The sequence below is a fragment of the Euprymna scolopes genome, chromosome 17 (genome assembly GCF_053919585.1).
Source record: "Euprymna scolopes isolate OS-2025 chromosome 17, ASM5391958v1, whole genome shotgun sequence".
In the NCBI taxonomy this organism is placed as follows: domain Eukaryota; kingdom Metazoa; phylum Mollusca; class Cephalopoda; order Sepiida; family Sepiolidae; genus Euprymna; species Euprymna scolopes.
The window spans coordinates 28,531,751-28,675,929 of NC_136498.1; the positions used below are offsets into that span (position 1 = coordinate 28,531,751).

A 144,179-nucleotide genomic window follows, 5' to 3' on the forward strand; every position below is an offset into this window, starting at 1 on the left:
TTCAGGTTAAGATTAAGAAATGATAATAATAACATTGTATATATATATATATATATATATATATATATATATATATATATATATATAAAGCTGAATGCCTCTGTGTGTATGTGGGTCTGGTCACGAATAGGCTCCTATATAGTTGACTATTTTAAAAAACTGATTACATATAATGATAGAAGATGTATCGAGACACAGGAATGAGTATGCTTGATCTTACAGAACAGTGATTCATTAAAATTGCGGGGTCTGCATTCGTGCCTGGTCCACAAAGTATGGAAATAAAAAATTAAAAAATAACGTTTATATATACATTTATTTTATATATATATACATGTATATATACATATATATACTTATATATACATACATATATATATAAATATGCATATATATACATATATGTACACATCTATACATATATTTATCTGTATATCCATACATATATGTATATGCATACAAGTATATATATATATATATATATATACATGTATGTATATATATATGTATAAACATAGATATACATGTATATATATATATACATATATATGCATATGCATATATATATAAATATATATATATGCATATGTATATAAACATATACACATATAAATATACATATATATACACTCATGAATACAAATATATCTACACACACACACACACACACACACACACACATATATATATATGTGAAACAGTGTTTCATGGTAAACAACTGATGATCCCTTGAAAAATAAATTATTAGTACTATAGTAAATTCGAGAGCGAGTTGATGCAGTCATTGCAGGTGATTAAATGACTTACTGACTAGATGGTTTTCTAACGAATGATAAAAAAAATATTTTGTTGTATAGTTTTAAAGGTTAAAAACTTCCAAGACTATATATATATATATATATATATATATATATATATAGAGAGAGAGAGAGAGAGAGAGAGAGAGAGAGAGAGAGAGAGAGAGAGAGAGTCAATTACTGCTGAGTTCGATTTAACTCCTTTACATTTCTTTAGTGCAGTAAGCGCACAGATACTCTTTTTTAACCCGACTCAGCACTAAAATCAAAGTGTTTAATCTGTACTATCTTCACCCATACAAAAACGAGTCCTTCCACACTGAGGCATTTATTTTAATCCCAATAAGATAGAACTGGATTTTTTCCACATTAAAATCGAACATGTGTCCAACCTGAAAGGATGGGATGATTGAGGAAATATCACCGTGCAAACCTCCACTGGAAAAGTATGGAAATTACTGAAATTTAGAGGAGGCTTATTATTACTCAAATTACATAGAAAACCAACGACTGTTTTAAGCGAGGATTTGATGCTGAACGGCTGTTGCAAAAACAAAGTAATTTGCAGCAGCGGTAACCAGACAAAACTGTGGTGAGTACTAGAAATCTGGAAAGATTTGTTGGTACTCAGATTCCAAGGAAACCATCTGTGTTTTTCAATGGTCGATCAGTGCAATCACTGGTAAAGATTCGAGCGAGAACTGTAAATAAATAGTTTTTTTATGGGCGCTAATCAGTTTCATTCAATTTTTTTTTTTTTTTTTTAATAACATTTTCACCTCAAACAAGGCACATCGCCACTTTGATGTAGGGGGAGGGACATAAGCTACAGGGGTACTATGTGGGGAGTTGGGAAGTAAGATGTCGGTTCACGTTACACTTGAACTTCTGCATGTCAGTATAGTTGGGGAAGCAGCGTCCCGGAAGGGAGTTCCAAAGTCTAGCGGTTCTGGGGAAGAAACTACTGGAGTAGAAGGCTCTCTTACATCTAGGGATCTCTACTGTGAATTTAAAACCGATTGTAAAAAAACAGAAATACAATGACACAAAAATTGTTCTTAGGTGTTAGCTAAAACAAAAGGATAATCACTAAACGCAAGTTTATACTGTATTTTTATTGAAATAAAAAAAAAAAAATAAATAAATAAATAAAAACTTGAATTTCTCATTCGGCCATTTTTCGTCCTCATTAAAGTTAATGCCAATGGAACGTAACTCAAACTTTGGGAGCAAATAAAAAAAAGGGGGGGACCGCCCTCCCCCCCTTCATGTTAAGAATGGATTTAAAAATTGGCACGAGGATGATTTGATTGTGATTTTATAAAAACAAAACTACGAAAATTAATTTGCGTAAATTTTGGTGTACGGCTATTTTAACCTGAGAAGTAAGTACATGACATATTTGCGCAAATTGTGATATTTTTTTTTAATATTTAGGTAGAATTGGATAAGATCCTTTTTTTATTTATAAATACATCAAATTAAATTTTTAAAAATGAATTAAAATTTAAAATTTATTTTAAAAAGATAAAGAAGAAAAAGAAGAAGAAGACGAGGAGGAGGAGAAGGAGGACATGGTGAGGGAACACACACACACACACACACACACACACACACATGTGGTTACACCGATCTCAGCTGATGAGACCACACACATTTGTTGTCAAAAGTCAAGGTTTGAAAGATCGATGAGGGAGACAACAAACTCATACCTCAGTTGAAAGAGTGCGAAAGTATTCGAATGTTGGGGAAACTTATTTTTATCCAAGAAGACCAACGGTAGTTGTTTGCGTGAAATCAATAGCAAACGGCTGTTGCGATAATGCAAAATGATTTGCAACGGTATTGAATGAGATCGAGAGTGCTACAAATCTGAGAAGACTTATAGTCACTCGGACTCGTTATTGTTAGTGAGCAATCACAGGTAATATCTTGTGTGAAAACTCCTAGTGAGTATAACAACAACAAAAACAATAATAATTAAGGAAAATCCTTGAATGCGGAGACCAATCCAAATGAGTTGCAAACACTGGCCAGCCATGTGTAAATAGGAAGAGAAATAAAACAGAAAGATACACGAATACCACATGGAGTTAAAAAACTGAAACCTCATAATTGTTAGTTAACCCCCCCCCCACACACACACACAAAATTTGTATTGTCCGCACCACAACAAATAGTCGAAAAGGGCTGAGGAGGATGGAAAAACTGAAAAGAGAAAGCACCAATCAGACCTCCACTGAATGAGTGCGACGAGAACTGGAACCTTGGAGAAGTTTATTGCCACCAAAGTTCCAGTGATTGCCAACGAAGTGTCAATGGCAAGCGACTGTTGCGATGATGCAAACTAATTTATAACGGAGAATAACTGGAAATCTGGGGAGAATTGTTGTCAGCCAGACTCCAGTGGACACCACTGGTTGTTGTCAGTGGTGAAAACGCCTAGTGAGTAATAATATATGTGTATGTGTGTGTGTATATATATATATATATATATATATATATATATATATATATATATATATGTGTGTGTGTGTGTGTGTGTGTGTGTGTGTGTTGCTTGTTTTAGCGTGCAAGTATGTAACTTTGTGGTATATGTGCGAAATATTACTTTAAACATATAATTAGTTCGAAATAATAAAAATATATCCAATATTTTTTACACACGGTAAAAAAAAGGAACAAAATTAAATAATAACACACTTTTAACGTCATGTAGGATTTAAAATAAAAATTAATAAAATAAAAGTATTTCCGACGATATAAAAGCATATTATATATATATATATATATATATATATATATATATATATATATATATATATATATATATATATATATATATATATAAACAAATTTGTATAATACGAAGTGTAAAAAAACGTGTAAATACGCACGCAAGTACGTTTGAAACACATAGCAAGATATTTATATTTTGAATAGGTTAACTACATAGAGTAAATGCGGTATTTTGGTGATTGAAACTAGTTTAGAGAATAAACAAAAAGGATGACCCTTGACCCCTATCCCATCCATGCACTTTTTTGTCTTTTGCCCCATCTTTATGTTTTTTTTATTATTATTTTTAGATCGTATTAATTAAAGCTAAATAAAATTCAAGCTATGCACTACTTTTTCTCGACTATGCTATCGCACTTGCTTCCTTTTACCGTTTTTATATTGTTACCCTCTTCCTTCTCCCGATTTTCTCCTTCCGCGTCTATCAATGTCATTGTTTAGTGTATTCATACGCGGATCGTTTAAAACGGCGTTGTAAGCAATCAGACTCGTCATTCACCGATGTAAGATTTGTTCGCAATCATCGACGAGCGGTCTATCAGCCGTTTTATCTTACCCGGTGATTCTATGAATTGGGCTTTTTCTTTGATTTGACGTGTTGAGTATAATCAGCAAGATTCCGGGCAAAAACAAAAGGGAGAACGGTTGTGGAGCTTCTGTTCAGGTGAGACATAACACGATCCATTTTATTTATTTGGGGATTTTTAACAAGCGACAAAAAATATAATTACGATCAAAATCATTTACATGCACAGCAGTCGAAAAATGGGGGATCAGTTTGTAATTATGTTGTCTTTAAATTCGATCCCCCACTAATCGAGTTCAAAATGAATCGTAATTATTTTCATTCATATTCTATTTTTTACATTAGTTTTGAGGATGTAGTTTTATATATATATATATACACACACACACACCTTGGATTTAAATTTTGGATAAAATCGTATGATATAGATTTAAATGTGCGCAATATTAAAATCTATTGAACTTATTTTATTTTAGCTTCTACGAGCATTTGTATATCTTATTAGAAAATTATTCAAAGACACTTACAAATATATATATATATATATATATATATATAATAGGCAATACGAATAGACATGAACTCGTAAAATAATCGTCTTAATTTATGTAAGTGTTCTTGAATTATACCATGATTTTTTTTATTTTTTTCGTAGATATACTTATGTAGGTAGGTAAACCTTTTAACGCGTGGCAATAAAATCAATTCCCAACAATTGGCCGATAAAAAAAAATAGTGAAATTAAATTACGAATTATTTAAAAAGAAATGTGCATTAATATTTTAATAAGTGTAATATACAAATTTCATTCGTTTTAACTTATATACCTTTTAACTATACAAAATTGCTTCGGATAGTAAATTCTGAATTCGTAAGGATACAACTGAAAGGTCAGAGGTTATGTTGCAAATACAACAATCACCCAGATATTAAGGATCACCCATAATACAAATATTACTTTTTTTCTCTTCGTTTTGATAAAGATTAACGTAGTTTCTTTTCCATAACGAGGAATCTGTATTTATGCGGAATACGAACCGTGCCGTGTTTTAGTTTGAGTTAAATACAATTTTTGGCAATCGTGCACTTATTGATCCGTACTGAAATAACGTTAGAATTTAAAAAGCCATTCTTAACATGGGGAGGGCGGTTTGTACCTATTCTGTACTTTAACCTTACAACTGAATAAAACAAAACTTTAAACTTGGAAATCCGATTTAAAAAATAGCACAGATCAGTAAGTGCATTAGCACCCAATTTTTACGGTAGCTTTTGAATTGTTAGGTGAAAGTACAGAATATAATTTTAATTTGGGAATTAAACTTAATATAGGTAAATGTTTAACTACAGAACACTGGCCAATAAAATTTAGTTTAGATTTTCGGGGTCGCTGGCAACGAATCGGAATCGCGGACAATATGAAATCTTTATGGGGCAGTGGGCACATACTCTTCATGGAACGAAGATGTCATATTCCAAAAACCACGTAAATCACTTATTTTTAAGTATGCTTTTAAATAAGTACCAGGATACTTACAAAACTCCTTTAAGAATGGGGGTTCTTTCCGCATAGGTACCGAAAACTATGGATTAAATAATACCTCCTTTAATTTAATATTTGTCTGTTCCTAAATTACGAATTAACAATCTAGTTATAGGGTCTCAATTTAATATTAAAATTGATTCTTAAATCTAGTGATATATACTAACTTGCGAGTAGTCGTATGTTTGTATTTTTACACCCCCCCCTGTCCTTTTCAATTTAAAAATATAATCTTGAAATCGATCTTATTGGAACGGAAAAAAGTCTGTATGAGTATTTAAACATACCTGCCACCTCGCTTAGTACTTACCTCCGCAACTTACTAAACAACCTATGGACTTTTGATGTTAGTAATAATAGCAGAAAAAAAGGTATGGCTGTCTCGAATGTGCTCGCTTTCCTCAAGGCTATATATAGACATCTACTTCTACTTACTACAATAACGAAATACGCACGCACTGCTATCTACTATAACAAGTGCCTTTTGAATGTCTACTGACGACAACCAACTCTGAAATTAAAATTCAAATAATCCCAATATTCAATATAAACCACCTTTTTTCATTTCATCGGGTATATTTCAGATTTAAAGTATGAGTGATGGAGACGTCATGATTTCAATAGTTTTCTCAATTCCGATAAAATTACCGAATCTTAATTTCCCTATTCAAATTCTTTTAAAATCTTTAAATATTTAGCTGAAGATCTTTTGGGTTTTTCAGATCACGTAATATATATATTTTCGCAAACGTAAAAATCCACTTATGGGATGATATACGTATTATCGCAGTTTCAAATCAAATATTTATTTTAATACCAGTAACGTAAAATTAAGTTTTAAGAAAATAATCGTTTCCGACTTCTGAAATGGGCACAAATTATACCGATTAAGATACGCCAAAAAGTTTTTTAGATTCCCGATTCCGATTAACCACACTCATATGTAAAGCTAATTGAGAACACGCAGCCGCAGCGTTTGATTATGAAAAATTAAAAATTGAGATCGTGATATTTATTTATATATGTATTACGAAAGATTATCCATACCGTCGGTTTCAAATCCAAACAAAATGGTACATGGTACTCGGATACTTCTCGGCCTCTGTGTCCTTCCGGAAAACCGCTTTTTCGGATAGGCAAACGGTAAATATGAAGAATTACTCCACCCTCGGTAATTCCTTTCAAATGACCACTCTTATAGGTTTTCGGATTCGTTGAAAACGAAAATAACGTTTAAAATTACGGCAAACTACTAGTTTCCAAGATAGGAAGAAATTTTAGTTTAAAAAGGTGAGGGCCCCTTCATTTTTTTTTTTTTATTTATTTATTTTTTTTTTTTAACGTAAAATGAGCACCCACTTTGGTCACGATTTTTTTTTTTGGGGGGGGGGGGCAGACTTTCTTTCTACCCTCGGGAAATCTTAATTACCTGTTTACATTTGGTGGGAGGCGTTGGAAGGGGGCGGGGGATGTTTTGGCGGCCGCCAAATACACCCCCGCGCCTCCCACCAAATGTAAACAGAATTTTTGTAAAATATTAAAGTTATTCTGCTCGGTTAATGTCGGTACGTTACTTATGTTAAAACGGTTAAACTGCAGAAGCACCTGTTAAAAATCTAAGTTCGGTGCTTCTACACTTTATTGCCGAAATTGGAGACTCCATTTTATTTCACGCACCTGCTGTCCAAACGTAAGGGGGCACACCATTATTTTAAACTATGGCCGAAGCATGAAATAAAAAAACTTAAACTTCCTGAAAGAACTATGGAAAAAAGTAAATAAATTAGTGAAAACGGGAAATTTATCAAAATATAATCGTAAAAACATTTATTGAAAAGTTTCCGTAAGAAAATATAATTTTAAAATATTGTAATGAAAGCAACATTGGCTTTTTATTTTATTTTTATTTTTTTTTATTTTTATTTTTTTTTATTTTATTTATTTATTTTTTTTTTTTTTTTTTTCGAACAAATTTTAAACATGTTATTGAATTAAAGCAAGTTTGAAGGGTCAACAACAAATTCAGTTAAATGATTTTTTTTTTCTTTAAATGGAGAAGTGGATTATTTTATTTTGCTGGGAATCGAAATATAATTGAAAACATTTATTGAAAAGTTTGCGTAAGAAAATTAAAATTTTAATGAAATCAACATTGGATTTTTATAAAAAAATTTTTTTTTTTTTTTTTTTTCGAACAGATAAATAATTGTAAACATGCAGAAAGTCTATCATCCTGATATTATTTGTAAAAAAAAAAAAAAAAAAAAAAAAAAAAAAAAAAAAAGTCTTGGGTTATATTGTCAAGATTCATGTTCTCTAGTAATATCGGTTTTACCACGTTTCTGGAAGTAATGTTAATTTTAGGTTAATTCTTTCCCTTTCCGAAAGTAATCGTTCTCCACTGAATTTTTTTTATTTCATGCTTCGGCCATAGTTTAAAATAATGGTATATCCATTGCATTTGGACAGCAGGTGCGTGAAATAAAATGGCGTCTCCAATTTCGGCAATAAAGTTCTATAATTGAATACCCCCCTCAAAAAAAAAACCGTAAAACAGGCAGTCTCCCCCCCCCCCTTCAAAAAAGACCATAGAGTGCAGTTCTTCATATCTTGGAAACTACTTGTTTCCTGGAATTTTAAACGTTAGTGGTAATTCCAAAGGATTTTCCGAGGGTGGAAAGTCAGTCCCCCCCCCCAAAAAAAAAAAAAATTTGATCATTTTACGTTAAATTATTATAGAAAAGTGATCCCCCACTTTTTAGAACTAATATTTCATGTCTTGGCAACTCGCAACTACTCGTTTGCCGTAATTTTAAACGTTATTTTCGTTTTCAGCGACCCCCCCCCCCGAAAACCTATAAGAGTGGTAATTTTAAAGGAATTTTCGAGGGTGGAATAATTCATATTTACCTAGGCAACTCGCAACTAGATATGCTTGTGTAAGAGACTATGTATAGTACCACTTTGTCCGGCTTTAAAACCGACGGTACTGTTGTCCGAATAAAGGTATTTTTCGGGTTTTTGAACCCGAGCCGACCATTTTGTTTTAGATAGGATCTCCAAATTAAATTTTATTTTGAGCGTGATTAAACTGAGCTGAAAGTGCTCACTTCATGTTTTAATGAGTTTATTGGTTACATTGTTTTAGCATCGTAAGTGGCAGAAGTGCCGAAATATAAAAAATGGTGCTTGTTAAGGATAGGTGTCCAGAAATACTCATGATGTAAGTAGTCCTAACTACAAACGGAGAAAGACTAATCGAGACTTCTACGCAATATGAACCGAAGTAAACTGACTTTGCCAACAATACTTGTTAAAGTTGTATTTTTTTTTCACTTCAAATGACTTACGACCATGGCGTCAATTAATCTTATATTTTAAGATTTTGTATTTCGGATTCATTTATAAATAAATTTAATTTTCACAATAAAATTGGAAAGTATTTTTAGTGCTTGTCTAGATCGATGATCTTTTAAACCGACGCATTTCAGGTGAAAACATTACTTTCCTACATGTCATGGGTGAAATTAGTATAAATTCAAGCAATTACGAAAAATGATCAGGTAGAAAAAATATTTACAAGTAAAAATAGAATTTATCTATTTATCAAGTGTTATCGTATCTTAACGTGGAAGAGTTGTACGACCAATTCAGTATGACAAACTGACTTATCTCTCTTAACGTATTTTTTATATTCTCGGGAGATGTATCTTGTATACATTTTTTAATTTATTAATTTCGACATGAAACGAAATAACGTAATATTTGCACCTGAACTGTGCGTTAAAAGATTTAATTTACGCAAGCATCATATTTTTTTTTTATTTATTTATTACGGATCCAATGTATAGCGTTTTAAAATAGCAGACGATTGACGTCAATCGTCCGCCATTTTTTTTTTTTTTTTTTTTTTTTTTTTTTTTTCGTGGAGAACAAATTTACCGCTTGGGTTATTGTAAAAATAAAACTGGTTGATATTGTTCGGTGAAACTTTTAATTGAACACGTAATTGAAATTTTCTTTGCCTAAAATGTACTAAAAGATAAGGGAAAACAAAAGCTGTTAGTTTTTTACTAAATACCTTATGTAAAATAAGAATTGTAAATATTGGCTACCTCTTATCACGTTAAATTGAGCACTTTTTTTTTTTAATCTCTGAAACGGTCAATCTCTGTATTAATGAGACCAGGTCGCGTGAGCTTCTCGGTTATACACATTGAATTATTTTATTTAAAGTTAATATTTTCCTCTGCAAGAGGGCCAAATATCTTTGTACGAGAAATCCTATTAACTAAAGAGAAACGTTGTCTTCTCTTTTGTAACCTCCTAATCAGGACAACTCCGAAAAAATTTATGTTGCATTGAATGGACGAGTATGGCGTAGCAAACTCTTATTTGCATTTGAAATCGACGATATCAATGTTGTCCTGATCCGTGTTATCTCTTCCCCTGTAAATTTGTTCAATTATTTCAGGTTGAAATAAACTTAAGATCAAACGAAGTTTGTTTTCATTTTAAGCTTTTATGCTCTGCAACGCATTGAGTTCTCCCACTTTATTTTCATGAATCACTCCAGACAATGCATGAATCTACTTGATGTAAGGAGCTGAAAAAATACTACAGTCAAAAACTTGCCAACGATAAGTGTTAAATGGGATAGATTCTAACCAATAAAACATCAAATTTTACTTTGTCAGAAACCTCGCTGTTGGAATGTGATAAAATGTAATTATAGAATGCTACAAAGAAAAATTTACAATGTACGCCCTTTAGGCCGCCCGGTCGTAAAATACATTTGAATATATTTTCATTTCATAACGGATTTCAGAAAATCCTGATTATATTGTACCCAATATATAGTGATTTCAAAAGTTTAAACATTAATTTGGATGCCGTCAGTTAGAATCAAAACCAAAACCTTCAGCTGTCCGCCGGTATTCGCTACCATCTGACTTAAACACATGGATATCAGGACTTTTAAAACTAACGCTCGCAAATGTATATTTGCGCATGCGTACAGGATATACATAAAGTCGGCCTACACCTGCCTTTTTTTTTTTTTTTTTTTTAAACCTCTTACCAGCTATTTTTACTGGCTAAAGACCGAATCTGTATTTGTTCTACAGGTTCGAATCCCATTTATATCTGGTTTCAAGTCTGTAAACCAGAAATTGACAATCGTTGGGTAGAACAGTTTCGTATACTCAAAGATAAGGTCATATATGCATATTATTGCATACGTGATTCTTCTCATCAAGCCATGATCGTTTCTTTTTGTACGTACACCAGTGTTAGGGATCGATGATTTTTTTTTTTTTTTTTTTTTTTTTTTTTTTTTTCCTAATTTATGCAAAAATGTCGCAAATTGAGTTAAAATTAGTGCAAGTGTTCGTCAGAATACATTACCGAGCCTTCAGTGATAATTCATTGAATTTGTGAAGTTTAACCGTTTCTTTGGTTCGCTAACCACATGTTCTTCCGTAACCAATTAGGTGTTTCCTTTGCTCTTGCGGTGATTGTAAATATCGTACCAAAATAAATTTCTGAATGCTTGTTTAAATTTTGCTTTTAAACCAACACATTTCGGGTGAAAATATTACGCAATTTACGTGTCCTCTCGAACCTAGTATAGGTTCCGAAAATTAGGATCTAATGTGGCTTCGTCCTACTGAAACCACACGATGAATTGCCAAATCAAGCTGAACTCAAAATAACCGATCATGATACTGTATGAATCAAGACTCTTTTGTTAGCATTGGTTTCCCTGATATTTTTGTAGTCAGAATTCTTTCTAGAAAGACAGTTGTTACGGGAGGGACTACGAGAAGATTGCCAACATACTAAGTGATTTTGTGGAACGAAATGAATTCGAGATAGGAACACGAAGGTCGTTAGTCGGTGTCGTTAACCACATACATAACCGATTGTCATCCGCCTCCACTTAATTAGCCTTAATCCATTAAACTTTTAAAGAATATTTATAAAGGTAAATATATCATTATGGGAAGTATCTATCTGCCCACGTTTTTGTATTTATTTTACATTTTGTCTGACAGCAGGGTATAAGATAAACTTGCATCCCTTTATTGGCACACCATTTCTTCATCAATTCGATGCAAACAATATAGTTGAATTATTCAATCGTCATAAACAAATCCAGAAACCTTTATCCAATATGACAGAGCCAATGATAATCCATGGAGTATTGTCACCTGAACTGGTGCATCTACCAGTAGTCTCTCCCCCTTTTACAGGGTCCAAAAAATGAATTTATGTTCCACTTTAACTAAGCTCCAACTCTTGTTGTGTCTGTTTTACAAGTATTTTAATGGAAACTGTTTTGAACTCGTTGCATTTGTGCCCCCTCGACATACATATCCCCAACAAATCCGCTTAGCAAAAAAATCGCACCCCTTCACTCAAGTCCTTAAACAGTTAGATTTTGGAATTCCCTTCCTGCTACATGCGTCTCTGGCTGTAGTGATATGCAGAAATTTAAATGTATCGTAAACCACCAATCTTAGGCATGGTCCCAAATAGTTGCCCCCTTACATCCAAGTGGCGATATGGCTTCTTGGGGGGGAGGGGATATAAATGTGTGTAAAAAAAAAAAAAAAAAAAAAAAAAAAAAAAAATGCGGTTTGTTACCCTAAAATTTAAATTTAGGAAACTTATGTGTGCAACGACCAACAGCGTTGCTAGTTAATGTGGTGCTTGTGCAGACGGGTAATCTTTTTTAACCAACGCATTTCAGGTGAAAACATTACAAATTTGTGTATCGTGTCGATATCATAAATTTCCCCGAGTTACGAAAAATGATCCGTTAGAAAAATAATTGCAAGTAAAGATAAAATTTATCGACTGTAGAAGAGTTGGACGACCCATTATTCGGTAGGAGAAACAAGGGAAATAAACCTTGGTTTAAAACAAGGTTCCGTCATTTTTAAACAGAACGCAATTTTGAATAATCTTTTAAAATACGTTTAGCATATGAAATGAGTTAATTTAAATTAATTTGCTTCCCCACGAAAACAAAATGTGACATGTCGTTTTTATTGGGAGTAAACCAGCTCCCCAAAAGGAAGTAGACAAAACTAAAAATTGCCTTAATATAGAAGGGCTTCGTCACCATTAACTAAGGACAAAATAACTTGCGTGTAGCATCAGAACAGCTACTACACTGTGATCTTGGTTTAAAAGCATCAAATTTTATTTATGATTAATTCCATGTTGCGCATGTCTTAGGTTCCGGTTTCTGTTAAACGTTCTACATGGCGGTGAATGAATGCCTTGGAAAAGTCTCTTCTGATTATATCTTCCAGTTTAATATAAACACATGGGCTTGCCTTTTCTCGGTTTGGCTTTTATTTTTAATAAAATAATTTATTTATTTATTTATTTTACAAAAACTAGTTTACATAATTTTCTGTCCTTGGACTTCTAAAATTAGTTTTTTTTTTTTTTTTTTTTTTTTTTTAGGAAACATAAAACAAATGTAAAAGATAAGGGTACACATGCACTTATTGACCCGTGTTGAAATTAATAACGTTATTTAAAAAGTCATTCTTAACATGGGGAGGGGAAGGTGTTTTGTACCTATTCTGTACTGTACTCTAACCTTACAGTTATGATTTTTTTTTTTTTTATAAAATTGTAATTAAACTTGGAAATACGATTTAAAAAAAAAAATAGCGCGGATCAGTAACTGCATTAGCACAAAGATAAGTATCTAAAATGTTAGCTTACCGACAAATTTTATATAAAGATCCTGGTTATTGTCCAGAATCACCATATGTTAAAGAAAAACCTATATAATATACGTACAGTGAAACAAATACATTCTAAAAATCAAATAGATTGATCAAGTATTATTTTATAAAGAAAATAAAAATAAGTGACATGGGAATTCGTATGCAGTATGAAAATTCCATATTTTTATACTTTAAATATTAAACGATAAAAATGAAGTTTGTTTCATGATAAAACAAGTGGCTTCATATGGTTTCGGTTTTCGTTTCATGTTTAGTGAATCTCGTTCCACATTTAGGTAAACCGAGTCATCTTAACTTTGAGTACTGAATTTTTGGACATAACCACATTGGTTTTAGCAAACTCTTCCCGAGCATTCATTGTGAAGCCGAACGCTCAGCAGAAACCGAAACTCAAAAGGAGACGCTCACAACTTAAAAAAATAATTTAGCATGTTCGATAAGTGTTCTCAAATGACCACGCGGTGAATTTCATTTATGTCATTTAGCTTCGTAGTAGTGTACTCCTCACATAGATATTCTCGATATAAGCATATATCGATTTCTATACCACAAACATTTGTTATAAATGTTTGCCTATAGTTCGTGTTATTGTTTTGTCCACGTGCAAATATCGATTATATTTTAATACCGCTTGTTTCTTTAATACAACAGAAGCGCGTGAGGGGAATTAATGCTCTGTTGGCGATTTTCAGTAAATTTTTAGATTGGGTGCACCTCCACAATTTTTCTTTCAAATGACGACTTTTATAGGTTTTCGACTATGCTGAATACGGAAATCGCATTGGAATTTTGCAGAAATAAGTAGTTAGCGAGATACATAAAGTTGTATTATGCATTGTATTGTTTGGCGGCCATCTTTGTCACGCGCGTAGATTTGTTTATGGCGCGCGCATGCGCCTAACAAAGATGGCCGCCAAAGAATACAATGCATAATACAACTTTCTATATCTCGCTAACTACTTATTTCTGCAGAATTTCAATGCGATTTCCGTATTCAGCATAGTCGAAAACCTGCTAAAGTCGTCATTTAAAAGAAAATTGTGGAGGTGGACCTAATCTAAAAATACCCGATTTTCTTAAACTTTAATTTTGAGATTGCTGCAATTGAACTGAAGCAACTTTTTCCGTTTTCTAAAAATCTGGTTCAATTTTCCTGCTTTCCGGCTGACTACAATATGGTTTTGTTCAAGTCTAAAGTAAATAAGTTCTTGATGAGCCGTTCCATATAAGTTATTAAATTTACCAAATTTTCATTACTAATGATTACTATATTGACCAACTTCTACTGTACACTCTTTAACCCTTATCCTTGAGTGGCCTCTGGGCCTTGATAATGTGGTGATGCCTTTGTAAAAAAAAAAAAAAAAAAAAAAAATTAGTAATTACTAAACAATACTGTAAAAAGTTAATCTATGCTTATCCATAAAAATACACGGTAAATATCGCAGTTCCATATAAATTACATCTTTTGATAGCCTTATGTCTTCTGAAAGTAGGTATATGCACAAAAAAAAAATGGAGTTGAGTAAAAAAAAAAAAAAAAAAAAAAAAAATTATCGTATACTTCCGATTCGTCATTATTACTTAAAGTGACACTGATTTATCTCCCTTGTTTGACGTGTATTTTTGGGTGGTTGTGTAGATCGGTGATCACTAAACAATTTCGTTAAAAACGGTACTTACGTGTTATGTCGAAATCGGTAGAAATCTAAGTACAAAAACTGATCCTGTGGAAAATGTTAGATGTATCTTTGACAGATCACCCACGATGGCGTTTTAAGATTGTTTATTGGTACTGGTAGGCCCTTAATTTAAGTCGAGGGTATCTCCCTTGTTTGCCATACTGAATTGGACGCATAACTCTTTTACATTAAAATATACAGTAAAACTATAATTCAATAACTTCTATTTTTTTTACTTTAAATTTTTCTACTGAATAAATTTTTGAAATTTATGCTAATTTCGCCATCACGAAAATACTGTTACTGTACAAGATAACCAATTTGCGCAAGCACATAAAATGCTAGTTATTTAAGTTTTAATTTAATCGATTAAGCAATGCCATAATTAAATTATTGAACGGCATTTTCACGAAACTAGAAATTAAAATGTTCCGTTGGTAACCATCTTAGAACTGACAAAGTTCGATAACCCAATGACTCTCATGAAATTAGTTAAATTAAAAAATCTCTAGTCGAGTTAATTAGAATCGAATGGCAATCTTTAAGGTATTATGGTTTACCCTCCCACCCACACGTACCAAAAGATTCTACTTGAGGCGATTGTGTGAACAATCCCTTCCTCTCACCAGGAAAAAAAAAAAGAAAAACTTTGCAAAAACAAAACGATTAGGCACTCGTGTATTTCAGGTTTGTGGGAACATTTTTTGTCTTCCTTTTTGAAGAATTCCGTAATTCAATAAGTTTTCAGTTCTTACCAAGAATTTCTCCGCAAATGTAAATTTTGTAATTCATTTGGAAATTTTAATTTTCTAAATACTAAGTATTTCTATTCAAGAAATGTTTAGATAATTGTTTTGTAAATATAGTGTTTTATTTTTATAAATAAATTACTCGAAACTTTAACTATTTGTCTCCCCTTTTTCCGAGTAGAATTCTTAAATGAAACAATTGTCCACCAAACTTGAAATGCAGAAGTGCCAAAAAATTATATTAGAATTTAGAGTAAGGGAACAGTAAATTTCTTGTAAAATTTCTGCCCTTGTCCAATATACAGACTTTTTTACGGTTGTGGTACCCCCCCCTCCCCTTTTTATAATCATTTGAATTCTTAGTACTACTGTTCTCATTTCTGATGTGTTTTGCACAACGTTTCGGTCGGTGTAACCTCCGATCTTCCTCGTGTATTTTGTCGAATTCTGGAATCTGCGCGGAAACTTGAACGGAACTCTATGTAATTCACGAATTAAGACTGTCTATCCGATCATGGCTGATGGGACGAAAACATACAACCCCCCCCCTGTAGATTAATTAAAGGCTTCCGTTTGAAATTCCTGATTTCGACAAGATACTCGTGAAATTTGGAAATTACACCGACCGAAACGTTGTGCAGATAATGCACAAGAGTAGAACAGTAGTCTGAAGAATCCAAATACGATTCGTTTTTTGTTATATATTAAAAAAACAAAACGCCATTAATTTTTGTTTTTTTTTTTTTATTTATTCGAGGTGGTTAGGGTGTCCATTCAGCGGATATTAATCTACAAATTTATCCACATTCACGCGTCTGTCGTATAAAAAAAAAACCTACATTTTTATTTCCTGTCATTAAATTTTATGAGTTATCAGTGTTATGACTAAGCTTTCGCTATTTTTATTTCATTTATCTTCCTGTTTCAATTCTGTTTATAAAAGTACCGGCTGAAATACACCATAGAACAATAGACGTGATTCACTGCAGTGAATCTCATTGTCTCGCAAACTGACATACATCCATATTTTATCTTGCTTGGAGGGGGCTTGCGTACCTGCTTCCCACGTTCCCAGGAACGTTAGATATGAAATCCCTAAACTTATTTGCCTCGCCATAACGGCGGTTAAACGTAAGGTCAATTATTAATGCAACTGAAAAAACAGCCCCCCCCCCAAAAAAAAAGTTGCCCTCTGAGTAAACGTTAAGTCATTGCCAGAGCAAAAAGCAAGAAAAAAAAAATCCTTTATAGGCATTGAAATGGTTTCGTCTTATATTAAATAAGGAATCGTTTCGATTAAATATCCAGTTAGTATTACACGTGTAAACTTAAGAAAATCACTTGAAATGTGTTGGCATTATCTGAATTAGCGAAATCTGAACAAAATGGTGATATAATTTGACCTGATGTCGCATGATTTCACTGATATTTTTGAGTCGTGTGCTAACTATACTATACTCTTTACCCAAAGATAAGATTAAAAACTCTTATAAAGTGAATAGGACCATTTTTCTGTTAAAGTTACATCTTAAATTTTAACTTGTAGGTATGCATATATGTATGTAATTAAAGACTTGGTGTGTAATCGATACTATTCAGGTTTATTTAATAAAATGCGTATTTGATTTATTTGGACGAGTTCTTAAATATTTCTCAACATTTTTGGTTGATCTAACCTCGAACCTTAAGGTGTATCTTGTCAATTCTGAATCTACACAAATTTCTAACGGAACGTTTTATTTAATTCATAGCATGTCCTCGTTCAGTCAGCCATGACTGGGTAGGAGTTCCAAAGAATTTGAAAATTTTTTTTGTTCTGTGCATTCAACCTCCCAAAGAGTAACTTACAATTGAATTTTACCAACTACCTTATCCACTATGCCATAAACCCTTACCTAAGCTACCCAGCTCTGTGTATTGAATAAAGGGTTCTGTGCAGATTCCCAACTTCGACAAGATACATCTGAAGGTCGAAGGTTACATCGACTGAAACGTGAGAATAACGTTAAAGAGGAGTAGTCGAATACGAATTATCAATCCTCATATAAAATTCATTAAAATTTTAAATTACAAATTTATTTCGTATTAATAAACTAAAGCACTTTTAAAATTGTATTTTCAATCAATATTTTATTTCTAATGAACATCTGAACCAATCCAGTTTTAACAGCTGTTCTAAAAAAACAAGAGCATCTCCCCTCTCCCACGAGCATTTGATTGTATATTTTTAAATGTTTGATTTTCATTCTTTTATTTTTACAAATAAAACAAAATGTATAGTCAAATAGAAAAGTTAAAGTAAAAAAAAAAAAAAAATGTATACTTTTCAAATTCTCAACATGGACAAAATGAAGTTTTCACTTTTACATATACTTGCCCAGTCGTAAGATATGTTTAAATATATTAATTTGTACAGATTATGTATTAGAGATAATACTCTCTTGATTATATTGAACCTAATATACGAAGTGCCTTCAATAAGTTTCCAGACTTTCTTTTTTCATCTGTACTCTAAAAGACTCGCATGAAATTCTAGTCTCCTTCAAAGTAATCTCCTCCGGCTGCAATGCACTTGTTGTACCGTTCCAACAACTTCTGGAAGACTCCATGGAAGTCTTGTGTGAGCGTGCCAATGACCTTCATCACAGATTCTTTCATTTCGGTTGTCTCATATCGGCCTCTAAGGTTTTTCTTGAGCTTAGGAATAACCAAAAGTCACAGGGAGCAAGGTCTTCACTATAGGGAGGGTGAGGAACTCTTGATGCCCATCTTGGTCAATGTAAAAAGGATGGAGTTGTGGACTTAAGCATTGTCCTGGTAGAAATGCCACTAAACCGATTTGAATAGTGCTGGCCTCTTCTGATAGAATCTTTCTGAACTTAAAACCTCAGCATAATATTCCTTGTTGAGTGTCCAGTGTGAACCCAGTGCATGTAGATCATGCCTGTGCTGTCAAGAACAGAGACCATAAGTTTCTGGCTGGATTTGCTGTCTCTCCTTAGGTCTAGGAGTCAGCATGCTTCCACTAGGAACTCTCTTGACCTCTGGGTCATAGCAGTAGATTCAGCTTTCATCACAGGTTACCAGAGCATCAAGAACTGGGATCTGAATTGATCAGCTTGACAATCTGTTTGCTATAATGACAAGATCTTTCTATCATCTTCTCTCTGAGCACTCTTGGGACAAACTTTGTGCAAATCTTCCTCACAAATAATTGTGTACAGTTCCTACACTGACATCAAACTGTACTTATTGCCTCTACTGACACAAGATGGTCTTATCCATGAAATTCTTTATTTAGCTAATAAATTCTGGTGTCCTTGCACCTTATACCTTGCAGACTGATTTGCTTCAATCTTTTATGCCACTCACAACTGCGGCCAGATCCAGCTCACCAAAGTCTTTTAATCCAGCCTGTGGAGCTCTTATAAAAAAAAACAATTCAGGAAAATTTACAAAATCGAAATGCGTGAAAATAGTGCAATTTGTTTTGTTTTTTTTGTTTTTTCTGAAAATGATTGTAAAAGATGGTTTTGGAAATTCAGTTTTACTAAAAAAGCAAAGTTAAGCTAAAGAGTTTTTATTTTTGCCCACATAGCTCAAAAAAAAGTCAACATGGTCCCCTGTTCGAAAAGTTTGGAGACTTCTGAACAATTGTTTATTAAAAAAGAAATTATGCACTTGTTTTGTCTTAAACCCTTTACATTTAAATTACCGTAAAAACAGTTATATATATATATATATATATTAAATTCAACAATATTCCAAAAACATTTTTCTAAGTCCTTATTCCGTGAAGTTTCAAAGAATGCCACTCTTGCTGTTCTGATCAGAGGACAGTAAGAAATTTGCAAATTATTGTAGAAAATCTAGAATTACCGGTCCATAGCCTCTTCTGCTGACCAAAAACCAAATGCAGACTCAGAACAGATTGATTTTATTTTTTTTTATTTTTTATTCCTAGCCAAAATGTCCGTCATATATAAAACTAATTGCTTCTGCTCTTTGCCTTAGTGTGAGATTTGTGTGTTTATGTAATTAAGATTCGTAATGAGGTTACTTAAATTTCATTTGTCTCTGCTTTTCATGAGATCGCATATATCTTCACCTCTCAACCTATTTTTTCTTGACCTTAAAGCATGTCAAGGTGATGTAATGCTTGTTAGTAAATGAAAATCAAAAGGAAAAAGTATAACATGTTATTGCCTTACTATTTGGAAGTATATTAAAAAAAAAAAAAAAAAAAACTTGGGTCGCGAAGTGGGGAGATAACTAATCTCAACTCCTTTTTCAAAACACTGAGCCGTCCGGCTTTGATGGTATGTTCGCATTGAAAGAATGGCGTTCTAGCCTTAGAATTCAGACTTTTGTCCATACCCATCACAGAACAGATGTCGTGTTCCAAAAATCGGATAAATTGATCAAATATTTTCTTGACTAAAATAAAACTTTGACTTTGCAATATGTTTGATCTGTAATTTTTAAAGAGGTGACAACTAGATTCGAACGATCGAGATTAAAATCGGCCCTGTAATGGCTACAATTTTCTATTTTTTAAACTACTTGATCAATGTATGCAATTTTTGGAATGACCTCGTTTTGTGACTAGCATGTACATAAACCCTTTCTGCAAAGGGTTACAGCTTAAAACCAAAGATGAGTTAATGAGCTGGCAGGTGGACAGGTTATTCCTTGCTGTAAATTTATGGGCGGAGGGCATAGATTGGAGCTCAGCCAAACACCTACCTACCAGATCGGGTAGCAGGGTCAGTTCACAGGGAAAGTCTAAGAAAAAACGTTTGAGAAAATAATTACAAAGGACTTGGCCAGACATAGGTTAGTTTGGAAGTCGGTTTCTCAAGATCATCCAACGCATGCCATCATGTAAAACTGATGTTACACTGGATATGATTATCGTATAGGGCACGTTCCAAAAGTAATGCCTCCTATTTTTTATTCTGCCCAAATGGATCGGACAGGATTGCAAATTGAATTGTTATAACTGAACTTGTGAATTTGTAACCTGAAATTTCGTCTGTTGCAGGTATTGGTGTGAGATTTTAAGAGCCCCCCCCCCGTCGTTGATGTGCGTCAGAAGCAGATGTGGCCTTGCTCTATGCACTTTTGCAAGGACTTCAATGTAGAAAAATAAATTCTATAAAGGTTTCTGGTCTTAAGAGTACCACTCGTCTTTGTACTTGAACTTTTTCAGTTAAAAAAAAGCTTTACTTTTGGAACGACATTCATACATATTAGTGTTGGGGTGATTTTAATGTTCTGATTCAAATATAATTATTCGGTTCTAAATTACCAATTCAGATTCTTGTAAAAAATCTACAGGATGGGAAATTTACAGTGAATTTTCCTTCCCCACCCTGTAAATAAAACTGGTCTATGTATGCGTGTCTAAATATTTAACCCATAAACTAAAACTAGTCACGTAATGCTAAAATTAATGGGGAAGCAGTAATCATACACCAGGAATGGCTTATAACTAGTAAAATCTTTGGATAACACAAATATCAACAAGTTTAAATGCAAGATCTTCACTTCAACTTGCCATCATTCTATTACTTTTACATCTGTGCAAATCCAAAGGTAGCTTGAAGTGGTCTAATTTGATATCATCTCTCGATAGCTCAAATGGTAGGGAATGCAGCTGAAGTGCTTGATGTTTTTGTTTCAATTCTAGCCCATGGCATCCAAGTAATTTTTTTTTTTTATCTCTTGAAATCGGTACTATATATTACAATATAATCAATAGAATTGGCTCTGTAATAAATAGTCTGCATGAAGTTGCAATTGCAATAACTTAAGCAATTGTAACGTAATGCATATGGGCGCGTGAGAAAATCAGCAGCCGAAGGATAGCTGACTAGTGAAAATATTAGCAACCTTAGAAGCACATGTAAAATTAATAAGTGTGCACGAACTTGTGCTGCAAAAGGAGAGAAAAATGCATGTGGTCGAAGAGAAACAAGTTGCCTGCCAGGCAAGATGGATGCATGAAGTAAAGAGTTAGAAAAACTCTTCAAAAAGCATAAAAGTGCAAAAAGACTTTTGCAAGATAATGAACCAGAGAAAATGCATTTCATTTGCACTTTAAAAAAAAGATGCTGAATCGAACATTTCCTTTTGTTTGTTCCTTTGCGACTGTGCCAGACAATGTGTGGGTCCGAGAGGTTTGACGTGTAATGACCCTGTTAAAAAGCAACAGCCACAAACATTCTTTCAAATGTTTATGAATGTTATGCTTTTAAATCTTATAAAATTGTGCGAAAATAAAACAAATTGTGCGATGCAATTGGGCGAGGTCACCAAATTGACTAGCAATGTCTATTTCCTATGTCATGATATGAACGAGCAATGATTCGAGTAATTTTTTTTTTTAACTTTGGAGTTGCCACTTATCCTCGAGTGCCCTTCGGGCCTTGATAAATGAATAAATGTAAAGTGGTAGTGTAGTAATGGTGTATATTGAGTATTTTATTTATGGGGACGCCTCAAAAGTTTGTTTACATTGCATTTGAAGGCTACCATGTTGTATTTAGCTGGTAAACAGGTCAGCTGAACGGTGTTCTACAGGCGGGCAGTTCTGGGAAAACTTTGCTCATGGAATTTGCATTTAGATTCAGACACAAAGTGAAGGAGGGGGTTGTAGCTAGTATGCCTGATCGCCAATTAAAGTAATTAGAAGAATCGTTTTTTGGCATCGGAAATTTTTTTTTTTTTAATTGATAGTATCGCTCTTGTACGATTGACATTGACCACGTGTACTGTATACTGGGTGGTACAATAGATGTCGACCTAAAGGAAACGCTACAGCTTTATTTAAAAACTTTTATTGAAAAAAATCAATTCAGGAAACTTGACGATGGAGTAGAGCTGACATCTATTCAATGTAGCCGTTTTCAGCTTCCATCACTGTCTCTAAACAGGTCCGGAACTGTGCACATGCCTTTTCCACATGTGCTGGCTGGAGCTCGGCAGAAAGCAGCGATCAGACTGGCTTTGGTGTTATGGAACGTCATGTTGGTGATCTCGACGTATGACCAAAGTAGTCCAGTAGATTGAGGTCGGGGGAGCAGGGGGTCAGTAAAAGGGTACAGTCATAGCACTCCTTCGCTTGGGTATCTTTTGACTTGCAGGTTGGTACAGTCTTGCTGCCACACGATAGGTCTGCCAGTAACCACCTGATTGCACCGGGGGATCACCACTCTTCAGCACATCCAGGTACATTTTGATGTTAACTTTCTAGCCGACTTTGAAGATGTGAGGTTGCATAATGTGGCCATCACTTGAAACCACACCAAGGACGATAAACGTAGTTGGAAACTGTTTTCATCCGTTATTCGTGGCGATCCAGTGAAGCGAAACATTTTGAGGATACTGGCAATGGTTCTGTTTTCATAACTTGGATGGTAGAGCATGAGTTGTACAGCGGCGCATCTCCGATTTCGCTCGTTTAACATTGTCACTTTCAGACATGATAGAAGGCTTCTATCGCCCTTGGCATTTGTACACAACTGGCCAACTAATAGGTGGTCTGCAACAAAAAGAAAATCGGTTTTCATCAAACGGAAATGGATTTTTTTTTTTTTTTTTTTTTTTTTTTGCGACGATTTTATCGTTCCACCTTTCGCACATAAAAACCGTGAGCTTCCCCCCCCCTCCTCTCGCCTCGTACCCTTAAGGTTTATTTCTGCCCCTAATGTATTTTATTGGTTTATTACTTTGACCTAATTACTTAGTCTTGCTGTTTCTCCCCCCTGTCGTTACTACGCGCATCTGCTAAGTTAGTTTGCGAGCTGACGACGCGGAATTTTCTCTTTTATAGTCGCCTTTTCTTTTCTTTCTTGCTAATACTTTATGAATGGGACGATATCTGCTTGTAAGAGCTTTTCACAAACTTTCTCAATGGAAGTGGGATTTGAAACGGGTCACAGCCGACAAACGTGGATGGGGGAAGGGTGGGGGGATAGTGTATGTGCCGTTGTGAGTAGATAAGAACGTACCGTGCCCTTCCCTTAATGTTTTTTTTTTTTTTTTTTTTTCTAAGTATATAATATGGAGCGTTTTCTCCGTTTATAGACCCCCCCCCCCTCCGTTTTATTGTATTATATTTTTATTTGTACACATCTAGCTGGTTGGTAAAGTGAGCCATCAGTTTTGTCTACGCGCACGCTCTTTGTGGTGAAACGAAGCCATATAGGGGAGGGGTCTTATTTCGCTTGCAGATGGTCTATTTTGTTCAATGAATTTTTATGAATGATCTGATGGTCTCTTATATTGCTTTGACCCAAGAATACGCATCGAAAAGTGCAAATAAGTTATTTTACGATGGAGGTCCCTGCTTGCAAAGATTCCCTTCAATTTTTTTTTTATTAACCTACTTTTTTAACCATACTTTAGCTTGGAAGGGACCCCCCCCCCTGCTTTTTAACTTTTAGGTACTTGTACAGTTTAATCAAGACATTGAAAAATGAAAATATCGAAAGTTATATTAAACGTGTCGTTTTGGATTGAAGTTCTGAAAAAATTTCATTTAATTTGATAGTATTATATATAAATATTTTATTTTTTATTTTTTGTTACAGCGAAAAACATTTTTTATGACGGCGCGTTTAAGGTAGCCATGTGTGGATTTTTAGAACACGCCACAGGGAGATAACTATCTAAAGCTCCGACATCCCCCTCCCCATGTTAAATCATAGCTCTTCCTAAAAATCTAAACCTGGCTACTTTTTGATCGGTATCAATTTTTTTTTCAAATTAAGTGATTTTTTTTTTTTTTTTTTTTTTTTTTTGAGAACCTCATTCCATAACGGATGCGTACAATATAACTTTTCGATATTCATTTTTAATGTCTTAAACTGTACAAGTACCCACTTTTATTCAAATCATTTTTTCTACATGGTTTTCGGAAGTTGCTAAATGTAACTATTGGCGACCTAAAATTGTTTTAAAGAAAATTCAGTTGGAAATTATTCAAACAATTTGGGTTTACTTGCTCATTTGAGACCTATTAACATGACTTCGGCGTATTTTAAGTTACCGTAAATATCAGTTGTGAGCAAAGTAATCGTCCATCTATGTACCTTATTTCCTGTTATTCAAGATGGCTGACCAATGATTGTGTATTCATAGAAACCTTAAATATAACTTATATTTTTGACATTTGTGCATTTTAGTTACTGAGAATTTTTAGAAAATACACTTATAGTTTATTTCAGAATTCTAATTTTATAAAACCTAAAATTATTTTAATTCAAGATTTTTGTTAGTGCATTTTGCTTTTTACCAAAGTTTTGAATAACTTAGATTATCTCCCCCTCTTCTGAGTGTAAGTCTTCAAAATTAAAAAAAATTGTCCTAACATTTGCTCTCTCTCATGTTCGAGGACAAATATATAAATAAAATCTCAAATAGGTAAATCGACAAATTTCAACTGTATGTCCTTTAAAATAACTTATGTCGCCAATATTAACTTTGACCAAAAAGTCTTTCGAAAGGTCACAAAGCCTGTTTGTATGTTAACATAAAAATGGTTGACGTGTTTACTTTGTAGTCCTTCGACATTTTGAAAGTCATTTGAACAGGCCGATACAAGTATTAGTGCTCACTTGTGCTTCTAGGCCAAAGAAAAACTTTAATGTAGATTGATCTTTTAAACCAATGTATTTCAGGTCAGTACACATTACGTATTTTCGTGTCGAAATTAGCATAAATTTGAAAACTTACGAAAAATGATCCAGTAGAAAAATAATTACTAATAAAAATAGGAAATATCGATTCATAGTTTTATCGTATATTTTAATGTGAAAGGTTGTGCGACCAATTCGGTAGGACACTTATCTCTTGCTACTTAAATTTACTTAAAGGCGAACCGTTAGTTTTAAATAGAAAATCTCAGAAGATACTTGGATTTTTTTTTTTTTTTTTTTTTTTTTTTTAAATAATCCAATTAAGTTTTGAGATTTTGTATGTAAAAATGAGGGACCGTTAGTAAATTTAAGTCGAGATAAGTCTGTTTGTCCTATCGAATTGGTCGCGCAACCTTTCCAAATACGATAAAACTATAAATCGATATTTTTCTATTTTTACTTGTAGTTATTTTTCTATGGATCGTTATAAATTTTTAGAATTTATACTAATTTCGACAGGACGTAATGTTTTCACCTAAAAGGCATTGGTTTATAAAGATTTACACAAGCAATATATATATATATATATATATATATATATATATATATATATATATAATATTATATATATGAGTCGCCAATCTGATAGGTCCTGAACTGTCAGCTAAACTTCAGCCTCTGTCACATCGAAATGTTGCACCCCTCTGCCTGTTCAAGTACTTTAATGGTGAATGCTGACGAACTGCAAGCACTTGTGCCCCCTCGACGTAAATAACCCCAACAAACCCGGCAAGCAGCTAAATCCAACCCCTTCAGTAGAGATCTCCAGATGCAAAGCCGTCTACTCCAGTAGTTTCTTCCCCAGAACAGATAGACTTTGGAATTCCCTTCCGGGTCCCTGCTTCCCCGACTGTACTGACTTGCAGAAGTTCAAGTGTAAGGTGAACCGATATCTTGCTGCCCAACTTCCTACACGGTACTCCTGATGCTTATGTCCCTGATAGTAGCCCCCTACAACAAAGTGGCAATGTGCCTTGTTTGGGGTGAAAATGCAATAAATTATATGTATGTTTCTTTACAATAGACAAAATATGCAAAAGGGATGGGGGGGGGATACAACAAATGTTACAAGACATAAGATGAGTTGCTCCTCTACTGGATGAGTTTGCTTACTCAAAATGAGTTATATACTCTGAAATCGTGTAAAATCTGAGTTAAAACGAAAAGTGGCGCTTTCGTAGCAGCCATTTGTATTGTCGAAAATTAAACAAAATAGTGGACATTCCATTTTTGCACAATTGGATTTATCTGATGGGTTTCTACCAGTATTTTTAACTTTCGATTTTTGAATCCTTATAGAGGGGCTGTGAGTATAGTTTTAAAGAAACTTTAGGACAGCGATCTCATAATTTGTGCTGAAACGAAAATCTGATTTAAAAAAAAAAAAAAAATCACGTAAATTGATCAAGTATTTTTTCATAAAGAAAACCATTTTTGAGCAGCTAATAGGAATTCGTAAGCATTACAACATAAACCCTGCAAATTTGAATCGTCTCCCTTTGTCTCTTGAGATTGTTTTCAAACTGGCGGGCACTTTTTTTTTTTCTTTTTTAATGAAAGGACTTTATCAATTCACGTTTTGTCGCAGATTTTTTAATGTATTTTTCTTGGAATAGTGGGAACAAGAACCGATTAAGTAAATTTAACAAGATTTCAGCGTTGAATAAAAACTATCGTTTATACACCACTAAACTATGAACTTACACTTTTCGCCCTTCCCGTTTATCAATGGTTTAGATTAAACATAACTAAACACCCACACATACACAGAACAAAAGCTCAACACAGCTTGCTTGTTTAAATACGCGGTTGTATTAGCGTACTCTTTAGTGATGACCCTTGTCATCACTCTTGAGCTTCTATACACCCCCAACCCCTCACCCTGTCTGTGTGGGCGAGAAACTGTAATTGTCCTGCGTATGAATCGTTCTTCTCTCTTACCCCCCCCCTTTTTTTTTTCTCTTTACCCTCGGGTCGCTTCTGCCGGTAATTTGCCCCTCTCCTTCCAAAACTCCTTTGGTGCCTCTTTCTCTTATTGGAGGTTGCCTGCCCAACTGGAAACAAAAAATAAACAAAACGTCTTTACAGCAGGTGTCCCTAACCTATTCTTTGCTTCTCCTAAACGTGTGGTCTCGTGGGACTTGGTGCGTGTAATATTAGAGTTCATCAAGGCCTACCCTGGGTTCATTTTGGAGTCACCGAAAACGAAAAAAAAATTGTAGATTTAACCCGTTAAAAACTGGCAAACGTTATGGCCCGTTGACTCGGAACGAGTGCTGCTGCACTGCTGCAACCAATTAATAATGGTTGAATGATTGAATTTTTCCACATTTTTGCATTAAATACTATTCCTTATTAATCCCTAACCATGCATCAAATGAGTAACAGTACTTGGTACTCTGCACAAAGGTTCGTACAAAATTATAAAACCGGCCTAATAGTTTCTTGAAAGTGGAACAGGCGAGAAATATAATTTATAAAATCAAGATCGACTCGATTGAAGTTTTTCTAATTTTTTTTTTTTTTACTATAGCCAACGAAACAAAGGTGAAAATATATGCAAAACCCGGTTTTAACTTATTTTAAAGCGTTTATTTATTAGAAACAAAAGTAGCGCAAAATCAGTTAGAACTAAGGAAAGACTTATTATAGCCATTTTGGACCCTCTACAATCGTTCGAAAATTAAACAAAAATACTAATAGAAACACCTCCAATAAATATCGCCAATTGTTCGAAAATGTAATATTCTAGTATTTAATTTTCGACTTCCGTCTGATTGTCTGAGCTCCAAATGGCGATAAGAAAACGGTCTTTTTTTTTTTTTTTTTTTTTTTTTTTTTAACAATGCAAGACTGTTCCAATTTTTAACCATTAATCTTAGCCTTTTGTTCTTTTTATCTAAAGTCTATTTTTAGTCGACGTCTAAACACTTCTTGATTAACTTCTAGCGTACTTAAACTTGGTACGTGCTCAAACCACGGTTTGCTATTTTGCTTGGGTTTTTAGTGAAAGAACTTTTCGTCTTTTCTGTTAAATTAAATTTATTAATGCTGAAAACTCGAGGGTTAATGAATTGATAGATTCACTCGAATGCTAATCTGAGGGGGTAAAAATGTCCACTCTACCCAGAAAAACGGCAATTCTTCCGTTAGTCACATTGTTCATGGAATGTGAGTGCTACTGGACAAAACATAGCTTTGGATCATCCATAATGTCTTATATAAGGCATGGTAGTTATTTGTTGTAATCTGGGGGGGGGGTCTATTGCGAATAATTTATCCATTTTTGATTTTATAAAATAGGACTCTCGTATACCTATTTTAATAAAGTTGGGTACGTGCAAAATTGTTATGCAGAGTATAGTTAAGAGGCTTGCCCTTTAATTGTTTTTGATTTAAATTTTTATCGCGTTTGAAAGATAAGTCTAAAGTTGATTTCTAAAAGGTAGTGTGCGTGTAATATATATATATATATATATATATATATACCTCCGCTCGTAGTTATAATTTTTTTCATTAATAGAAATTACCCCCATTTAATTTTTTTTAGGGTTTACACGTTCATGCACCGAAGGAAAATTAGAATATTGTATCTACGGTTTCCCGGAAACCGTTAAAATAATTTTTGTAATTTCTTTTAATTACTGAATAAACACTGCTTAATTCAATAATATTGTCAATTCGAGAACTTTTTTTCTCCTTAACACATGTTCTGTAATATATAAAAAAATTAACATGGTTGCTTTTCATTTTTAAAAGATTGTTTAAAAAGAAAATACACTTTTTTTTTTTTTTTTTTTTAGATGCGTTGTTTGGAGGCTATATCAATGCGGTTCGTAAGAAACGCTGTTAACACGAGCGAGTTGTCAAAGCAATGACATTAGAAATTTTCAATAATTTTCAATTATATTACATTTGCCAATATACTGTGTTGTATAAGAAGGTAAATATTGAGGTTTCTAAATTTAAGAGTGGTATCTCTCCAGGGAAGAGGAATAAAGACTTTTTGTGCCAATTAGATTTCTGGCATTATTAATTACTCGAAATTTCATTAAAATTGGTTGATTTCTTCAATTTTTTAATTGAAGGAAAGTGATTTTTTTTTTTTTTTTTTTTTTTAGGGATTGGCCATTTAATTTGAACATGCTGTTTATATTTCCATGTCTAGGGTTCATTCCTAAACTAATTAAGCCATGATGGAAAATGCCTAGGCATTAGACGAATGTTCGCTGTATTTAGTTTTCTGTAAAGAGGGTAGGAGACATTCATGAAAATTCACATGTGAAAATTTCCACAGCTAATAGACATAAATATTCTAATTTCAGTTTGTTTAGCGTATAAGGGGAGGATCAAGACTAAATAGTAATTCTGGGAATGGAGTGGCGCCCTCTCCTACACTTCCATGTAACTAATGAAAAGGGAACATTTGAGTTGCCCTCTACTATAATCAACCACTTAGAATTTCGTTGTTATATCTTAGAATTTGTATGTTTTTAGGAGATATACATACAATTCGAATTTAAATTTTGATCCAGCAGTTTGATTCTTCAAGCTTGAGTCTTAATTTTAAATTTCGGAAATCAAAATCCTTATGGATTTTGATTAAAAAGCACTTGTACAGTTTAATCAAGACCTTAAAAAATGAAAATATCGAAGGTTTAAATTGTACGTATCCGTTATGGCATGAAGTTCTCCGGAAAAGAAAAAAATTCACTTAATTTCATCAAGTAGTTTGTTTTACAGTGAAAAAAAACAATTTGATACCGAGCAAAAGGTTTAAATTTTAGGAAGAAAAGCTAGTATTAAAGATGGGGAGGAAGTGTCGGCGGTTTAAATTGAATTCTCTCCCCGTGGCATGTTCTAAACTCCAAACAAAAATTAAAAAATTCCAAGATGTCTGCCTTCAACGCGCTCTCATAAACTTTTTTCTGCTGTAAAAAAAAAATACAAAAAAAACTACTTAATCAAATTAAGTGAATTTTTATTTTTTCATAGATCCTCGGTTCAAAACGGATACGTACAATATAACCTTTTCGATATTTTTTTTTTTTTTTTTTTTTTGTCCTGATTAAACTATACAAGTACCGATTAAAATAAGTAGTTTAGAAATAAGGTTTAGTAATATTGTAATATATTAGTGATAGGATGAGTCCAATGTTTTCTCCCGGATTCCGATACAACATCTGATTCTTCACAAATAATCTAAATATTTAATTATGAAGTGGTTATTTCCCGGATTAAAATATGCAGATAGTTTATCAAACGTAAAAATACACTTGTGGACCATAATCTGTAGATTTTAGTTTTACAGGTAGTTGAAAATCATTTCTCATTACTACCATCAGTGGAAGTAAACAAAATCAAATTTAAAAAAAAATTGTTTTTTGGCATCAGAAAATAATCAAATTTTTCAGATGTCCAAAAAGTTCTTATTAATCGTCCCAACTCTAATGTTTGAAACAAATCTGATTTCTGCTTCTTTTGTGTTCCTTTAAATTTAATTTTCAGCTTCGGCCCTGGATTGCGACTTACTGAAAGGTAATTGCATTTTCGTAGGCCGGTATAGATATTCATGTAATTTATATTTATAGCGCTTTATCATATATTGCTCACTTCTGAAAAATACTGGTTTCTAGTTAATTTTATCAATATTTCAACAAGTTTCCCTCATCCCATCAAATATATTTCAGGGGATCTTCCTTAGGATTTCATTTTTGTAGCAAGTGTTGAAATTTAGATTTTTTTTTTTTTTTTTTTTTTTTTTCTAACTCCCTTTTTATTTCTTTATTCCATCCATCTATTTGATAGCCGATTCTGCCATCACAACCCTGGATGGAAGTGGAGAAACAAACTTTTACTATATATTAAGTGTTTTTTCCAATAAAATTCGCTTAAAATGAATTTTAGGTAAACCTTGCATACTTGCCCGCCATGTCGAAATTAGTAAAAATTCTAAGTTACAAAAAATACGTCTAGCAAGTTTTTATTTTTTTCTTTTATTTTTATTTTATTCATGTTTTTTTTTACAAAAACATTTGCGATCCGCCATTTTCTTTGAAGTGAGGGATTTTAATATTTTGTCAGACTGCAGTTATATCCCCTGGATTCTAAGAACTCTTAAACATAACATACTATACAACTTTATAATTTAATGTTTTATTTTTATTGTATTTCATTTTTCGTAAACTTTGGAATTTTTAATGGTTTAGACATGACCCGAAAGTACGTAATAGGGGTTTTACATAAAATGCATTTGAATACTACAGAAGTAGTACTACAATTTAAACTTGTTTAATAGACTTTTTTTTTTTTTTTTTTTCTCCAAACATAAACAGCTTATTGGTTGGGTTTAAAATATTGTGATGTCTGTCATGCATCTATTAACGTAGACAGACCCCCCCCTTTTTTTTTTTTTTTTTTAATACTGCTACTGCATCTCCTTATCTGTAGGAGTATGCGTTACCATTGGCTATCGACATCAACAGGAAAAAAAAAAAAAAAAACAATTAGGCCGATTATTGCAATGTTGCTTTGTTTCAATTGTACAATTTAGGTGAATAAAATTTTAAAAAAATATAGCAAATGTATTCGTATTTGAAATACATTAATTACCTTGACAACTTCACCATTTCAGCGTTTGTATCTCTGAAGAGACTGGACAGACAAGAATGACAGAAACGTGTTAGTCTGTTCAAAGCTGGTTTCTATGTCAAGGTGACCATTCGTATCGATTTGTTGCTAACAGAATAAAAGGATTTTGCCAAGAATCGACTGACTGTTTATTTTATTACGACTAGCCTCACTTAAGCGCTTCATACTGAATTAAATATTTTAAATTTAAAAAAAAAAAAAAAAGCAATTTTAATGTATTGCAGTTCATGTAATTTATGCAGGCAGTCTTGAACTATAATACTAGCGTTTTGTTTTAAACCAACGCATTTCCGGTGAAAACATTACAATGTTGAAATTAGCGTAAATTCTAAAATTTAGATAAAGATTTGAAATTAAACCATTTCAAGTTATGAATTTATGCATGCGCAAATGTAAAATAGAAATATGCTGAAATGAACATTTTGCATTTCAACTTGTCATTGTTTCTGTAAATGTTATTCACCCAAAAGATTTTACTCCTTTAAACCATCCTCAGTGTATGATTGCTATTTCCTGTTATTTTCAGACAAATCTGTTTTATCAATTATAAAAGGAAGTTTCACATGCCTCCTTGCAGTGACTTTATCCACAATACATTGTGGTCTACATTGCACTATAGGGAACCGACTCTTTATTTTATAATTCTATTTTTATAGAATAGTTTACAATGTAAAAGTCTAGTATCATAGTTCTTTAAAACACCTTTTTCAAAGAACCTGCTCTTGACTTTATAATCCAGGTTTTTTCTGCTTGTGCAGTGATAACTTTTGAAATATACTTGTGATGTTAGGCTGTATAAGGGTGTTAACTTTGCTCAAAATCGCACTGCACCTTTTTAGATCTTTTTTATACTTATCAGAGGCATAATCACATTGACAGACCGGTTCTCGTTCAGATCACCGGTTGAGCAACGTTGAGCCTGGCTAGTACCAAATGGATGACCATTTGGGAATTTTAGGTGCTGTACGTTCTCTCCGCTTATATCAGCATTTTGTTTTGTCATTCTGTTCGTACACTTCACTTGCCACTGGTATTTAACAATTTTAACTAAGGAGACGTGTGGTTAGTTATTGTGCAACTCCTGCCACAAAAATTTCATGTGCAGGTACCCCTTTGTAGGTATCCATAGTCAGTCAAAGCCTGAAGGAGCCCCAAATCTGATATAAAATTTTAACACTCCAAAACACAAAACGTGTGTGTGTGTGAGGGGGGGGGTCGGCTCATCAGTTTCAGGAGTCCCTAGAGAATGAATATACAGGTACATCTTATATATATATATATATATATATTATGTGTGTGTGTGTGTGTTTAGTGCTTTTTTGCTGAGTACCTGAGGATGCTGACAGGGCTGCTAAATCATTTTTATAATGCGCTAATCCTAGTTTAATATTTTTTCCTTTACACTTTTTCTTGTCACGGAAAACAACTTGATTATTAAATTAGTCAAATCGTCTTTCTAGTTGAGATGGCGATAACCTTGTTCAGAGGTTATCTTAGTTCCTATTAACTTGACTTCTCTATCTATTTAACTGAATTAATACGTACTACATGGGTCCACAACAAAAAAAAAAAAATTAAAAAAAATAAATACAAGCGGCATATGAAATTTACACCATAATTAAATTTGTAGCCCAAGAATCTAAATTTAGATTTTATGAAAACTAAAAATAAGGTACTTTTCCAGAATTCCCCCTATAAACATAATAGAAATTAAGTTTGTGGTACCGGTAGCAGAAGGAAAATATATACCAAAAATCATAAATTCGTAAAGTATTTTTATGAAAAAAAATGATTTATAAGCGATTGATGGGAGTTAGTAGGCATTACAAAAAATTGTGCAAGTTTGAATTATCTCCCTTGTTTCTTGATAGTTTCAAAATGGTATCATGAGACAGTTGCTCTTCAGTCAGCTATAAATTTCAATTTTAGTTGAAATTGATCGTCATAAAAATACTTGGAATATAATGCTTTCCTTCTATTACAGGTACATTCATACAAATTTTCTTTTAATATCGGGGGGGGGGGTCTGGACAAGCGTTGAAATCATTTATGGTCAAGAATAGTCATTTGGAGTGGAGAATCAAAGGTACCCATTCGACCTATGCTGATTTTTTTTTTTTTTTTTTTTTTTTTTTTTTTTTGTATAATTGATTAGTTTTCATTTTATCACTTAATCACAAATGGTGTGAAGTACACATCTAGGACATCTTTTAACAAGAGCCAACAAAACAAAGGATGAAATATATAAATATACAACAAAGATATATAACTTATATATACCAGAATAATTTTTAACTGTAAAGCCTTTATTTACTTTAAAACAAAAGTAATGTAGAAGGGGTGGGGGGCATTAGTTACATTAAGCCTCAAACTCGAAAATAGTATTTTATTTTTTTTAAATACTGATAGAATGACATTTTCATATGATTGGTAGAAACTAATAAATGTAACCAATTTAATATTTTCTTTTAGAAAGATTTTAGTTTCATTACAACTTTGTCAAGCTTGATAATCATTCTAAAATTCAAAAATTAAAATTTTTATAAGTCTATGTACAAATATCAGGAAGTTTCAGGGAATGTCTTGCTTGTCATTTCGAGGCATTTCCACAAATACTAAGGGCGTTCCTAAAGTAATGCCTCCTATTTTATTCCACCCTAATGAATCGGAGATTGCAAATTACATTATGATTGCAGAACTTGTGCATTCATGACATGAAAGTTTATCTCTTGAAATATTGATGGTATAAGACTCCAAAAAGGCAGCCCCTGTCTTGGACATGCGTAGGAAGCAGATGCATTGAGAATGGTGGTAACTAATGTAGAAAAATTCTGGAACAAAAAGGTCACTTGTTTCGTAGCTCTTCAACATTTTGAGCCCTTTTAAAAAGGCTTTACTGATAGGCACTAATGAAGTCACTTCATGGTCTTTATTTGAACATTTCAGATACATATTTTGAATTTTGTAGCTCTAAATGGCAAGTTTTTTAATTAACTGAAAATTACTCGTTACACTTGGAAAAACAAATCCGTATAAGAAAAAGTGCAAGACTAAAAAGGGACAACTCTAGACTAATGCAAAGCCATTTTAGTGAGGTGCTAAAAAGTTACTTGCTGTTGATTAACCACCAGAAAATTGAGAAAAGTGTTATGTTTTGGGATCATTAATTTAAAAAAAAAAAATGGGGGTGGGGGTATTGGAATCTGAAAAAAAGTGGCTATTTTCCGATACCAAAAACGATTCCTTTTAATTAAATTTGATTTTGTTTAAAATTACATCTTTTAGCGCTGGTGTAATAAAATAAGATTTTACTTTCAGTAAAAGTAAAATCTATAGATCACCTCCACAGGGTTTTTTTTTTTTTTTTTTTTTTTTTTTTTTTTCCCACGTTTGAGAAAATTTGTGCGGATTTAAGATCAGTTTTTACAGCAATCACGGCAAGTATTTTATGGTTAAATACTTAGATTTATAAAGAATTCTATTGGAATTGTCACAGTACTGTTTAGCTGTTTACAGTTCGGTGAGGCTAGACAAGCAAGGGATTCAGCTGGGATTGAAACTCTTCCATCAAGCTGACAGTCTCTGCTTCTACCCCTGCACTATCATTCAGCACTCCCCCAGTGTATGCAAAATTTTTTTTTTTTTTTTTTTTTTTTACAGTGATCACCACTTATCAAGGCCCGGAGGCCACTCAGGGATAAGGGTTATTGCAAGTACATTACGTTAGTGAGATTTGCTGAAGTGTTTACTTAAGGGGGGCGGTTCATTAGGAATTTGTTAACATTGGACTTGAAGACATCCAAGTTGTAGTCCGGAGGGAAGCAGGCAGACGGAACAGAGTTCCACAGGCGTGCAGTTCTAAGAAAGAAGCTTTGTTCATGGAATCTGCATTTTGATTTAGGCACAGATATAGTGGGGGAAATTTTTCACAGTGGATTCAGCTAGACGGGTGTTTTTCGTGAAAGATTGGCAAGGGGGGACCAGAGATTGGAGTTCAGACGAGCATCTGCCATGGAAATAACGATAAAACAAGGACAGGCTCGCAACGTCTCTTCTGTGGGCATCCCCCACTAAGCCACGAAGTCTATTTTGTACTCTGTCAAGGCAGGATAGGCTCTTTAGCAGCTCCTGCCCAGATATGGCAACAGTATTCCATCCTAATCTAAATGCCAAACCTCTTTTCAGCGCACCTGAGAACTCTAATTCATTTCAATTTATTTTCAAAATAAGTAATGCTTTATGCATAGTGACCCTGCCAGCGATTTCCTTATGAGAACTCTACCATAAAAGGAGTAATATATTACAAATATATACACAGTATCTGTTCACAGGCCCCACATATTCGCAGGTTAACCCTATCGTATGCCAGTATACCGGGCTAGTGTCATTATCATTCATTACTGGTTAGTGCACAAACAATTGTAACTTTTCAATTCCTATTGCAATAGAGTACACATTTATAAATGCGCTCCTTTTTTTATATATATATATATATATCCTATTACTGATTTGTACTGTCACCTGAACTGTTTACTGTATTTAAGTTTGCCTTTAAATTTGTTCTTTCTATCCTGCATGTTGTACGCATAGAAAATGTCTTTACAGTATGGGCAACTATGCTATGTGGTGTTATTGTCCTCCTGTACTTAAATTTTTTTGGTATAAATATTGTTGCAATACAAAATTAGAATGTTAGTTATACAGTAGTAAAAATACTACATATAATAATGTATTAATGAGTTAGTGCCTTTCGAAAGTGTTTCAGAAGCATTTAGTATTGTATATAATTTCATATAGCTGTTTTAAAACTGCATCCAATATTTGCGTTTTTTGCTTTTCATGGAGGAAGGCGTGGTACCCCACCACCACCACAAATATTGAAAGAATAAGAAAATTTGTGTGTGTGGGGGGGGGGGTAGAATTCCTTTAGTTATTTTATCAAAAATAACTTTGATTCAGAACTTAAATTTGCATATTTTCCAAATCAGAAAATGATTTTATTTTTTTTATTCGTTTTAAACTTTAAATTAAATTAAAAATCTGAATATTTACAGATTTTAATATCAAATTCTGGATATTTTGGAATTAGTTGTATTACTGATTTTTACACTTGCTGATGAAAATATTTACTGGGGAAAATATGGAAAGTTGTTTCGTTTGTAACCTTTCTATAAATTGTCAACAACACATGTTGTAGCAGCTGTGTTGAAAAAAAAAAATTAAATAAAATTATAAAGGTTTTCATGTAGCTTGTTTATAGGCATTAAAAATGGAATCCAAAAACTAGTTTTGAATGAGACTACTTATCAGTAATGTCTATCAGAAGGTTAAATAGAGGAAATGAGACTACTGGAATGATTTTCATTGGCTGATGTGGAGCGTCCATATCAAATGAGCCTTTCATTTTCCTAGGTCATTTAGTTTGCAATATTTATATGGGCTTTTTGTTAACACAAGCAAAAAGTTGCACATTCCCACTGAACCATCATGGAAATCTTTCCTAAACAGGATTTCTCAACTTGCAACTTTTGACAAAAAAGTTGCAAAGCCAAATTGCACGGTGAACTAAAGGTAACTATAGACTTGTAACATTAAGTCGCAAATAGACAAATAAAATTGAGTTTGTTTTTTGTTTTTTTGTTTTTTAGCAAAGAATTTATTACCGTTTCTCTCCCGCCTTGACACTACTTAAGTCGCTGGCTTCTACTCCACTGTAGACAGCCATTTTTGTCCATCTTTTTTGACTACACTTTCTGACCACATGCTGGATACAGCCAGCCTGTTCTTACCTTCATTTTATACGCCTGTCTCCTTCTGCATCGACTTTTCTCTGCTGACCACATGGTGTCCTTTTTCTTTTTCTTCATAGGCAAGCTTGACCACACTTGCCAATTTGCATATGCGCCCAGATGCTACTCCTAATACAATCGTTTGCCCTCCTTCCTTCGACTGATATTCATGCACACTCATGTGCTATGTTACAGAGTGACATAGCAGTAAGTGTCCCTGGTTGGCATGTGCCTGCTGCAAACCTGGAATTTTTCTGATACAAGTATGCAAATTTAAGTGCTGTTGGGAGTCTGAGATTACAGCAAAAGATAGATTCCCCCCCCCCCACAATCTTGCGTTTTGGTGTCACATAGTTCACTTGTAAGTTTATTGTTCGTTAGAGAAAAAATTAAAACTTCCTGCTTATGTTGGAAAAATTGTTTTGTCGTAGAACGCAAAATAAAATTTTTAGTGTGCTTGGTTTTGAACTCTAAAGAATCTACCTGACTGAAATAGGAACTAATTCCCTAAAACAAATGTCCTTTTGATCATGAAAAATTAGAACGATTCAAATGTTCAATTATTGGATAAGATGAAAGCAACATTGAAGGCAAATCTTCAAAGATGAAAACCTGACTTCTTTAAAGCAATCTTTACATCTGTTTGAGTATGCAAGTAGCAGCTGGACTTCTTACCAAACAATTTAAGAAACTTGACCGCGTGTACACTAGAATTCTAACAGTTGCTTTTACAATCTCAAGGTAGCACTCCAGTTTACCCATCCCTAGTAAATACAAAATGTGGGTTTTATCATTCCTCAGTTGTATAGCAAATCTTTAATAACCCTCTCATTTGAAAAGGCCCTACTGTGTTGAAATTCATCTAGATGACTTTTTTCACAAATTATGATTTTTCGTTTTTTTTTTTTTTTTTTTTTTTTTTTTTACACCTTTTTAAAGGTGTCCAATACATAAAATGCCATATTGAAATGAATATGGCTGCAACTATCTGTATAATATGTACATGTGTAGGTGTGATTTGATTGATTTAATAGAACTTCTATCTTCCTTGACAATCTGGCATAAACTTGTTTGTCGCTAGGGACAACACCCTACTCTCACCCTTCTCCCTGCACTTGGCTTTAAAACAATCGACATTCTTATAATTCTTAATTGTGCTGAAAATGAGACTAGATTGTTTTATCATATACTGTGCAAAATTGGGTCAATTACCAAACGTATACCTATTCTATTTAACTGAACAGATAAAATGATAGCTTTAATCATAGTGAGATTCTTCACACTACTGTTCTCATCTTGAGCGTTATCACATTTTGGCTGATGTAATCTCTGGCCTTCTTCTAGTGTATCTTTAACTTTGTTTGAAATTCTGTACAGGTTCTCAAAGTCCTTTATTTAATCCACGGAAAGGGATGGGGTATGCTTTTGTCAGTAAGCCATGACTATGTAGAAGTCCTAAAATTCAATTGTTGCATATTTCGTGCACTGATGATTAAACCGTCAATCTTCAAAGAGTGAAATTGTCTGCAAAGATCAATGGCGTAATGGATAAAGTAATTACAACACTCAGTTGTATAGTTACTCTTCTGGAAGTTAAAGGTTCAATCCTCAGTGTGGATGATGCTCAATATAATTGCGAATTAAGACTTCTATCCAATCATGGCTGACAGAACAAGAGCATGCTACCCTTGTGGATTAAATAAAGGGTTCCATTTTAAATTCTGTGCAGATTCAGTTCGACAAGATGCACCTTTATGGTTGGAGGTTAAATCAATCGAAATATGAGAATGGTCTGAAGAATACAAATGTAAGATGAATAATCGATCCTCATCCAAATTATATCAAACATTTTAAAGATGTTTTAAATCTTATGTTGAAAAATTTGTAATCGATTTTTCTGAAAAATCGAATTTAGTTGCTTTGTTTTCTTTAAAATGTCCCTCTTTGTCCTTAATTCTAATCTATTTTGCTATTTAGAAAAAATTGTCTATATATAATCTGGATTCAAATGTTTTGTTTTAAAAATCTATTAATAAAATATTGAAGGCAAATCTTTCTTAGCACTTTTTTTTTTTTTTTTTTTTTTTTTTCACTTTATGTAAATTTTACAAGCCCATAAATTTGGGACTGCTCAAGTATGTTAATACCATTTAATTATTATCCCCAAATAATTAAATGGACCAATGTTAGCGGCAATTGTTATGGCTGATCCTAAAAATTGCCACCAGGTCTTCTCATTGAGTGTGCGATTCAGTGCGACGGCCACTAACTACTTCAAATAGGAACCTAACCATGAGTGTTTTCATGATTGTTCATTTTAGGTGAAAATCTTGCATACATACATACGACCCAAATGTAATACGAATAATCGACCCTCGTCTCGCTTCAAAATCGTATATCCATTAATTTTTAAGTAGATAAGACATTTCTCATCGTGAAGAACTTCTGGCTGCCCTCATAACTAACGTTATTCAGCAGAATTTGTCAGGTCTCAGATATTTCATTAACATATCTAAACTGCCCTATTTATACTTTCACATGAGGTTGGATGCAAGGCGAGTTTGTTTAGTAAGGGGATCCCCCCCCTTCCCAAAAAATAAGTATCTTCTGGATTGGGGTAAAATATTAATCTGTCTGGAAGGGTTTAGTCTTCACTGAATGAAGACAAGATACAGTGTTGTATATGACCAGATACTACATATTACTCTTGGTTAGCATAAACTTGTGCCATTCAGTTCGTTCCTTGGACAGAAGGTAGTTCAATAACCAGAACTCTGGATGATCCCCCATCCTGTCATCACCCTCTGTTGCTATCTTGGTAGATATACTGAGGATATTGCGAAATAGATTAAAAAAAAATCATACTGTCTCAAGGTTAATACAGTTTGTGGGACAAATCGTTGACCTGATAAAATATGACTGACTTTGGTCAGCAGATAATAAAACGGTCAAAGTATTTATTCTTTTAAAAAAAACCTGAGTAACTGAGGCTTTATTACAATAAGTGTCATTGTAACCAGTCATGCCACAGTAATCGTCCGAAAATGAAACAATACCGCTAAATTACATTTTCACAGGATTCGTAACATTAAGTGGGTTTCTATCGGTATTAATTTTTTGATTTTCAAGCGATTATCGATGTTCAATTATTGATTGAAAGAGACCACTTGTTTTTCATTCCAACTCTAGACTTTATAAACTAACTCTATTTTTGAGTTTAAAAAACTTAAATAAGTTAAAACACAAAACTCTACCAGGTAATTAGAAGAATAACTTGTCTTTGGTAACGTTTTTTGTTTTTATTTTCTGGAAAATAACCTGTGATTTGTAATAAAGATGCATAAAAAATTTCTTAAGTCAATATATCATAGCATTACATGAAATGGATTTAGTTATCCATTTTGCGGTGCAATTTGTATGAATTTTTTTTTTTTTTTCCCCACCCTCAAACAAAGCATATTGCCACTTGAATGTAAGTGGCTATTACAGGAGACTGAGTTGAGCAGCAATGTCTGCAGATATGTAAACATCTGCAACACAGTCAAGGAAGCAGAAAATAGAAAGGGTATTTCAGACTAGCAGTTCAGGGAAGAAACTAGGTTTTCTGCCAGGGACTTCAACAGTGAAGGATGGGACTTTGCTGCTTGTTGGGATAGTCTGGAGTATTATGCCAAGGAGTCACAAGTGCTGTGAATTCATCGGAGCACTTTCCATTTGTAAAATAGGCATAACATGTGATTGTGATGACGGGTTGGCGATTGGTTAACGGTAGATTGGAGGTTTTTTTGTTTTTTTTTGTAGATGCATCAGCCTGGATGTGGCAACAATATTCCGTGCATGAGCACATTCTCTTTCGTAAAGATATAGGATCTTTGCAGCAGCCTTGGCAATGTATTTGTTCCAATTCATGTTGCCTGTGGATATCAAGCTGAGGAAATCGAAAGATGGGTTCTAAGAGGGTTAGGGTTATTAGTCATCAAAATCAGCAATTTTGACTGGCTTAATTCTGTTTAGATGTTTCTGATGGAATCGGGAACTTGTGGAAGGGTCCACATGAAGGTTGCATACATCCATAGTGAAATTGGTGCTATGAATGGCAAAACATAATACTGTTATTAATACTGATAATAAAATGACGAACAAAATTATCTGAAAACCATTGGGTAGAACTGTACCCGCTAGTCCTTGGAATGTTAGACGTTATTAAATTTGTATGCTTAAAACCGCAACTTTGTGCAATCAACATCTATTAGCTGTTTGTCAGCCATTTTTTTTTTTTTTTTTTTTTTTTTTTTTTTTTTTTTTTTTTTTTTTTTTTTTTTTTCTTCAACTCAAGATTTGGGCATGCTTTAATAAACTAAAATCACTTTAAAACGAGTTAAAACAGTATTCGTAGAAGAGCACCTTATCAGGTCTTTCATAACGTTTATTTTTTTTTTTATTTATTTATTTTTTTTTTTATTGCACTTGTATTAACTTTGTACTTCTATTTTTGTTTACAGGGCGGCTGTTCTGGTCTCTTTTATATAGAAAGCCCTGAGGGCTTCTGCCGTTTCAAGAGGAAATTCGATTTTAACGCAGAGCCACCTTGGGATCCCAGCTAGCATCGGCTAATAGCAGGTGTTCCTATTGGCCAGGTAAGAAAACTGATTTATTTCTCTGCAAATCTATTTAGCTATTAGACCTAAGAACTTGAAATTCATTGGAGTGATCTTATTTTGTAAGAGGATCATATTTTTCATTTGACTGAAATTTTCTCTTTTCTGCCTTGGCCTGTCTTTTGCCTTATGGAAATTGCTAAAAACAAGACATGAAGCCATTTGATATAAGTAACTAACTAGAACGAAAACAATGGAATAAGCTGTATTAGTGAGGTATTAAAATTGTAAATTGATGTTTGACTACTAGACGGTCAAACAAGCTGGAACAAAGGAAGTAGGGAAAAGATCAGACAATTCGGAAGACTTTCCAAAAGTCTTTATAAAAGACGGAGACTAGCAACATCACATCTGTGACTGGTTGCAGTGAAGAAATAGTGAGACATATCTAATTAGATATGTTTCTGCACTTTATCAAGAACCTTAAAATAGGACAGATCCACAAACTCTAATATGACAATGGTACTCCATCCATGATCTGATAGATTTGTAGAGATGGAGAATAGCTGCAAGAGTGAAGAAAGTGCTTAGTGATTGGAGAACCAATTTTACAAGAAACTGTAAGACCAATGGATTTAATATATGAATTCTGAGAAAGATTTGATGAAAAAAGACCAAGAAGTCGCCAACTTTTCAGAGTAGTCCTTTTCTGAAAGAAAAGTGGCCAGTGTTAATTTTACCAATGAAGGCTAAGAATTCAAATGTGCACGTTTTAAAATCCGTGATCGTTTTCATTTTCCAAATAAAAGTATTAGTCTGTTGCTTTGACAAAAAAATGTTTTAAGTTTGAATTTATTTCCTTTTTCGTTTACCCTTGATAGAAAAACAGACTTGCATATTGAATGACTGTTCTGAAGTGTTTAAATTCTCTGTAAAAGGGATTTGTCAGGACAAAATAAAGATAATCTCTGCCTAAATATTTAAAATAACAGCCCAAATAACATCCCTCCCCTCTTTATGGCTGCACCACATTGGTTTATGAGAAATGGTGCATCATTGAGGTTGCCACTAGTAACAGCAATAGTCTGGATACTCCACCAGACTAGATTAATTGTCATGAAATACAGTAAGAGACCAAAGATATATTATAACTAGGGCTATGACACTAGAATATTGTTTGACTTGAGTATATAGCTGCAGTTAGACATAGTTAATCAATCAGAAACATATCACTCTATATAATTCAAACGCAACAAGTATTTTAAACACCAACTGATTTATTTTAACGTTCTCCTAAAATCATTTTTTGTTCTATATTTCGCGGTATGGCAAACTCTGTAGCTGCTTTTCCAATTTTGAACACTCTTCTGTCTTCTCTTGAAAAAGGACTAATAGGTCTGAAATATATTGAGATTTATAACACCATTGAATACAACAGGAAAAAAAAAAAATTTACTGTTTAGAGTTAAAATTTGTGTGAAAAAAAAACAAACAACAAAAAAAATTATTTGTTTTCATTTTTTTTTTTACTCTATATAAAAAAAAAAAATCTCGCATTGTTCTTGGCTTTTAATTTTACCTTATATCACTCTATATAAAAGCATAAAAGATATTAACTAATATATACTCAATAGTCAAAATAATGAAAAGAATATGCTCTTGTTATAGCCTTAATTATAACATAGTTAGCTGGTCGATTAGAGGAAATTTAATGTTTCTAACTTGACTTTTGAGAAGTTAAAGAATGTTAATGATTAGTTTTTCCTAATTTTCTGCAAAGCGCTACCAGGAGCAGTGACAAGGCAAATCAGTGCCTTCGCATTTTTTGTTATTCAGTATTTGTATTTTGAAGCAATTTTTTGAAATAAAATATAAAACTGTACTTCACAAGTGAAAACAGCTGAGAAACATTATATACGAGCCTACAAAGTAAGCTTTCTTTCAAAACACAGTATCTTCTGTTGTCTGCTTGCTTCATGGAGAGTTTCTGTTACTGTTCTGGTAGTAATTTTTCTAAAAGAGGACATTGAAAATTATACAATAAAAATAGCACAATTAGCCTTTATCTGCACTTTTAATACCAAAATTAAAGTTTTTATTTTTAAAATTTTATAAATATGCTATGAAACTATTGAAATCAAAATGAAATTTCAAATATTAAAAACAAAACAAAAACGTATCAAGGCATAATACTTTTGCACAAACATTAGTTATGGCAAACAAATTTTTGTCAGAACAGATTTTCTGGGATAACTGGTGATTGCTCCCCTTCCCCTTCCCCAGGAGCCATTATGGGGTTCGGGTTGCCCCAAAATCATTCCTTTGTTCACTTTTCTCGGCCATGCCATAGTTTTTTTTAAAAAAAAACTTTGCATAAACATTAATCATGGTGAAAGTAAATTTTTACTTATGGAGGGGGACCCTGCAAGCTCGGCTTGTTTACGAAAAGTTCCTAGTTGAAGGATTACAAACCAGCCTGTTTTGTGTGTGTGGGGGGGGTGTATGTTTAATTTTGGAGATGATTGATATTTTGTATTTGGGTTCTTCAGGCTACTGGTCTCATTTTGGAGTGTTGTGACTTTTCGGTCAATGTAACCTTATCTTCAGGTATACTTGCCGAGCTCTGGAATCTGTATATAATTTGGGACAAAACCCTTTATTTAATCCACTAAGGATACAATGATTGTTGTGTCCGTTAGGACTAAGTAAATGCTCAAAGTAATTTGCAATTGTATTTTTAGCATTACCTGCACTGAGAATTGAACCAACCTCCCAGAAGAGCAACCTTACAACTGAATTTGCCAAGTACTTTATTCAATACACCACATCCTAGCAGATTGAGGATGGTTTAAGGTTACATTTATTGAAATATGAAATAACACTCAAGATGAGAACAATAGTTCAAAGAATCCAAATATGAATAGGAGGGTGGGTCAGTAGTGAAGATACCTTCAGTTTCAAATGGGATCGTTCTATGCCTCCAGTATTTGAATGCGCCCTTTTCGTGTTCAGACATGTTCTTACAAAGGAGACTCGCTACGTGTTTTGGAAATATTGACATTTTGATGTGATCACGTTAAGCTGAACTGATCTTTCATTGTAATGAAGGCGTTTTTATTTTTTTAACCTAGATCTGTTGGTTATTTATAGGATCAAAAACTGAACAAAATTATAAACTGGGTATGACACACCTTCAGAAAGGGTTCAATTACAATTATATTACATATTTTGTGGCTGTTAGATGTGAAACAGATTTACCAAGTTATAAACCTTAAAACTTTGTTAGGTAGAGAATTTTTCTATTTAATAAAATATAACTAGTTGATGTTCACTAATGATAGGATTTTAATATTTTTTCCAGATTCCAATACTATTACTGATTCTGTTCAAAATTCCTAATTCAGATAAAATTATAATTTTCCTAATTTCGACATGTGTAGGTATGGATTTTTGGGCAAAAGGAGGATTGAACCTAGTAACATACTCCCCTTTGTTTAACACTTTTCTCAATAACCAAACGGATCCCCCCCCCAAAAAAAAACATTAGTCATGGTAAAAGTAAATCTTTCACTCACGGAGGAGGATCCTGCACCGTAAATCTAAGAAAAACCAGAACTTTTGAGGGGTATCAAAAATTTGTGCCTGTCTTCTGATGTCCAAATAGCTTTTGCATTTTTATATCTTTTGTCTATATTTTCAATTGCTGGTGCTAATGAGAAATTAACTATCTGATTTTAAACTATCAGTAAAACTAAAATCCATAGATCACATCCAACAAGTATATTTTTACGTTTACAGTAATGTGAAAAATTTAGTACCAGCAATTGGAAATTTTAAACAAATGTATAAAAATACAAAATCAATTTGGACATCAGAAAATCGGCACAAGTTTTACTGATACCCCTCAAGTTTTTTTTTTTTTTTTTTTTTTAATACAATTCTTATTAATCGCCCCAACACTATTACTTATTAGCAATTGTTTACAAAAATGCGTAAACTGGGTGAAATTTTCATCAATTTGGACTTTAATTTATTTTGATAAAATTGAAATGCAAACAAAATCTTATAAATGTAATTCTTTTTCTAGTATCGCTAATAGTTTTTATCTCTTGGGTTACTTCAGTTATGTTACTAATTTCAGTGATAAACAATTTATTTTTTAATGTTTAAGTTTGAACTTAATGTCTATGCATAATTGGCTGATCTAATTACTCCCTGTTCAAATTTAGAGGCCCATGTAGGATTCCAGGTTACTTTTCATCTGACAGATTTTTCTTTGCCCAACATTTCTTTTCTCAATATTTATTTGCCAAACTTGGTTCAAATCAATAAACTCGCTTCATTTTATGTTTCTAAATTTTTGAGATGCGGACTGATTATTTGGCTTCTTCAGGCTACTGTTCTCATCTTGAGTGTAATTTTCTAACTTAGCAAACTCATGGAATCTGCACAGGATTTCAAACTTCCGTTTATTTAATCCAAAGTGTTAGCATGCGAATGTTCTGTCAGCCATAACTGGATAGATCTTAATCCCTGGTCAAAGAAGAGTTGCATTAGAACTTTTTTTTTTTCTTAAGCCATTCACTGTCGGTGGGGCATTAGAATACGCCAACTGCCCCCCTTCAGAGGGTAAAAGTCCCTCAATGGGGGTCCTGGATATGACCTTAAACTATATCCAGTGGTGAGGCTGCAGCTTGTGGGCTTTGGGGAGTGTGGAGCCACCCTTTAATTACCATTGCTCCCAGGTCCACTCTGACCCGGAGTGGTAGTACCTGTTAGGGTCCCAACTATGGGTTAAATAGAAACTGACGTGAAAACAACAAATATATTCTATTAAAAAAATTTTTCAAAATCTTTGGATTCGGCATTAAATAACCCGAAAAGGGTTGATATGCTGTAAAACAAAAACAAGCAACCAATCCTTGCGATCCTATTTAAGATAAATAAATTGATATAAAAATGCTAATGTTTATATAAATGTTCAAGTGTTTTTCGTAAATGTTATGTTTCTGAATTTTTGAGATGAGGATTATTTGGATTCTCCAGACCACTGTTCTAATCTTGAATTATTTTCAGTGTTTCGATCGATGTTACCTGACTTTCTTTGGGTGTATCTTCTTGAAATCTAAGTTCTTTCTTTTACTTTTGGTAAAATTCAATTGTAAAGTTACTCTTCTGGGAGTTTGAAGGTTCAATCCTCAGTGCAGGTGACACTCAAAATGCAATTACAAATTATTTAGGACTTCTACGAGAGCATGCTACCTTGTGGATTAAAAAAGGTTAAGTTTGAAACTAGGTATGCAGATTGCATAGTTGAACAAGATGTACCTAAATGTTGGATGTTATATCGGCTGAAACCTGAAAATAACACAAGATGGAAAGTCAATTAATGCGTTTTAAATAATTCTTATATTTATATAATTATAAAATGTAATTTACAGCCAGACTCATTGACACGGTAGTTATCCATGCATTTTGTTTTTTAAAAAAATAAAATAAAATTTTCTCCGTCCTTGCTTTTTTTGGGCAACGTGATTTGATGACTGCAATCGGGTTAGAAACTGGAGGATTAAAGTATTTTCACTTCTCATTGTTGTCTATTCCTCTTTGACTTTTGAACTCTTCATGCAGATGGTGATGGATTTGACAGCCAAGTTATTTTCGTTTAGTATGGTTGTAACTGCCTGCCAACCATGAAAGAAAAACACTTTGACGCTGCATACTGATATAAATTTTACCCAATAATTATTGAAAATTACAAAGAAATAGATAATGTTCAGAAAGGAAACCAGAAAAAACATTTCAGAAAGCTAGATAAGGAAATGGACAAACTCTAATAAAGGAGATAATTACTGTTGCATCTACTAGCAGAACTTTTAACGTAGAAGAGAATGCAATTTGTTCCTTAATCCCATTTCCTGCTTGAGTAAAGTCCTGAAGTAAATAAAGCGCAAACTGATAAAAGTGGCTAATTATAAATATATCTAATTTATTCTAATAACTTGCTATTTATATTAATATAAGTAAATCCATTGTTTGAAAAGCACTCAATATTAAGAATTTAAGATTTTCTGGCTGAGAAAATTTTTTTTTGGTTTCAATGTTATAAACTTTAAAATTGTTTATTTAGTGATTATTATAGTGATATTCTCACTTGCCTGTGCATTTGGGCAATGAAAGTCATTTTTAATGTAAGGGGATGGGGACAGCTTCTCTAAAAAAAAAAAATAAAAAAAAAAGTACCCCAGATTGAAACAAAACTGAAAATTGCTCAAGTTTAGATTTTTTTTTTTTTTTTTTTTTTTTTTTTTTTTTTCTCTCCTTCATTGACCATGAGCAAAAGATAAAATGTCTTGGAACAGTTACTGTGCTTTGAATACTTAACATTGCACAGATTTAATAGGTGTTTAAAAAAAAAAAAAAAAAAAAAAAAAATTGGGCAATTTGTAATTTTTGGACTATTTCTATATTATGTTTGTGTACCATAAAGTTTTTATTTTTTTTATTTATAGACTGTTTGTATTATCACGATCACTCCTCTCTATGCCGCTTGAAGGCTCATCTGAAATAATGAGACGTCAGATCAATACCGAAGCTCCAGAACTGTTGTCCAATCCATGTCACCAAAAGCTCGTTGCCCAACTAATTGCTGATCGAAAGAAGAATGTAAGTCTTTTCTTTCTTTATGGAACTAGTGGGGTTGACTGAGAATCAACAAATTTTCTACATTTCCAATAATTTTGTCATCAAAATCCATGAAATCTATTTTTCAAACAAATCGATGCATTGTCTCCACTTGGAGAAAGCTTAATATACCCCCCCCCCTGCAGTTACTTGGTCCACAATACGTAATCTACATTGCACTGTTGAGAATCTGCTCTTGATTTTATAAGATCATTTTTATATAATGGATTGAATTAGTTAAAAATGCAAAAGTCAAATGCAGTTTCTGAGCAATCATTAATTTGTATAGATGAAACCACATAGGAGTGTGTAGAATTGTTTGATCGGACAATCCCCCAGGCCAAAGCATGTTTTAGAGCTGAACGTGTAGGAGTCTAATAGTCTCGCAGCTCAAATACTGTTTGTCATTAGTGCTTAGACTCTCCAAGTGACTCTTTTAAATGTCGAACCTGTAGCTCTGAAATTTGAAACCATTGCTGTATTGGTTTTCTATCTGGAACAGCGTCATGCCATCAAACTTGTAATGAACTTGGAAAGTTCTGTTGCCGTTATAGATTCACCATTCTTCAGAAACATTTCTACAGCAAAAGCATGATATTCTCCAGCGAACCATATTGCTTGATGAGGGTACCTGTGTATAAAAAAAAAAAAAAAAATGGAAACTTATTAGCTAAAAAAAATTATTGGCACTTGCATAAGTTAATTTTAAACATGTAGTTAAAAGTTTAAAATGGAGATATTTCTGCAGCACCCTGTATAATCTTTATTCCTATGAGAGAAAGCGGAGTACATAGTATGTCTGACAAATTTAATTAATGTCCTAAATTTCACCGATATACCTTCCATTATAAATGTAGTACCACTAACAGAAGAGGGAATCTCTTTTCAGCAGATGGAGTAGATTGCAACATAGTGGGTTTTGCGAAACAAAAATTTGAAAACTTAAAAATTATAAGCTGATTATGAAAGATTTGTTTAGGAAGTGTTCGGTTACTTTACTATTTGGACTGACGCATGGTAAAATAAGATTACTTTATATAGAAAGTGTATAGTTTGTCAAGGCACTTTTGATGTAAATACTCCAGACCAACCCACAAGCAGCAAATCCCACCCCTTCACAGATGCTTGGATGCTGGAAAGCCTTCTACTTTAATAGTTTCATCCATCGAACTGGTAGATTTTGAAATTGTTGCCAGTCCCTGCCTCTACTGACATGCACAAGTTAGTGTAATATGAACTGATATCTTGCTGCTCAATTCCCTACATAGTCTCTGTAGATTTGGTTCCAAATAGTAGCCCCTTATGCCCAAGTGGCATTGTGCATTGTTTGGGATGAAATGACAGTAAAAAAAAGAGTTTGTCCCAGACGATCTATGATCTAGATTTTTCTCCCAGAAACCATACTCGCCAGATAGTTTTGAAAATACCGACTCCTGACCTAAAATGCACCAAACATTAATCTAATTTTTTTTTTTTTTTTTTTAAACAAAACTCATGGTTTGCAAAACTAAGAAATAAAATGTTCATTTTTTTCCTTTCAAAGCGAACAAATCAAGCACCATGAAAAATATTTGAAAATATTTTGAAGCATAAAACTTTGTTCTAAGATTTCTGGATTCAGTATTATTAAATTACCTGAAACGGGTTGATATGCCATAAAATCTTTTGATCATTTATTTTTATTTTATTTTCCACAGGGATGTGAAGATGCCTTTTTTATCTGTAACATTGGGGACATAATCGAAAAATACTGCAACTGGAATGTGAAACTTCGAAGGATCAAACCTTTTTACGGTAACTAATAAAAACTTTATTTTCAAAAGAATAATCTATGAAATAATATACGAAGGCCTATGACAACAGAATATTTTCGTTGTTTTGATGCTCGAGTATATATCCGCTGATATCCTGTTTTTTTTTTTTTTTTTTTATTATAGTGATGTGGTTATTGGTTGATTGTTAAATGTATGTAAGGGTGATGAGAATATTGTCCTAGCCATAGTTATTACTAGGCTAGGACAACAGCATATTCTGTTCATTGTTTTTACTATTCTCTTGTGTTATATATATATATATATATATATATATATATATATATATATAATTACACACACCATCAACCAAGAACCACATCACTCTACATAAAAACATAAGATATCAATGGATATATATTTGAGAATCAAAACGAGGAAAAGAATATGCTGTTGTCATAGCCCTAGTTATCTTTTACATATTTTAAAAAAGAAAAACTATTTGAATAGAAAAGCTTGTGATTTCTGGTTAATCTGATGTTATGGTAAAAACCTTACGTTACCCATTTTAAAATGGTTCCAAAATAAAGTTGTGGTATTTATGCAAAGTATAGACCCTGCTATTTTCTTTTTAGACAGAATTTTTAAGTTAAATTCCATTTTTGATGGTATCTTATAAAGTTGTAAGGTGAAAGTAAAGAATAATTAGTGTTCTGCCAATGTTAAGGATTTTTTTCTAAAGTTATGTATTTTGTCAAAAACAATTTTATATAGATTTCAAAGTGATTATTTTATTGATTTAGTTTTTTTTTTTTTTTTTTTTTAAGAATATTTGTTTAAAAAATTAAGTTTTTGAAGGCCTTTGTTTATTTTTATAATATTTGGATTCTTCGGACTACTGTTCTCCGCTTGAATGTTATTTTCACTAAGTTTTTAAAAACAGCACCATTGCTAAACACCTGACTAATCAACATTCCTGTCCCCAGCTCCAATTTAGGAAATATTTAGATTACACATTCTCAAACACTATTAATAACCACAGGCACAAAATATTTGCATTATTAAAGCTAAAAACAAATCTAAACTTTAACGGCAGTAACATCCTAAAATGCTTGTAATGACGAGAATTTAACTTCAATCATAAGTAAATTACTAATATATATATATATATATATATATATATATATATATATATATATATATATATATATATATATATATATAAATACGAGCATAGAAAAAAGGACGATGTTATAAAAAAATATAAATTTATAACTTAAAAATGGCAGCATTAAAGACTTGCTTGTATGTTAAATTGAATTTTTTTTTAATTCTAAATGCTGCAATATTTTGAGGTATAAATTTATTTTTTACTAGAATATCTTGTCCTTTTCCATGTTTAAGCTTAACCATATTACTTTCATGCTTGCATTTTTCTATAGTAATCCATTATTTTTTTTTTTTTTTTTTTTTTTTCCAGGCTTGTCTTTAATTTTAGTCTTATTTTTTTTTTTTGCCCCATAACATACACATATGTAAAATGTATGGTGTTCGTCTGCTTTCATTCTGTTTCACTTACCTCTCTTTTAGTGAGAGGGGAATTAGTAGCAACACTAGTCGCTTCAGCGACATGGTTGCAATGGGAACCAGTCATTACCTAATTTTTACGATTTTGAACACCAGTAAATTCATAACTTTCAGTTTTACTGAACGAAAATTGAAAAAATATTTTCCCCACAATATAGCTAAGAAAGTGATCTATAAACTATAATAGTTTGAAATTTGGTTGAAAAATGAGTGAATGGCGAAGCTTTAAAGCAATTTAAATGACTAAAACTGCCACTTAACCGTATATTCAAACATGGTAGTGTTTGAATGATAGAAAAAAAAATCTTATGAATAATCCAATGTCTATGAATTCTCTGAATCCAGATGAATCTGAAAGGCATACAGTAACTGTGGTAACTACATCAGCTATTTCTTGTCTTTTTTTTTTTTTTTTTCCCTTTCATGACACTTTTCCAGCCTTAGAGCAATTAATGAAATGATTAGGGGAGTTAGATGATTCGTTTCAAAGAATCCTTTCCTGCCCCCCCCCCTTTTTCTTAGAAAAGTGGTTTTATTATGCTGCTCTCTTCACAAGCACGCATGCTGCACCTGAAGGTTGGAGGTAGCATCAACTGACATGCAAGAACAGTAGTCAAAATATAAATTATCAATCCTTCTCTCAAATCTTTTCCTGTTTTCAAATATATTTGGCTTAACGTCAGTCTTTGCCTGTGTTGGACAGCTTTAAAAAAAAAATTGATTTCCAAAGTAACTTATATTGGGCCAGGTCTTTATCTGGATCCATTTTCATAACTTCTCACGTTTTTCTTGGCCTCTGCCTTCTAAACTGAACTTGTGATCTCAACTGTCCTACATCTGCTAGCCCAAGAACTCTTTCTTTTAATGAGGCCATAACGATCAAAGTCTCTTGTTCTGCGCTTATTACCCCCTATACTTTTAAGGAGAGTAGAAAGTGGACCTTGAGATATTTATTCTCTCACCATGAGAAATGTGATACGAGGATCAGTGAGATTGAAATGTTGGCACTCCCAAGGAGCAATCTGCGACCTGACCTGCAAATGTAGCCCTATCAGCATCCCCAGTAGAGGCACCTCCAGTTAGCAACAAACTAAACCCTTTAAAGAGAAGGCAAAGTCTGGGAAGGTTGACCTAGAACCAGTGGCGTACCTATGTAAAATGGCGCCCATGGCAAAGTTTGAATGTGCGCCCCTTAATAATTTATACCTTAGATATACCTAACTACTAATTTTAATTTTTGTCAAGCAATTTTTGCGCCCATGTCAGTGGCGCCCATGGCACGGGCCATGCCTGCCATACCCTAGATACGCCATTGCCTAGAACTACACAAGACTAACTTAACATTGCGATCAGTAGGGAATTGTCCTTTAGTCCTCACATTTCATGAGTGACTTTTTTTTTTTTTTTTTTTTTTTTTTTTATCTTATCCTTATGTTTTCTGGGTTGGAATCTATCCATCTAACACTTATTGTTTTTTGTTTGGGTTTTTTTAGTTCCATACATCAAGGGATTTCATGCCTTGTCTGGACTAATTTCTAAAAAGTACTCAAGATTTAATCTTTGAAGTCGGCAGGTCTAAGAAAGTCTTGAAGACTTGCATGAAGTATCCATTGTATCGTTCTTGTATCATTTGTCGATGCCATGCATCCCCCCTCTTCAACTCTCACTTATAAATATACCATTGAATAGTTTCTTTGTACATTAAAAACCTCACACATACACCATAAAGTTACATTTGTGTACGCTACATAGATCTGTAAATGCGATTCTTATTAGGTGTTTTTAAATCTCTGCAGAATATATAGGATATATAGGAATTTTTAAATTGAAATAGTTTCAAGATTAAAAATTTTTTTTTTTTTTAAATCAATGATTACTGATTAAGCCTAGTGTTTTAAGATATTGATAATTTTCATTTGTGAATGCTGATTTCTTTTTCTTGTAAGTAGTAGTGAATTTTCAGTTTCTAATTCACTCTGTATTGAGATCAGTGTAGTATCTGTTCTGATGCTACATGCAAGTTAATTTGTCTTTAGTCAATGGAGGGAATTCCCTTCTATAATAAGGGAATTTTTATTTTTGCATACTTCCAGAGTGACCCTCTTTGGGTACTGGTTTTCTCCTACATTAAAAACGACCGTCACATTTTGCTTTCGTGGGGGGAAACAAATTTGACTCGGTACAAGTCTCTTTATCACTGGCTAGAGTTAACTTCCACATACCCTTGCACTCTGTACATGTGCATAATACTCTTCGACATCCTTTCATGTGGCCTCTTTAACTTTTTTTTTTTTTTTTTTTTGTATATATTCCGCTTTTTGACTTTAAAAATATTTCACATACCAAAAATAAAAGGCATATACATATATATCTGTTTTGTTTTTTAATGTTAAAAAGCCTAAAGACTTTGTCAGCCACAATCGTTCTCTTCATTTCTGCCCAATCTCACAAAACCTCACTGATGTAGTCATTTTAAGATGACAAGTACATTTTGTTAGTGAATAGAGGCTAATTGTTCAGTTTATAAACTTAAACCTGCCCATTTGGCATAATGCTAGTGTTTGCTAATGGACTGGGAGACCAGTGTTCAGGCATTACTGACCAAAAAAAAAAAAGGGTAAATGGAGTAATCCTGGGAGGAAAAGGACCCCTTTTTTCTGCACCTTGTAGCTAATGAAAAAGGAGCCTTAGGATTGCCGTTGACTGTAGTCAATCACTTAATATTAAACTTCATCAAATACTAATTTTGTCTTTTAATTTATTATATAAACGGCAGTTGTATCTATATGTCCAGTTAAAAGTAAAACTACAAAATGAACACTCACAAGGTTATATTCTTGATTGGTGTTGCTCTGGATAAGTAATATATATCTAAAATTTAAAAATACTTTTTGGGGCAACTAGACCAGGTTTGATCTGGAGATCAGGTAGATTTCCTAGTCACCATCTTGGATTTTTCATGGTTTGATAATAAATGGTAATGTCCGTCAGAATAATTCACCTACCAAATTTTTTAGCTGTTTTTCGTTAAAATGAAACTTGAATATGCTAATTAGTATGTCAAGTTACCAAATACAGCCATTTGAAGGTTCAAGATGTGTTCAAAATTTCATAATATTCTTAAGATCTGAAGATACAGCTTTTCAAAGATGGGTTAGTCTGTAAATTGTGCAAATTGCCTATCATTTTCAGTCTGTCTTATCTGCATTTTAACGACTGACTTGATACAAAAGACCCAGTGACCCATGCATTTTTGATACTTTCATGGTCATAACTAGTTCTAATGGACAGATTAAAAAAAAAAAAAAAAAGACCAAGAGTTTTTTTTTTTTTTTTTTTTTTTTTTTTTTTTTTTTTTTTTTCCAGAAATTCTTAATTTGAGTTTCTTGAATTTAAAGAAAAAATGGTCTGGTATTGTTACAAGAATCACTTTTGGCATAAAAGAATCGGCACAAATTTTTCTAAGAACAATACTCCTAAATGTTCTGATTCTAATTAATCATCTCGAAACTAGTTAACTTGCTGATTACTTTCTGAAATTAAACTAGTATCGCTCCCTATGAGACATAAGAGAAAATGAATGGCTCTCTCTCGTTAACTTTTCTTGATCTTTGATATTTTCTTTTTTTTTTCTTAGCGGTAAAATGCAATGACGACCCTCTTGTCCTCAGAACTCTTGCAAACCTTGGAACAGGGTTTGATTGTGCTAGTAAAGTAAGTATTTTCATTTTCCTTGTCTGTTAATGTTTTTGCATATGAAAAAGATTTTGTAAAAATTCAATTAAAAACTTATCTCTTTATTTGTAATAAATGCAAGTGATAAGACAAACGAATTGTTCTATTTTGTTGAAATTAAGAATATTTATTTTTTGACTTTGAGAAAGAGGTTTAACCTGAAAATATCAAATCAAGATGATATCAAATGTTTGATCTGAAACTGGACTAAATATTTAATCCAATTATTGAATTCCTCAGTAATCTTATTTGCCTTGTAAGATTTTCTGTTAAATGGTATCTTCAACCTGATACAACATTGTCTTTGCTTTCAATACCTAAACTTTGCACAATACTTTAAGCAAACTATAACATTTTAAAAATGCTTCTGTAAATTTCAAGGTATAAGTTTTCTAACATTGTAGAGAAAGCTTACGTTGTGGTAGCCTTTTTAATGTGTATCTTCCAATTTATGTGGCTTATGAATGTTAGGCGTGAGAGTTTGAATGATACTCTTGGGTAGGGTGCTATTAGCTGTGGCAATTGGTAGTTAAAAGGTTATAATTCTAAGTGGCATTATTCCATAATTTCAATTAAGATGCATTAAGCCTTAAATTTTTCGCATCATGATGGGTTTTCATCAAAATTGGAGTATGGGTTCTAAATATAAGGTTCAGTGGCATTGTCTTGATTTTAATCTACGCAAGAAACATAAAAATGGAAGGATATTTCAAGTCTTGAACAGATCTTTTGGTTAGAATGTATCAGATAGCAGATGTTTGGAACCTTGTAGGATGCCCCATCCTCAGCTACAACAAAATAAAATTGAAAAGTGCAAAATTGTTCTGTTTGAGGACTTTACTATCCTGGGATGTGAATCAATGGGAAAATGTTTCTTTTAATAGGCATTTAACAAAATCATTTGTGAGCATCGATCCATAGTCTTGATTGGAGCTGCCAACTGTCAACGTGATGGTTGTAGGTTCGATCCATGTCTAGGGAAAGGTGCTAGTCTAGCTGCACCGAGTTGTGATACAATGAAGCAGTACTGTATGTGGACGACATATATATATATATATATATATAATATAAAATAAAAATTATAACACGGAAATTACATAATTGTCGATGCAATAATTTATTTCAACCTTATGGTATTTTCAAAAAATACCATAAGGTTGAAATAAATTATTGCATCGACAATTATGTAATTTCCGTGTTATAATTTTTATCTTATTGCTCTGTTTACCACATTGAGCTCTCATACCCGGATTTCCTCTGGATTTATTCCATTATAACACTATATATATATATATATATATATATATATATATATATATATATATATATTACAATAGAAAAATGCGAGCATGAAAAGTAATATAGTTAAATATGGAAAAAAGAACAAGGTATTTTAGTAAAAAAAAATATAACTTTATAAAATTACAGCATTAAGAATTGTTATAAATTGAATTAAAAAAAAAAAAAAAAAAAAAATTCTTAATGCTGCAATATTTTAAGTTATAAATTTATATTTTTTTACTAGAATATCTTGTCCTTTTGCATGTATAACCGTATTACTTTTCATGCTCTCATTTTTCTATTGTAATCCATGATTTTTACAGACTTCCAGTAAATTCACTTTTTCTTTGTTTAATTTCAGTCTTATTTTTTGCCCCATAAATATAATGTAAAACAATGTACAGCACTCGTCTGCTTTCATTCTGTTTCACTTCTCTTTTAGTGAGTGGTGAATTAGTCGTAACACAAGTTGCTGAACCGACGTGGTTGCTGTGGAAACTAGTCATAAATGTTGCTCACCTCCTTACGAATATGTACGATTTTGAACACCAGTAAATTCATAACTTCAGTTTTACTGAACAGAAATTTAATTTTTTTTTTTTTTTTTTTTTTTTTTTTTTTTTTCTTCACAATGCGAGGTGATCTATAAATTGTAATGGTTTAAAATTTGGTTGAAAAATGAGCAGTTTAATAAGAATATAAACAAATAGTATAGAAAAGTAATAGAATAGAGCTAGACAATAAAATTGTAACTCTGCCTAAGTCTAAACAGATTCCATGAACAAAGCTTCTTTCCTAGAATTGTCCACCTGTGGAACTCTATTCTGCTGGCATGCTTTCCATGGCCGTCTTCAAGTCCAATGTAAACAAATTCTTAAGCTGTCCCTTAAATCAAATTATCTAATTTCTGCCACTAACGATTACATGTACCACTCCTTATCTTTGAGTGGCCTTAAAACTCTGTGTGTCCGTCCTGTTGCCCGGGTATTTGGAGGTGTATGTTGAGCAAAGAATAATTTTTTTTTTTTTTTTTTAACTTTGACCTTTATTATGACCTCCCAAAATTTATTGTTTTGGGCTCAAATCACGTTAAGTTGGATCCATGTCCAAGGAACCTATATCTAAAATTTCAAGTGTTCAGACCTAAAATTATCTGAGTTTGGTAGTTCTCTAAGGTCAAGTCATTGAACTTTGACCCCTTAATCGCTAAATTTCTGGTCAAAAACCAATCACATTGATTTTTCCCAAATTTCGACTCTGCAGACTTAAAATTGAGTTATTGCGTTGGGAAATGTAGATACAGATAGTTAGATTAAACAAAAATATATACGTATACGTAAATATATATGGAAACAATATTGTGTCCTGTAAACTTTTTATGCAAATATCATGCAAGTATAAATTATGTAGAATATCTGCATGAATATAATTACACATAATAGTTAACTGAAGATGATCATCCCATAAGAAAACCGAAAAAACTAATAGGGGATTAATTAAAATGAATGTTTAAAAGAATATGCAAATTAGCTAGATCTTTTGCAGATGAATGCAATTGCATGATCCATATATACAAGAAAATTGTATTTTCTTTTTAAATAAATAGAAGAGGGATTTTAATATGAATATCAATACACACAAGAAAAACGAATTTATATATATATATATATATATATATATATATATATATACTCCATTTCTTAAAAAAAAAAATGAAAACGAAATCATTTAAATTTCGTGTTTTGTTGACAACTTATGACAATTCCCAGCCGAATCAAATGTTAACATATTGAAGACGGCTGTTATTTTGACAGAAAAGTCAAAATGGTTGAGCAACAAGTCTTTATGTGAGCAGGGGAGGGGGAGAAGTGAAATGTGTGAAACAGACATAACAAGTATTAACAAGAACAAACTTTGACTCTTATATATAAATGGATTGTCAGCACAGATCTCCTCTAAAACCAGGTGCAGGGGATTGGTGGCATAGGGTTGGGTGAAGGGTGCTCGATGGTTAGGTTAGTTACCACTGTCCCAAAAAATTATATGCAGAAAAAAAATGTTCACACATTTTACATTCGTTTTCTGTCATGATTTCTTTCAACCCTGCACAAAAATGCAAAAACCTATGTGCATTGCTCTCTCAAACAAAAAATATGTACACCTCTGTATCTCTACATCAGTTTTCATGTGGAATTGGCCTAATTATTTTCAGCATTCAGAAAATAATTACCCCCCCCCCCGTTATTATACAAACTTTTTTTTTTTTTTTTTGCAAAGTTTTCAATTTTCATTAAATTTTGTAATTCATTGTCAATTTTAATACTTTTTCTTTTTCTCGTAACCATGTTTCTAAATTTTAAATATGAACTGCTAGCTTTCCTCAAGTTTATCTTGTCGAATTCAGGAATCTTTCTAACTCGGGATCTGCAAGAAATTTAAAATGCAAAGACCCATAGCATAACGGATAAGGTACTTGATAAAATTCAGTTGCAGGTTTCTCTTCTGGAGGTTCAAGGTTCAGTCCTCAGTGTAGATGACTCTAAAAATATAATTGCAAATTAAGACTTCTACCTAGTCAAGACTGACAAAACAAGAGCAAGTGTTCTGTTCGAACTTGATGTTTTAACTTCATTTTCTATTGCTAGTACTAATAAAACAAGTATTTATTGATATCCTTTTAGTAAAACTAAAATCTATAGATCACCCACTTCAACGCCAAATTATATTACATAACTTTTTGTAATAACTAAAAAATATAAAACTCTCTAGCTAAATATTAAGATTCAGATTTTAATATAACTTAATTGCTAATTTAAAGAATCTATGATTGTATAATAAAATATTGGAATCGTGTGTGTGTGAAAAAGCTTTTCTATTTAGAAAGAAAATACAACTTTGTTATATATGGGTCGTAGAATTGCATTCATTAGCAAAAGATCTAGCTAATTTGCATATTCTTTTAAACATTCATTATAATAAATTCCCTATTAAGTTTTTTTTGTTTCCTTGTTATCTTTAGGTGTAAATATATTCATGCCACTATTCTACATGATTTATACTTGCATGATATTTGCATAAAAAGGTTATAATAAACAACTCTTTCCATATTTATGTATGCACATTTTTTTTTTTTCTTTTTTAAATTTTGCCTATAAAACTCGGTTTTTAGTCTACAGACATGAAACTTGATATAAAGTATTTGAACTTCCGCAATACTTTATATTTGAGGTTTTAGCTTGGAAAAAATCTATACAAAAGTGAAAATTTTTAAAAATGAAATTTGTCAGGTGAAGGTCAAACATCTGCATTACGAATATGCATGCATAACATAGCTATTGGTTCATGTCTAACTTTTAATCTTGCAGCACACGTCATCATAGCTCAGTCGTTAATAGCAGAGGAAAAAGTAAATTGTAAACTAAGCATTTTGGTTTCGATTCTCGATGGCGCAAGTTTTTATTTAAACTAATATCATTACTCTCTCTCTCTCTCTATATATATATATATATATATATATATATATATATATATATATATATATATATAATTTAGGTCCAATATAATAAATACAAAATTTGCTTTAATCAATATATTTAAGCATATTTTATGACTGGGCAATGCTGGACACCCTGCTGGTGTATGCATGCATGTGTATATTACAATATTTTTCTGATTCTTTTAAAACGTCAAAACATTAAGCTGTATTTTATCTGTTTATTTTGGAAAAATGTAAAATACTTGTTTGGATCAATAGATTTTAGTTTAATTGTAGTTTGCAATCATTCATTTTATTATTAGTATCAGTAATTGAGAATAAAATCAAAGAACACTTATAAAAGAACTTTTTGGCATCAGGAAATAGTTTTCTTGTTTTTTTTGTTTTTTTTTTTCCCTACCCCAATTCCAATTAATCATCCTAACATGGGCACACACACACACATATATATATATATAATATATATATATATGTGTGTGTATATTTAGGCAGCATTTTCTCATTTAGACAAATATTATTGAATAGCACGGAATTATTCTGTTTTACAATTTTCCTTATCTTCTCTAATCTCCGAATAGTCCTTTTAAAAAAAAAAAAAAAAAAAAAAAAATTAAAAAGTCCACCCACTTAACTTGTAACAAATTACCATGTGACTAGGAAAAATGTATATATAAGTAAATTTAAAAAAAAAACAATTTCTACATTTATTTCTACAATATGCCTGAGGATGATAGAAGTATTTCTGTCGAAAGCGCTTGCGATTATGGATCCAACATATACAATTTCGAGAAAAACACAAAAAGGACTATTTGGAGATTGGAGAAGATAAAAAGGAAAATTGTAAAACAGAATAATTCCGTGCTATTCAATATTTGTCTCTCTCTCTCATATATATATATATATATATATATATATAACTAGATAGAAGTCATCCCTGACGGTAGCATTGGCTATGAGCTAATACAACAAATATGCCATTGGTGTCATCACAATGTCTTCCATTGTTTAAAATGCAAACGAACAAGACACTTTCTTCGCCCCCCCCCCCACCTTTCCATTAGAGTGAGTTATTCATCTTTATCAAAACTTTGCATGATTGTCGTTGTTGAAATGTTCTACTTTATAACTGCTTGTGATGACAACAGCCATGTTTGTTTTGTTTTTCAGTAATTTAAAGCGCAGGTGTGAGAGAGGGGGGGGGGGCGATACAATAATTAAAATTACAATCTATACTCATTGCTGATAATGAGTTGGAAGCTAACCCATGCTTGTTGCCTGGAAGTAATTGTCACTAAAAAAAAAAAAAAAAAAAAAAAAAAAAAAAATTACATAAAATCAGTGCTTGTGTAGATTGATATTTTAAATGACCATCTTTAAGACACTAGTATGTAATTGTATGTTATATCAAATTGTAGAAATTACAAAAACTGAGCCAGTAGAAAAATAATTACAAATAAAAATAGAATTTTTTATATTTATTGTACTTTTCTAACGTAAGAGTTGTAAGACTTTCTCCTACTGAAACAAAGATCCTTGACATAAATTGATTAAAATTAGAGCCATCTTTAAACTACTCATTTCAGAATGTAATTGTTTTGTTGCTAAAAATACCTCAAAACACATATTAGATCATTTAAAAAAATTTTTGGAATTCATATGAATTTCAATGTGGCACATGTTATCACCTGAAATGCGTTGGTTACTAATGTAAACAAGCACTGGAGTTTAATAGTTTTTATCATGAGCATTGCAATTTTTTTTTAATACTGGGGACTGCCTATTAATTTAATATTCCTTTGATACTTCCTCCTTCTGAGGAAGCTGGTTCAATCCACCCAGGGTGAATACAGTATAAATTCTTTTGAGCTATTAATGTTCATTTTAATGAACTTTGGTAGTTTTCTAGACCATTTTTATTAGTTCTAACATGTACATTGAGTTTTTATATAGAAAGGCGATTGCAGGAAATAAAAATAAGATTTGGATTCTACAAGTGTTATTTTCACATTTCACTCAATATAACTTCTGCCTTCAGGTGTATTTTGTCGTACTCTGGAGAAATCTTTGTCTAACTCTAAATTTGCACGGAATTTCAAATGGAAGCATTCACTTAATTCCTAGGGGTACCATGCTCTTGTTCCATCGGCCACAACTGGATAGAAGTTCTAAAGAATTTGCAATTGTATTTTAAGGGTTCACACTAAGGATTGAACCCTCCACCTGCTCTTTGTCTAGGCCCTTTAATGAGAAATTCTGTGTGGGTGACATGCTCAATATGATTGCAAATTAGGATTTCTACCCAAGTATTGCTGATGGAACTAGAGTATGCTACCCTTGTTGAGTTGTTGAAAAATTCTCAATTCTGCGATCGGGGAAAATTTTAGTAAATACCTGTTTATTTAAGTGTTGAAATAATTTAATATTTTTGCCTCTTACCTTAGAATAAGTGCTTTATGCAATATTTTAGCATAGCTGTGCTCCACACATATTCCCTAAAATATTAGCAAATTCCTTATGCCTTTGAAATTATATTTGATTAATATAAAATCATCCACCCTGTAAGGATCGGTGTGTGTTCAAGGTTAAAAATATCCAAAAATAAAAACCATTGAATTTCATGGGATTGTTGGTAGTGCTCAATGAAAAGAACAAAATATGCATGCAGACTATTTAACCTAATTGAAATGAGTTATTTAATTTGTGGTGATTGATAAAAATACCATCCACATCTTAAAAACCAATGCAATTTTCTAAATTTAAAATATTAAAGTTATAAATTTGAAGGGGGGGGGGGGAAAGGCCTTATAAATTTTTTTTTTTTTTTTTTTTTTTTCTTGGTTCATGCTGGTTTTCATTATCTTAAAGATCATGCCTTGACTAACACCTGAGGCTGTTTTTGTTACCTGATTAAGTCTTTTTAAACTGAAATAGTACATTTATTGTTGCGACCAATCTCAGTTGTTTACCCAAATTGAATAAAATATATAATTAAAACTTTTTAGCCAATTGAAAATGGCAAGTTATAGAATGAGCGCTTTCTTCCAAATTGACGGTTGAATGTTTTAAATGTGTGCTTATTATTGCATCAAATTCTTAGTTCCTATTAATCCCTAAATGTGCATCTAACAGATAACAGTACTTAGTTTACATCTTATGCAAAAGGTTCATACAAAATTTCAGCCAGATCAGCCCAGTAGTTCCTGAGAAAGATAAACTAATATAATATAGATTATAGCCCCCTTTCGTATGGGCCTTTAATGAGAAATAATATAAGCTGTCTAAAGTTCTTTATGCATGATTTGTTGAAAAATGGCTCACTATTTTTTTTTTTTTTTTTTTTTTTTTTTTTTGTCCATTTAATTTGACAATTCTGTGTAACAGTTGGAATTTGTCTCATTGGTTAGCATGCTCAGAATCTAGTTAAAGGTAACTCGTGTGGTGGAGTCGTATCATGTGGCTGATTTGAACAGATGGCCTCATTTTGAAGATTCTACAAAAGTGAAACATTTATGTGGCTAATAATTAGAAATTTATTAATTATGTAATTATCAATATTTCATGTATCCACATAAAATGTAAGATATTTTATGCATCGATTTTTTTTTTTTTTTTTCTCCCAGTATTTATATTGATAGTGCTCATTATTAGGGCTATGACAACAGAATATTTTTTTTCGTTTTGACTTTAGTATATATCTGGCACAGACATCAATCAACCAAGAACCACATCACTATATAAAAGAATATGGGATATCAATGGCTACATTCTCGCATCAAAAAATTGAAAAGAACATGCTGTTGTCCTAGATCTATTCATTACATAAAAATTAATTCCTAAAGTTGCATAGTAAGCAGACAGTCTAAATGCAAATATGCTGCTTATATATATGTGTGTGTGTGTGTGTGCGCACACGTGCATGTTTGTATTTGATAAATGTGTATGGATAGATGTCATCACTGGCATTAGCCATGAGCTAATACAACAAATGTCATTGGTGTCATCACAATGTCTTCCTCTGAATTGTTTAAAATACAAGCAAACAAGACCCCTACCTTCGTCAACCCCTTCCCATTAAAATTATCAAAACTTTGCATATTTGTCATTTCTGAAAATGCCCTACTTTGTAACTGCGATGACAAGTCTTCCTTTAATCTATGGTGGGTAACATGCTCTCATTCAATCAGCCATGACTGAGTAGAGGTCCAAAGTAATTTGGAAATGTTTTAAGTGTCACCCTGCACTGAGGATTAGGCCTTTAACCTCCTTTGCACCATGACCCGTTTAATGAGAACTCTTCAGTGCAAGCAGCACTTAAGATACAGTTGTGAATTACTTAGGACTTCTATCTAGTCATGGCTGACGGAACAAGAGCATGCACATAGTCGGAAACAAGGATGGAATTATAAAGTCTAGCATTCTGAGGGAAGAAACTATTAGGGTAGGTTTTCTGGCATTGAGGGGACTTTAGCAGTAAAGGATGGGGTTTTGCTGCTTAAGTTTAGTCGGTGTGTACGTCAAGGGGGCTTTCGTGCTAGTTGATCAGAGCATATTCATTTAAGTATTTGTAAAATGGGCATGCAACATTGCAGCAATAGGTCAGAGGTTCGAGTTCGGCCATTAATGCAGGATCTATTAGATTTTGGACAGTTTTTTTACTCTTTCTACGAGTGAGAATAGTGGTAGATGCATCAGCTCGTTATGGCAACAATACTCTGTGCATGGACCTGTTGTGGTTTTATAAAGATATCGGCTGCTCTCCTGATCTTCAGTATTTATTTCAACAGTGCTCAATGCATGGGTAGAGCTAGGTAGTAAGTTATAAAAATATATTTATTGAAATTGATATGCAGCTATATAGGCTTTCATATTTCATCCCCGAAGGGCATTGTTAGGCAAAAATGCAGTGAGCTCATGTTACTGGTTGTTTTTTGTTTTTTTATATGTTCACATGGTGTTTAATCTAGCTAGTGAACCAATCAAATTCATTGTTTTCTCTGATGGGTTAATGTTCTCAATTGCCAATGGCAGGGCTTCTCTCTAACAAAGGTTTATCTAACTTTTACTTTTTTTTGTATAGGGGTAATGTGCTCATTTGTGAATGTGTGATCTTTTTATCACATGTACTTGTAATAGTCTCTATTTTAGGTGATGTTTTTTTTGTTTTTTTTTTTTACTTAACTATTTTATTTTTCTTGTGCATCATATCCTAAAATAAAGTTCATTTTATATATATATATATATATATATATATATAAGTAAAGTGATTTTCAATTTAAAAATTAAAAAAAAAATTTTTTAATTTAAAAATCAAATTTTAATTAAATTAAAAATCAGTTTCATAAGAAGGAACAACAACAAAGTCAATTATCTGTACGATCGTTTCGGAAATCCGTGCTTTTTATTTGTGGTATACATGAAGTCATATAGAACAATTATATATAGTTTTTTTGGTAAGCACGGTCTCCTCATCAGCAAATTTAGGAGGATTTTTATTGAATTTAAAAGACACCATAAATAAACCTAGCATTAAAAGTAAGGCAGATGAATCTTTTAGTTTTTCTTTTTTTGAAATCGGGAACTGTGTTTAAAGTAGTCATTTAGATGTTTGCTATAGCTTTTTATTTTATTGAAATTCAATAAAAATTATTAAATTCAATAAAAATCCTCCTAAATTTGCTGATGAGGAGACCGTGCTTACCAAAAAAACTATATATAATTGTTCTACATAACTTCATGTATACCACAAATAAAAAGCACGGATTTCCGAAACGATCGTACAAATAATTGACTTTTTTGTTGTTCCTTATGAAACTGATTTTTAATTTAATTAAAATTTGATTTTTAAATTTAAAAAATTTTTTTAAATTGAAAATCACTTTACTTAATATTGAATTAGCTCTAGGACATTTAACTATCGAGCTTATTATATATCTAAATTACGAGCATTTCCTGTATTTTAATTAAACTAGTAATTTCACTGTTACATTAAAATACACTTAGCTCTTTAGACTACTATTCTAATCTCCTTTAAATTATATATATATATATATATATATATATATATATGAACTTTATTTTAGGATATATATATTAGGTGTTTGCTATATTACTTGTACAGTTTAATAGGTTTTATAATTTGAAATTTCTCATTCAGGTATACTCTACATAGTCATAAATTTTTGCATGTACTGGTCTGTCATTTTCTACTCAATTAAAAGAAACTGACTAGCAAGCTGCCAGACATTGTCTGATCATAAAATAAGCTTAAATATATTTTAATTTATGCTGATTTCCTATTAGGGTCAATTCTTTTATTGTACCAAATATATAGTAGTGATTTCAAAAGGTAAAAAATGGATGCAAAACTGTCTGTCCTTTGACCAATACACCTTGAGTAACCGATTTCAGTTGCCTTTCTATTAACTTCACTTCCTGTACTTTTGTACTGATCAACTTATTTACTTTTTTAGCAGTTTTTTTTTCTTATTCTTATATAGTATCAAATGTATGCAAAACAAATTTTAATGGTATGGTCACAATGAAAGAATGAACTTTAAAACAGTTAGGGTTGCAGGTCCAGTTAACAGAAGGCCAGGGAAAACACGTAAGGAAGATAAAGAACTAGATCTAGTTAATAGGCGTAGAAAAATGTATGGACTTTAGAGAAATAAATATCCAGCTAGAGAGATGTTTGTAAGTTAATTTCTTGCGACTGTTCAATGTATACAAATATGTAAAACTAATAACTGTTTTCATGCTATTGTTATATATATATATATATATATATATATATATATAATGAGGATTTTTTTTTTTTTTCTTGCAGAATGAAATCAGCAAAATTCTCAATTTGGGCGTTTCAAGTGACCGCATAATTTATGCCAACCCGTGTAAACAGAAGTCGTTTATTCGGTTTGCAGCGAAAAATGAGGTCTCTTTGATGACTTTTGATAATGAGGCTGAGCTCTATAAAATCAAGGACCTGTATCCTGATGCGAGGTAAGAACTGTTTGCACAACGTTCTCAATCTTCACACACACACACACCACTCAGCACTAGCCACAAAAATATCTTTGATCGAATGACATGAAGAACGTAATCATTCCAGTGAACATATTCATTAAACAGATTCTGAATAAATATCCCCCCCCTTTTTTTCTTTTTTTTAAATCCCTGCTCATTAACACAACTGTTACGTTTTCAATAAATCTATATTGTTATATAATGCCAGCTTATAAAATTTTTTACTTTTAATATCTTAATTGTTTATATTGGTGATCTTTTAAACCACACATTTCAGGTGAAAACATTACATACTTTGACGTCCTGGTGAAATTATGACTTCCAAAAAATTATGAAAAATGATCCACTAGAAAAATAATTACAAGTAAAAATAGAATTGATTGATATTTTTGTCTTTAATTTGACAAACAAGGAAGATAACCCTTGACTTGAAGGGCAAACTATGGTTTGGACGTCTATAAAATGTATTTCAGAATGAAATTGTGACAGATTTCTTATGTTAAACATGCATCTAGCACATGTACTGAATCATTATAAATTTTTAAATTTATACAAATTACGCCCTGACACGCAAGTACGTAATGTTATCCGAGTGCATACAAGAACCTTAAATTTTTTTTTTTTTTTTTTTTTTTGTCTAGGCTGGTTATTCGGATCTTGCCTCCCAGTGATTACAAGGTACAATGCGAGCTCAGCATGAAATTCGGTTGCCTGCCAAAAAATGCTGGCCGTCTTCTCGAGAAAGCAAAAGAGCTTGGGCTAAACGTTGTGGGTGTCAGCTTCCATGTCGGTAGCGGCTGTCAGGATGCTCGCGCCTTTGAAGCTGCCATCAATGATGCTCGCATCGTCTTTAACATTGGTGAAAATCTTGGATTCAACTTCACATTACTCGATATTGGTGGAGGGTTCCCTGGACACAAAATTCCAGAGGTTAGCTTTGATGAGGTAAGAAATGTCCACTCTTTTCACATTTTAAATTAAAATCTTTGAGATACAATATTTATATTAGTTTTTAATTCATTTATTGCAGACTATTATTTTAGTTGTTTCATGACATTTCGGCCAACTATTTCTGGCCTTCGTCAGGTGGTAACCGCGACGAGATCGGAACTCCGAATCTCCTGACTGCATTCTCAGCAATTACTGCCATCCATAGTTGTCGTCTCACCACATTTTTGGCCAAGTAAGCCTCTGGCCGGCTTTGGCTAGGATTGAAACCGCTATCTTCAGATAATTCTCACCTGGAACTGTAGAGATTCAACATCTCTATCAACTGTGCCACAGGCCCCGAACAATAACTAAGAATGATAATAGTCCGCAATAAATTAATAATACTCTTCTCAATGAATTAAAATTCGAATTAATACATAGGAAAGTTTTTTAAATCTACATAAATAACAAAGGCCAACTTTACCCATTTAGCAAATTAAGGTTAGATTTTCATAAACGCTAAAATATTTCACAAACCGTTCACAAACACTTACTTGGACATGTATGGGTGCTTGTTAAGATAGTTGACACATTGATTTTTTTTTTTTTTTTTTTTTTTTTTTCTTAAGCAAAAACAATATTACATACTAATTGTTACTAAATAGTAATATATATATCCAAAATTACAAATTTCCATCTAGTAGAATGTTATTTTCTAGTTAAAAGTAATTTTTACAAAAGATTGGGTAAAATTGCATTTTTCTCCTCGAGATGTTATCAAGTAGAAATGAAGCATTCACATACAGGGGATATAACTCAAAACGAATATTTTAGATTATTTGTTCATGGCATGCAATATTTATATTTTTCCTTACAGTCTTACTAATTTTCATAATTCTTGAATGTATTACTATTTTCAACATGACAAATACGTAACCTTGTTTTTACTTAAAATGACATTAAAAAAAATCAATTTGTCAACGATATCTTCAAGATGTTTTTTATCATATATATATATATTTCTAGAATCTGGGAATTGTATCGCAATCGTCCCATCACTAATATATATCATTTCTGAAATTACTTTACACAAATTTACTTGAAATTCTTGGAATATATGTAAATGAGCATAGGTTAATTTTAATAACAGGCTATTTTGGGTCTTTTTTTTCTTTTTTTCTAAAGTTATTTCATTTTTTCTTTAACTTCCATAACAGATTGCCAATGTTGTGAATGAGTCTTTGGACATACATTTCCCTCCTTCTTGCGGGGTGACAATTATAGCTGAGCCCGGTCGGTATTTTGTCTCCTCGGCATTCACTATTGGAGTTAATGTCATTGCAATGAGGGTAAAAAGTCGGGACCAGGATGAACGGGGTAAGCAGATCAACAATTTTTGTATCTTCATCGCTCCAATATTTCTCTTAAAACACTGGAGAGTATTAATTTGTAAATTTACCCCACCCCTTTTTTTCTTGCACAATGTTTCACTCCATCTCCAACCTTTTCAGGTGTATCTTGTTGAACTCTGGAATCTGCATGGAATGTTTTATTTAATCCACAGGAGGTTGCGTGTTCTTGTTCCAGCAGTCGTGACTGAAGTTCCCTCTTCAAATAAAGGCTTCTGTCCAAAACTCTATGCAGATTCCAGAGTTCGAGAAGATATACCTGCAAATTTGGTTACACCGACAAACATAAAAATAACACTCAAGATAACAAATATAAATAATCCATCTTAATCACAAATTCAGAAATGTAACCTCTTTCTTTTTTTTCTTTTTTTTTTTTTGTCTTTAAATTGTAAACAATTGTTTTACCTTGCCCATCTATATAATAATCTGCTAGTTTCTTTCTTGGTTAATCCATACATTACACTTTCAAAAAACGTCATACAATTTTTGAGGGTTAAACTGCTTCAAAAGAGGCTAATCTGGCAACTCTGGACAATGAGTGACTTCATTTTGATGTGTCGCATTTTTGACGATCATAATATATGATCATTGTTGTAATGATGCAATAATTTCAATGTGCAGCAATTCTTCCCAGAAAAATTTGCTGAAACATCATGTAAGAAACGAATCTTCAAAAGAAATCGGGCAAAAAAACAAAAACATTGTCGTAGAGGTTCTAGACTGAAGGAGGAAATTTTAGATGCTCTTATAATAATTTTATTTGTATTGAACTAGGTAGCGCAGTTCTGAGTATTTATTGGTACTTAATTTTTTTTCTCATTTTGTGTCATTTCTTTATTTAAAATACAATGAATACTATTTTCATATAAATGCCAAATTCGTGTTTTCTACACATTTTCTGTTAAAAAAAAAAACCTAAATTTGTCGGATCTAGAAAATGAGCTTTATCAAAACATTTAAAATCTCTCATTCCATAGAATTTACACATTTTCTGCTATTGAAAATTAAATAAGTAAATTCTTTATAATTAAGTAATTTAAGTTTGGGGTTTGTAGAGTTAACAATGTTAAAATTTTAATTTCCTTATTCACCTAATCGTATTGGTAACTTAAAATTTTTTTTTTCTTTTTAGGAGCAGACAGAGAGCCAGATGCAAATGACGAACCACATTACATGTATTATGTAAATGATGGTGTTTATGGCTCCTTCAGCTGTATCTTGTTGGACCATGCGAAAGTGGTTCCGAATGTTATCAAGGTAGGTTTAAATCCATTTAAAAATTTTTTTTTTTTAATCCCTAATGTTCTTGACATTAGTGATCTTTAAACCAACGCATTTCAGATGAAAACCTGCATTTACATGTCATGGTGAAATTAGTATAAATTCCAAAAATGTATAAAAATGATCCAGTGCTAGAATTTTTAAATCTGCCACGATATTCTCTGATGGTGGACCCTTAAATTTGGGGTTATCTCCCTTGTTTGGCGAACTGAATGGTTTACACAACTACAAATTAAATAGAATTTATTGAATTTAAGTTTTATCATTTTCTTTTTTCTTCTGGATCATTTTTATAAATTTTTAAATTTATGCTAATCTTGCCATGATAAAAGTAATTTTTCTTCACCTGAAGAGTGATGGCTTAAAAGATCACCAATATAAACAAGCGTTCAAACTTTTTCCACATCTAAAAATATAAGCTTACGCTGGATCCCACATGCCTAGAACGCAATTGTGACATTATGTGAAACCCTCTTAATCCTTTAAAATTTAATCATTTATTGGATGAAGAAACTTAAAAATTCCTCATGTTGCTTGTTTATATTGATCTTTTTAAACCAACGCATTTCAGGTGAAAACCTTATGTAGTTACGTATTATGGCAAAATCTGATATAAAAGGCAAAATGTGTGTGTTCATATGTTTGCCAAAAATTTCTGACAGACGCGTCAGAACGTGACAAAACTAGTATCATTTTTAAGTTCTATCTTTCAGACAACAAATTGCGAAAAATTGGCCAAAAACATTAATTCCTTCATTTTCAACTAAAGTTGTTTTTTTTTTTTTTTTTTTTTTTTTTTTTACATTTTTGCAAGTCATTGTCTCCTTTCGATTGACTAGATGCCATATATTCCAAAATTAACGAATTAATAAAGGAATTCTTTTATAGAGAAAATCACTTATGATTTTTAACGATTTTAGTCTTCATAGACATAAAAGTGGCTTAAAATCATTTTGTTCTGAGAACTTTAGATTTAGGAACTGCACATCTTGCGACGCATGAGGTAATCAAATTGTTCTCTATTTGACGTCGGACCAACAGCATGCCTCCAGTTTCTTCCCATTGCAAATCCAATTTCTTGTCAGCTTCCAGTTCATTTTTGGCCTTTTCTCTCTCCCCAATTGGAGGTTCATTGGAGCATTTGGTTGGCAATTCTCTTATGCCAATCTTTGGCCATGACCTAGACATCGTTTGCAGATTATTGATACTACCTGTTGGTGTGATCTCTACTTGGTTGGTAACTTGATCGCTCTATTTAATTCCGAGAATTCTAAAGCACTTGGTATTAAACACATCTAATTTCTTTTGAATGATTTTTAAGTTTCACTTCCATATAGCAGTGTGAACAAGATGTTCCTGTTATGAAATCTTAATTTGTGTGTGTTGATTGCTCTTTGCCTGTGATACTATCAATGTTACCATCCACCGGGTGTTGGGATGTGGAATAGGGAAAGGTTAAAATACATAAGGAAATAAGTTTATCAGCAATGGAAAGGAAGTTGTATGCCAAGGAACACAAAAGGAAGCTGAATAGGATTGTTAATCCAGATGTGGCAGACAAGATTGGGCAACATGTTTTAAGTATGGCAGTGAATTTTGTGACGGTTGTGGACCGTCTTCAATTTGTGAGAATTGACTACAGTTAGTTGAGATGAATTGCCAATCGGATACTGCTGAAAGCCTGTCATAGCTTGGAGCAGATGGGAAAATTGATTCACCAACTGATGAACTTAGCCTCTGCAAACTACTAAGATGGGGACATTAGCATTAAGAGAATTGATGGTGTCACACACACACACACACACTGCACCTTGAGTGCAACTGGTACTGACAAAGTATGTTTTTCTTTTTGTTTTATTGGACTTGGGTGCCATCAGCCAGAAACAAAGATGTGTGCTGAGTGCAAATTCGCATAACTAGTTAGTAAGTGAATGCATTATCGATGGGACCACGACACATGTTCTCACGGTGCAAATTTAGCTTTTCAAAACGAATTAAAGGTTTGTGCATGGGTGGTTTGCAAATTGCATCGAAAGCAAGATTTTTATCGAACACCTACCTTCTATGTTCTTATTTCTACACAAAATAAGTTTTTGGTATTGGATATCATTCTTTTTTTGGTATTGGATATCATTCTTTTTTTGGTATTGGATATCATTCTTTTTTTGGTATTAGATATCATTCTTTTTTTGGTATTAGATATCATTCTTTTTTTGGTATTAGATATCATTCTTTTTTTGGTATTAGATATCATTCTTTCTAACGATACCAGGTTTGTGCCTATATGATGTGGATAACAAGTTTTTAGCAGACATACAAACACAGATGACTGAGATTTATATACTAGAAAACTTTTATATTTGTGAACCACTGTGATTCTCCTCTGCAGCTGCCAACATAAGACTGACACTGCTAAAGAAGAAATCCACGGGAACGTTTTGGTCAGCATTTGCTGTCGAGCAGGGTAGCATAACGATATCATTTAATTCCGTTTTTCTCTCCTCTAGGACCTGTCTGACTCGATGTTTTACAGCTGCAGTGTTTGGGGCCCAACTTGTGATGGCCTTGACTGTATCCAATCTGAATGTCAACTGCCGGCCCTTAAAGTTGGCGAATGGATTTATTTCGAAAACATGGGAGCCTACACCTCATGCTCTGCCTCCAAGTTTAATGGCATGCCGGAACCCAAGTATTACTATTTTTGCGATAGTCTCCTATGGTAAGTTTTGCTCGCCCACCGTTTTTTTTTTTTTTTTTTTTTTTGCAGCCTCTAAATTGTCCCTTTGCGTTTTAGTTCTTGCCTTCCATGAGTAACCTTTCTCACAAAGAATTGCTGTTTTCTAGGTTAGAATCTATTCCGTCATCATTGACTAATTTTTTTTCTAACTTGATATAATACCAACTAGTGTTGGGACGATTAATTGGAATCGAAAATATCCAAACTTTTTGGGAATGTCAAAAATGATTCCTTTTATGTTTTTTATTTGATTTTGTTTCAAACAATTTTTCACTACCAGTAAAAAAAAACTAAAATCTACAGATCACCTACCCCCCCCCCATACCGATTTTTTTTTTTTTTTTATAGTAATCGGGAGGGGGGGATAACGTTAGTTAAATATTTAGATTTATAAAGAATCTAAATTGTATCGGAATCTAATTATAATTACTGATTCTGATACAATTAGATTCAGATTCTTTATAAATCTAAATATTTAACTATAACGTCATTTTCCCTGATTACTGTAAAAACATCAGAAATATGTGTTGGAATTGGGAATTTAGTACAGAATCGTCCCATCACTAGTACCAACATACGATTTACTTAAAAAGCCACCAATTGTTTTATACAAATTTGAGATGAGGATTGACTAAACTTTTTTTTGTATTGGTATTGTTCAGATTATTTACATCTTGGTTGTTTTTCTCATAATAGTGTGACCAATCCAAATACAAAATGTTTAAATTGTTTTGATTGAACTAGTGTTCTCATCTTGAGTTTTTTTTTTTTTTTTTTTTTTTTTTTTTTTCTTTTGCAACGTTTCGGTCGGTTTGGCCTTTGACCATCGTCAGGCATGTTGGAAAAGAAAGGTTACTGACTCTGTAAATATTTTCGTATTCTTGGAGTTGGTTGAAGGCCAAACTGACCAAAACATTGCACAAATAACACTTGAGATGAGCACAATAGTCCAATCAATACAAGTAATATAAACATTATCATATCATCTAAAAAATGCAGAACTTGAAAGTAAAACTCATTTGCACACTTCTCGGTTATTTTTTTAACTTGGGAGTCGTTACTTATCAAGACCATAAGACAACTTGAGGATAAAGGTTAATGAATGTAAAGTGGTAAAGTAGTAACCGCTGATGGTGTAAATTTGGTAAAATTTTATTTATGGAGACGGCTCAAATTCCAAACTACAATTTTTTTTTTTTTTTTTCCAGGGACAAAGTTGCCTGGAGAGAACGCAGCTGTGAGCCACTCAAATCGCGATGTGTGCTGGATGGAGTGACCTTTGAAGAAGACCAAGAAACACTAGAAATAGCAAATGTCTAATTTTAAACTCTGACCTTTTTATTAAACATTTTATGGATTATTTTTAAAGATTTTAAAAAATTTATTTATTACAATTTTAAATTTTTTTTTCCTTTTTAATTTTATAAAAAAAAAACTTCATTTATTAAAAATAATTTAATATTGATTTGTAATGTCCCATTATACTTTTTCCTTTTTCCATATTCAATTTTGAGTTTGATGTTAAAACTTTTCTCTAAGTCGACTTGCCTTTTTAAACTTTTTATTGGCATGTTTGAGTTGAGGTATGAAATTGTTAACCCCCACCCACACACACCCAAATACTTTATTTTTTTTTATTTTTGTCTTTTTGCCAACACTTTACTATTTATTGTATTATTTATTTGAACGTGGATCAACCTGCAAAATTCCCTCCAGACCCACTTTTTCATTTTAATTACTTTGGTTTTTCTGCTTTATTCTTTTTCTTTAATCAGAATTTTTGCAGGAACTTTTTTTTGTTTGCATGGATTTACTCTTCAGGCAAAAAACAAATCATTAATTTATTTTATCTTTATTTTTTTTCTTTATTTAAAAGGGCATTCATTTGAGTTTCTATTTTGTAAGATTTCTCCTGTAAAATACCAAAATATGTCCTAATTTAATATGCTTGCTTTTTTTTTTTTTATATATCTCTGCTTCCTACCCACCTTAATATTCGCTCTCCTTCTACATTTCCATCTTTTCTTTTTCACATTCATTGATTTTTTTACATCTTAGTACAAAACAATTTTAATTCATTTTCCAAAATACTTTTGCTTTTACTGTCGGTGAGAAGTTTCTGTATAATCTATGGATTCCTTGTGGACTATGGGTTTTTACAGAATACCAGCATTGAGAATGTAAGGATAACTAGAAAAGCATCTACGTTCAGTGATCTTATCAGCAGTAAATGTCGTATATAATTCCAGTCAACTAAACAAAAATTACCATAAGTTGTAATAATTCTTTCCATCTAAAGACCTTGTCAGGTAACAATAAACCACTGGTCTTACTCAAGGTCGGTTCTTTAATGTAAATGAAAACTAAATATAAATAAATGGGAGTTAAAAGAAAATTTAACACAAATTTAGCCCAATCTCATAAATTTATTTCAATCCTCTACAGGTCTTCTCAAATGGGAGCTAGTCAGGTTAGGATCTGACTGAAAAAAAAAAAAAACCCATAGAGGGTTGAAATAAATTTGAGATTAGGCTATTTTTTCTTATGCATGCTTTGCCTTGAGCTCTCACACTTGCAATTTCCTAAAGAAATTGCTTTATCCTTTTCAAACTGATACTTATATATATTAGGGGCAACCTTATCTAGTTTTGCTGATGACTGATTAGTGTAAGCTTTTAATCAAAGCTTATATCACCTTCCTGTTTTGTTGGTTGTATCGATACAGTATGTTTTGTTCTTACTCAGTGTATCCAACTTTGAAAAATCAAATTAATGGAATGTATGTGGTAAAAATATAATTTAACAAATTTAATCTTTTTTAACTAAAAAAAAAAAAAAAATCACAAAACCACTGGATTGTGTTCTAAAAAAATGTGTTCTTGTGTAGAGCTTTTAAACTTATGCGTTTCTGATGAAAAGGTATTTGCATGTCATGGTGAAATTACTATAAATTCCAAAAATTATGGAAAGGTGATCCAGGAGAAAATTAGAAGCAAAAGTTAAAATTATCAAGTTTAGCGACTTTTAAAGTTTATTGAAGGTTTTAATATGGGAGAGTTTGTAGGAGCCAAGGGAGGTAATCAGATTTTATTCTGAATATGTACTACCATTTTTAAACACAAGATCTCTTAACATAATTATGGCTGATTTTCTTTTTAAGATACTTAATATTCTTACAAATTGTTAGATTTCATACTCATTTCTACATGACTCATAAGTACATAGTTTCCACCTGAAATGCGTTTGTTTAAATAATCACTAATCTACATGTGCATCAAATTGTAACCAAATTTTAATCAGAATAACAAGTATTTCCTAAAATTTGATTTTAAATTTATCAAAGTTGTTTAGAAGCAAAAAATATAAAATTTAACCTAAATAAAATATTGGTATCTACTCATGAGACATTAGATGGCTGAAAGCATTCAATTTCCAGAAAGTCTGATTCGATAGTTAATCTATCTAATGATTTTTGTTTTAAAAAAAAACCTTATAATTGTCTTGTAAAGATATAATTCTCCCTTTTTAATTAAGGGGGAAAAAAATAGTAAAAAAAAATTTTTTTTTTAATTAAGACATGTACCCAGATTTTAGAATTTGGACTGCTCTTATTTTATTTCTCCATCCTTTAACTATGAAATAACAAATGAAAAGAGTATATTACTCAAATGAATTTTTCAGTCTTTTTTTTTTATATACACATCTTCTGAAAAATCTTTTAGAAAAAAAATTTAAAAAAAAAAAAAAAATTCTTTGACCCATTAGTGCCCCCTTTTTTCTAATTTATTACCAAAAATTTTTTTATGAAAGTAATATTTGGTACTAAAATTGCTTTCAAAGATTTGTCATTAGATAGAGCATTAATTTAAGCTATATGTATGTGTGTGTGTATATATATATATATATATATATATATATATATATATATATATATATATATATATATATATAATTTGCATGTTTAGAATTCGACCTAAATACAGAAAAATATTTGTACATACCCATCACAGAACAAATGTCATATTCCAAATATCACTTAGTATTTTTAACTAAGAAAATATAATTTTATGAGGAAGCAAGGCTGATTGATGTTTTGGGAGTTAAGGGAGAAAACCACATTTCGATTTTTTTTTTTTTTTTTTTTTTTTTTTTAACATGAAATTTCTAATGGCTGCAAAATATAAATCGCTAAAAATCATGCCATTTGATTTTCTTGGTTAAAAAAAAAATACATGATTTTTGGAAGATGACATTTTCGTTCTATGACTGGTATGTACATTATAAAGATTATAGTTTCACTTTTTAAATTAGGGGGAGTTCTGGATAAGAACCACAAATGTGGTTTGGTTATAAGGACTACTTAGAAAAAAGAATTTTGAATAGATGAAATGTTTCACATGATACTGGAAACTGATATATTAATCTATACTTACCATCCGACTATTTGAAAGACCTTCAATTATGGATATCTCAGAAAAATAAAATTGTTAGTCATAACATGCATATAATCAACACTAATGGGTTAATTAAAAAAAAAAAAAAAAAAAAAAAACTCTCCTCCTTAGATGGTCAAAAATGTTTTTGTAAGATTTTTTTTTACTAGAACTTTCTGAAAACAAAAAATATATTGCAGACAAAAAAAAAAAAAATTAAAAAAAATTCAGAAATAACTTGTATATTAAATATATGTAATATTCTTAAACACGTATATATGATTTGCTTATATACATGCTGTTATCCGACAGTTTTTTTTTTATAAAAGAAAAACTTCCTGAATTTATTTCTTGTAAAAGTAATCAGAGTATATTACTCCTTATTTATGCTAATAATTAGCACAGAATTAACTTGACCTTTTAATTAAGGAAGTCTGAACCATTTAGCTGACAGTGGGGGAGGTGGGTGTATAACAACCACTAGTATTGTTGTAGATGGTGGACCACTTAAAAGTTTAAGATACTATCCAACATTGGTGGACTGGTAACTGTTTATTACATTTAACCTCAGAATTAATTTTTTTTTAATTTTTTTTTTTTAACCTTGAGGCTTATTAAGGCTCAAAAGCCACTCTAGGATTAGGGTCAATCAGTGTTAGGTAGACAGCAAGACACAATCATGACAATCAGTAATGTTAGAACTTGTTTACATTAGACTTAAAAATGATCATGTTATAGTCAGCTTAGAAGTATCCCTGTGGTATTGTGTTCTACACAAGGACAAATCTTTGAAAGAAGCTCTGTTCATGGAATTTTCATTTAATTTTAGGCACAGATGGTGAGAGGAATTGACAATTGTTGTAGCTAGATACGTATTTATGAAAGCTCCATGAATAGTTGACCTTAGAGTTCTGACTTTCCAGAGCAATTATAAATTAAAAGTTTCCAACAAAAATAGTCTCTTATCAAGCAATTTGTAAAAAAAAAAAAAAAAAAAAAAAAAAAAATGCCCTTTTCTTCATAGCTATACAACCTGTCAGAATCTATTCCATCTAACTTATTTTTGCAAGTTTTAACTTGTAAGTAGATTTTTTTTAAAGCTACTTACATCCAGTGGCTTCATGCATCGTCTGCAGCGATTTCCATGTTTAAAAATAAATTTAGCACTGGTAATTACAAAGTGTGAATTTTCATATATGAAAGACACAAAAATACCATTGTGCAGGTTTATTTTACTTTTTTATAATCTACTTTAACATGTTATGGATATCGACTGCCACTTGCTTTCTTGGAGGACAGTCCCGCTGCTCTCCCCTTGCTCCCCATTGTCAGATTCTTTTGGGGAACTCATAAACGGTGGATTATTTCTGCCAAATGCTGAATCTGTTTTAACTAGCATTGAAACCTTGAAATCCCCCCCCCCTGAAAAAAAAAATTGTTGCTATCTGGTGTTGTACTTTATTTTCTTAAGTATAAAGTGTGCCATAATGTGCACACGTTAATCCACGCTAAACTTGTGCATGTGCAGGAGTGCATATGTACATGGCTGACTGTTTGCCATTTTGACACCAAAGATCAGAATATTTAAAAAAAATTTTTTTTTTTTTTCAAGCAGCAGCAAATCTAGCACAGTTCTGGCCACTGTGCTTCTGCCTGACAGTACAGTGTGTTCTGTGTGCTTCTAGCCATCTGCTTCATTCCTTAAGATTTTATTGAAAGAATTTTTTTTCTAATGTAGTAATTCTACCTGGATGTTTTCCCTCGGGTTCCCAACACCACCGGGATCTTTCTCTGTTGGTTGAGGTATTGTCTGTATGATTCTATGCCATTCTAGGAGGTCCACCTTTCCAGGCTTAGCCTTCTCCGTCTTTGATGAGAGGGTTAATTTCAGACTAATCACCTGAGGTGCTCCTACCAGGGTATGCTAATAAGGATTGTTCAGGCATTTTTTTTTTCTTCCTTCCAGGCCAGAGCCTTCCTTCTCTGGGGCATTGGCTTTTCACCAACTTTCCCAACCTTTTTCACATTTTCCAACTGAGGGAGATTAATGTTGCTAGTGTAGTGTATTTAAGGATGCAGAATGAAGATAAACGTAGATATCAGATGTTTGAAAATATATTTTTCTGACAAGTCTAACTGTACGAGCATTATGCTGAAAGTATTTTCATTTATGACCATCATAACTGTTTTTGTCATCAGTTTCAAACTTGTATTGCTTGCATAATTTTAATGTTTGAAAAGTGGAGATAATTTTATAAGTAGACATTTTGCATTTAAGTACTCTAATGCAGAATGATGCTTGTTCAGATAGTCAAAGATCGATTTTTATTTTTTTTTACTTTTTAAATATGTAGTTTTAAGCAAGAACAATAATATAACAGACTTAATTGGCATGTCGAAAACAGTAATATATCCAAAAATTACGAAAATTCATGGAATAGAAAGTCAATTTTTTTTTTCTTTTTTCTTTTTTTTTTTTCTTGTATTTTTATAAAGTGAAGAGTTTACACAAAGGAAATAACTCCGAATGCATATTTTAGATTACACCGTACTGGCGTCTTACATTTGTAGCCTATAGTGGTATACTTTTTTTTTTTTTTTTTTTTACTAAAATCAATATAGCAGTTGTGTTACTGACTCTTAATTTTTTGATATTACTATTTTCGACATGACAGTTAAGTATGTGATACTGTTTTTGCTTAAAACGGCATATTTAAAAAAAAAAAAAATCTGTCAATGCTATCTTAACGAGAATCTGCAGATTTGTTAATTTTTGATTTGATGGCAAAGCAATAAAAAGCACACCATGCCAATTAAACGGTAGTTTTGATTCCCGTGGTTGGTCAATTTCTTCAATTAAGACAAAGGTGTGCGATTTATTAAATTATATATGCATTCAAAAACTGTCCTTTCCATTGAATACAATGTATTTAATCTTGGAACTTGTTTCTTTTTAATTCATACTAACTTGCATTGCAATCCACTTCTAACGTTAAAATAACTAGACATGAACACACGTTCTCCAAACTTTCATTGAAGAATAAATCAAATATTAATTAATCTTTGCTGTATATTTGCTTTTTATACTTAAAAAAACACAAAAAAAAAACCCTTCCTCAGTCTGAGGGAAGGGGAAGGGACAGCCTTAAAATAGCTACGACTCTAATCAGCAAAATATTATATCAGTTAGGGACACTTGCCAAAATCAGCAAGTCTTGCTTGTACCGCCAAAGAATTTGATTTGTTGTACAAGCAAAATATTGTTGCAGCATTCCCTTTTGCCTTACCGTACAGAAATCTTCTGCTTTTAGCTTTTGTGTGTGCCCTCATGAGGGTCATACTGTGAAAATGACATTAACTCTTATTTATTATACATTTGTTTAAATCTTATTTTAATGGGTTTGTTTTTAATTTTTTGTTTTTAGTCATTTTTTTTTAATTTATTTTCTTTTAAAGGGGTCTAAGTTTTAAAACAAAAAAGCAATTTTTATTCCCATGTTTGCTATTAAATACAAAAATAACCTCTTTAAAGCAAAGACTAGTTAAAGTTCAATTTCTTTTGTAATAAAAAAAAAAATGTTGAGTGCCATCAGCTAGAATTGAAACCAAAGCATATAGCACTCCAGCCTGCCGTTATTGTTTGAGCTATCAGCAGATGGGTAAGGAAATAGTTTAAAATGAGCAGACTTTAACATATCAATGTATATTTGCACAGACTATTACTCACAGGCAAGATCACTTTGGACCATTTAAGGAATGGTCTACAAAAAAATGCAATCATTTGACCCATCTCACGCCTTTCTGCAACTTTACATCTCGGAGATGGATTTTGAAAAACTGGAGACTGACATCCAGAGTTTTATATATTGGATATATAGATGCACAAATACATATATAAATCAGTTAAACAAATAAGTTAGTAGAAAAAGAAAATCTTCATATTTGTGTTAACGCCAAGCCACGGTGAATACTGCCATGATAGATTTTTATTTCACTTGACATTTCAAGGGTCCAGTTGAAGGCAGGTTTCAGAGACCTTTTTGTAATGTGCCTACCTATGACGTCATCAGCTTTCTTAATGGCTTCTGATGCAGAGGCAAGTTTCACAGCGATGTTGTTAGCCCTTAACAAATGTTCAAAGCATTTCGGGTGATATTGCTTCATCTTACCCTAAATTGTTGCCATGCCGGAGCATTTTTTTTTGGATGTCCTCATTGCGGACATAGTCAAGTAGTAAAATTCCAAGCAATAACTTTGGCTTTAATAATGGTGAATTATCGCTTATGTCGGTAAAAGCACTCAGAGCTGTACAAAGTGATGGGTCTCCCAACAGTCCGATAGATCTTCAAGTTAAAATATTAAGCATCCTTTAATCAAGATAGGATATAATATTATACAAAACACCTTTTGTTCAGTTTCAAATCCTGTCTGTGGTCAATTTAAACAGTGAAGATTAATGTGAATTATTATTAAAACTGTTACTTAAGCAGAATTTTTTTTTTTTTAATATTAAACATGGGAAGAAAAATTGAGCCCAAAAAAAATCTTTATTCCTAAAAATGAGTTCTTGGTCAGAGAGTTTTAGATTGGTGATGATACAAACTTTGGGAACACCTGCTATAGACAATTACTGGTCAATTTTCATTGTGGATCATGTACGTCCTGTACGTTGGCCTGCGATATGCTGACGTTGGAATATATGTAACCCAGAATGGAAATAATAAAAATAAAAAAACTAAAAAAAAATAATAAATCACTTGTGTTGTTTTATTTCTTAATATTTTATTTACATCAGTTGTTGCATAACTTGCATTGCTTTAATTGATTTGAGGCAGTCAAAATGGATGCCAAAAAATGGCCCCATGTTTGACGGCTCTGGTAAGTGTACAACATACCGTGAACTGTTCCTGTGATGGTTGCTCTTGGATTCAGTCGACTTATTTGTAAATCACCAGATCAATTTTGGACAAATTTGCAATTGCTTTTCTTAAATTTCCTGTCACTGTGTATATGAACCAGATTTATTTTCTCTTCCTGGTTCAGATTCTCTCTCATTCTCAGTCACAAATATTTTGCATCAATTGGGGGCTATGTAAATCCTTTAAAAATTAAAACGCTTTTTTCATTAAACCAGAGGAACCCAGTTGACCCAAGTCTCAGGATCGGTGTTGCTGGGTGCCCTACTGTGGACGCTTCCGTTGGCAACATTTCTCCACACAAACATTAACAAACACATAAACTGATCGATATTATTTGTCAATCTAAACTTTATTAATTGAAATATTTCCAATCTTTCTCATTGACTATCTTACTTATACGAAATCAAATGAACATTATTGATTCTTATAAACAACTCTCAATTTATATAAATGAGCAGAGAAGTTTTAATAACTATTTCCGATCCATGTAACACGCGGCTATTAATAAATCAATTCAGACCTTTCCAATGTCTCGGCTAATCAACTCGTTTGTTTTTACAAAAACTCAAAATATTCAAACATTCTGTTCTTCCAATTGAAGTAAACTTTCATATTTAACTTAAAATATCTTTTATTAAATATGTCTTCTGATTTCGTTAGTTTTTGTCTGTAACATTGTTTTTTCTCGCATTTGATTTGCAATTTTTCATTGAAAATATTTCTCTGAATAAGGCTCATCCCAAAAATACATTTCCCATCACAAATTAACCTAAAGTACCCCCCCCCCCTAAACAGCGTGAACATATCCCTAAAAACCTGGTGATTCACATCGAACCACAATATATAACCTGAAGATCTGTTGTCTTTAATCAATTTTGTCTTTTTTTTTTTTTTTTTTTTTTTTTCTATTATAGAACCAAAGATGTTGCAAATTAATAGCATGCTAAATCGCTCCTTCCTGCCAAAAATGTTTTTCTTTATTAGGCATTTGAGTCAACACTCTGATTTGATGATTGAACAATTACCACAATTTCATTTTTTTTTTTTTCTCCTACTTAAAGCATAGTTCCATAAGGGGCTACATTTGGGACAAAATTTGCAGGGACACTATGTAGGGAGTTAAGCAATGAGATGTCTGTTCACATTTCACTTAAACTTTTGCATGTTGGTACAGTCTGGAATTCCCTCCTGGGTTCCTGCTTCCTAAGTCTAGCAGTTCAAGAGAAGAAACGAGTATTTTGAGTAGAAAATTTTCTACAAGGTGGGATTTTGCTGTCTGTCAGTATTTACATTGAGTGTTGGATCGGGTTGCAAGTATTTTGAATTCTTCAAAGCAGGTTCGATTAAAATACTTGTAAAAACATTTTGACAATGTGACGGAGGTTGGAGTTTGGTTGCTAGTGTGGACCTATTAGGTTAGTGAGATATATATATATATATATTAAAAAAAAACTAAAGAGCAAGAAATTAGTAGCAGATGTGGCATTGGAGACTTAGATTACCAAAGTTAAGCAACGTTGAACCTGGTCAGTACTAAATTGGTGACCATTTGGGACTTCCAGGTGCTGTATGTGCTTTCCACTTATCTCGGCATTGTTTTCAGTTATCCTGGACTTCTTGCCACTGGACTCAAACAGTGCCTATTCAGGTGTGGTTGGGATTGCACAACCCTTGCCTCACAATTACGTGTGCAGCTGCGCCTACAGAGGTTATCCTCAGTCTTTCGAGACTGAACAGAGGCATCGATGCCTAAACTCCTCAGCTTCACACTCACAGGCAACATAATAACATTGTCACGTTATGACTACTGGACTTCTACGTTCTTGATCTGAAAGTCTCATCTCTCTGATATTGACCGTGTGAGACTGTAAGAAAGCAACTTTCGTCATGGACGTGCGTCAGAAGCAGACACCTCATTGAATTCCTGGCAAAAGTGCCGATTAAAAATGGTGGCGACTGTAGAAAATTATTTTCTGGAGTACAAAACATCGCTTATTTTAATGGTACCACTCCCACCTTCGTAATTTCAGAACTTGAGTAAAAAATTATATAATGAAGCTTTACATTAAGAGCGACCCTTGTACTGTCGTGACTTTGTTTAATCTTCCCATTATGGGACTGTGAAGCATAAAACTCTACTGATGCAGGTATACATGCAGATCGTCTGAGGTAAGAAATTTGGTTGGTGCATTAGCTTCGAGATGGCAACAAGGTTTTATCTTCTTCAGAAGTAAGATTTAGTTTTTCTCAACTTTTATTCCAAGCGTGGCTCTCTTTCTATGTTGTTACAACTTAAATTTATAAAAATTAATGTGTGCGTCCATTGCACAGGCCATAATCGTCCCACTCGTTCTGGGTCAATGTTGTTACTTCATCCAGGCAGTGCTGGGAATTTCTTCAAACAAAATCTGTAAAAATTTCAATTCCAGGTTAAAAACAATTAAGTTTCTTTATTTTATTTTTGGATGTTAAAATGGCACTTGTTTTCCTCTGTTGAATAGCAAACTTGAAAAATGGGATTTTTACCTAATCAATCAAACCAGAATATAAGTTCAATCAACACAATCCCTTAGCTAAATATTTGCTTCACTTCCTTTAGTCCTCACATCTCGTAATATTTCTGACAAAGAGAGAATTGCTGTTTTCTAAGTCTGAATCTAATCCATCTAACACTTATTGGCAGTTTTTGACAGTGTATTATTTTAGCACCTTATCTCAAATAGCTTCATTCCTTGTCTGAATTTTTTCCCATAAGTCTCAAGAACCTACCTTACTCTGAGAAGCACACCAATCCAACTGATAACCAACCCTCAGGCATTTTTTTTTTTTTTTTTTTTTTTTTTTTTTTTTCTTCCCTATGTCCTGCCCTGATAGCTGGCCCTGTCTCTCATCTCCTGCAATATTTTCACCTCTGATTGAAAATTTTAGATTCTGGCCTTTTGTTAGTGGTCACCATTCAACCACCCAGAAGCAACTTCCTCATCATAATGTCCAGACAATATCCATTCAAGTGAGTTTATTTTGAGCCAATCTAGGAATGTTACTAGTCTCAAGTAGGTTAGTCTCAACATGATTCCCCATCAAAAGAAGTGTGATCCGATGATGACCTTCATGATCACACGGATAAAACAATGTACTTAATGTAAACCAGTTAAGCTGTGGGTGGGTGTGCGTGATACCATCATGTAGAAAAAGGGACCCCAAATGTTATCCATCACTGTTTGGTCACATCAATACCGAACGATTTTCTTTTTTGTCTGATCTACTCTCACTCAGCTTCGAATCCAATCTCTCCGATTTCTCTAGGACTTCTGAGCCACCAACTATCCAAAATTGGAAACTGTTACAGACTCAAGACTGTAACTGTCGCATAATTCACTGCCCATAATCTAACCTTAAATATATAATCCGTATGACGGCTCTTTTATGTTAGTCACCTGCCATATATTGATTAACAATCCTATTTCAGTTGCTTTTGTGTAACTTTGTGAACAACTTCCTCTCCATTTTCTTTTATCTTCCTAACGTTTGGTGGATGTCGATATCACAGCAGCACGTACTTTTTCAAACAAAAAGAAAAATAAAACATTTCCTGGATGGCCGAATTCCAATCAGGGATATTTTCAATTCTCCGTGCGCTTCTAATAGTGTTTCTAATTTTCTTTGTGAAATTCGTCAATGTTTTAATGTCAAAGAAACGACTTGCTGGATTCTCTCTCAATTAATTAATATTCATTAAATGTTCTCTTCTGTCTATTTAAAATATAATTATCCACTGACACGTGACACGTATTTCGTCATCTACAACTCATTAGCTTGACTGAATCTAGATTCGAAATCGGGACCCCCATGATAAGAAGCATAAACCTCTACCACATGGCTACCTCGCATGACTACTGAGTGTATCGCGTTTGTATGTAGATGTTTTTATTTGTTTTTGTTAGCGATACTTTTTGAATGAATTCAATTATTTATATGAAAGTGCATTTTAATGAAATGCGAGTTCTGCTCCCCATCTAGGGGGTACTAAATTGGTCAAAGGGAAAATTATTCCCAACTTACATTTAGGTAAAAATGCGCTTTCGTATAAATGATTGAATTCATTCAAAAAGTATCGCTAATAAAATATATAACTCACTGTGTTTGTGTGCTCCCTGTAGAAAGAAAGGTTAAAGAATCTATATAAAATCTAAAAGGGTATTCTTATGTAAAATTCACTGGGGAAACGCATATAATTAATGTATTCCCGAATCTCTAAGGGGACTATGAGGACATAACCCTTATTTGATATATTAAATAAAATTCTCCAGGGAAGATGATGGAAGTGATACTGAATCTCTACATTATTCACTGTTTTGAATGTCTACGTGTCCCCCCCCCCCCGCTCATCAAAGTAAGCTCGAGTGGCAGACCATCTTTAAAAATCGAAATACAAGTCCGTCTCTAAACTTATTCAATTGCATGAGTCCTAGAATAACATCTAGTCCCAAAGGACAATACACAGGAAGAGTGTCATTTCTCACTCCAGAGAAATCTGTGGCCAACTTAATCTTATACTTTTCATAATCTTCAACTACTGAACTCAATCCTTCAATACGAAAGGACAAATCTAATTTTTCATCAATCAAGAAAGATACTGATTTTGATCAGAAAAATTACGTGACAAGCGAGCGAACTTGTTCAATAATTTTTTGCATAAATACCTCTCGCTGTCTGGATCCAATAGACAAACGAAATATCTTCGCCACCACTTAAACTGACTGAAATATTAACTACTGGCAACAAAGACGTACTATTAGGCATGCAACATGCATTGGATGCTGTCCTAGGATCAACTGCAACCGGACACAAAGCACAGAGGTGTCCCCGCGTGTTGCAAGACCAACAATAGGAATCCCTTTTATTGAGAAAACAATTCTCCAAGGGGCGGACTAGCACACTTAACAAAGTTTTGACTCTTGACATCTCTTCGTCCTAGCAGCATAAGTAGGGTATACCCTACAGGCACGTCATCCTTGCAAAAATTAAAAGCGAAATTAAGAGAGCTTCTTGACAGTCAGCTTTTCGAGTTTATGCGCAAACAGAAATTTGGTAATGATCCTTTTGTCTCCATCTTCAACCATATATCGGAAAGTTACCCGAATGGCTTGCCGAAGTTTCTTTCATATCCGCTGTCTTTTCTCACCCCACTTCAACATCCTCTAATATGACCGTAAAAAAGTTTACCTAACTACAAGGGAATATCTCGGCTATCTTAATTTAATTTAAAAAAAAAACAACAACAAAAAAAAACGGTTGCCCAACCCCACCCTACAGGAAAAAAAAACAAAAAAAAACACAAGTTTTCAGTTGGGAAATAAGGAGAGTGCATAGTAAGGGCAGACAAATGCAATTTCAGGACTGAATCGAAAATAAATGCGTGTTTTTTTTTTTTTTTTTTTTTTTTTTTTTAATGCGTGTGCTTTTGTTTGTTTTTGTTTTTGCTTTTTTTTTTTTTTTTTTTTTTTTTGTTAAAGTTTTTTTAAAAAATAAATATAAGAAACTTATAACAACGGAGAATAGAAGTTTTTATTTCAATTCCAGAAATGTGCTACAAAAACTTATGTTCATGTTTTATTAAAAATAAGTTTACTTTTTAAAACAAATTCTATTGTGTATTATAAGTTTCTAATTTTTATTAAAAAAAAAAAAAAAAGTTCTAAAAAAAAAAAATACGTATTAATGGAAAAAAACTTTTAAAAACCCGTATTAATAATAAAAAAAATGTTTCTAAAAAGAAAAAAAAAAAAAATTAACAAAAATAAAAAAATCCTGAGTTTAATTTCAATTCGGTCCTAAAATTGCATTTGTCTGTCCTTGCTATGACTTTCCCTATATTCCAACTGAAAACCAGAAAAGTAATTCAGTCCTAGTTGTGCATAAGTGCCTTCTTTTATATATATATATATATATATATATATATATATATATATATATATATATATATATATATAACAGCTTAAACTATCTCGTTTCCTCTGATTTGAAATTGTTCTTCTATGACTCTCTCATCATTGTTAAAAAAATTTTTTCATTTAATTGGCAAAGTCTAGAAAGAGAATATCCGTTTCCTTTGTCCATGATTCTCGCCAGTGACTCTTCCATGACCAGGAGGTCGGTGAGTGAGTGACGGTTAAGCAAGACCTCTTCGGCACGAAGCTGTATTGGGATTGAGAGATTTGCTCGGTTCGCTGAAGGTTGGATATCATCGCTCTTTCCAGCAACACTTCCATTGCAGGCAATAGAAGTGAGCGACTCAGGCACGTAGTTTAGCAGTATTATTCAACTCAAGCTTTTTTTTTCTTTTCCTTTTTTTTTCATGTCGGAGATAGCCAAAAACTCTTTCTTCGTGCTGAGCTGGTCGAAAATTTCAAATCTGTATTTCGTACAGACGGATATATATATCTTTCGTCAGGTTGAAACATCTGAATCTTCTAATTAACCTTTTCATGTTAACTCGAAATGTATTAGACTCTCTCGCTCTAATGTTCTTTATTCTTCCTTCTGAGAACTCGTGTGTGTGTGTGTGTGTGTGTGCGTTTAAATTGAAAGGACAGATTAAATAAAGTGCGTTAAGTCTGACAAACTTGATAAATTGAGCCAAAATACATGTTTTTTCTCGTAAAGGAATCTATTGGACCTGCTTCAAAATAGGCTCTGGGAAAGGCACCATGGGGTTCCATCTCAGACACCCGATCAGTGCTCAACCTTCTCCTTCCCCTTGGCAGGCAAGATGATGATAAATTGTTATGATGGCTAATGCCTAGGGACAGCCAACCGGCAAGAATTGTTACATAATCGCCTTATCATTTGGGGACATGGTGTAAACATGACCTTATGGACTCAAATGTATATATAAAGAGTTAGATCGGAATGAACGCAGGGTGGGAATAGAGAAGTAAAGATAAGAATAAGAAGAAAAGGAAGCTGCCGCGTGACACTTGGCCAATGACGTTCTGCGAATGCACGAGTATGCTCTCTCGTACTGTATTTTCCAAAAGTGGAACTTGGTAGCAGTAGTCGTTCGTGTGAGTGTGATTCACGACATGAGTTTTCTGGTACCGTATATTGACAGTGAACAGTTGTTTTGGGTTACGTGAAATGACAAAATAAATACCTTTTTCCTTCACTAAGAAGGTTGTGTCGAAGTTATGATTTTCCGTATCGACCAAGTTTGCATAGAACGCGTTCGGTCTGTGAAAGAAAAATAGATGATGAGATTACAAAATTATAGACCAGACCCCCACCACCTCCTTTATACTGTTAAATAGCTGAGGGGTTAAGTAAGACAAAATTTCCAAACTATTTGTGAGGAAAAAAATAGCACCTTGTGTTCAATAAATAGTTAATAGTTTTCCTTCTTCGACATTACGTGACACCATACGAAGATCATTTTAGCGTACTAAAAATGTAGTCGCGTCTTTTTTTTTTCTTATGATTCCTAGACGTCGCACTGTTTTTAGCGTCCTAAATTTTCGTATAAAAAATTGAACAAATATTTTGCTTTTATAAGGGAGTCACCACTTATCAAGGCTTTAAGGCCACTCGAGGATAAGAGTTAATAAATGTAAGATGCTAGTTTAGTAATCGTTAATGATGTAGATTGGGTAGAATGTGATTATTTAAGGGGACGGCTTAACAAAAACTTGTTTACATTGGACTTGAAGGCTACCATATAGTAATTAGCCGGGAAGCAGGCCAGTGGAACAGTGTTCTACACGTTCAAGGAACGAAATTTTGTTCATGGAATCTGCGTTTAGAATTAGACAAAGATAGAGAGTCGGAAAAATTGTTGATAGTGATTATAGTTAGTCGGGCGTTTTTTTTTATGAACGTATGGCAAAGGGGACCGGACCATAAATTGGAGCTCAGACGAGCAATTACCATGAACACAACGAAAACAGGCTCACAACGTCTCTCCTGTAGGAAAAAGGTCGCAGAGAAGAGAAAAGGGCATCGCCTACTCCATGTTACTTGACTCTTATACAACTAGAGAATTGCATCGGCAGTGAGATTCCTTCTGGAGCGGTAGAATGATCCAACCATTTTTCCAGCGAATTTCTTAGTAAAACGGAGTTATCTTTCCTTTGACTAATGACGAGTTCTAGAAAAGCGCCATACAGAAGAGGAAGGCGTCCAATTTATTCAAAGGTATGAACCCGCTATAATTTCGATACATGTAAAGAAAGTGCACCCAGAGGATTTCAGTTTTTACAGAGTCAGTTCTAATTATTGACGGAGAATCTAGAGTCCAAATCGAAAATGATTGAAGCAGGTTACGATTTTAAAACTCGCAGAAAAAAAAATGGAAAAAGGCAGACGACAATAAGAATATTAAGGTTCAGTTTAAGATTAGATTAGGGTAGGGTAAAAAAAATAGCACCCAAAATAATATTAATAGCAATAAACTAGTAGTTAAAAAAAGGGGGGAGGGGGGGCTTTCAAATTGTAAACTACTTTGGCAATTTCCGGAACTGAATCGAGATTTTCGTCTATACTGATTACTTAAAAATTTAAATCCCTTCGGTATCCATTTCTTCCATGTATCATATTTTCCAACATTATTGATGAGAAAAATGAGTTTTCTGTTCAATGAATATCTGACAATAGTTTTCCTGCTTTGGCATTAATGACCCCTGTGAAGGCAACATTTGACACAAGGTCATATTTAACATGCTAGGGGTGGCCCGGGTGGGGATGCGTCCAATTCGTTAAAACTACTTAGAACCAGTCGCAAAAATAGCCTGAAAATCCTCTCTATATTTTCTCACAAGTTAGAAAAAAATCAGGTGACATATAATAAACATTTCACCTATTTTGAAAGAGGTATATGCCGACTGGATCATCTAATTATTTACGGAAGCAAATGATATATACAGGGTTTCGGTTGCAAGGGAATTAATTCAACACTAACTTTAATAAAGCAGAGTGATTTCCCTTTGTCCGTTTCTTGTATGTTTCGTTATTTTATTGTATTTTATTTTTCTTCTTTTATTATTATTACTAGCAAACCGCCCAGCGTTGCCCGGCCGTAAACTACGCTTATATATGATATTTTAATTCATGCAGATTTCCAATTTATTGTTATTGCGCCAATTCAATAGTAATTATATTTTACACAATATATAGTAGCCTCTCTTTCCGCGTAGCCTGGTTATAAAATACGCTTAAATATGTTATTTAATTCATGCAGATTTCGTATTTATATAGTCAATTCTTCATTATTATATTGTACATAATATATAATAATGATTTAAAAAATAAAATAAAAATGACTTGGGTGCCATCAGCTAGAATCGAAACCAAAACATTTACCTCTCCATTCTAAGTCGTTACTGTTTGAGCTGACAGATGGATAAAAAAAAAACTGTAAAAAGCAAGTGGCTTTAACCTATAACTGTATATTTTTGCATGTGCAGAAGTAACAGGTTTAATCGACTTACTACTGATAAGATCAAATTTTCTTTTCAATTTGGACTCTTTAGCAGCTGACTAAAAACCAAGTCGAATTTGTTCCACAAGTCCAAATCCTTTTTATATCAAGTTTCAAGTCTGTAGGCTAAAAATTAAGAGAGAGGTTTAGTAGAGACAATTCCGCGCATACACTGACAAGGTAACTTGTAACATAAAATTTTCGTTCTAAATGCTATACAATTATGCATAATGTAGAAAATATGCATAAATAGAACTGAGCGTAATAGTTAAATGAAGCCAATCATCGTCTTATTATAATAATCATTAAAAAAATTAATAATTAATGAAAGTTTGTTTCTCGAAAGAATGTGCAAATTAGTTAACCTTTATGAAGTCGCATATTCATGACTGGATATAATTAGAAGTTCGTTTTAATAATTTTTGAATAAAAATAGCGCTAAGATCACAGTGTAGTATCTGCTTTGATGCTACACTCAAGTTAATTTGTCCTTAATCAATGGGAGAGGAAACTCTTCCAGAGTGCCCCTTTTTTTTTGGGGGGGGGGTGATTTTACCCTCCATATTAAAAACAACTTTGTGTCGCATTTTGCTTTCGTGGGGAAGCCAATAAATGTCAACAGAAAAGGTAGTCTTTTAATAAAAATGCCAGTGCGATAGCAGTGTCAGAAATTTCGTGAGAACTATTGAATAATTCCACCCGCTATCTTTCGAAGCTTATAACTCCTCGAAAAATGTAATTCAAGCCCTAATTCTTTTTTCAGTTAAAGGAGCAAGGACCAAGGTTTCATTAAAAAAAAAAAAAAAAAAAACGTGTTTTTTTTATTTTATAGGTAAATTTCTAAAAACACGACTTTATTTTGTTTTAAATTTGAATATATTATTTATTGATCCTTTATCTCCAATTTGTTATATATAAAACTTTGGTACATAAATTAATTATTTACTTTTTAATAGACATTTGAAAATGGGGGGCGGCGTGAATTTAAAAAAAAATCGTTTGTCTAAAATATTATATTCGGTTTATTGGAAAGAGCATAAAATTTCACATTGACTCTGAAAATAACGTAAAAATAGAATCAATAGAAAAATTTTGATAGATTTTTAAAGTTTAAAAATTGAAAAATACTGAACTCGTAACATTCAATTTATTTCATTACTATTTTAAAAAAATATTTCTATTACTTTTTATACAACTTTAATAGTTTATTTTGGAAGTATAATCCATAAAGAAAATAAACAACCCACTTTTAAAAGAGAAATTACGAGTTTTTTATATTTTATTTGCAGTTTCGTGTTAGAGGTGTCAAAAATTCCTACAAAAATTCTGATACACCTGTCCTACCAGTGCGATGATGATGATGATGATGATGATGATGATGATGATGATGATGATGATGATGGTGGTGGTGGTGGTGGTGGTGGTGGTGGTGGTGGTGATGATGATGATGATGATGATGATGGTGGTGGTGGTGGTGGTGGTGGTGGTGGTGGTGGTGATGATGATGATGATGATGATGAGTAGTAGTAGTAGTAGTAGTATACTCCAATTCATTATTAGTATAATAATAATATTACTACTACTACTACTACTGTTAAATCACTTGGCCTTCGGGACAAGATCAAAGTGTAGTATCTGTTCTTCAGATGCTGCACTTCTATTTCTTGTTCTCTTTCGGTGGAGGAGAAGTCCTTCACGACTGAGACAATTTTTATTTTTGTACCTTTTCTCCACGTTAAAAAACGACCCTGGTGTCTAACTCTGTCCCGTGGGGAGGCATAGTAAATAGGTACTACTACTACTGTCATCATCATCATCATCATCACCACCACCACCATCAAATCACTTGAGACCAGTTGCAAAAATTGCCTAATAATTCTCTCAATATTTTCTCAAAAGTGAGAGAGACTTATGCTATATGTAATAAGCCTATTCCCCCCCCCCTTTCGAGGGAGGTATTGCTTAGGAAAAAAGTCGACTGAGGCATCTAATTATTTACGGTAGCATATGAGTTTTCAAAAAGTCGACTGAGGCATCTAATTATTTACGGTAGCATATGAGTTTTCATTTGCAAGGGAATTAATTCAACGCTAAAAATTATTTAGTAAAATACAGTGATCTCCCTTTGTCTGTCACCTAAAGGTTTTTGTTTTGTTTTGTTTTTGTTTTTCTTTCAAGATTCATTTAATTAGAAACGTCAGCAGAAAAAAATGTTTTGAAGATATATAGTTGAAAGATAATTTCTTATAAAAATTTCGTTTAGTAAATATTCAATAAGTTCAGGGAATTCCGAACTCAGTATTTTGGGTGCTTGTTTATATTGATGATCCTTTAAACCAATCCATTTCAGGTGAAAACATTAGTACGTATTTATGGTGAAATACGTAAAATAATCCAGTGCTAGAAATATTTAAAAATAAATAAATAAATAAATAAATAAATAAATAATAATAATAATAATAATAATAATAATAATAATAATAATAATAATAATAATAATAACAGCACAAGTATGTTGTCAAATATCGTATTTAAAGATGGCGGACCCTTAATTTAAGTCATTTTAAGTCAAAGGTTATCTCTTATTTTTGTCATACTGAATTGGTCGCGCAACTCTTCTACATATGATAAAACTCGATAGTTCGATGAATTGTTTTTTGTTTTTCTGTTTTTTTTACTTGTAATTAATTTTTTTACTGGATCATCTTTCGTATTTTCAAAAAACATTATACTAAATTTCGCCATTACAGGTATGTACGTAATAATGTTTACCTGAAATACGTTAGTTTAAAAAGTCACCAATGTAAACAAGCACCGCTTAGATGCTGCTAAAATTCTGATATCCCCCACCATATCAAGATTAGAGAAAACACCGCTAATACAAGTAAAAATATTGCTGTCTATTTATTTATTCCGCCTGAATGCATCAGAGAGGATTGCAAATCGAATTGTTTTGATAACTGAACTTACGCATTTATGATCTGAAAGTTAAATCTCTCTGTTGCAAATATTGACGGTGTGAGACTCTAAGAAAGCATCCCCTATCATGGACGTGAGTCAGATGCAAAGATGCAACCCTGAATTTCTCCATGCAGAGAAAAAAAAACATTGAACCGATCAACATTCACCGGCGCCTGTTTTTAATACTGCAGGAATTTTTTTTGTCAGACTCAATGTGGAAGTGTGTGTGGGGCTTTCTGAGCAACGTATGAACAGAAATAATTTACGAATCTAATGCAGTTTATTTCAGAACAGTTAGGAGATAGGTTCGTCGATTTCAGAGTGGCGACAGAGGTGTGAGTGACGAAGCGCGCTTCGGACGCTCAGACACAATCACTAGCCCAGTGCTGGCAAAAGTGCATTGAGAGTGGATGTGACTATGTAGAAAAATAAATTCTGCAGCACAGAAGATCTTTCGTTTTAATTGTACCACTTCCGTCTTTGTAGCTCTTCTTTTTTTTTTTTTAATAAGATGTATTACTTTTGGAACGACACTCGTATTTTGTAATACTGTAGTAATTTTGTTTGTTTGTTTATTTATTTATCGGACTCAATGTGGAAAGTGTGTGTGGGTCTTTCTGGCCAACGTAGGAACATAAATGAAATCCTATTTTGTATATTGACTTTATTTCCAATCCTCCCATTTTGATTGGATGAGGCCCCTCTTTAGGGTTCCAACTTAGTATGAGGTCTTTAGGGGGAGTCGGTTTTAGACAACCATTTATAATGAAAACTGTTTTTAGGTCATACTCGAATATGAAAGAGTGATAGAAATGTCATATAATAAATCCAAACAAAATAATAAATTCAAAAGCATAAATTCACAAAATATCATTAATTTATATTATTACTAGCAGGCCTCTCGGCATTGCCCGGTCGTAAAATGCGCGTAAATATTATATTTTGATTAATGCAGATTTCTTATTTATTATGAACAGAAATCCCGTAGGTTTCGAACGTAACGTTAAATTTATTGAAAAAAAAAATGAAGTAAAAACACAAAAAGAAACTTAGACATGTGCGTGCGAGTATTATGTTGTTTTCTAAACAGTTCACTTCTTGTAAGTAAAAAAAAAAAAAAAATACTCAAGCTGAAAACTAAACCAAAACCAAAAAACAGTGATTCAAGTACGATAACCATTAGGCCAGATTGACACGATCTTTAAAAAGTGTTTTCAAGCCTAATTTATTCTTAACATAAGGAAGCTGTCATGTTTCACGACTTCGCATGTGCAGTCGTGAAACAGTTGACAAACAGATAAAAATCTGATGACCTCCAAATACTAATTTTTCAATTTTGATCTCTTAGCAACCTCTTTTCCGGATAAAAACCGAGTAAAAAGTTTTACACCTGTCTGATTACCCTATATATCAAATTTCAAGTCTTTAGATAAAACATTCGTTGAGTATATAGGTTGAGAATTGTCCACACACACACATTCCCATTTTATAGATATATAGATAAATAATAAATATTATCAAATGAGGAATAATTTCTAGTTAAACTTCAACTTCCTTGTTAGATAAACATCAGGCCAAATCCGATGGTCATTTTGTTTTGCTTTGGCTTCGTTAGACACATTTCAAACATGTTTTCTTAATTTTAAATATATAATACCAAATAGCTTTTAATTGAAAAGTTTCATCATTTAGTAATTCATACCGAAAACAAGTACATGGACTACTTTTAAGGATAACAGTTTTTTTTTTCTCGCGTTCTTTCATGGCCGCGATTTTTATAAATTACCCGCTCTTTATGTTTTTTGTTTGTCTGTTTATTTTTTGTGTTTTTTTTTGGGGGGGGGTCGTTTTTTGTTTGTTTTTGTGTTTTTTTTTGTGTGTGTTTTTTTGTTTGTTTTTTGTGGGTTTTTTTGTTTATTTTTTGTGTTTTTTTTGGGGGGGGTTCGTTTTTTGTTTGTTTTTGTGTTTTGTGTGTGTGTGTGTTTTTTGTTTGTTTTTTGTTTATTTTTTGTGTTTTTTTTGGGGGGGGGAGGTTTCGTTTTTTTATTTGTTTTTGTGTGTTTTTTTGTATGTGTGTTTTTTTGTTTGTTTTTTGTGTTTTTCTTTTGTTTTTTGTGTTTTTTTTTTTCATCTGCACAGGAAATATCGTTTTTTTTTTTTTTTCTTTTTTTTTACTGTATGGGACCGTTTTTTGAGGTTCCAGTTCATAAGCGAGATAAGACACTGATAGAATTCAGATAAAAATCCTGATAGATATTACTTTCAAGGAGATCCCCTAGCCAAAAAGGAAAATCTCAATATTTAATAATAGAGTAATATATATATTTAGTGGTTTAGAATTAAATTCTGAAAAAACAACAACATATAGAGGCATATATTCGATTTAAGAATTTATTGCTTGACAAAGGAATGTATAGAAGGGGGTATATTATTATAATATGTTCTTTTTTCAGAATTTAAAATTAAACCACTAAATTTATATATATATATATATATATATATATATATATATATATATATATATATATATATATATATATATATATATATATATATATATATATATATATTAGAGAAAGCTAGTTTTAAACAAAACATTTCTAATAAAAAATTGTTTTTAGAGAATATTCAACTGAAAGCGAACGGTAAAAATATTATATAATAAACACAAATAAAAAAAATAATAATTTCAAAAGCAATAAAAAAACACTCGACTAACTATAATCGTTTTCGATAGGATTGAGATCTGGAGATTGTGCAGGCCAATCTAACCACAGAATATCATGCTCTTCCAGGAACTTCTTGACATTGCCAGCTGTGTGAATGAGAGCATTATTATGCATGAAGATGGGATTATCATCCAAATTCCGACCAAAGTAGGGGAGAAAATGCTCAGTCAACATATTAATGTACTTGGACGAATTAATTCGACCTTGCAAACGAACTATAGGCCCTGGACTATTGGTACTAATAATGCCCCATACCAAAACTAAACCTCCACCACCTTGCAGCGTTGAAACTAAGCATCTAGCATTAAATTCTTCGTCTTTCCTCCGCCTACCATCACTGCCTATCCTATTGAACTTGCTTTCGTCGCTAAAAAGCACTTTTGACTAATATGAAGAGTCATGATCTTCATTGCATCTGACGAAGTCCAGACGGCGCTTTCTGTTCTTAACAGAAATCATTGTCTTGCGTCTTGCAACATACCCTGGCAAATTAAATTCCTTTAATCTGTTCTTGACAGTAAAAAGAGAGCACTTTTTAACAAGAATTGCACAGTTGGTGGATTTGGGCAGCCGTTTCAAATCTGTTTTTTAGGATGCGGATCTTGATAGCATTTTCTTTCCTGTTAGAAGTAACTCTAGTACGACCAGATTTAGGGGCATCACGAACACTTCTGGTGTTTTGGTGCTTTTGCACAGTCTTTCGTACTGTTTTCTCATCACATTTTAATCTGCGGCTGATTTCTGGATTGGTAAAGATTAATGAGCTCGTGACAATCACTAAGAGAAAGCCGTGGCATATGGACTAAATGTTACGTTGTATAACCTGGAACAACAACAATTACGATTAGAGATGCTTTGTTGCCGGTTGGTGGATATTTTAAACTGATTTAGAGGCGATAATTTAAGCTGGTTTGAAGCGAATTTGTTGCTGCGAACTTTCTTTTTGATTTCATTTTGAAGTTATTTTTTTAAATTGACATGAATACTAGAATATTTCAATTAAAAGTCAAATATGAACAGCACAGGTAAAATTATAGAGGAATAAAAGGCGAATCAAATGAGGTACAGGTTGTTTAAACAGTTACGTTAAATTTAGCTTGCACTATATATATATATATATATATATATATATATATATATATATATATATATATATATATATATATATATATATATATATAGTTAGACAGTTCAGAACTGAGAAAATGTGACAATAATACATGGTCATTTACATAGTTCTGGGACAGCATGTTCAGGACTGTAGAACACAATGCAAAAAGAAGATTGCCTCTGCTTGTGTGTGTGAAAATGTAACAAAGCAGAAAGCACTAAGCATACAAAAGTTGTGTTAGGGTTTGATTTAGGCTAAGTTAAGAGTTAACACCCCCCCCCCCAAAAAAAATACGTTGAAATAACTTCCATTAAAATAGTAAAGAAAATGCCTATTCATAAACTGCCTTTTAATTTCCGGGATTTTTCGTTAAGTTCATTAGCAGAAATGGCATGAAAACGCTCTCAATATTTTCTCACAGGTGAGAGCGACTCGAGCCATATGTAAATAACATATTTCTCCTCTTTCCAAAGAGGTATTCTTTGGGAAAATATCCGATGGGGGGAGGGCGATCTAATCATATACAGTAGCATATGGTATAAATAATGTTCGGTTGCAAGGGAATTAATTCAACGCCAATAATTCTTTAGTAAAATAGAGTGATTTTCCTTTGTCCGTCGTCCTGTAGTTTATCATTTTTTTTCTTTCTTTTTATTTATTTTTTTTATTTATTTATTTTTTTTTTCTTTTTTCTTTTTTTTTTTTTTCAAGATTCATATAGCTATTAGGAACGTCAGTAGAAAAATGTATTTTGGAGATATGTAGAGGAAAGATTACTGCTTATCAAGTTTTATTTAGCTTTATAAATATTCGATAATCTCAGGGAATTCCGAACTCATCATTTTGTGTACATGTTCTCATTCTGATATCCACCCCCACCGTATCAACATTATAGAAAACATCGCTAATATTTTGTAATACTCTAGGAATTGTATTTTTCCACAAATCGATGTGGGGACGATCGACTTTTGTATGACGCCGGTAAAGTAAGAACAGAAACGAAGCCATTATTTGGCATATTGACTTCAAATTGGAATCATCGCATTTTGATTGGAGGAGGTTGCACTAGGAAAGCTATAGAAGGTGAATGAATGTGTTGTACCCGTCTAGTTTGGAATGGTTCAGTTTGTTTGGTTTATGACATATCAACCCCTTTCGAGTTATTTGGTGCCAAAAGTAAAAGATTTTATGCTTCGTTTTGTTTTTTTGTTCAAAATTTTATGGTGTTTTTGACAGTAACATTAGAGAATATAGCGCCAAGCAATTCATTTGAAGGTGTTGACTTCAGAGAGGCGACCATTTTTCACTGCTAGGTTTATTTGTTCTCTGGAGCGGTGAAACGTCAAATTAGTGTAGACATTAATTATTTCATTTCTAATCAACAGTATTGGTTAAAATGCCGACGTGTACCAACTAATCATTCACCTTTCAAACGTTGATTTTTAGAGGTATTCCAGTTTGTTTTGAACGAATATCATACTTAAAATTGTCGCCGACGAGTATTTTTTTTTTTTAATGATATTAAGGCATTTATTATCCAATCTGTTTTGTAATGGCTTTCAGTAATTGAAATCTTTTCAGTAGTGACAATACAAACCGAAACAAACATGCACGTCTTAAATGAAAACAAAATAGCGACCATGAAAACTAGCAGAGGAAACATTGGGTTATAAAAGTCTTAATATCATAAAAACTACTTGTCGGGGAGTATTTTAAAAGTGATATTTTCCAAAACTAACCTGAATACACCTACAAATAAGTTTCGAAAAGGGAGTGGGTATTTTTGGTTTTACTTTAACTCAACATTACCCATTAAATTGACGACATTTAGAAATCTTTTGGTATGCTGAAAACGAATATCACATTGAAATTTCGGACAGAGGAGTATTTTTCTGAATATTAAGACCTTTATTATTAAATGAAATCGATTATGTTTTTCCCAAGTACTAATGTGCATGCGTGTTAAAAAACACCACCTCCTCGCCATTCTTAAAAGTTTTATTTACCTTACATATCAATTCTTTCAACATACCAAAACTTCGGTAAATTTCACAGATCTGTTTCATTTACGTATAAAAATGAATATTTTTATGTTAATTTTGAATTTTTCCTTACGTATCCTCATCAGAAAAAAATATATTGTATCAATATATATATATATATATATATATATATATATATATATATATATATATATATATATATATTAATTTTTGTTGGTAGTAATAATAAAATAATAAATTTTTATTGATTTAAACTTCCAGTAAATTCCAGTGATTTTTATTGATTTAAACTTCCAGTAAAATTAAAATGTCTAGATCACCAAACCACAAGTGTGTTTTATGTGTTTTTTATCATATATATATATATATATATATATATATATATATATATATATATATATATATATATATATATATATATATATATATATATATATATATTAATTTTTGTTGGTAGTAATAATAAAATAATAAATTTTTATTGATTTAAACTTCCAGTAAAATTAAAATGTCTAGATCACCAAACCACAAGTGTGTTTTATGTGTTTTTTATCATATATATATACGTAATATATATATATATATATATATATATATATATATATATATATATATATATATATATATATATATTACGTATATATATATATATATATTACGTATATATATATGCGTATATATATATTACGTATATATATATATATATATATATACGTAATATATATATATATATATATATATATATATATATATATATATATATACGTAATATATATATATATATATATAACGTATATATATATATATTACGTATATATATATATATATATATATATATATATATATATATATATATATATATATATATATATATGAAAAGAGTGTTTTCGTACTACTGAGCATGCGAGGTTAACTTCAGAACTAGAGACCCACCTAGAGTTCCGATATATATGGACATTGGTTGAGTCCATTCAGAGAGTGATTCCTCCACAACACCCATTCCCAACCTTATTTCTCCAGGTGTGAAATCAGTATTTTTTTTCTTTGGGGGGCAGACCAGCAAGGGGTCTGTGCACGTTCTCTTTCTGCCGGAGCGTCTTGTTCTGGCATGATTTTATGGAGGTTCTATGTCCAAAACGTCATATACTGTCTAGATTGCCTATATTCCTTCCTCTGGTGGTTCTGCTTGATCCTCAGGGGTGTGTTTCCTTATTTGGTTCAGGTGATTTTTATGTTTGAATTTTGGGCCCTAAATGATGTATTTGACTTTGCTGATTCTTTGTGAGATCGTGCTCTTTTCCCAAAAGGAAACGTTGTTCTTGAAATACTTAAAATAGACTTTATTGCCGAGATTAAATCGCTTTGTTTGCACGATAGAGGTTCTGTGTTGCATTTCGTTGGTGTTCTGTATGCTTTCTTTAACGATCTGAGAATAATTTTTTTCCGCTGGAAGTAGAGTGCAAAAGCGATTGGCTGTTTTGAACCATCCGCATCCTATGTAACATGTATGCGGCAATGTCATACTGGCTAGCGTCGCTAGGCATTATTATGTACAAATCCAGGTTAAAATGACTTAGAAACAGTTTTGTGGTAAGGATTATTTTCATTTCTTGAAATGATGTCTTACTGTCCGATATCTAATCCCAAGATTTATCTTTCTTTAGTAATTAGGTAAGTGGTGCTCGCAATTTGTGCATATTGGCAATAAAACATTGATAATAATTTGCCAAGCTTTAAAAGTTTTGTAGTTGTGCTATGTTTTTCAGTTCCAGCATCTCTCTAATAGCAGTTGCTCTGTGCGGATATGGGGTCTGCCATCTTTATCAATGATATATCCTAGGTACTTGATTTTTTGTAAGAAGAATTTACACTTGTCTTCTTTGACCTTAACCCCATAATTTTGTATTGGACTGATTGCTTGTTTGATATGGTTTGCGTGTTCCTCCCTGCTTTTGCTCGCTATCATGATGTCACCTAAATATTCGATGGCGGTGTCAATGTTGCCCAGCATGGTATCCATCACCTGCTGGAATATAGCAGGTGTTATCTTGACCCCGAACGTGAGCCTTTCGTATCTGTACAAACTCCAATTGGTATTAATACAGAGAAGGTTAGCACTTTTGTCGTTTACAAGGAAAAAAAACTTGCTGCCATTTAACTTTGTGAACACTTCCTCCGGGCTGTGTAATGGATAGTGGACGTTTTCTAATGACGCGTTTAGTCCGATCGAGAAGTCGGTGCAAACGCAGATTTCTCCGGACTCTTTTTTTTTCACGTAGACTATCGGAGCAGCCCAATCACTGAATTCAATTTTAGACAGTATACCGTTGTTTTCCAATCTGTCCAGTTCCTGATTTATCTTGTTCAGGGATGCGAAACCGGTTGCATGCCAGGTTTCAGGTTAAAATTTGCGAATATTTTTGTACATCTTCCAAGGCCAGGAGTGAATACATCTGGGAATTCTTCCTTAAAGCTAATTATAGGTGTCTTAGTTTCCGCTGGACAAGCTTCTAGTTTTTTACAAAATGTGAAGATTGGTAAGTTCCAGAGATTAAACTCATCCATCCAATCAGAGCCAAACAGGTTTTCACTATTTCTTAAGATATATATTTTGAGCTTTTTATTTTTTTCACAGCAAGGTGGCGCTCGTGATTAACTCACCCTCAAAATTAATTTTAGTGTTATTGATGGATTTATTTTCGTAATTTCTTCCATGTTTTGAAATTTAGTATTGTAAGATCCGATCCACTGTGTAACTGAAATTTAATATCCCTGCCGAGAATTTTTTCCATTACTTATTTACGTAGGTTTTCTTCTAAGGCATCTCGGGTTATGGTTTGGTGCAATTGGCTTTTGTTCTGATTTTTCCTGCAGTGAGAAATTTTATGTCCCATTTTATTACATATAAACCATTTTTGCGTTAAATATGGGAAATCCTTGACCCAATGTTTACCAGCACATTTGAAACCATGGCTCAGTGCTTTCGGTTTTTTGGACTTTTAAGGGTAATTTTGTGTATACCGTCTGGTATCGCAAGTCGGTGTTTTTTTTTCTTGGTTATTCATTTTTATATTTGAGATGCCCGCTTCGATATTTATCGCATTTTTTTTTAAATTTCCAATTTTTGGAAATCCTCAGTCAAGTTTTGTCAAGTTGGGTTCGTTTTCTAACGTTGTTAGAACTCTGAGGTGCTCGTTACACTTCAAAACTTGTGTCAGTGGTTTCTCTGTCTGTTGTCGGACGATTGTTTCTGTAATTCGACTTGTTCTTTTAGTTTTTTGATCGTGTGCCATCATTTTTTGTTTTTCTTCCCATTTTCCCAATAAGTCTTTTTTGCATCTTTTTTTGTTCAATTTGCAGTTTCATTAACTGAGCCAAAGCTGAACTTAGCTCCTCCATCTTGTCTGGTTGGTTAGTTCAGAGAGAAAAAAGTACAGATTTAGTCTTTTTTTATCTCAGCCATCAGGAAATAGAATGATTATTTCCACATTGTTTGAAACAGTTTTGAAAATACGTTTAAAATAAAATGTTCGTTGCACTTGACAATTTTAGCGCGTTTGAGTTTTCTTCTTCTTTTTTTTTCATAAAAAGAAAACGGAGCTATTCAAAAAAAATATTAACGTCTTTACCTTTTATTACGCCGTTTAACCGACACAAACATAAATGTAGTCTTTTCAAATGTCGGAACGGTGCGTGGTCACGTGGACGGTAAAAACACTAAACGAACTTCTACTGATTCTATATCCCAACAATAACATGGCAAAAAAAAAAAAAAAAAATAGAAAGACATGCTGATGATGAAGTGTATCTTCGAAATATATTTATAAATTTCAATATTAATTTCAAACAAAATAAATATATGTTTATTTTGTAATAATGCATTGTTTTGGCTCCAAACGTATCTAATAAGTATTTATTTTATTCAAACTCAACCAGCGCTTCTATCAAGGAACACACATCCTAACGTATATATATATATATATATATATATATATATATATATATATATATATATATATATATATATACAGGGTGACCAAAGAAAACGGGCACCAACTCTAATTAGGCCCCGTTTCTTAGTGTTTTGTCCGAATGAAATGACACTTTGGTCATAATTAGTTTATTATATTCAAAACACCACATCAAAACACTAGGGTCTTTGGCCTTTTCTTCTCCGTTCTACAGCATATGTTCTAGATGTCTTCCATTTAGCACTTTTTTTTTGGGGGGGGGGGAAGTCACCCTGTATATATAAATATATATATATATATATTTATATATATATATATATATATATATATATATATATATATATATATAACTACTTCATTTACTCACATACAATTAATATACGAAAGTATAAATTTATGCGTAAACTTTAAGTATTTACTTCAACAGTGCTCAATACGTATGTAGAGCTATTTAGTAAGTTATAAAATATATATGGCGATTAAGCTACACTGAATATTCCGTGCTTCATCCACTCTAGGATTCTTCCGGCTTATATATCTATATATATATATATATATATATATATATATATATATATATATATATATATATATATAACTACTTCATTTTACTCACATAAATTTAATATACGAAAGTATAGATTTATGCGTAAACTTTAAGTATTTACTTCAAAAATGCTCAATACGTAGGTAGAGCTAGTTAGTAATTTCTAAAATATATATGGCGATTAAGCTACACTGAATATTCTGCATTTCATCCACTATAGGATTCGTCAGGCTTATGCGCATAAGCCTGACGAATCCTATAGTGGATGAAACGCAGAATATTCAGTGTAGCTTAATCGCCATATATATTTTATAAATTACATTACTATATATATATATATATATATATATATATATATATATATATATATATATAATATGAGCAAACAGTTAATGAAATATGTTAAAAAAACACTTTGAAATGAGTTAAAAACTTATTTAATCTGAAAAGGAAACACTAGATAAATGGATAGTCTTTAATAGCGGAGTTTCGAAGAAATACTTTCCTCCTCATCAGAGAGTAGGAATTAGCAAAATGCGGGATCGGATTTTGCATGCAAAAGTATTTGATGAAACAACAAGTAAGTCAAAGATCTTACTTGAAAACAAAAAAAAAAATGAAGCAGAGGGAATATGGTGAAGAAAAAGGTGATTACACATGAATGGATAGTCTGGTGGAAGATAAAAAATCCAGTGACTGTAAAATCCAAATGTAAAACTTCAAGAAAGTTAAAAGAATTTCCATTTGTACAAGTAAAATCCAAGGAAATCCCGTAATTGGAAGAAGATGGTCCATAATAATCCAAAGGCAGAAATCCATGGAATAATTCACAAAAATGTGTACAAGGAAAAAATAATATTAATAAAATATATATATTTTATATATATATATATATATATATATATATATATATATATATATATATATATGATATATATATGGAAATATACCAATCCTTATTTAAGAATCTCAATGTAATTACAGAGCAATATTATGAATGAATAATAAAAGTCTATATTCAAAATGGCGTAATGTAAACATACTATCAGGTATTTACAGCTTCTCTTCCAATTTTCGGTTTTTAATCATGTCAAAACGTATTTTATTTCCTTTTGATGGATTGGTTGTTGTTATTTCTTCTGATAAGTTAAGGGTAAACTAGATTCACCGATTGATATAATAATTAAGTGATTTTGTGCTACGAAACAGATACTGTCAAGAATTGTAAATGTCAACAGAATTTAAGGAATAAATTATAAGATAGTCACTATCATGAACTTTGGAATATAGACCTTTGTCATTCATTGATTATATTGATTATATATATATATATATATATATATATATATATATATATATATATATATATATATATATATTTATAATATATATTTTTTTTTGATTAATCCAGCCTTGACAGACGTGTTTCAAATATTATCTCTAGTACTTTTCTTTTAATGATTTGGAATTCATTCCATTTGCACTTTTTTCTAAGGAACTCTGCCTTTTGGATGATTTTGGACCATTTGGAATTTACCCAGTGGATTGAAATTTTAAATTCGACCGTTTTGGATTTTACCATTTTTGGATTTTTACCCTTCACCGGACTATCCATTCATGTGAAATCTTTTTATTATTTTTCTTTTGCCTCCTGTTCCCCTTACCTAACCCTTTTTTTTAACCAAGTAAGATCTTTGACTTACTTGTAGTTTCATTAAATACTTTTATATGCAAAATCCGATCCTGCATTTTGCTAATTCCTGCCCTCTGATGAGAAGGAGAGTATTTCTTTGAAGCTCCGCAGATTAAGGACTATCCACTTATCTTGTGCTTCCTTTTTTAAAATTAAATATGTTTTTAACTCTTTTTCAAGAAGTCTTTTAACATATTTTATTAATCATTTGTTAATATTATATATATATATATATATATATTTACTAGAAGAATACCCGCCGCCGCAGAACAGATAAAATCAATGTTTCCTACCGAACATTTCTTTTGCATCAATTGTATATTCAGCTGATAATTCCTATTATCATATAATGTTTAGTAACGTATACTCAAATCGCAACACCATCGACCATTTGTTGTGTGCCATCGATATAAATTCTATGTAAATATGAATTAGAAAATTAATTTGGAAGGCAACATAGTTTCCCTGTGGAGGTTGCCGTTTTGTTATTTATTTAGATGAGCAATGAGGATAGCCTCACAAAGACAAATCAAATGCATAATAAACTGTGAACATTATAAATATCTTGGTGGTAGGCCGAAACAATTGCACGCTCTGAATGGAAAATAAACAGGATTTTTTGTGTGAATTTGTAAGAGTTTGTTCTCTGCATTCAAGGTGGTTCATAACACACACACACACACACACACACACACACACACACACACACACACACACACATATATATGCATATGCATAACACAGTCATGAATTAAAAACATTTTATATGTTTCACTCGACTTTATTATTTTTCTCCTCTCTCTTTTTTTTTACACGGTGGTCACCACTTATCAAGGCCCGGAAGCCACTCAGGGATAAGGGTTATTGCAAGTACAGTACGTTAGTGTGGAGATTTGATGAAGTGTTTACTTAAGGGGCGGTTCATTAGGAATTTGTTAACATTGGACTTGAAGACATCCAAGTTGTAGTCAGGTGGGAAGCAGGCAGACGGAACAGAGTTCCACAGGCGTGCAGTTCTAAGAAAGAAGCTTTGTTCATGGAATCCACGTTTTGATTTAGGCACAGATAAAGAGTGGGTGAAATTTTTCATAGTGGATTCAGCTAGACGGGTGTTTTTCGTGAAAGATTGGCGAGGGGGGACCAGAGATTGGAGTTCAGACGAGCACCTGCCATGGAAATAACGATAAAACAAAGATAGGCTCGCAACGTCTCTTCTCTCATTCTCTTTATCTTTCTCTCTGCCCCCTCTCTCTCTCTCTCTCTTTCTGTTTCACTCTATTCATTTAACTTTGCCCTTTCCAAGAGATCAGAACTTTAATATTTCGCAAGTTCTCTCATTAGTCCATAGAATTCCTCCAGTCAACAATATCAATAACAATAGACACAAAAAATGACATGAATTACGTGATCCCATAGTCTGTGACCGTATCCATTCCCAGAGTATGCACATCTTGTCTGCTTGTTGCAATGATCGTAGAGCAAATCAGCCCACCTACAAGCAAGCAAAAGTCAATCGGAACTACATCGCGCATAAGCTACAATCTAGACACCCATAAAATGTTAAACTCGCTGATAAGGTCACGTATTTGCATGCAGAATAATTAAGTTGACTTGCGGATAGTTTAAATACCTAATACTATAAAATTAATGACATGAGGTCAAAGAAGGTCATACAGAAATAAAGCGGAGATCTAAAAATTGACGGTCAGTGTCTGGAAGGTAGGTCTTTTGTCCCGCCACTTGTCGCTGACAGCACCGTTTTCGGTTTAGTCGGCGCCATTTTGTTATTAACAATAACGATTGTTTTACTTTCACTTTTCTTACCCTATTCCTCCTCATCTTCTTCTCCCCCTCCTCTTCTCTATTTCTGTCCACTCTCCTCTCTCTCTCTCTCTCTCTCTCTCTCTCTCTCTCTCTCTCTCTCTCTCTCTCTCTCTCTCTCTCTCTCCCTTCTCAGTTTTTAATATTTTCCTCCTGTGATTAATATCAAAACTTGACACGACGAATTCGGATCATGTCAAGGGTTTGGGGAAAGATAGAGACATCTCAGACACGACAGTCCTAAAAATATGTTTTCTAAAATAAAATGAAATGAAATAAAAACATGCTTATTATACATGTAGCGGAAAATGCCTCCTGGAGAGAACTTGAATGCCTACTAGACACTATCCACGACTGTCTAAGGTCATTCTATACAGGGGTTTCTCAGGAAAACCTAGCATGAGGATACTTTGCCACCTGAATAAAGCTTAACTAAATATTCAAAATCACATAGCATTCAGGGCCCAAATAAGACCTCCTCAGTATGGTTAACCCACACTGGCTTTTTATGAGGAATGGTGTACATTCTCCATGTGATGTTACCTCATGTAACTGAACGAAGCTAGATACTCCACAAGACTAGATGGATTCTTGTCCTGGAATCCAGTAAAATCAATATATATATATATATATATATATATATATATATATATATATATATATATATATATATATATATATATATATATATGTATATGGTATATATATATATATATATATATATATATATATATATATATATATATATATATATATATATATATATATATATATACTGGCAAATATACTCAGACCGAACAGCAAAGTCCCGGCGTTAACATTTGACCTTGGCCATGAGCATGATTTCTAGGTTGAATATCATCATCATGGCAGATTTGATCAGGATCAATGTCTCACATATTTTATATGAAATGCTAAGAAAAACACACACACACACACAAATATTTGCCAGGATAAATAAGCAAAAATCATATACACCAGACAGTTTTATCATAAACCGACATCTTCTTTTACCTACACACCAATTATACAGTAATTTGCAACACACCAAGCAAACTATGAATTCCAATCATACAAACCACATCACAAACTATAAAACAAACATTAAAAACAACACAACCTCTCCAAAACAAACCAATTTCTAATGCAGATATATACATTGTTCCTTGCAAAAATTGCCATCATATATACATTGGTGAAACCCAACACACACTAGAGAAAAGATTCAATGAACTTAAAAAAGATATCCGAAATACTAATGCATTATTTTCTCATTCATTGCAGCATAATCGTACTTTTGACTTCAAACAAGCAGAAATAGTTAAATTTATTTCAAATAAACCGCGACGGCGACTCTTTGAATCAGCGGTTATCGCAAATTCAAGCACAATTTAACAACGTGGAGGTTTCTATAATGTATCTTCTTTAATAAGTAAACTTCTATTTATTTATAATTTAATTTTAGACACAGGTTAACTCTCACACACTATAGAAAACACTTCCAATAATAATTAATACATGTACTCAGCCAATAAAGTACATAACAAGATACACTTATTTCATTTCGGTTATGCATCCATATTGAATTATAACGGACATATTTGTTCCAAAAAGAATATGAATTGCATCATATCTTTTTAAGTATATTAACGACTATATGACGTTATGAAAAAATATCTTATCCTCTTTAACAACGCTATCCCCCCCTTTTTTTTTAAATTTCAAACGACCTTTTCCGTTTCTGAAATGGAACAGGGTCATACATTTCATTGCATCAAAATATATTTTGAAATATTTGTACTGATGTTTTGTGTGCTTAATTTTATTCATCCAGAGGAAGTCCCAAAATGAAGACGAAACATTGATGAACATATAACTTGGTTTATTCCTTTTTTATTTCTCTATTTCGTCGGAATACTATTTTGATCATATATATATATATATATATATATATATATATATATATATATATATATATATATATTATATTATATTATATTATATTATATTATATATATATATATATATATATATATATATATATATATATATATATGATTAGTTTTTTTTGGAAAAAGAATTCCAGCAGAGTGCTCAATTAAAAGGAAAATCCAAATTTTAAGAGCGTACTTATATTTTGTGTACAGAAAGTTGTTAGTTGAGACAGGTCATTGGTACCGTCGGTTTCAAGCCCGATAATAAGGCCCGTTTAAGGTATCCTTATCAAGCTCTCTTCAGCCAATATTCGACGAATATTGGCTGAAGAGAGCTTGATAAGGATACCTTAAACGGGCCTTATTATCGGGCTTGAAACCGACGGTACCAATGACCTGTCTCAACTAACAACTTTCTGTACACAATATATATATATATATATATATATATATATATATATATATATATATATATATATATAAAAAGGAACAAATCAAGTTATATGGTAAAATCCAAGTCATGTATCTTCGGTAATGCATTATTTTCGATGTGGTAAAATCCTTTGAAAAGTTCTTTTAATAACTCGATATTCGCGCAGGCAAAATAGTGGAACGAATTAATAGAAAAGCAGTTTATCCTGTGCTTCTTGCTGATAAATTCATTTTTCTGATAAATTTTATATCAAGTTAATACATATATAATTTTTTTCTTATATTGACATTTTTTAAACATGTTTATATCATAATATAATGTCGAGTAAACTAAAAGGGGGAAAATTCCTAAATGCTCTCGTCGGCGTTTTATGTACATATGAAATCTAATTTTCTTTTAATCTATATCTAGGTCATGAACTTGAACGCATCTTGTCAAAATTAAGGGTTAAAAGAGAGGAAGGGGAGGGATATGGTGTATGATGATTGCAACGTCTTGTCAGACAAGTGCCACTCCCTCAGACATTTAAAATCCATGAGCCCAAATACCTGAGGGAGTATCTATACAAAGATGATGTTACAGAGTCTTAGCTTTGTACGACAGCTAAGTCTCTCTCTCGGTTCAAAATGTTGAGATCCAGCAACAAGCAAGAGCAAGATAGTCAGCAACAAATTAAACTGCAGACCAGCTTAATGCGGGTACTGGTCTTCCGCTTTATGGTTTTTTAAATCAGAAATTTGCTTCTCCTAGAAAGGTTGCCTTCACCACGGCTTACGGGAGCTCTCTCCACCCCAATACACATATACACACACACACACACACACAAATATACACGGTGCTAGTTGGCCGTTGACCCAGTAAAAGAGTTCATTCGCCCTTTGGAAGGTCTTGTTTTTAATCCTTCAGGGAGACTAGCCGCCCTCCTCACCAAACAAGTCTGGTGGAGGAACCAGTTTAGTCGCCGGTGACCCGACCATGAGGCAGGTAGTACTGGGTTACATGGTACAAGTAGCATATGACATGACCTGACATATATGGAATATCGGGATATGGTGTAAGAGACATACATACATACATACATACATACATACATACATACACACATACACACATACATACACACACATACATACATACACACACATACATACATACGCACATACATACATACACACATACACACATACATACATACACACATATATACATACACACATACATACATAAATACATGCATACACACATACATACATACATACATACATACATACACATATGCATACATACATATAGTGGTAAGCAGTAAATCTAAAAACAAGAATAGGTTCAAGACTTCTGAAATTTATACAAGAATTGTGTGCAACGGATAAAGTATTTTGTAAATTTAGTTGTAAGTGATACTGTTATCAAGATGATCTCGTTTCGTAAGCAACAACTGGGTAGAACTCTTTAATAACTATTATTTATATTCTTAGAGTCAACAAATGATTTGTTGATCAGATAAGAGTTGATCATCTACAATCTGACCCTCTACAAACTTCATCGTCTGAAACCATGACCCGCTACAAACTTGATCGTCTGCAATCATGACCCTCTACAAATTTGATCATCTACAATATTGACCCTCTACAAACTTCATCGTCTACAAATGTCAATTTCTACAAACTTGATCGTCTACAATCATAACCCTCTAAAAACTTGATCATCTACAATATTTTTCTTCTACAAACTTGATCCTTTACAAACATGATCGTCTACAATCATGACCTTCAAACTTTACCCACTATAATCTGGTCTCTCTACAATCTTGATCTACAAATTTGACCCTTTACAAACTTGATCGTTTACAATCTTGATTCTCTGCAATCTTAATCGTTTATAATCCTGACGTTCTAAAGTATTGACTCTACAATTGTGTTCCACTACAGCCTTGGTCCTCTATGATCTTGGCGCTCAACGACTTGCCCCTTTCTGTACTTTCTGCTGCGTTTCACCTGAAAAACAAAAAGTTTGGTTCATAAAATGATGGCGATAATAAAATGGATACATCGTTCTGAACCATAGTGTATATATTAAACTATTATTTTATTTATTTATTTATTTATTTGTGTGTGTGTGTGTGTGTGTGTGTGTGTGTGATTGTGTGTGATTGTGTGTGTGTGCTCCTAAGCAAAGTAAGCAAAGAAAGACAAGTTTCGTACATGCCTTTGCTGTTAGAAACAAACAAATATGAGTCATGCAGTTTTTTTATACTAATGAGTCGACACTTGTCAATGCCTGAATGTCACTTAAGGATGAATTTTAATGATTGTCAGTTGACGATGAACAATATGATAGGATGATTAGAAACGATGAGTTAAATTGTCAGAATTTGATTGGCTATCTCAACAAGAGTTAAACATTAGATTCGTGTTCTATTCAGGCCTCCTGGTATCATATTCCACGGATATGAAGTTCTTGGAAACAAACTTTGTTCATGGCAGTTTCGTTTAGTTTTAGGTACGTAGAGTTACACTGACAATGGTTGTAGTTAGACGAGTTTTTGCTCTGATTGTTTTACAAGTGAGGAGCACGATTAGAGCTCAGTCTAGCACCTATTTGTCATTCTTTTACGGCAGATGTGCATTTGTGCATTCATTCTCTTTGCGGACTGTTATCCTCATCTTCATAGTTGTTTCGCCACGTTTTTGCAAACTGATCCTCTGGTCTGCTATCTTCCTCATCTAAATCTCATCATTTTTGGAATCGTACGTTCCACTTGAGCATTGTCTGAAGATAGCGGGTTTAATCCTGTCCAAGCAGGCCAAAGGATGAGTTGGCCAAAACGTGGTGAGACAACAACCATGGAAGGTAGTAATTATTGAGGATATGTTACAAGACTCAGCATTTCTATCCCGCCACAGTTAATGATCCGAAGAAGGTCAGAGGATGAGTTGGCTGAAACGTGGCGAAACAACAAAAACTATGAAGATAAGAACGACAGCCCACGCACAAAAAAAAAAAAAAATGAATGCACAAATTATGAAGCTTCGTCTCAAAAGGATTTAAAAAAAAGAAAATATATAATAATAATAATAATAATAATAATAATAATAATAATAATAATGATAATGATGATAATGATAATAATAATAATAATAATAATAATAATAATAATAATAATAATATGTACTTCTGTATTGCATAAAACATGCGAATATTTGTGCTACCACCGATGGGACAGCCGGTAGGTGACACTGAAATGTGTTCTATTAAAAAGGCGGAACGGAATTGCGAAAGAGGCTGTTGGGTGTGTTCTTCTCTACCAGACGATTTTTTTCCGATTGCTTATATTTGCAAGAATGTCGTTGGCAAAACAAGTGCGCTCACCAATCTACTCCCCGCAAACACCGTACCACCGTCTGATATTAATATCGAGACTTATTCGCGAGTGTCAGCTTCGTCGTAAGCCTTGAACAACAACAACAACAACAACAACAGCAATAACAACAACAACAAAACGCTATATCCTCCTCGATCACATTGATTCGACCGAAAGAAATGTTGAACATGACGTCTTATATTAATTTGGTTGCAGGGGGATATCGGGAGTATATTGAAGCGGGTCGATAATGACCAAACCTGGTATGACAATGGTCTCCTCACCTAGAAATGGTGCACACCATTTTTCAACGTTAGGGTCAAAGATCAAGGTTATAGCCTATGTATGTATACTCTCTTACAGCTCACACCACTGGACCGATCATGATCAAACCTGGCATGATGATGGTCCCCCACCTAGGGATGGGGCACATAATTTTCCAAGTCGCACTAAATATAACGAAAGTAAAGGTGTATGGTGGCGATCCCCAATTTGGTGTGCATCATAGTTAGGTGGAGGAGTTTATGAAGAGCTACACCAAATATTACCATAACCTTCGACCTTGAAAAAAAGCTAACATTACGTTTAATACAAAGCAGTGTACATCTGCTAGTATATATATAATTAAATAATATTTATTAATATATATATATGTATTATGTTTATAATTAAATAATCATATATATATATATATATATATATATATATATATATATAATTGTCTGTCTGTGTGTGTACATTTCCCTACCAAACTATTCTGTCAATTTTCAGCCTACAGACTTGAGATTTAACAAAAGGAGTATTGAGATTTGAGAAAATCTTTTCAATCGGTTTTCAGCCAGAAATTTGATTGTCAAGGGGTCAAAGTTAAACGATTTGACTTTTGAAAACTCTACCATATATATATATATATATATATATATATATATATATATATATATATATATATATAGATATATGGTAGAGTTTTCTGTGTGTGTGTGTGTGTGCGCGTGTGTACATTTCTCTACCAAACAATTCTCAGTCTACAGACTCGAGATTTAACATAAGGGGTATTCAGATTTGGGGAATTTGACTGTCAAGGGGCCAAAGTTCAACGATTTGACCTTTGAGAACTCTACCAAACTCCTCTGCCAATTTTGGGTCTAAACACTTGAAATTTTAGATGTAGGTTACTTGGACATGGATCAAACTTTTAACGTGATTTGAGCCTAAAACAATAAATGTTAAGGGGTCAAAGTAAAAAAAAAAAAAACTGACCTCTGCAGTCTCTACCAAATTACTCAGCTAATTTTTTGTCTAACGATTTGAAATTTTACATAAAGTGTATTCAAACATAGGCAAGCATTCTTAGCCGAAAATTTGCGCTGCCAAGGGGTCAAAATCACAAAGAGTTGACTTTTGCGGTCTCTAGCAAACTATTCAGCCAATTTTGGGTCGAAACATTTGAAATTTTACATAAAAGATATTCACACATGCAGCAAGCTTTTTACTCAGTTTTTGGGCGAAAATTTGGTTGCCAAGCGGCCAAAATTGGAGGAGTTGACCTTTGCAGACTCTATCAAACTCCTCTGCCAATTTTGGGTCTAAACACTTGAAATTTTATATGCAGATTACCTGGACATGAGTCAAACTTTTTAATACATTTACATATGCACATACAGTTATGAACAGTGCAAAGAGCCCGAGCAAAGCCGGGCTGAACTGCTAGTAGGTGTAAATAAATGAAATATACACGTGACTATGACCTCATTAATGACGTCAGTATAGAAGTATAAGCTTATCGATAATGTGATCAAAATAAGTAAATAAAAAAATGCTGAACCCTCAGGTCGACTTTTTAACTTGTAGTTCAATTCTTTATCTAACTCGATAAATAAGTCAAGTATATATAAATATATATCTCAATCAAGTACTTGACTTTTGAGATAAGGGTATATATATATATATATATATATATATATATATATATATATATATATATATATATATATATCTGTGCGTGTGTGTGTGTGTGTGTGTGTTTTGTTTACAGAAAGTTTAGATGAGATAAGTCATCAGTACCGTCGGTATCAAAACCTGATAATTAGGGACCGTTTTAGATACCCATATAAAACTCTCTTCAGCCAATACTCATCTCATATGCATACAGACACATTTTCACAAATAATAAATGACTGCAGAATATCAGCAAACCGTTTTTTTTATTATGTTTATTTAGTTTTATAATAATAATAATAATAATAATATATATATATATATATATATATATATATATATATATATATATATATATATATAAATGAAAATGTATGTTTGTTACTTATCGATCATCTAAATAACCACTGCGCCGATTGCTTCGACATTTTGGTATAGCATTCTCTTGTACGCATGCGTGTTTTTATCTCTCTCTCTCTCTCTCTCTCTCTCTCTCTCTCTCTCTCTCTCTCTCTCTCTCTCTCTCTCTCTCTCTCTTTTTAATTCTAACGTTATACTCAATTTTTATTCTGGTTTTCTTTTTAACGATGTTGACAGTTTTTGTACGTTGAAATATATCAGTCACGTGACATGAATAAAACATTAAACTTTTTCAACATTTGTTTAGGATGCAGAATTAATGTATACAGACACATTTTCACAAATAATAAATGACTGCAGAATATCAGTAAAGCGTTTTTTTTTTTCTTTTATTATGTTTATTTAGTTTTATAAGCAGATTTTCCGTTTAGTTGTAAAAATATCCTCGAACCATGTTATCACTAAAAGGAATTGATTCGGTCAACACCGTTTAATGTAAACAGAATTTGTTTACGTTTATGAAATGAACAATATGGAGATATTAGAAATGTTTCACAAATTTTAAATGGGTAAAATTTACTCACGCGATTATTGAAAATGTAATCATATGATTAAAATTGTATTTAAATTAACCACATATAGTCGCTTTCCTTTCCTTCGCACTTATCCAGCAGAGGTTTGATCAGTGCTCTCTCCTCGGTCTTTTCATCCTTCTTGACGCTTCTTAACTATTTGACATCATTCTTTTGGGGGGGGGATGATTGGAAAGGATGAGAGAGGGGATGGAGGAGGGATAGAGAACTTATGGATATGTATCGTCAATGTTCTTAGTTCCATGTAAAACGTCTTCATGTTTGGTCTCTGCAGCAGTTGGTCTGGTCCGCACCTGTGGCTCATGTGTATTAGTCTCCGCATTCAAGGGTTTTCTTTGCTATTCTTTTTTTGTCTTTTTTTTTACACAGGAATCACGATTTATCACGATTTAAGGCCTTGAAGCCACTCGAGGATAAGGGTTAATGGGTATACAATAGTCAATGTGATTATAGCGTTTTTAACACAGGCAGTGGGATTTTTGTAAGTTGTATTACATAAAGGGACGGTTCATCAAGAACTTGTTTACATTGGACTTGAAGACAACTAGATTGTAGTCACCTGGGAAGCAGGCTAACGGAAGAGAGTTCTACAGGCGTGCAGTTCTAAGAAAGAAGCTCTGCTCATTTAGGTATAGGCACAGATAAAGAGTGTGGGAAACTATTGGTAGTGGTTCTGACTAGATGAGTGTTTTTCGTGAAAGTTTGGCGAGGGGGGACCATAGATTGAAGCTCAGACGACCACCTACTATGGAAATAACGATAAAGCAGAGACAGGCTCGCAACGTCTCTTCTGTGGGAAAGAGGTTGCAGGGAAGAGAAAAGGGCGTCCTCCACTATGCTACGAAGTCTGTTTTGAACTCTATCAAGGCAGGATAAACTGTTTTAGCAGCTCCAGCCCGGATGTGGCAACAGTACTCCATCATTGGCCGTACTCGGCTTTTACATAGGAAGAGAATTGCATCAGAAGTGAGATATCTACAGGAGCGGTAGAAGGATCCTACCATTTTCCCAGCGATCTTGGCAACGGATTTGATATACGTGTTCCATTTCAGATCTGGAGTAAAGGTCAAGCCCAGAAGCTTATCAAAACATGAAGCCTCCCCAAGATGAGAGCCATTCATTTCAATTGATGGCAGATGAGCGTTGATGATGTAAGGATAGAAGCTTGGTTTTAGATGCGTTAAAAGTAACCAGCCACCTCTTTCCCCATTGTACCACGCGCTCAAGATCAGAGGAGAGAGAATCAGAGGGAGCTTGGTCGTTTACTGTCTTTGATGTGCTACCATAGATGGTGGTGTCGTCAGCATTAATGTCTACGAATGATCTAAGGATGTGATTTGGAAGTTCTCTGGCTAGCTCTGTGTCTTTCTTTGTTCATTTTCTTCTTTTCTTTGATATTTGTTCTATTATTATTATTATTATTATTATTATTATTATTATTATTATTATTATTATTATTATTATTCGTTTAATTGGTCCCTAACAAAAAGAAGGTGGACCCGTAAATTCACCCTTGTTAGTTCGTCCGTTCGTCTGTCCGCACTTTTCTAAATAACTACGCCTTGAGATTTTTGAAATTTTGCGCAAACATTAAACATGATATGAGTAAAAAAGTAACAGAACGGATTTGCCGGGAAAACTCCGGTTGCTCTCCCCTAGGGGTGCCTTTTCAGTTAAAATGGCTAAAATTGATACTTTTGTGTTTAATAAAAAAAAAATTGATGCCTTGGATTTTTATAAAACTTTCTGAAAAGTTGTAACTAACTGATTTCTATATAATTTTGTTTGTCTATACTTCGCAATAACTCTTGGGTGTGCCCCAGGGGCTCTTTTAGGGCTAATAAAAACACTCCATTTTGGGGGGGACTATTTTACCATATTTGTCCCAAATGTTCTGTGTATGTCTGTCTAGCTGTTTTGTATGGTGCTGAACTCAAATTTAAATAAGTTAAGGCCTTGGGGGCTAAATGGGTGGGGGTAGGGCAAATGATGGTCATAGTCATTTCTTTCTTTGCATAGTGCAGAACTCAAATTTACATATGTTAATGCCTAAAACTGCACCGATTGTTAATTTTCACCAGGATTTGACGTCCCCTGGGGACTTTGGAGGGCTAAATGGGGTAGGGGGTCGGGTAAACACTGCACTTGGTTATTTTTTTATGCCTCGTTCATTGTGCACTCACGGGGGACCATGCAGGCTTCACTTGTTATCACTTTTAACGTTGTTTTATCTGCGTCATACAATCAATACAAAAAAACTCAAGAAACACATTTCCTGATCGTCTTCGATCCTCCCCCCACAATCTTTTACCTCTTCCTTTCCCTCTTTCTCTCTTTTTCTCTCCCTATTTTTTTTTCTAAACATTTTAGAGATTAGAAAATCGTCCATTTCTTTAGTTCTTTCTCGCTTCAATTAATCTTGTAACTTTTAAACGCATCCACTTTTATTGTTATTATTTTTAATTCTAAAACCTTTTCTTCCTCATTTTGCTAATTACACCACACCCTCTTTTGCATCTTTAGATGTCGGAAAGCTTTTCTACTCTAAAAGTCTCTTTTAATAGGCCGCTCACCTTCCATTGGAAATATTTATTAATTTATGTCTTGTACCTATTGTTACGTATCTGCATTTTTACTCTCTTTGCATAAAACCAAATTAAACTCCTTACATCATCAACCCTCTGATCCCCATCTGGCATCAATTGTGATGGATGGCTCTCGTCTGGGTGAGGCCCCGTGTTTTGACAAGCTTCTGGGTTTGACCTTTACTCCTGATCTGAAATGGAACACGTACATTAAGTCTGTTGCCAAGGTCGCTGGAAAGATGGTGGGATCCTTCTACCGCTCCAGAAGATATCTCACTACGGATGCAATTCTCTATCTATATAAAAGCCAAGTACGTCCAAGGATGGAATACTGTTGCCATATCTGGGCAGGAGCTGCTAAAAACAGCCTATCCTGCCTTGACAGAGTACAAAATAGACTTCGTGGCTTTTCTCTACCCTGCAACCTCTCTCCCACAGAAGAGACGTTGCGAGCCTGTCCTTGTTTTATCGTTATTTCCATGGCAGATGCTCGCCTGAACTCCAATCTCTGGTCCCCCCTCGCCAATCTTTCACGAAAAACACCCGTCTAGCTGAATCCACTGTGAAAAATTTCCCCCACTCTATATCTGTGCCTAAATCAAAACGCAGATTCCATGAACAAAGCTTCTTTCTTAGAACTCCACGCCTGTGGAACTCTGTTCCGTCTGCCTGCTTCCCTCCGGACTACAACTTGGATGTCTTCAAGTCCAATGTTAACAAATTCCTAATGAACCGCCCCCTTAAGTAAACATTTCAGCAAATCTCCTCACTAACGTAATGTACTTGCAATAACCCTTATCCCTGAGTGTCTTCCGGGCCTTGATAAGTGGTGATCACTGTGTAAAAAAAAAAAAAATCACACTAAACAACTGTGTTCCAAAATTAATAATGATCGGTTAACTAGTTTTGGAGATAATTCTATACGTACAAATACATAAACATGTGCAGATACCTGCCTTTATATAAAACGGGATTGCCGAGAAAACTTATTAAATTAGCAACCCCTCCCCGTGTTGCCCGGGGGCAAAATTTTACATATTTTTAGTAAAACTTCTATCTCTTTATCTCTCTTTTTATCCGTCTCTCTATTTTTCTGTCTTTCCCTCTCCTTCGATTGCCCATACCTTTCCCCAACCTCCAACTCCTCTTTCTCCTCCCAATACTGTTGCTACTAACTCACCGCTCTCGCGAAAAGAGAAGTAACAAGTGAAACAAAGAGAATGAAAGGGAGATAATTGGGGGGATTTTATTGAAAGCAGACGAGTGCCGTAAATTGTTATTACAGATGTGTATGTTATGTTTATGGGGGCAAAAAAAAATAACGCTGAAATCAAACAAAGAACAAGTGAATTTGCTGGAAGCCTGGAAAATCATGGAAAAGAGCAAAATATTCTAGTAAAAATATAATAACTTTATAACTTAAAATATTGCAGCATTAAGAATTGATTATATAATATTATAAATTGAATTTAAACAAAGTCTTAATGCTGCAATATTTTAAGTTATAAATTTATTATATTTTTTACTAGAATATCTTGTCTTTTTCTTTTCCAGTTTTAACAACTAGTCCTTTACTTTTCCATGTTTAAGCTTAACAATATTATTTTCCATGCTCGCATTTTTCTATTGTAATCCATGATTTTTCCAGGTTTCCAGTAAATTCACTTGGTCTTTGTTTAATTTCAGTCTTATTTTTTTGCACCCATAAACACATATGTAATAACAATGTACGGCACTCGTCTGATTTCAATAAAATCCCCCAATTATTTCCCTTTCATTCTTTCATTCTCTCTGTATCATTTGTTACTTCTCTTTTCGCGAGAGCGGTGAATTAATAGCATCAGTAGTCGCTGAAGCGACGTGGTTGCTATGGAAATCAGTCATAAAAAACGTCGCTCAACTCCTTGCGTTTTTTTACGATTTTGAACACCAGTAAATTCATTATAACTTTTGTTTTACTGAACGAAAATAGATAAATCTACTGCTTTTTTATATAATAAATTAAAAACTATTGTTCTTTATATAATAGATTAAAAACTATTGCTCTTTATATAATAGATTAAAAACTATTGTTCTTTATATAATAGATAAAAAAAAACTATTGTTTTTCATAACATAGATAAAAAAAAAATAGCTACTATTTGTTATATAATTAATAAAAAAACTACACTTCTTTACATAATCTATAAAAATTACAGTCTATCATATAATTTATAAGAACTAAAGTTCTTTATATGATAAATAAGAAACTACAGTTCTTTGTATAATAGATAAAAACTACCGTTTTTCTTGCATAAAAGATTAAAAAAAAAACTACAGTTCGTTATATAATAAATAAAAACTACAGTGCATTACATAATAAATTTAAAAAAAAATACAGTTATTTATATAATAGATATAAAAACTGCCTTTGAGATTTACTTTTTCTAGTCGTATATGCGTGATTTACAAGTGTTTACGGATTCTGCTTTGCTTCGTTTGTTGTCTTTGTGTGTTTCTGTGTTTTGATGAAGTGGAACAGATAATTTATTACAAGGTCACGAAACTTAGATTTCAATCTTATCAAGAAAACATCATAAAGCAATTAAATTAATAACATTATGTAACGGGCTTTCACTTCTCAGCGTTTCACGGAATTCAAGTTCGTATACTTTTAATAACAAAGTAATGTAAAGACAAATAGAATTTAACTTTGATCGCCCGTCGAGGCCCGTGGTGCAGATAGCCGTTATCTGCGGAAGATGCTTACCTGAAACCGTAGAGATTCTCTACGGTTTCAGGTAAGCATTGTCTGAAGATTGCGGCTTCAATCCGACCCAAAGCAGACCAGAGGCTTGGTTGGTTAAAACGTGGCGAGACAACAACTATGGAAGGCACTAATAACTGAGAATGCAGTTAAGAGACTTAACATTCTTATATCGTCGTGGTTTACTATCTGACGATGGCCACGGGAATAGTTGGCCGAAACGTCTTCAAACAACAACCAGAAGATGAGAATAGTAGTTCGCTAATAAATAAATAAATAAATGTATAAATTGTTCATCCCAAAAAGATCTCAATAATAAAAATAAAATAGAATTAATTTTTTTTTTTAAAGTCTGATTTTTTTTTTTTTCTAAATAAACAGAAAACCACCCGAGTTTTGTTTACCTCGCTCCCAACGACGGGAAGATACGACACAAGATCATGAAAGTGGGATTTAAAACCAGCATCACAGAGAAACACTCTGGCCGAAAAAAAGAAAATGCCTGGGCATTATGATTTGTTGCTACTAATCATTCAACACACTTACCTACACATGTGATGATGAACTATGAACATTTAATAACGTGAAAGTAACAGTTTAAATATATTTTTATTTCTGATACAAAAATGTTTGCTAAAAACATTTTTGTATTTCATTCATAAAACTCTTGTTTATGCTTTAAGTAGCACTTGCCATCTGGTGACCCGTCTATTATTTTAATGTTTTGTTTTAATCTAATTTTATTATGATAATGCATGTTCCATGTATATAAACCCTGTGTATTACATTATTGCAGGTCAATTTTTTTTTTTAATTTTTAAATTGCTATTATCTATTAGCTGTCAATCGACCTTTTCTAGGCATTTTGCGAGACCTGCAATAAAGTGAACCACACTTCAAATTACCAGAAAATAGAAAAATTAGCATAATTTTTAAAATATTTGTTTAAATTCCACAAAAAAATCAGGGAAATAAAGCAACTTGTTATGCTTCTCCAGTGTACCAAATTTCACTTCTCTGCGTTTCATAGAAATTTAAAAATTAAAAAAATATTGACCTGAAATAAAACGATACACAGGGTTTATATATTCTTTCTTTCTTCGTTAAAATAACAACTTTTTTTTTTACCTCAATTCATATTAAAATATCAGTGTGGTTCTTGTGTACGGCATAATCACGTTGACACACCGGGTCCCGCTGGATCACCGAAGTTAAGCAACGTTGAACCTGGTCAGTACTAAATGGGTGACCATTTGGGACTTTCAGGTGCTGTATGTGCTCTCCGCTTATCTCGGCATTATTTCCAGTCGTCCAGAACTTCTCCTTGCCACTGGACTTAAGCAGTGCTGATTAAGAAGAGGTGTGGTTGAGGATTGGGCAAACCTTGCCTCACAATTACACGCGTAGCTGCCCCTACAGGGTGTATCCTTTGTTTTTCAAGAATGTACGGGGGCATCGATATATTTACCTACACATGTGTTGAACCATGAAAATGTAATAACGGGAAAGTAATCTTTTATGTAATAGATTTCTGGTATAAAAATATTTTCTTAAAAACATTTTGTTAAAAACATTTTCGTATTTCATTCACAAAACCCCCGTTTATGCTTTAAGTAGCACTTTTTTTTTTACAAAGGAATCATCACTTACCAGAGCCCAGAGGCCACTCGAGGATAAGGGTTAAAGAGTGTACATTGGTCAAAAGGACAATATCATAGTAATCCTTAGAAGTGTAAATTTTGTAAATTGGATTACTTAAGGGGAACGGCTCATCAAAAACTTGTTTACATTGGACTTGAAGACGGCCATATTGTAGTCAGCTAGAAAGCAGGTAAACGGAAGAGAGTTCCACAGGTGTGCAGTTCTAAGAAAGAAGCTTTGTTCATGGAATATACGTTTAGGCTTAGACACAGACAAAGTGCGGGGGAAATTATTGATAGTGTTTACAACCAAACGAGTGTTTCTCGTGAATGTTTGGCGAAGAGAGACGATAGATTGGAGCTCAGACGAGCACTTGCCATGAAAATAATGATAAACCAGAGACAGGCTCGCAACGTCTCTTCTGTGAGAAAGAGGTTGCAGAGAAGAGAAAAGGGAATCCCCCACAAGGCTACGAAGTCTTTTCTGAACTCTGTCAAGGCAAAACAAGGTCTTCCTAACAGCTTCTGCCCAAATATCAACTTTCCATCTAGTGGCCTTCTATTATTTTAATGTTTTGTTTTACTTCACTCTTATTATGATACATGCATGTTCCATATAAATATCCTTTCTTTCTCTTCCTTCGTTAAAATAATAACCTTTTTTTTTTTACCTCAATTCATATTAAATATCAATCTGGTTCTTCGCTACGCACAAAGATGCCCCAAGAGAGAATCTACCAAAGCCAGGGACCACGCCACTCATTAGTTTTTACTATCAAGATCTGTGGAAATTTCACAACAACATCTTTCATATATCATATATTGCTGCTGGCATTCTGTGGACGTTTAACATTAATGGAGGCCCTGCGATATTACCGTATCCCTTTTGTTAAAACTGTAAAAGTATTTATCTAAGAAATCTGGTTAATGTAGTGTCAGATTGTATCTAGTTATTACGGTTTATCTCCAATATCATTATAGGAGTCTCTGACATATTTCAATTGTATGGACGATCAGTGCGAACGGAAACCTCACAATATACCATCTTTAGACAGAACAGTTGTTGTCTTCAAGTCCAATGTAAACAAGTTCTTGATGAGCCGTTCCACTTAAGTTAACAAATTTACCGAAATTCCATTACTAACGATTACTATATTGTCCAATTGACTACTGTACACTCTTAACCCTTATCCTCGAGTGGTCTCTGGGCCTTGATAAGTGGTTATACCCTTGGATTCTAGCCAGAAGGTCAAAAAGGTGTATTTTGTTTTACGTACGATGCAAAAGCAATATCATTATTTATTTATTTATTTATTTTACATTGTACTTCTGTAATTAGGAGATCTTATTTATTACAAAGGGGATAACGTACTACGAACATTAACTTAGCGTTTTCATATATTAATTTAATGTGTATAGTATCTTATCATCATCCCTTTTTTGGAAAATTTCCCGATCGAAAAATTTATAATTTGAAAACCGTGACACACATACGTACGTTAAATGTACTACAGTATTAATATATAGATCCTCTTGGGTCTTGATAAGCAGTGAACGCCCCCGCTCGCCTAGTAAAAAAAATATAATTCTATTGTCCACAAGGGTATTAATTAGGCCAATCCTGTGCACTGATTTATCTAGGTCATCAGGAAGACCTATTCATCACTATTCAGTCGACGGTGTGCTGACCTCTATTTTAATGCGCTTTCATAAGGGGCGTTCTCATGCAATGCGTGCCTGCGGTAAGCCTCCTCGTGTGGGGTAATTCGTTTCGAGTCATGTGAAGATTCGACGACACACCCAACCAGCTGGGGAATGTTGGCCTACTCCTTAGAGACGTTGTCAACCAATCACCTTACTGAACGACCTTCAGACGTGTCTAACAATAGAAAAGGATATCATCTTTTGTTGTAGATCTGAAAACGTTTGCACCTGGAGTTCCATATGCTATATCTATTAGCAAACTTGCTACTCTCTAAAATAAATGCGTTTACACGCATACACGCATGCGCAGACACACAGATACAAAACACACACACACACGCGCGTGCAGGCGCGCACACACACAAAACATATATATATATATAGTACTAGCAATCGGTGCCCGGCGTTGCCCAGGTGTTTTGAGGTTAATGCTGAGAAAAAAAAACGGTCAATTTTTTAAACTTTGACCCCTATTATGACTTCTTAACATTTATTGTTTAGGGATCAAGTAAAGGTAATAAGTTAGATCCATGTCCAAGGAATCTATATCTAAAATATCACGTGTTTAGACCCAAAATTGTAGGAGGAGTTTGGTAGAGTTCTCAAAGGTCAAATCGTTTGATAGCGAGGCCAAATTTCGCGAATTTGGCCTTTTTTTAAAGCAGTTTGGCCTTCAAAATTTATGTTTGGCCTTTTTCTTCACCGATGAAATCTGGGGACGCAACGGAAATTTTCGGCTAAAAAATGTTGTTACTATGCACATCTATTTATTGAAATACAATTTGTGGCAAAATTTCAGGAAAAACTAATGGATGGTTCTCTCGCAATAGTCCGGACAATTCGCTAAATTATCTCGTCAAAACCTTAAATCTCGAATTTTTGTGCATTTTTTTTCGGGGGGGGGGGGCTAATTTGGCATAATAGTGTCCATTTAATAGTATTATCTTGAAAAAATAAAAAAATAAGGAAAATTACCAAAAAAACAAACAAATAAGAACAACAAAAGTGTCCCGTATTTTTAAAAGTTTTATTGCGTTGTTTTTATTTGCTTTTTTTATTTCATCGGTGAAGAAAAAGGCCAAACAGAAATTTGAAGGCCAAACTGCTTTAAGAAAAGGCCAAATTCGCGAAATTTGGCCTCGCTATAAAAATCAAAATGGGGAAATCCCCCTACTTGAACTTTCTGTTTAATTAATAATGACTCGCTTGTAGCGTTGATTTTTTTCTTTTTTCGCTATAAAAAAATAACTACTTGATGAAATTACGTGATTTTTTCTGTAGGAAAACTTTATCCCATGACGAGTACGTACAATATATATATATTTTTTTTAAAATATTTCCATTTTTTAATGTCAATGGAAAACTGCACAAGTACCCAAACCCGAAATGTAAAGACCACGAGTGAAGGCGCTTTTTTTTTTTTTTTTTTGGTTTAGTTTCATAATGGCGGCTGTGATGTCGGAGGTTCGATTGTTAGATTGTAAGTTTCGTATTTTTTTAATTTGTAAATCGCAAGTTAGGAAAAAATTAAACCCTTCCAAGATGGACGATAAATCAAGCCATAATATTTTATGGTAAAGGTAAGAGCCTACGAACCATAGTTTTTTAGGAGATGTGATTATTGGATCAACCAATCAGAAATCGTCTGTGGCACACACATCTCTGTTTTTATAGATATATAGATATACATACAGTACTGTTTCGCTGTATCACAGTCCATCAGTGCGGCTAGACAAACCATATATATATATATATATATATATATATATATATATATATATATATATACTACCTCAAGCCATATATATATATATATATATATATATATATATATATATATATATATATATATATATATATATGATATGGATAGATAGAGAATTATTTAATGTATCCGCATAAAATGTAATAAGGAGATATACTTTTTATGTATCAATTTCCAGTATTTTTTATTTTTTTGCAATAGTGCTCAATTCGTCAGTAGAGCTAGGTAGAACGTCATGAAAATATATGGAAATTAAGTTACACAGAATTTTGCATGTTTAATCCAGATAGGACATCGTTATTCGTTATTTACCCTGACGATTCAAGAGTGATATGTGGATATTTCTGTGTATCTTAATTGGTATATGTTTTCATAACCTACTATATATATATATATATATATATATATATATATATATATATATATATATATATATATAAACGAAATTTAAAAAATGGCCGCCAAATCGCTGCGTGTAAAGATAACCAAATAACATAACATAGGAAACGAGTAAGAAAGTTTTGAAAATATTAACGTAATATACAATTTATCACGAGACGATAGTTCTGGCGTTCCGAAATGTGTATATATATATATATATATATATATATATATATATATATATATATATATATATATATATATATATATATATATATATATAAAGCTGAACATCTGTGTGTGTCTGGTCATATATATGGTGCCCGGAAAACTCGTTCCGGGAAAACTCGTCCCGGGAAAACTCGTCTCGGGAAAACTCGTCTCCTTTCGCTAGGTAGGAAAACTGGTCCCGTATTGAATAAATATCGATTGAAAACACATTTTATGATCGTTCTTGAAGGAGATATTGTTTTTTAAAATAGACTATAGCCCCCATAATATTTTTTAAAACTATTTTTTCTTGTTTAATGTTTTTTTTTGTTTTTTTTTAAATAAAATCGATTTTCTAAGTGTCCGTTTTCTACCTAACTGGCTAAGTTCTTAGTAGTTTCACTTATTTTAAAGCGTTTATTATGTTCATACAAAGTTAATTACAAATTTTTTTGTTCTTATTTTCAGGATGTTTTTTGGAGTCATAAAAACAATAATATGTTTTTGTTTTCTCTCATACCAAATGCACTCATGCGTTATTTAAAATTATAGTTTTATCAATTATCAACATTCATTGTCGTCCTGTCAAATTTTGCAAAAATTAACTAATAAATTAAAAGCGAAATATTTTTTTTGGCGCGAGAGATGCCATGTGCTAACAATCTCTCGTTAACTCATTTTTAATTTTTACTTCAAAATTCTAAAATCAATCATTAAGAGAAAAAGTAATCACTAAATAAATTTATTAATCAATTTTATTGAAAACTCCGCTATCGTTTATCAAGAATCTTTTTAATTTCATTTTTTGTTGGTTGTTTTTTGGAGGAGATATAGTTTTTACCCCCACTCTCTCAAAATTATATTTTAAAAAATATTAAAATTTATTATTTTCTTTTTAAAACCAAATCTCCCTTAGTAATTTCTTTAATTTTCTATTTTTTTAGCGATTATCAAGACCCCTAAGATGTGATATACCGGACATTATTTCTCGTTCTCACGTAACACTTTTGTTTGTTTTCTGTGTTTTTTTTTCTTTACCGAATAAACGATTCCAAATAAATTAAACAACAGTAAATAAGTAAATTCTATTTTATATTAATATTAAAAAAATATGCGGTCTCGTTTATGAGCATAATAAACGCTTTAAAATAAGTAAAACCACTAAGAACTTAGCCAGTTAGGTAGAAAACGGACACTTAGAAAATCGATTTTATTTTTAAAAAAAAACAAAAAAACATTAAACAAGAAAAAATATTTTTAAAAAATATTATGGGGGGCTATAGTCTATTTTAAAAAACAATATCTCCTTCAAGAACGATCATAAAATGTGTTTTCAATCGATATTTATTCAATACGAGACCAGTTTTCCTACCTAGCGAAAGGGGACGAGTTTTCTGGGGTCAAGTTTTCCGGAGACGAGTTTTCTGGGGTCAAGTTTTCCGGAGACGAGTTTTCCCGAGACGAGTTTTCCCGGGACGAGTTTTCCTAAATTCCATATATATATATATATATATATATATATATATATATATATATATATATATATATATATATATATATATATATATAAGTAAAAACATAAAAGTATTGAAAATAATTACGTATATAAATGAATACGTTCTGAAAGCTGAAAACAACGCATTTTTTTAAAATATATAAACAAATTCATTTGCTTATATCAGATATATTTCGATGTTAAACATCCTTATCAATGTAGAGTCTGTTTTTTTTCTTTTCTTCTTTTTCTTGACCGCATGGTGGAATTCTGCGTGCGCATGCGATGTTAGTAGCTCGATATTCTTGGTAACGGCTCGCCACGCAAGCCGCGCAAAATTGAAATTACGAAAGAAATTTTTTTTTCAGATATGTGTGTGTGTGTGTGTGTGTGTGTGTGTGTGTGCGTGTGTGTGTTTGTGTGTGTATATACTTGCGATCGCGCAGTGTAAATCCATTCGTGACCAATATAAATTGTTGTGATTCATTTTCTAAATGTTATGTTATCTTTCTTTAAACATGTTTATTGTCTTTTTTACGAGGGCCATTTCAAATAGCGTTTGCTAGTAGTTGGACTTTTTAGCTCAGTCGGTAGAACGTCGTGCTAATAATGCAAATGTTGTGGGTTCGAGGCCCATGATTGCCATGACGATTTATTTTTTTTTTTATATTATTATTTTATTCAACACTAAAAGGGGAAAACACGATGTTGCTTGTGATTGGATTAAGTAGAAAATAACTTATCTTATCTTTGGTCACATTTATGTGTTATATATTTGTTTTTGATCATCTTTTTCAAATCTATGTGTATAGTAATACAACTCCCTTATTTAATCTTACACTTTCTTCAAAGTAAAATAGTCGTCTATTTATTTGATTATTCTATATTCAATTAATCTTTACACAAAGCGAAAAAAAAAAAAAACAGTTGTCCGCCTGACGCAAGTTCATTATAATAAGAGAAAGTGATTGAAGCTAAAAAATAACACAAACGAAATTTAAAAAATGGCCGCCAAATCGGTGCGTGTAAAGATAACCAAATAACATAACAATAGGAAACAAGTAAGAACGTTTTGAAAAGCTTAACGTAATATACAATTTATCACGAGACGATAGTTCTGGCGCTCCGGAGTGTGTGTGTGTGTGTGTGTGTGTGTGTGTGTGTGTGTGTGTGTGTGTGTGTGTGTGTGTGTGCGTGCACGCGCACACACACACATACATATAATTTTTTTTTATTTCAAAATATTTAAATATATATATATATATATATATATATATATATATATATATATATATATATATAGAGAGAGAGAGAGAGAGAGAGAGAGAGATAGAAACAGTCAGACAGGCAGACAGACAGGGAGAAAAGGGGAGAGACACAGACAGACAGATATGTGTGCGTGCGCACGCGCGTGTCTGTGTTAGTATATATACTTATATATAATATATATGTTAGCAAATATCGAGCAGTCAAGTCCCTGTAGCGCAGGGGATAGCGCGCTGGACTTCTAATCCAGAGGCCGTGGGTTCGAATCCCACCAGGGATGATTGCATTTTACGACTGACGAACGCATTTTTAATCTTACAGTTTCTTTAAAAACTAGCATTCCTATCTTTGTTCGACTATTGTAAATCCATTCGTGACCAGTATAATTTGTTGTGATTGATTTTCTGAATGTAATGTATGTTATCTCTCTTTAAATATGTTTATCGTCTTTTTTTACGAGCGCCATTCTAAATAATATTTGAAAACTCAATTAGTAATAGTCGGCCGTTTAGCTCAGTTGGTTAGAGCGTCGTGCTAATAACGCGAATGTCGTGGGTTCGAGCCCCATAATGGCCATGACGATTTATTTTCTTTTATATTATTATTATATTCAACACTAAAGGGGGGGGGAAACACGGTGTTGCTCGTGATTGGATTAGGTACACTATCGTATCCCTTTTTTTTCTATGATCATGAAACCTACTACTCTTTATTTTTTAGCAAACTAGTACCGCAGGAACATATAAAACACGTATCAACATTAATCCCATCCCTAACGTATTCTCACCAGCTTGAAACGCAGTAAATTCTATGTAGCTTAATTGCCATATATATTTTCAAAACTTTATATATAAGTGATTAATTACATTCAAGTATATTACTAATACGAACTTTAAGGTATTTTTATGACCTGCACTAGCGTAGTATAAACACCCCCAACCACCCCATGTTAAGAACGGCTTTCGGAATAAACACTCCCCCAACCTTCCCATGTTAAAAACTGGTTTCGAAGTTGAAGGGTGTTTATTCAGAAAGCCGTCCTTAACATGGTGAGGTTTGGGTGTATATAAAACGCTGGGGCACTTCGTAAAAATTTACCGACTTAAAAACCAATATTTCTTCAAAAGTGCTCAATACGCGGGTAGAGCTATTTATAAATAAAAATGTGGTTATTGTGTGTGTGTGTGTGTGTGTGTGTGTGTGTGTGTGTGTGTGTGTGCGTGTGTGTGTGTTTTGTGTGTGTATGTGTGTGTGAGAGAGAGGGAGAGGGAGAGAGAGAAATACTGAAGTCCCTGTAGGGGATGATCGAATTTTTAAAATTATTTCGGTATTATTATACAAACACCGTGACAGCGTTAGGGTTAGGGTTAGGATTAGGGTTAGGGTTAGGGTTAGGGTTAGGGTTTAGGGTTAGGGTTAGGGTTAGGGTTAGGTTTAGGTTTAGGGTTAGGGTTAGGGGTTAGGGTTAGGGGTTAGGGTTAGGGTTAGGGGTAGGGTTAATTCGCTGTCACGGTGTTTGTATAGTTTTACCATTATTTCCGCATATTTAATCTTTTTTTTTCATTTACTCCACTATTCTAAAATCGCCATTTTAATTATATTTATACCAATTGTCTCCCTTGTAACCGCTATTTTATATAATGCATTAAAATACATACCACGACTAGGTGGCCGTTTAGCTCAGTTGGTTAGAGCGTCGTGCTAATAACGCGAATGTCGTGGGTTCGAGCCCCATAATGGCCATGACGATTGATTTTCTTTTATAGTATATTCGGATTCAGAAGTGTAAGTTATGTCTAACACTAACAGGAAATCCCGATGTTGCTCGGGATGTAATAAAGCAACATACAAAAGCTGAAGAAATAAAGTGAATATTAAAAGCAGATGTTCAATCATTTAACATAAAAAATAACACGAGCAACGTATTAACAATTAACAGTTCATATGAAACAATAGAGAATATTTTTTAAGTAATTTTCTTTTAAATAATTTTTTTTTAAAATATTTTTTTTAAAAATAACGTAAATACATTTTATTCTGTGACGATAATTCTGACGGCCCAAATTTTATATTTTAAACGGTTTTCTGGAATCGCGCCGATTTTTTTTAACATCTAACGATTTCACATTCTCGGCGGCTTTTTAAAAGTCTTTTCCATGTTTTTGTTCATTTCTTTTTGTCATTTGAATATGATTTGATGACGAAGAATTGAAAGTTCTCCTGACACTTATAAGGTATTCATTTTTTTGTCACAGAAAAATGTCAGTATCAAATTGAAAACATATAATCAAGTGAATAAGTCTGTTACGGGTAATAATATTTGCATGCGTGTATATATATATATATATATATATATATATATATATATATATATATATATATATATATATATGCGTATGTATATATTATATATATATAATATAAAGCTGAATGTGTGTGTGTGTGTGTGTGTGTGTGTGTGTCTGGTCACGAATAGGCTCCTATATGGTTGACTATTTTAAAAAACTGATTACATATAATGATAGAAGATGTATCGAGACACAGGAATGGCTATGTTTGATCTGGCAGAACGGTGATTCATAAAAATTGTGGGGTTTGCGTTCGCGCCTGGTCCATAAAGTATGGAAATAAAAAATAAAAAAATTAAAAAAAACGTTTACAAGTTTTTTTGATATAGATGTACATAAGACTACTTTGATAAGTATGTTTTAACTTAAATAGGGATGGTATAATAAAATTGTGGGGTTTGCGTTCGCGCCTGGCTTCCATAGAATGGAAATAGACACAAACTTTAATTAATACTTTTCATATCTATCTGCGTAAGTATACTTTGATAATTATGTTTCAGTTTGAAGAAATATGGTATAATAAAATTATGGGGTGTTCGTTCGCACCTAACCTCCATAGAATGGAAATATGTCACAACGTTTAACAAGGTTTTTTAATATAGATCCACAGAATATTGTGATAAGTGTTTCAGTGTGAAAAGGTATAGTATAATAAATTATGGGGTTTATCTATTTTATTTTTACTTTCATCATAATTTGCTTTGGTTTTGATACCCCCAAATTCGAAGCTATCTCTTTACAACCCTTCCTTTTCATAAACTATCATACTTTCATAAATCAGAGTCCATTTTCTGTAGGCTGTTTTTGAACCCAGTCAACGACGGGTACTTTTGCTAGTATATATATATATATATATATATATATATATATATATATATATATATATATATATATATATATATAGTAATGAAATTAAAAGAATGTAGTGTTTACCTGATATACGCATAGGTAAACAAATTGAATATATATATATATATATATATATATTGAATACACACACACACATATATATATATTATAAGTTTATTATACGAACACTATTGGTTACATACGTGCATACATGTTTCAGTGGACTGTTATTTCAGAGAGACCACCTCATCATACTCAAAAAAGAAGCAACGTCAGTCTGATGAGGTGGATCTCTAAATTGAGATTATACTGAAACATGTATGCACACATGTGACCAATAATGTTTTTATAATAAACATACAATATTCCTGTTTTATCGTCCATTGAGTACTTTTAATGATCATACGGGCTTCAGTGGATCTACATCTATGAAACCAAAGTATTGAGCCATTATATATATATATATATATATATATATATATATATATATATATATATATATATATATAAGAGAAAGAAAATTAAAACTGTAAGTTCAACTTTACAATCAAAATTTATTGTTCGACTGAATACTCCAAAAAACAATTTACAAAGTCCTTATTCCGCGAAGTTTCAAAGAATGTTATTCTTGTTATTCTTCTCATCAGAGGACATAAAGAAATCAGCAAATTATATTTGTAGCAATGCTAGAATTTGCTAGTTAAGGCATTAAGTGAAATCGCAATTTATTGTAGTTATAAATTGCCAAATAAAAAAAGAAGTGAAACGGTGTTTGATATGTATATATATATATATATATATATATATATATATAAAAGTGAACGTGTGTGTGTGTGTGTGTGTGTACATTTCCCTACGCAATAACTCTGTCTACAGACTCGAAATTTGATATACATGGTACTGAGATTTTAGAAAATCTATGTGAACGGTTTCGGCCAGAAATTTGACTGTTAAAGGGTCAAAGTTTAACAATTTGGCCTTTGAGAACGCTACCAAACTCCTCCGAAGTTTTGGGGTCTAAAAACTTGAAATTTTAGATAAAGGTTCCTTGCACACGGATCTAACCTAATAACTCAATTTGAGCCCAAAACCATAAATTTAAAGGGGTCGACGGTTTTATTTTTATTTTCTCAGCATACACCGCCATTTTGTTTTTCTTCCTGCGCCCCACCCCATATTCTTTATACCATTGCCGCCGATGTATCGTTGCTGTACTATATATATATATATATATATATATATATATATATATATATATATATATATATATATAAAATGTGTGTCTGTGTTGCGTCATTAAACATGTTTCTTTTGTTTTTGTTAGCTTAAAAAATTGCATTTATTTTCTTCCAACCATTTTTTCATTTTTTACATCTGAACTATACACTCATCTCACTGTTTAAATCTTTTGAATCTATTTTGTTTATCCTGTTTTTTTATTGAAAAAAAAAACGGAATTCATTTGCTTTTCTAGATACATTTTCCCCCCATAAATAGTAACTTCAAATAAAACACGTGCATCTGTGTTTCGTCACTAACAATGTTTCCATTGTTTTTTCTTTTGTTTTAATAAAAAAATGTTGTTACTTTGTTGTTTTATTTACAACTTTTATTTCTCATTCTTTATATCTGTTTTAAAACGATACACGCACCTCACTGTTTCCTGTTTAATAAAAAAATTTTCCATTCCTCATTTTCGTCGCTTAATTTATTGGAAACTTATCCGGTTACAGTATAAGAATTAAATAAGTTATTGCTTGCTTTGTCATTAACTCATTAGAATCCGGACATGTTCTTATGTTATCAAAATAACTTAAAAATTATAAAATAAAAAATGCACAAAGGAACTTCCGGTTTATACCGATTCTATTTTGTTCATCCTGTTTTTTTTTATTAGTGAAAAATTGTTTCCTATCTAAAAAAACAAAACAAAACAAAAAACTTTAAAATTCTTTCTTTTCATCGATTATTTCATTATAAAATTATCCAGTGACAGTTTAGGACTAAACATTTTTATTACTTTCCCTAATACTTTCTTCGCTTACACAAATAAATTTATTTTTGTTTCCCATTGTTGATGTACTTTTGATCTATTAACACAATTATTCTGTTTCCTATTACAGTTTTTCCCATTTATATAAGACGTTATTGGTAATTACCGTTGTCGTTACAGTTATTTTCGTTAAAATAACCCACAGCAAATCACACTTAGGTCGTCGTACTCGCAGTGCCGAATCGATCTGCCGCGACTTTGTTTGATGTAGAATTGCGTCGGGAACAAACTTACAACACAGATGATCTTTTGTTGTACATTCATTCAAATATTAAAAAACTAACTCCTGTGCAAAAAATATATTTACAACAAAGTAATGCAGACTGTCAATTATAGGATGAGAGAATTTTTTTTCTTAGATGCGTCAGGAGGAACTGGTAAAACCTTTTTAATTAAATTAATTTTGGCAACCATTCGGTCACATTATGAAATAGCCTTAGCTCTTGCATCATCTGGAATAGCTGCAACATTACTGCCAGATGGAAGAACTGCTCATTCGGCTTTAAAATTACCATTAAATATGCAATTTATGGGAAATCCCATGTGCAATATTTCCAAAACATCAAATATGGGAAAGTTATTGCAGAAATGTAAACTTATTGTTTGGGATGAATGCACAATGGCACACAAATCAATCATTGCAAGATTTACGTGGAAATGACCGACTATTTGGGGATGCAGTACTGTTGCTTGCTGGAGAATTCAGGCAAACATTACCTATGATTCTTCGATCAACACCAGCAGATGAAATAAATGCTTGCCTGAAATATTCCACTTTTCGGCGACATATGAGAACATTACATTTGACTAGAAATATGCGAGTCCAGCAGCAAAACGATCAATCAGCAGAGTTATTTTCAAATCAATTGCTGGAAATTGGAATGGAAAAATACCGGCTAATCTTACCCCAGGGCGAATTTGATTGTCACAAAACTTCTGTAATTTAGTAACAACGAATTGATCAAAGAAGTATTTGCGGACATCCAAATTAACTATAAGAATTCCAGTTGGCGGAGTGAACGAGATATTCTTGCATCCAAGAACAAAGATGTTCATGAAATCAACAATACTATTCAGTTGAACATTCGTGGTGAGTTAGTCACATACAACTCCGCCGACACTGTTGTTGAAGTAAACGAAGCAGTCAACTATCCAACAGAATTTTTGAATTCGCTAGATTTGTCGAGGATGCCACCACTTGCACTGCAATTAAAAATTGGCGTGCCAATCATTCTGTTGCGGAATATTAACCAGCCCAAGCTTTGTAATGGCACACGTTTTCAGTAAAAAAAAATTATAACTAACATAATAGAAGCCATAATTTTGATGGGGCCTTTCAAAGGTCCTAATTCCGCACTTTCATATGCTTCCTACAAACATGACATTTCAATTTAAGAGATTGCAATTTCCAATTAGACTGGCATTTGCTATCACGATCTACAAAGCACAGGGACAATCTTTAAAATTGTGCAGCTTATATTTACACATTGATTGCTTTTCACTTGGGCAATTATATGTTGCGTGTTCTAGAGTCTGCACTGAAACTGGAACCGCCAAGAATATTATGTAGCCACAAGTATTGGGAAATTAAACAGATCAGATACATGCATTTTTTTTTCAATTACACCATTTGAGCCACAGACGCGTGGCAGGGTACAGATTATATATATATATACATATATATATATATATATATATATATATATATATATATATATAACAATATTCGTCAATTTATTTTATTATTCTATATTCACTTTATATTTAAACACAGCGATCAAAAAAAAAGTTGTACGCCTGACGCGAGTTCATTGAAATAAGAGAAAATGATTTAAACTAAAATAATACAAACGGAATTTTAAAAACGGCCGCCAAATCGTTGCGTGTAAAGATAACCAAATAACATAAGAAAGTTTTGAAAGACTTAACGTAAATACAATTCATCCTGTGACGATAGTTCTGGCGTCTCGATATATATATATATATATATATATATATATATATATATATATATATATATATATAGTAAGTTATGAAATATATATGGCGATAAAACGGTATAAGAACAGAATAGTTACTATATAGAAAACCTTTCTTAACTCAAGAACGGATGTGAATGTATTCTTAACTATCCTATGCGTTCTCTCTACCAAACCATAATGTGTTTACTCTAATCATAAATATTTGCCTGATTATCACTAATGACAATGTTATAGATATGTAGTACATTGATTTGTTTTAATGCAAAAGCAAAAGCAAAAAGCAACAAAAAAAAAACGAAACAAAAAGCACGATACAGATAATTATAATAATATAATATTATATACTTTTTACTAATATTGTGAGAATTTCAGACTAACCTCCTTGGCTAAAAATAATATTTTTCTTTTGTTTTATTCGACTTTCATTTTTTATGCGATTGCATATGGACACCTTGAAAATCTTGCGGAAAAAAGCACAAACAATTATTTTTACATTTAAACTTTCGTACATTAATTTAACCTAAAATGATGAATAATCATCATTTCCAGGCTACTCTGACACTAACCCGAAGTATGACTGGCAAAGTTGTAAAACTATGCGTAATTGCTTAGACCTCCCCCACGAGGAAAATAATAATTTTTGGTTAGTGTTCTAAAATGCTACAATATCTTTGAAATGAAAAATCATTTTACGTCCAATTAATATTGAAGCGTTAAGAAGAAAGTAGTGTCGAGTGTTACGTGAGAACACAGGAAAATATCCGACATGAGGGATCACATCTTGGAGGTCTCGATAAATGTTTAATTCTACACATTTTTGTAAAACCATTTTTGAGGTTTTAATAGGAAGTTTACGTGATTTACAAGCCACACAGATTCGAAAATGTCTCAAACAACAAATATATAACAAATAAATATTAGCAAGAGCAATATAAGTTACTCTTCTACCTAGCTGGGTAAGTTATAGTGTTTGTACTTAATGTAAAATGTTTATTCAGTCCGAAAAACACACAGTCCCGAGCAGTACACGAGAACAACAAAACATTGCGTATTCCATTTTACGCGGCTATTTTTTGTTGTTCTTGTACCGCTTGAGAATACGTATTTTTCCAGCTCAATAAACATTTTACATTAAGTAACTTATCCAACTAGGTAGAAGAGTAACTTATCTTGCCTTTGGTAACATTTATTTATTATATTTTTTTTTTTTGCATTTTTAAAAATCTCTTTAGATTGTAAAACAAACACAAACAACTTTTAAAACATTGATAATAAAATAAATTATTGAAAAATAATAAAATATATTCTTTACAATGTTTGTAAAAGTTCAAATAACAACCCGTACTTTATAACACCCATATGGACTCGAGAAGTCTCGATCAAAATTGAAAAGGCGTCTCTTTAGTTTATAACCAGTAAAAATACTAAAAAAGATTATTCAGCTAGGTAGAGAGCAAACTGTTTAAAACATCTGTTTTAAAGCAACTGTAAATAAGTAAAAAAAAAAAAAAGTAAAATTTATAGGAGCTAGTCTCTTTTTAAAACAATATCTCCTTCCAGAACGGCCATAAAATGTATTTTTAATCGATATTTATTCAATAAAATACCAATTTTTCAACTTAGCAAAGATAGACGATTCGCCCGTGGACGAATCGTACGTGGACGAATCTTTCGACATTCAAAAAATGGAACGAACTCAAATTTTAGCGAAACAAAATTAGCGAGTACAGCCTAGCAAGAAAAGTTAATAACAACAACTAATAATAAGCGTGTCTTAATTTTTAACTACTCTGTACTTGTTATGAATATGTTAATCATGAAATGAATTAAGATAGTTTTTTTGTTTCAACTAGACTATAGTTGCACATAGCATTTCAATAAACAAAAGATAACGTAAAAATTGAATTTCATCGTCCTTTCTCTGCATAAAAACCAGCCTCGTAGGAGATGTCCTTTTCTCTTCCTTGCAACCTCTATCTCACAGAAGAGATGTTGCGAGTTTGTCTCTGATGTATCGTTATTTTCATGGAAAGTGTTCAACTGAGCTTCAATCTATGGTCCCCCCTCGCCAAACTTTCACAAGAAACACTCGTCTAGCTGTACACACTATCAATAATTCCCCCCACTCTTTATCTGTGCCTAAACCTAAACGTAGATTCCATGAACAAAGCTTCTTTCTTATAACTGCACGCCTGTGGAATTGTCTTCCGTTTTCCTGCTTTCCGGCTGACTACAATATGGTTGTGTTCAAGTCTAACGTAAATAAGTTCTCGATGAGCCGTTCTATATAAGTTATCAAATTTACCAAATTTTCATTACTAATGATTACTATGCTGTCCAATTTCTACTGTACACTCTTTAACCCTTATCCTTGAGTGGCTCTTGGCCTTGATAAGTGGTGATGGCTATGTAAAAAAAAACAAAAAAACAATGAAATGAAAAAAAAAAACATTTTCGTCGTTTTTCCCAAAATGGCTGAAACAAAAAATAAACAAAAACAAAGGCAAGCTCAGTTACTTTTTTTACCAAACCAGATAAGTTTTTTTTTGTGTGTGTGTTTTAATTTATTTATTCACGTCTTCTAGCACTACTTTTATTCTTAACTAAAAAGATGATATTAAAATTGCTTTGTTTGATATTCTGGAAGATTACATTATTTTTTCATTAATTTCATTTCATTGCTTTTGTTTTATTTTTCATTTTTTTGTTTTGTCTTGGTAATTGTGTAGAGAAAAGGCTATAAAATCTAATTTTTCCGGTATATTTGTTTACTAAAATATTATGTGAAACTACAGTCTAGTTGAAACAAAATCATTTCTTCGTTAATTCATTTCATTATTAACATATTCATAACAAGTTACAAACAAGTATTAAAAATTAAAACACGTTTATTATTAGTTTTTGTTATCTGCAGTTGAGTTTTTTGTGTTATTATTTTTCTTGCTGGTCTGTACACTGTACAGTCGACTCGCTAATTTCGTTTCACTAAAATTTGCGTTTCGTTCCATATTTTACATCCGTTCGCGGCCGTCATCTTGCGCACGACTTTAGTCAAGATTCCCCATTCCTTGTATTTTTCTATAACATTTTTTTAATAAGGAAATACTTTGAATAGTATTTAATTATTATTTTAATTATTTATCAGAGAGAGTCGAAAAAATGGTAAAAAAAAATAAAATATACAACAAATAAATCTTCCCATTGGCTATAAAAGTTACTTTGAAACCTACCTGAATCATTTATTTGTTTTTAAAAATAGTTTTAAACGCTCTTTATTTCACCTTAGATATTAACTTTTTAAGAGTCGTAAGAATTCAAAAAGGCGAAACATGCCCCCCCCTCTTCGTCTTCGTGAGGTAAAAGCGAGGAGCTTCGTTTTCGGATTTGTTTTCGTTCACATGTTTGAAAACTGAGCCGCTCAAAAATAGAAAATAAATTACTCAACAGAATGGAAAAATGGTAAAAAACATCTATAACATTTAAAATACAAAATAAAATGAAAGACTCTTTCCCCGTAAGTTTCTTGTTTTAGGGGGGGGGCGGAGAAGTGACGGGTCTCTTTCTATATATATGTACATATATTTTTAGAGTTAGGAATCTCAGAAAAATGATTTTATGGGGGAGATATCTCACCTTTTGCGGAACAACACAAGAAGGTGCTTATGCAGAGAAATGCCGTACTATTTTAAAAAATAGAATTAAAAAATTTTCAGAATATTTGCGTGAATTTTCAAAGAAGATACCGTAATGAAGAGAACGAAGGAGAATGGGGCAGTATTCCGTAAAAAGCGAAAAACAAAAGAAGAGGAAGCAAAAAAGAATAAAGGCACGTTATTAAAATTCATAGAAAAGACTTCTATGGCCGAAATGGCCGAAACGAAAGTCGAAAATCATGCTGAAAATGAAGATGAAGTTGATATTACTAACGTTGATACTGTTACTTTGTTACTTCGGAAGTCGACATTGACATTATTGATACATCAAAAACTGTCAATGATGATGATGCGCCTGAAGTTGAAGAATTGGAAAGGTAATCACTAGTTGGCGCAAAAACATACACTGCAATCGATTTTACAGATGTTATTTTATGGCCAGTTGAAATTAATCGTAAAATACTGGACCGGTTATTCTCCTTCTTTTCTGCATCTACACATCGCTGAGACATCTTGATTTAGTTGACCGGTAAACGTATCAAGTGGACTGTGGAAACTAGATGGAGTAGTCGAGCAGATTCTGTAAATATTGTAGAAAAACATTATTTGAAGTCGTCATTGCCCTGGAACAACTCACAGAAGAAGGAGAAAATGCAACCATGAGATAATATGCATCTTTAATTTTCAACTCGTTAT

General features: G+C 32.6%; 1 protein-coding gene and 3 non-coding genes across 4 annotated transcripts; all 4 read left to right on the top strand.

Moving 5' to 3' along the window:
- Positions 1 to 4,022: 4,022 nt before the first annotated feature.
- LOC145296718 (ornithine decarboxylase-like) lies at positions 4,023 to 75,992 on the top strand. Its single transcript, XM_080142707.1, has 11 exons — positions 4,023 to 4,260; positions 42,515 to 42,649; positions 49,123 to 49,276; positions 50,992 to 51,088; positions 56,270 to 56,346; positions 67,971 to 68,143; positions 68,809 to 69,112; positions 70,315 to 70,474; positions 71,642 to 71,766; positions 74,298 to 74,509; positions 75,736 to 75,992. The coding sequence occupies exons 3-11, from the start codon at positions 49,154 to 49,156 to the stop codon at positions 75,845 to 75,847; spliced, it is 1,383 nt and encodes a 460-aa protein (XP_079998833.1). The 5' UTR covers positions 4,023 to 4,260; positions 42,515 to 42,649; positions 49,123 to 49,153; the 3' UTR covers positions 75,848 to 75,992.
- Positions 75,993 to 132,805: 56,813 nt separating this feature from the next.
- On the top strand, positions 132,806 to 132,878 carry Trnar-ucu (transfer RNA arginine (anticodon UCU)). The gene has a single exon. It is a non-coding gene; the product is annotated as a tRNA-Arg (tRNA).
- Positions 132,879 to 133,100: 222 nt separating this feature from the next.
- On the top strand, positions 133,101 to 133,174 carry Trnai-aau (transfer RNA isoleucine (anticodon AAU)). The gene has a single exon. It is a non-coding gene; the product is annotated as a tRNA-Ile (tRNA).
- A 1,093-nt stretch (positions 133,175 to 134,267) lies between these two features.
- Positions 134,268 to 134,341, top strand: Trnai-aau (transfer RNA isoleucine (anticodon AAU)). Its single transcript has one exon. It is a non-coding gene; the product is annotated as a tRNA-Ile (tRNA).
- The last annotated feature ends 9,838 nt before the right edge of the window (positions 134,342 to 144,179 follow it).

Coding starts and splice junctions, on each gene's coding strand:
- LOC145296718 (XM_080142707.1), top strand. CDS start 49,154: ATGCCGCTTGAAGGCTCATCTGAAATAATGAGACGTCAGATCAATACC. Junction 70,475..71,641: donor TCGGGACCAGGATGAACGGG/GTAAGCAGATCA, acceptor TTTTCTTTTTAG/GAGCAGACAGAGAGCCAGAT. Junction 71,767..74,297: donor TGGTTCCGAATGTTATCAAG/GTAGGTTTAAAT, acceptor TCTCTCCTCTAG/GACCTGTCTGACTCGATGTT.